Genomic DNA, 138,644 nt, shown 5'->3' with positions numbered 1-138,644 from the left:
TCTTCATTTTGCAGAAGCAGAAACCTAAGTCTAAAGTAGTAAAACGATTTTCCTAAGGTCCGATAGCTACAGAGCAGGGACCAGAGCCCAGCCAGTATCTTTAAAATCAAACAAAAATCAATTGTTATTTAGTGAACAGAGTTTGCAGAAACTGAAAGGGGAAAAATAACCCACTCAGATCCAATCTTTCTAATAGTTAAACTTATTTTTTCCTCAGTTTAGTTTGTTTCTGTCTGTATGCTGAACTTTTTTTACATGGTTTCAATCAAACCACTAATTTGACTGGTGTTCACTTGTTCACTTATCGTTAATCAGATTTCATGTTACTATGATGGTGACTAGTTAATTAGCAATGAATGGTGACCTAATATTTGACCGAGTAGTCAATGCCTCTTCCCACTGTACTGAAGCCCCTCCTATCATTCCTCAAGTTCCCACTACTTGGTTCACCTCCTAGATCCTGGATCCTGTCCATTCTCATCCCTGTCAAAGCCATTTCTCAACTCAAAGAGCTCCCCCATCTCCACTCTGGGTCTCCAGGGGCATCTTCTTACTCTCCTGGACAGAGGTCGCCTCGGGGTTCCCCGAGGTTCCCAGGAGGAGGCTTCACCTGTCAGGCCTCGAAAGTCCAGGAAATGAGGGTCGCAGCTGGCCACGCCCCAGGGCTGTCCGGGAACCCCCAGAATTTACAGGCGTAGAGAGAATGCGGGGGTCATGGTGGGGTCAGGGCGTGAGAGACGCCCCAACCTTCTTCACGTGACCCTGTTTCCCGTGGGGAGGAGCCCGTTTTCCCACCACGGGGGCGCTAGGGCCAAGGGGCGAGGGGCTAAGGGCTGTCTCCCTCCCTTCCCAGGGACTCCTGGGCGTCGCTCTTGGGCCTGGGTCGTGACGCCATCTGTCCGCGACGGGGGCGGAACGCACTTGACGCCATCTCCGGGCGCCCGGCTGGGGGGGCGCTGGGTGTGGGGCGGCTCCGGGGCCGGGGATGGCGGCGACCGCGGTCGCGGCGGCTCCGGGACGAGCGGGAGGAGCCCAAGGAGCGCCGTGAGATGGGCCGGTGAGTGTCTCCGGACGTGGGGGCCGCTGGACCGGCCTCACTGAGGCCAAGCAGGCCTGGGCTCGGAGCTTAGGAGGAAGTGGCCCCCTGGAGCCCATTGCCCCGCCGGACCGGGGCCCGAGAACCGCGGACCCGGAGAGCAAAAGAGGCCGCGCCTCGAGTCCCGCGCGCTTTTCTCCGGCCCGGCCCAGAAGGCGGCCTCAGGTCCCGGCACCCCCGCGGCTGTGTCCCCGCGGGCCGGGGTGTCCGATTCTTTGGGGGCGGGAAGGGGCCCCCAAACAAGGAAGCATCGCCTGCGGGGCCTTGTCCCTGTCTCTCTGCTTCAAGGATCGACTCCCCACCCCTAAACGTTAAATTCCCGATTTCGGGCCCTACCCTTGTTGAAACAAGGATTGCAGGATCACGGGAAGCCATAACCCATAGTCTCTTCAAGCTCCACTCATTTCTGGCGGGCGTACTTCTCGCCCTCACCGAATTTTGGGTTCATTCTCTTGATTCTGGGCTCTCACTAGCAGCGTTGGCAGCTCACCGGAATAGACTCCCTTCCCCGCCAGCTCGGTTGGGGTCACAAGCTGCATCTTCCTTCCGAGAAGTCTTCATCGAGCCCCTCCTGAGGCCGAGATTTCAGATTCCGAAATGTGTTTTGCGTTGTTGGAACCTGGTGCACAGACTTGGCTCTTTGTTGTCATTCCTTCAGACCTCTTGCCTTTTTTATCCAGCCGTGTTTGGCTAACCTAGAGGCAGATTTCCCTTAAGGTTTTAATTGCAGGAAGCAAAGATCATTCAGGCATTGGAGATGTGACCCCAATTTCTGTTGCGAATGAGAGAGAAGGCTAATTGTTTTTTCGATTACTGGAACTGCTGGTGAAGAAGGGATGCAAGACCTGTGCCCCCTGTGTAATTTGTGTTTGTGGAACTGAGAATTTTTCTTTCCCCCTTGTTTTCCTATCTCATCACCTTTTCTTGTACATACACACCTTGCCTGTCTTAAGAGATAAATGTTGCTTCAGATTGGTTAGAGGCTTGCAGTTCTGTAGGACTTGGACAGAACAATGGATAGTTTCTCAGAGTACTGGTCAGTACTGCTTTATCTGTTGTCAGAGATTACAGCTGTTTTCTTCACTGCTTGATGTTACTGACACGTGTAGATTCAGATACTGATACTTTATTTTTATTTTTTTAAAGATTTTATTTATTTATTTGACAGAGAGAGATCACAAGTAGGCAGAGAGGCAGGCAGAGAGAGAGAGAGAGAGGAGGAAGCAGGCTCCCTGCTGAGCAGAGAGCCCGATGCGGGACTCGGTCCCGGGACCTTGAGATCATGACCTGAGCCGAAGGCAGCGGCTTAACCCACTGAGCCACCCAGGTGCCCCCAGATATTGATACTTTAATGTGAACTTTTTCCCCATTGTTAATAGCTACCAGGACCCAGGCAGTGTTTGCATTTTCTGTCACACCTGATTCAACACTTGGTACAAAGTTGTCACTCAGAAAATTTGACACACAGGATTCTATTTCTTCTATCCTGAAAATCTGTTAATAAGGCTTCCCCTTGAGTGACTCCCCCTTGACCTCTTTTTCTGCCCCAGAAACATAAATAAGTGTTCTTTTTCCTCTAGTGGCACTTTTTTCATTTAAATAACCTCCACATCTGTATTTTTCAGTGAAGATTTTATTTATTTATTTCACAGAGAGAGACAGCAAGAGAGGGAATACAAGCAGGGGGAATGGGAGAGGGAGAAGCAGGCTTCCTGTTGAGCAGGGAGCCCGATGTGGAGCTTGATCCCAGGACCCTGGGATCATGACCTGAGTTGAAGGCAGATGCTTAACGACTGAACCCAACCAGGCGCCCTGGCATCTCTGTTTTCTTCAGCCCTGAATAAAGGTGAAATTCGTGCAGTTGATCTTTCCAGCTTCCTGTTGTTCACATGGGAATAATGTTGAATCTTACATTTTTAGTTGCACATTTACCTGAAATTGGGATTAGTGGTAAATTTAACCTTTGGGGAATAAGTACAGGTAGAGAATGAAGAATAAAACATTCAGGAAAAGAGTGAAACTTGACACACCTTGAAAAAATTTTTTCAGGGATGTCCTTCCACAAATTAGAGCTTGAGAGATAGCCTTTTCTCTATTCAAATGCCTAGAAACTTGATAAATGTGCTGTTACCTCTGGAGCAGAGCATGAGGCAGGGACTCATGGACTTTAATGTTTTTGTGGCTTTAGAATTACCTTGATGACCCTGGGGAAGCGAGAGGCTGGACTCCTGCTTACGTTATTCCTATTTCTGTCTTCTAGGCTCCCAAGGCAGCGGGGAGGACACTGCTTCTTACTACAGCTGCTCAGAGGCACTACTGGAAGCTCAGGTAATAGAGGGAAATTTGGATACCTTGTTGCCAGAAGAAACACTGGGATACATCAGTGGAAAAACAGAGCAGTGTAACATCCAGATCTAAAGAACTGGAGCCTTGATTGGAAGAAATAGGTGACAAAGTTCATGCATTGAAATGTTTGGACCAAAAGGGTACTTTATGACAAGGGACAAACACATGTATGAAAGGTGACAGCAAGAGAAAAGGGGGAGAGAACTTTCTTACGAGTAATAAGAGACCTAGACAGGTTTGGAGGAATGGGACAAGAATTTAGGAAGTGGTGCCTAGAGCAGACCTACAGTGGAAAAAGAGCCATTGGCAAAAGAAAACACGCAGAAAAAAGAAAGAGAATGAATGAAGAAAGTACACTGAAGATGGTTACTGAGAAGAAAAGAAGTTTTTCTAGACGTGGGCGGGGGAGGAAGTCTATATGTGGTCAGAAGAGTTTTGTTGCTGTTTAGGGAAGAGCAGAAACAAATACATTATAGAACACACTAGTACAGTCACTTGCCATAGGGCCCAAGTTTGAATGTAGTATTTCATGGAGCACAGAAGATGCTTTTTTTTCAGTGGCACTTGGGTCTTTGAGGTAGTGGTGATAGGAGGCAAAGGAGGATGAGAGTTGAACCAGGCCTGGGATGGGGGGATGGGGCAAGGTGAGATCACAACCCAAACTGGGCTGGGGAAAGGAAGTGAGGTTGAGGTCATATGTTGGAAAGAAAATAGCATGGTAATCTTTGGTGACAAAAGGAGAAGCTTAGGAAAAAGAACCAGCGGCAACAACCATGTGGTCAAATCTCTTTGGGGAGAAGGCTGGGAAGAGTCAAGGTCCCCATCAGTGGCACACCTCATCATGAAGCTGTTGGTCTCTCCGGGGTTGTAGAGCTCACAGGTTGTTTACGAATTATTGAATGTTTGTTCCTGTAGCTCTCTGTGGTTTCCTTGGCTGTTTCTTTCATGTCCTGGGCTGGATGAATGAGGGGAGGGGAGCATCCTTGTTTGCCCCTTTATCATGCCTTTTTTTCCCAGCAGTCCCCTTCGTTACACCGTCCTCTGTGGGCACAGTTTCTGCTACTTCTTTTGACTTGGTTGGCCCCTAGGTTACTTTTCTTTGCTTCTGATTTGTTCCCTAGCAGATGTGGGCGCCCCAGCCAGCAGCAGAGAGGGGTGCAGGGGAGCCACAGAGAAGCCCCTTCTGATGCCCCAAGGAGCAAGCCGACCCCTTCCAGGCTCCGGGAACACCATAAAGCAATATGAAACCTGTTCATGAGAGGAGTCAGGAATGCCTTCCACCAAAGAAACGAGACCTCCCCGTGACCAGCGAGGATATGGGGAGAACTACCAGCTGCTCAACTAACCACACACCCTCCAGTGATGCCTCTGAATGGTCCCGAGGGGTTGTGGTGGCCGGGCAGAGCCAGGCAGGAGCCAGAGTCAGTCTGGGGGGTGATGGAGCTGAGGCCATCACTGGTCTGACGGTGGACCAGTATGGTATGCTGTATAAGGTGGCTGTGCCACCTGCTACCTTCTCCCCAACTGGTCTCCCATCTGTGGTGAACATGAGCCCCTTGCCCCCCACATTTAATGTAGCGTCTTCACTGATTCAACATCCAGGAATCCATTATCCCCCAATCCACTATGCTCAGCTCCCGTCCACCTCTCTGCAGTTCATCGGGTCTCCTTATAGCCTTCCCTATGCTGTGCCACCTAATTTCCTCCCGGGCCCCCTCCTTTCTCCTTCTGCCAACCTCGCCACTTCTCACCTTCCACACTTTGTGCCATATGCCTCACTCCTGGCAGAAGGAGCCACTCCGCCTCCCCAGGCTTCATCCCCAGCCCACTCATTCAGCAAAGCCCCTTCTGCCACCTCCCCACCTGGGCAGTTGCCACATCACTCGAGTACTCAGCCACTGGACCTTGCTCCAGGCCGGATGCCCATTTATTATCAGATGTCCAGGCTACCTGCTGGGTACACTTTGCATGAAACCCCTCCAGCAGGAGCCAGCCCACTTCTTACCCCTCAGGAGGGCCAGTCTGCTCTGGAAGCAGCCGCTGCCAACGGACAGAGACAGCGAGAACGAAATTTAGTAAGACGGGAAAGCGAAGCCCTCGACTCCCCCAACAGCAAGAGTGAAGGCCAGGGACTGATGCCAGTGGTAGAATGTGTGGTGGATGGACAGTTGTTTTCAGGTTCTCAGACTGCACGGGTGGAGGTGGCAGTGCCGACACACCGAGGGACCCCAGACACCGACCTCGAGGTCCAGCGGGTGGTTGGCGCTTTAGCTTCTCAGGACTATCGTGTGGTGACAGCTCAGAGGAAGGATGAGCCCAGCCCCCTCAACTTGTCGCATCATACCCCTGACCATCAGGGTGAGGGGCGAGGGTCAGCCAGGAACCCAGCAGAGATGGCCGAGAAAAATCAGGCCCGAGGGTTCTACCCTCAATCCCATCAGGAACCGGTGAAACATAGACCTTTACCCAAAGCAATGGTTGTAGCCAATGGCAACCTGGTGCCCACTGGAACTGACCCAGGTCTGCTGCCCGTGGGCTCGGAGATCCTGGTGGCATCAAGTTTGGACATGCAGGCCAGAGCCACCTTCCCAGATAAGGAGCCAACGCCACCCCCCATTACCTCCTCCCACTTGCCCTCCCATTTCATGAAAGGCGCCATCATCCAGCTGGCTACAGGGGAGCTGAAGCGGGTGGAGGACCTCCAGACCCAGGACTTTGTGCGCAGTGCCGAAGTGAGCGGGGGGCTGAAGATTGACTCTAGCACGGTCGTGGACATTCAGGAGAGCCAGTGGCCTGGATTTGTCATGCTGCATTTCGTGGTTGGTGAGCAGCAGAGCAAAGTGAGCATCGAGGTGCCCCCCGAGCACCCCTTCTTTGTGTATGGCCAGGGCTGGTCGTCCTGCAGCCCTGGGCGGACTGCACAGCTCTTCTCTTTGCCCTGCCATCGGCTGCAGGTGGGAGATGTCTGCATCTCTATCAGTTTACAGAGCTTGAACAGTAACTCAGTTTCTCAGGCTAGCTGTGCTCCCCCAGGCCAGCTGGGTCCCCCCCGAGAAAGGCCTGAGAGGACAGTCTTGGGACCCAGAGAGCAATGTGACAGTGAGGGGAAGAGCCAGCCGCCAGGTGAGGGCCCCCAAATGGTAGAGCCCTCACAGCCGGAGCCTGGTGCTCAGGCCTGCTGGCCAGCCCCAAGCTTCCAAAGATACAGCATGCAAGGGGAGGAGGCACGGGCTGCGCTGCTCCGTCCCTCTTTCATTCCGCAGGAGGTAAAGCTGTCCATCGAAGGGCGTTCCAATGCAGGAAAATGAACCTCTCTCCCAGACCAGGACTGGGGCTTTACCCCAGAGCTGGGCCTCAGCGTGAGCAGGCAGAGGATTTGCACATGCCGAGCAGGGAATGGCTCTCTTGGCAGTGAGATTGGGGGGAAAGAGGAGGCATGAAGGCAGCCTCCCAAGGCAGGGTCTGTTGCTTCTTACCCCGTGGCATCCTTTCAGGGCAGCCCCAGAGGGTGCTGTGATGGGGAGCAGCAGGCCTGAGCTAAGGAAGGATGGGGGTGCACACACGATAAGAAACATTCCAAATATCAGGGCCCCCTGTTCTTTCCTCCCCATCCCTAGCTCCTGCAAGGGGAAGGTCGGGCTTTGGGGGCAGGTGGCAGAGGGAGGGAGCAAAGAAAGAGCCAAAAATGATGATCCACAGCTTATAGTAGCAGTTCAACTGTCGGAAGTTTTTTTCCTTTCTTTTTTGTGGTGGGAGGGGAGGAAGCCCCATGATCGGGATTAAGAGGGTTCCCACCCAGAACTCTTCTTTCGAGAGCTGTGCACTTTAAAGGGTGATTTTGTTACAGATGTCTGTGGGTTTGTGGGGGAGGAGCGCTCCTCTGCGGGACTCTGCTTGATCCTGTGCTTCAGCCCTTTCCATCCCCCAACTGTTCCTCCCACAAGGCTTCTAGCACCAGAAGAAAGAGAAGCCCCTCCAGGGTTCAGAGTGAAGTACTGCTTTGGCAGGGACCCAGTTAGGGGACTTTGGGAGAAATACCTGATGGCCAGGTGACCGGGCTCTAGGCAGGGCTTCTGGAAAGGTAGCTGACCTAACAGAGCTCCTTGTACCCAGCATGCCAGACCTACTTCGAAATCGTACTGAATTTCTAGTTGGTAATGGTGACTTTTGAAAGAACCAGTGGACCTTTGTCCCCAGTCCCCTACTCTCCTCCTCTGTCTATGTTGTGCCTAAGTGCCTGCGCTGCCCCAACCCTTCTGCTGCCCTGTCCTCTGCATGGTGTCTTGACCTGGGCCTGATTTGTAGCTGCACTGCCTTTCCCCTTCTGCAAAACCGTTTTTGTCCACTCTGACCAAGACCTCTAGTGTTTGGTGTGGAGGGGGTCTCTCTGATTTCCTCTTCAGTTATATTCCCTGTTTTTCAAAACTCATAATCATGTCCCCTCCTCTTCTGCAGCTGAACAGCTTGGTAGAGAAACAAGAAGGGAACTGTGCCCTGGGTCAGGGCAAATACCCCTGGCTGGGCAGTGCCCATCCTGGTGTTTTTACACAGCCCCTCCCATCGTATTCCCCCTTCCGTCAGCATTCAGGCTTCTGCGAGCCATCCCCTCCCACAGCCAGCTCGAAGGTTCTGGGATAGTCAGTTTCCAGTACCCGAAGTCTCCTAGGTCTCATTTTGTGGTGGAGCATTCCTCTGCAAAGAGCATTCTCAATCTTAGTTGCATTTGCCACCCCCCCGCCCCCCGCCTTGTGTCTTAAGTCCACATTTTCTTCACAACTTTTAGCATCAGCTCGGACTGTGGGTTTCCACTGGGTATTGAGAATTAGGCTCCCCCACCAGCCTTCAGGTGGGTGGGTGGGTTTTTTGTTTGTTTTTCAGGGGTCTTTAGACTCTTGAAGCAACTCAGGGTATCGTCCACCCCGCTCTCTGATGAGGCTTCTCTCAGTGTATGATCCTGGCATTTCGTTCAGAAATGTACGTGGACTAGCTGAGGCCTTGCCTGTCATCAGGAGTCCCAAACCTCTGAGGTCTGATCTCTACTCTGTCAAGGACTTCAGGCAAGTCTTGTGACCTCTCGCTCTTTCACTTCCTCCCCAGCTGCCAAATGGGGATAAATAATCTTACCTACCTCCTGGGGGGAGGGGGAGTTCTGAGAATGGAGTCATTCTTAGTGTTCAGGTGCTAAAGGTTGTTCTCCTGGGGGAACAAAGTGACTGAGACGGCTTGTTTGCTACAAGCCCTACACACCACTGTTTCATTCCTAGAGAGCAGTCAGTCAGGTTTCAGAGGCCCATCCAAAGGAAGCTGCTGACCTGACTGTGAGTACTTCAGTCTCTGGGTCACCTCAGAACCAAACACCAACTCTGGTGAACACTCAACCTTGTATGCGTTTGGGATCCTCACCTTTCCCTGCTCTGTCCCCCATTTTCTCTGAATGCTGCTTTCTCTGGCTTGTTTCCTACCGAGGGGGCCTGTGGGGCTAAGTCTTTGAGGAATTCTCTCAGACGATAGCCCTTGGGAGAAGACCTCATCTCTGCCTGTTCTGTGATCAGCTCATTCCTAGGGATTATTGTGTGCACAGGTTTCTCAGAAATCTCCTTCCTCATAGGAAGGCCCACCAACTGAATACAGTGGCATGCACACAGTAGACACTCAAGAATTGTCCATCAAGGACACCAGTTGAGCTTCCTCCTGATGGGAGCAAACCCATGTCCAACTAGACAGTAGTTTAAACCAAGTGACCCTCCACTTCTCAGCCTGGTAATTTCCACTTAATCCTGGAAAGAGAACATCTTGTGCACATTGGCAGGTTGGGCCCTGACCTTTCTGCTGCTGTTCCCCTTCTGTCTCTTGCCCGTGAAGGAGTATCACCAGCTCTTCTAGTACCATGCCATGTGTATGTAACATCTTAATACTCGATTTGCTAAGTTACAGAGGTGTCTTTTGTAAAGTATGGGCTCCCAGGAAAAGAAGCTCTCTGCTCTAAATCTTGGTCAGAGCTGTGGCATTCCGCTTATCTTTTACCTCCGGTTCAGTCTTTTCTTCTAGGTATGAGAACTAAGAGGAGCCTGTGGTGGTCTGTTCTTCCTTAAGGAATTTCATAAGTTGGCAAGAGACCGAAGAGTGGTATTGAGATAGTGAACATTTTAGCGGGAAGCTGTCAGCTTTTTGGGAAAAGGCATTTGAAGAAGGCCAGAGCCACTCCCTTGTCAGTGGTAGGAAATTCCCAGAATTGAGGAATAGAAAGGAGGACTGTTAAGCCACACTGACCAGGAATGCCTGTATCAGTTGGGGAGTAGAGATCAGGTAAAGGATGGGTAATATATCCAAGTGTTGGGTCATTGTTCCTATCAAGATGTACATGGTGCACATGGTTGGGGGGAGGCATGGAGGGTGGTGGCATGGGGGAAGGGAATTCAGAGCTGAATACTTACACCCAGGGGGAGGGGCCCTAGCAGATCTGGTCTGACTCTTCTACAGTCTTGGTCCCAGTTGGTCATAACACCAAGGGCTTTGCTCTTGTGCTGCTTTGCCACTGCTGCTGTCTGTTCACTGTCCTGCCTGCTACCCTTTCTAGCTCCCTCTCCCTCCATGTCTGACCATATAGAGGAAATCCAGGCTTCCTGTCCATTCTTAACTGTGCAAGTGTTATTTTATAGCAAAGTCATATTGAATAGGGATAGTATGAAATGCTGCTGGTGGGCTGGTGAATCCAAAGGGATGTGGCTTCAGTGCTTGTTGGGAGTCCTGAGGCTCCAAACACCTGACTGTCTTGAGGGAGAAACAAACAGGTCTTATTAGTGGGCGTTTTCTATGTATTAACTGCTTTCCTTTGTGGTATCTTAAGTCCTGTTTTTAAAAATAAATGACGGGGAACTGGGATAGGGCCTTTGTCAGCGTGGTAGGGTTAGGGTCATCTGGCTCCAGTTACGTGGATTCTGGGACTGAAGAGGGTTTGAAGTTTGACCGAAATAGCCCCTTGGTGGGGTTTAGTTTTATTTTTACCAGTGGACATCATAGGAGAGAAACAGGGTGGTCGTATGATTTAAACCTGCAACACGCAGGCACATTGGAGAATTGAATGATCACACTGGAGATGAAGGGTGGACATGAGCTGACTGGGAAAGGGCCTGGGTCCTTGGGAGTAAAGATACCTGATTAACCGAACTGGCCATGGAGATGAGGTCACAGTCTTAAGAGCAAGTAAGTTGGGTAGAGGCCAAGTTTTAGGGAGACTGCTGGCCTCCTAGGGCTGAGTTTACTAAACCACACCGAAGCTACAGTACTTTCCAGATGGGAAGAAGTGTACACTACAGTTGAAGAGCTGGACTGTGCAAGGTTGGATGTTGACCAGGAACCTGTTAGCCCTTTTTGCTGGGAAGCCTTCACTGTCCAGCTTCCCTGGGCTCGGGAGGGCTTCCCACATTATGCAATAATAAAATAAGCATCTGGGTCTTTGCAGCTATCAGTTGCTCTTTCAACTCTAGGGTCCGTCTTTGGGCCAGAAACCGGATCTGGGCCTCGGATGACGCTGACCCTCGAGATGCTAGAGTCGACTGCACTCTCTCCTTACCTGCAGACTATGCACAGTGCCTGGGGCGGAAGGAGGAGAGGTGGTGCGGTTTGCCCTGCTGAGCCTCCCCAGCAGGAACAGTAGTAATAAATGCACTTTTCACACTAAGGTTTCTTTATTAGTTCTTCTGTTAAGCCTAGATCCTCCCCCGGTAGGTTGCAAACTCAAAGTCTGTGTGATCCCAAAGCCATTCTACTGCAAATGCCCAGCAGTGAAGATGGCCTCAAATTGGGTTCCTGTCCGCAGTGTGTATGACAGCAGCCCATGTGCCTTTACCTATTGTCAAACTTGCAAGCATTTGTTTCTGTCTTTATGACTGTCACGGGGACTGAGGTTCTTCACAGAGTGAGCTGGTCATGCCGTGGTTTTACACGCACTCCCTGGACAGGGAGTTTGCACGTAGTTGTGAGCTGTGAGTGGTTAGTGCATTGCTGGGATTGCTGAAGGCAGGGTCCATCCCTCGTTTGCTTGATACTCACACTCAAAAGAATATAGGTTGTGCTGGGAAGAGACTGACTGTACTCGTGGCAAACTTGAAGTATTAAAATAAGGCTGTCCCCTACAACCTTCCTAGTCACACACAGGATCCCTGTAGCCAAAACAGTATAAGTTCCAGCTGCAGAGAGCGGACTGCTCTCAGCTTGCACAGCACCTTAGGGGAGGGAAGAATATATGGATAGGGAATGGGGTGGAGAAAGGAAAGTGGGAATGTTGTCATCGGGTGGCTTTAGGGTCCTGAGGAGTAAAGAAGGACTGCACTGGGGAGGTCTGGATGGATCTGATTTGTGTAGGAGTTCCCTGTAGATAAATTACTGATCCCCCAACTACTATCCCCAGTATGTAATGGCTGAAGTAATATGTAATCAACTGCATTGTATCTAAAGCCTTAGAACTAGTCAGGTGCTCCCCCCACCCAGTACCATTTCTTACCCTCTAATCCTACCTGATCTTTAACAAAGCATTAATAATTCTAAGGATAATCTCTATTTTGTTGTGCTTTTTTGTAACTGTTTTAAATAAATCAATTTGTACTGTATATTTGTACTTTTGTGAGATCCTTTTTGCTGTTTTACCATTTTAAGTCTCTGTACTTGGCTACACACAGATTGTATTTTTATTGTTAATGCTCTTCTTATGGATACCTGCATTTAACTTGTGGACTATGTAAACACAATATATATCAATATCTATATATCTATATATCTATCTATATAAACTACTAGCTTTTCCTTCTGGTGTTTGCGCCTTCTTCTTATCCCAGCCTCAGGCAGTGGCTGTTGGGTGGGGGATAGAAGCCCTTCATGGGAGAGCTTGTAATGGCTAATAGTGCCCATCTTTATGTGGTGGGCTCTGACCAGATCTGCACATTCTGTTGGTGTGTCTTTCAGTGATCAGGAAGTCTACCTATAGACTTAGATACTAGTACAATCAATCACAAGGGCTTGTAGATGTCCTCCCTGCTGGCCTTTTCTCCAATTCTTTTCTTTCCTCAGGAATGCTGCCAAAAATTGTTGGAATACATCAGCTGCAAACATAGCTACCGCTTTTTTTTTTTAACTTTAAAAATATATATATTTTATTTATTTGACAAGAGAGAGAGAACGAGACAGAGAACACAAGCAGGGGGAGTGGGAGAGGGAGAAGCAGGCTTCCTGCTGGGCAGGGAGCCTGATGCGGGCGTCGATCCCAGGACCCTGGGATGATGACCTGAGCCAAAGGCCAACTGAGCCACCCAGGCGTTCCTAAACTATTGCTTCTAAACTAGAAAGCTTGCCAGTAGTAAGAGGTGAAACACTCAGATACAGAAGTGTGACTCAGATACAGTATTTACCAGGTGCCACAAACCATCCTAAGTTACATATATTAATAACTATATCATATTAATATATATTATATATTATAGATTGATAGTAATTTGTTGCTCATACTATTATTTCCATTTTGTGTTTGGGGAAACCAAGAGAGAGGTTAAGTAACTTGCCCAAAGTTAGTTTTTAAATGACAGTGCAGCTTTTTTAATCCAGGCATTGGGCTCCTGAGTTTGTATTAACTCCTAGTTTGCTGTGAAGATTAAAGGAGATAATTCATGTAATGTGCTCAGAATAATCTTTAACGCATAGAGAGTGCTCAACCATTTTGAGGCATCCTGAGTAGGACTTCAGTATGGGGCTCTGTGACAGACGAGATTTGACTCAATTAAGTACTTTCTTTCAAATGTCCAGTACTTTTGAATAAGCTTATTAAGATTTTTATTTTCCCAGAACAGAAATCTTTCAGCTTGCTTGGTAGGAATTAACCGTAGCTCAGTGGTGGGAAGGGGGTCAGTTAACACTATTAAATAGCCTTAAACCTATGGAGGTCAGAGAGGAGTCCAAGTTTCCTTGTGATGATATTGGAAGAGGTCCACATTCCTGGCATAGTTATTTTTCTGGCTACAAGTTAACTAGGGCACTTCCTTCTGGACCTCGAGATCTATAATTATCTAAACTGTACACAATCTTTGGTGCAGGCTAAGGAAAATTCTGTACTTGTTCTGTACCATCACAGACACTTTTTAGAAATGACCTCAGCTCTTGTCTCCTCCTTGGCTTGGCAGACATACAAACTGTCATTTTGCTCTGGCTTTGACCACTGTCAACTTGAGCTCTCGTCTCACCTTAATTCTGGATTTTTCTCAATGGGTATTATCCTATCTTGGCTCTGGGGTAGAAAAAGATGGATCATCTCTTTTCTCCAATGAGAGCTCCTCAGTACTATAGACCTTAGTATTAGAGCTGTTTCTATGAACATATTCCTAAATGAAGGTGACTACTATCTATGATAGAGTTTTTAAAGTTTGACAAACCAAAATCTGCTGGGAAAAGTAGCCAATACCTAGCCTGAATACTGCATTTCTTTAGAAAATGCCAGCTAGGAGAAAAGGCGTCTACTTCTGAGTTTGGAAAAGGTAAGCTAGGTTTAAGTGGCTTTTGGGACCATAGATGATCTTCATTAGGGTTGTGGGAATGGACCCACAAAGTTAGCATCCGTTCTTTCTTTAATGTCATAGTTATGCCTCACTGACCTGTAAAGGCCCAAACAAGGGATCTCTGGGCCGCCTAAAATGAGGAGCACCCTCCCTTCAGAAGACAATCTGCCAGAAGTCCCTGCCTAAAATTTCCACCCAGGGCTCTCCTAGATCACTTCATTTGCTAGAATGAAATGGAGAGAAAAGCAGAAAAAGGCCAGTAAAGATAAAATTAATTTATTTGCCCTCACAACTCCGTGGGCCGCACTGGGCCCCATAGTCCTATAAGCATGCCCTGCAGCTTTGGGCTGGGAGTCCAGTTCCCTGGAGTGCCTACTCCCTCGTCCAGAGCTGCCTTAATCCGGCTCCCTGCTGACCCCATCATCCTGCTCCCACATGCAAGAGGTGCTTAGGTCCACCTGCAGCCAACCCAGGCCTTCCTCTGGCAGTAAGGACAAGGCCTTGTGAGTTGGCTGTAGCACAGATCCATGTGGACCTGGGTGAGCAGGAGGGCAGGCGGGTTCAGTGCAGAGAGCCACTGTTCTGCTCTTCAAAGGCCATCTTGCCCAGGAGCTGGCTGTCCAACTCCACCCCACTCACAGGTAGCTGGAAGAAGTTCATTTCGGCTGCTAAGGCTGCCATGGCAGAAGGGTCCTGGCCAAACTGAGCTCGCAACATCATGTCCATTTTCTCCAGCCTCCTCTTGAGCCGCTTGGCTTCCCGCTCCCGGATGAGCCGGGCCTGCCTCTTCTCTGGGGTTTCATTGGCCCGCTTCAGCCTCATAGCCTCCCGATCCCGCTGTAGCCGGCGTGCCCGCTGCTCGTCTGTCTCCTGCATGCGCTGCAGGCGTTTGGCTTCACGGTCCCTCATGCGCCTTACTTCCCGCTCCTCTGGGGTCTCATTGTCCCGCCGACTTTTCTTGGCTGTGCGCTCTCGTTCCAGACGCTGTAGCCGTACTTCCAACGGCTCATTCTGTCGGCGTAGGGCCCACTTGCGAACGCTGGGGGTCTGTGCTTCCAGTAGCTTACGGTAGGCAGCACAATTGTTGCACACAAGCAGAATTCCAGCAGGGTACACGGGAGGGCTAAAGGCAATGTCCTTTCCCTCAGCACTGGAGGGACCCTCACTGTGGGCTGGGGGTAGGGATTCCATATTAAGTACTTCAGGGAGTTTCTCACTGGAATACAAAAATTTGGGTTGTTAGGGTCTCCTAGCAAGGCTCAGGTATACAGCTCTGACTTAATGCTGGTCCTACTAGGCCAGTTGCTCCAAGTTCACCACTAGGGGTCAGATTTGAGTACTTGGGAGACCTCTGACCTCCCCCACCTCATACCTTCTCTGGGCTTGGGTGGTCTACCACGTTTTAAAGCCCTCCCGGAGTTAGAGACTGAGCCACCTGCCAGATATCCCCCACAGATGTGCAGGGTTCATTCCAGCTGGCTGGTGGTGTTTCTAAGAGCTGTGCAGGGCAGTCCTACTGTGGAAATGGTGGTTCCTCTTGAGGTAGAGGCTGCCTTTAGGGGAGTTCACCCCTCCTGCCCTGGCCGATTCTGCATTGTATCCTAGGCAAACTTAACTAGGACACAATTCATACAGTTCCAGCCTTCCTGGGACACAGTACAGACTGTGTCCTCACATCAGGGGCCTTTTAGCTCCCTGTAACTTCTCTAAGCTTTATCATGAATGTTATTGGACTGCCCCCAACATCTTTGTAGATGAAAATATTACTCTAATAGGGAAAGAAATGAGAATTCATTTCCCTTTGGGGATATCTAATGGAACGGATTTATTTATTGGCTTCATTACTTGTATTTCCAGAGTCAGTCACCTTTGCATTACCTATCTCTAGGCTTTCTTTTCATTTGTGAAAGCAGAACCCACACCCAATAATCTGTTCCCAGAGCAAGAGGGTTAGGTGACCAGCTAACCTGTTAAACGTGGCATGGCTGGTAAAACGGGCTCCACACACAGCACAGTTAGACCTCTGGTCCTCCGAGTGGATTAGGAGATGACGACCCAAGGACCCCGGGGAGCTTAGGGCCCGGCCACAGACAGGACACATGTAGCTCTTGGCGCTCACCACTGCCGCAGTGTGCTGTAAAACAGAGCCTTCATCTGTCAGCTCAGGCTTCCTTTAAAGTAATCTACACCCACTTAGAAACTGCTCTCTGGTAAATGTTCCTTTTCCTTAGTCTCAGAACAAGGAATTTGCAACTATTCTCCCTGCTTAGCACCTGGAAAAGTAAGAGTCTCTTCTGTTAACGACCCTTTAGAAGGGCCAGGCCAATCCGATTATTGTTCAGATTTCATTACAGTTTTGACTATATTCTGGAACATGTAGCTGGCTTGTAAACAACAAAGCTCCAGAGCCAGAGCCCTCTTCAAAACCTGCAAAGAATTCATGGTTGGGATAATTTCTGTCTGTAGCCTCACACTGTGCAGGTACAGGTGCATATTAAGGGAGCAATGAAAGCCAAGTGTAAAAGCTGGCAAGGAAGACTGGTATCCAAAAGCATTTTGTCCTGCCTTTTCTTAAATCCTCTGAAAAACAATCTTCTAAAAGGCCTCCCTTCATGAACCAACTACGCAAAACCCAGGCTGCCATGTGTGCTAACGCCTTTCTAGTACAGATCACAAGGCAGAGGTGCTCTGCGACTGGATCAGAGAGCAGAGCACGAAAAGCTTGTGTTCTTCTGATCCCCTCATTTACACTTCTTCTAGTATAATAGAAACATTTATGTGAACTCATTTTTTCTTCTTTAAAACAAGGCCTCATTATTAACAGATGTTAGTTTCTATTTCACTATTTAAAATATGCATTGAAGCACCTGGGTGACTCAGTGGCTCAGGTCATGATCTCAGGGTTGTGAGATCAAACCCTGCACCCTGCACTGGGCTCCATGCTGGGTGTGGAGACTGCTTAGGATTCTCTCTCCCCCTCTGCCCCTGCTCCACCCACCCCTAATCGATACATAAACAAACAAAAGTGCATTAAGTAATTTGGAAAAAAAATATTTAATTTTCAGAGTGTGTCTGTCTGGGAACCCAGAACAGGTTTACCCAACACATTCCACTTATTCTTTAAAACATTCTGGGGACTAGAGTGGAGTCTTACTGGAAGCAGCAACCCAAGGTTCCCCTGGGAGCTGGAGGCAAAGGCTAAACCAGGTGCCGGCACCCGTGTTCTGGAGCGCGTGGCTCCCCAGCCCATACCTGGTACACATGAGCAATCAGCTGCTCCCGACTCCCACAGTCTAGCTGGCACAGGGGACACTGGCAAAGTCCAAGTAAAGGGTCAGAATTCAAGTTCCCTGTGACCTGCAAATCAACAAGTAGGCAATTCATTAAGACTGTTTACCACTCTTTGCCCTACCCCTACTTCTTTTAACAGGGTGTCCTGTTAAAAGGAATACAACCTGATATCACGTGTTATTCTTAGGTTCCCATTATGGACTGAAGGGAAAAGTAATAGGGAAAGGGAATCACATTTACTCCTATCTTTATTTTCCCCAAGGCTTCCTGCCCTGAGGACACAGGGCGGCCCTAAGAGAGCTGATCTATCCCCCACTCCCCACAGTAAACTCTGCAGAGAGAAGATTAGTTTTCCTCCTGCTGTGCTTCTTGCAGGAATCCTCAGGAAACACATTAGAGAGAAGTTGGCACCTCAGGTAACACTCTGACTTATATTTGCAGAGTACACTTCAGAAGTCGGCTGATAGTCTTGTAAAAGTGGATATTCTGTCTGGAAAGAAGTGGGGAAGCTGTACCTGGGTTAGTGATAGGTGGAAGGATAGGAAAGCTGGTGTGATGAGAGCTGTGTGTGGGGTTTAGGTAAATGGAGCTGTGAAGGAGGAAACTCTTTACATGAAGGCCTATGAGACTACCAGAGGCAAGATCGTTACTGTGAATCAAGCACATCAGAGCCAAGTAGAAGGGCTGGGGGTCCTGAATTCGGGAGCTGTTGTCACTTGCCTCGTGCTCTGCCACTTCATTCCCACCAACAGGCTGTTCCGTATTTTCTAACTCTTTTTCCACTTTGACCACCCCTCCATCTTCCTCTGATGTGTGGGAAGAGACTTCATCTTGTGTGGTCTCCTCTTCATCACCCTCACTGTCACCTGGAACATACAAATTGGTCACTTGTTCTGATTTTTGCATGAATACATCTTGAGTTGCTTTCCATCTTAGAGTTTGTAGCTATAATGGAAAACATATTCAAGTCTTCCACAATGGAGTTTGTATCAATGTACAGTTGGTATAGTTGGGTACAAATCATGTTGGTAGAAGAGCTATAGCTATTGCTTATAATGCCATTTACATTAAAGAGAAAATCTCAGGCAAAATTGCATTAGACAACAGTTATTGGGCCCTGTACGTTATCCTAAAAATAATTCTTACACGATTCCAAACATCTCATACTTGAAATCACACCTCCCACGCACCTCACACCATGCTCATTCCCACAACACACGAACTCTGCCTTACCCACACTTCTCACTGATTCTATTACTTACTTTTCTCCATAACCCCCCTGGTACAGTTTTTCCAATGGCATCACATGTACTATTCTATTCTGAGTCCCACTAATCCTTTCTCTCTCAACAAACCCTAAGGCACACTTAAGAGAAAAACCAACAAATTTTTTTCTTCCTCTTTTCAAGAGATGTAGTAGTGATGTCACCTTATAGGGAAAGATTTGTTCAGTCCAGTGGAAAAAAGAGTACAGCAACCAACCTTAGGCCATTTGTTATGCTACCTGACTCAGGGTGTTCTTACTCTGCTAGTAACTCAGAATTCTAGGCTAAATAAATCCATTGTTTCTGTTGGTTCTCTGGATTATCTGACAGATAACTGACTGTATTAAGTAAAGGGAACAGGCCATTCTTTAGGATGAAATATACTTTCTTGTGACTAAAGTAAGAACTGAGTTTGTTTTCATTTAGGAGATAGGATGTGGCTATGGGGGGAGTGGTCTGCCTGTGACTGGGGGATCTGCAAGGTTTTTATGGGCTGATGTTTTCCCCTATTACTTATAAAATGGTAGGGGAAACATTAAAAAAAAAACACACACACACATTAAAAAAGGGAATTTCTAAAAGGGAAAAAAAGTTCTAGTACCTTGAAGATCACAAGAAGGAAGCCAAGTCTAGGTAAGCTGTGAGACTCCAGCCCCAACCCAACCACATTAAGATCCTGGATTCCTGGGCCTGACTATGAGCAAAAGAAATACAAGGTAGACTTTCACCTGTGAGACTCAGCTTTTCCCGCTAACAGCATTTCTTGTCTTCTTTCTACTACTACCTTGTATAATTCTGAAATCCACCAGCATCTGGGCAAAACTGATTACATTCCTTTTCTTCATAAGAAAATCTAACCAAATCATCTGCTAGTAGTTACATATGTCTCTATTAGATATTCTACTTGTTTGGGGGACTGGATTTGGGCCCTGTATGCCTTATTCCCTAGCCCAAAGCTTTCATCTGAATTCATCTAAATAATGAAGGACTGGAACAGATTAAATCATACCATATTTTCTCACCAGTTTATTTGGAATATTTGTAAACTTAGTCTAAGACAACATTGTATCAGACACATTACATGAGTGATGAAAAATTCCAAACATACCTCTCTACTAAAATGATTTTTACAAAATAAGTATGCCATCTAGAGGGACGATGCAGCTTTTCCAGAATGGAAGCCTATTAGACTTTATAGATGTTGCCATTCCTATCCTGTTACTCAAACGGGTAGCTCCCACAGGTTTTCTAGAAAACTTTGGTTCATTTTTCTTTGCTATTAGATGCTAAATTATTACTGTTTTTTTGTTGCTAAGTTATTACTTAGAGTGAAAACTGTAGTTCCTAGAAGGTGCTGAATTCTTTCCTTTTTTATTCTTCAATCCCAAATGTGGAGAAAAATTTAAAAATCTCACTCTGAATTGACAGTAATACCAACCAATATCAGATGGATGTGATTAGTAAAGTAAGGAGATCATTCTAGGAAATGTGTTTGTTCAGGCAGCTCACGGAACAGATGACCTGTGAGGCTCAGCAAGATACCAGCCACTGTCTTTCCATCTCTTTCCAGGGATTTACTTAGGACTTGGTGTGGGAAGACCTTGACTTTAACATTTTACTCCTTTTTAAAAATTCCATTAAAAAAAATTTTTTTTAAAGTAATCTCTGCACCCACTATGGGGCTCAAACTCACAGCTCCAAGATCAAGAGCTGTCTGTTCTACCGAGCCAGCCAGGTGCTCTGACTTTGACTTCAGCACTTCATATGATGCATAATCTCATTAGTAAGGAAATCCTCTTATATAACGTTATAATGAAATCTCAAGCAAAAATTTCATTAATGCCACTCTTACATTTTGTTAATTATGAGTAAATAGATTCTAGGAGACAGAGATTCTTTTCAACTGACCTAACTCAGGGACAGGTTGAGCACTAATAATCCCTACGCCCCTGTCTATCACAGTCATCACAAACCTATCTCTGTATGGTACTGCACCAAGTAAGCAGTCCATGAGTTAAAAAAAATATATAATACCAAACCTGTCCTCTCTCTGGACAAGCATATGCTCGTACACCTTAGAACATCTTTGGGAACACTGAGGATCCACAAATCTTCTTCTTCATATCTTCCTCCCAACCCCCATGCACAATCCCCAGAGCACACACACTCTGATAATTCTTCTCCCATTGCCCTGAGTCATTACCAGAAGGTGCAGAACTCACTGCTACTGGAGTCCTGATCTCTTAGTTGTTGGATAGCTTGTCGCTGACTGCCAAGTTCTCCAGGAAAATCAGTTTTCATCATCGCCTGGCGGGCTTGCTCTTCTAGCCCAGCAAATACTTGATCCCCTGGTGGTCACAAGGAAAAATAGTCAGGCCACCAGCTGGGCAGCATGTATCCCCAGGGAAGCTGGTTGAAAAGTCAGACCATTCAAAGGTAGGAGACAGGCAGGTACCCCATGGTGGGGTCATCCATCACTAAGTCAGCTTGCTGCCTCCTGGAGTTCTGGGCACCACTACTCTTCCCGGGCAGTAAGCCAGATGCTCTAGAAAGCATCACTTGCTTAAATCCTCCTAATCTTGACTCCTTTCAAAAGGTAATCAATTTCTACTTTACAAATTTAACTTCAGAATCTCAATTCCATTTATAACCTTCCATCAGGATTGGCGAGAGAGGCAGAGAGGCGAAGTGATAGGATGATAAAGATAGGGCAACAAATCTGGGCACAATCTCTGATTCTTAGTATACTAACACTATGGCCGTGGCTCAGTGTCTAGCTCTGACTACAAACAAGTGCTTCAACTAACCCTTACAATAACAATCTCTCTAATCTCATCTTCAGCCATCTTCTTTCCAAGACATGCTCTGGAAGTTCTTCCTTGACTCTACTTCTGTGTCTATCAGAATAAACCGCAAGCAAATCAACAACTAGCTGAATAGTAGATTAAAAGAACAAGTAATACATGAACGAATTTTTGCTGAGGAACAAACTCCCTGAAAGACAGCAACCAATTTGCAACAATATTTTATCAGTTTCCTTGGTCAACGTGGTCTGTTTTCTTTTTTCTTTTCTTGTAATGGAATATCCAAGAGCCCTGGACCTGTCCTTGATTATGCATTTACTTTCGATGAACTCTGCCTAGGATCTGTGTGGTTATTGAAGAGTTAACATTTAAGTGCTCTTTTATTTCCAAGAGGCCAAGCAGGAGAAAAGAGAATTGGGTTTCTCGAGGTTTCCATTATCTCAGTCAGAGTGGAAACTACAGTCCCCATTCTCCAGCCACCAAGAGAGACTAATAAAAAGCCCTAGTGAAATGTCTGACAATAGGCCAGGCGCTTTCTTAATGGAGAGAAAGGAAAGTAAACAGGCTCAGATTCCAAGACAGGATACAATGAGGTAGGAGAAATGGTCAGTTGACCTGTGCTATAAGTCCTTGGGCAATCTGACATGAAGTAGGCTTCATGTGATTCACTTTAGGCATTTGTTCTGCAAAAATTCAGTGAGCATCCATATGCTAAGTGTTAAACACTAATAATTACTATTTGGCATGTCCTAGTTCCAGGCTCTATGTTAAGTGCTTTATAATTTCTATCTTAAAGATTCTCTGCAAAACTCTATGTGTTAGGTATTCTTCCTACCCATACTTTACTTAAGAGAAAACTCAGGTTTATAGGAAAGCAAAGTATTTGAACCGAGGTCTGTACAGCTCTAAAATCCTTATTTTAAACTGCTTTCAAGCAGAGATGTGGGGTTAGATAGTTCATCAGAGTGATTTTGCTGAAAACAAACACTTATCTCTGTGAGAAGAATGGTTCTGATCATAGCGATAATGTTACCTTTGTATCATAAGAATCTGATGCTACACCTCAAATACCAAAGTAACATTCTCAGGGCCAGTAATTGACAAAGAGACCTATCATTTTGATGGTTCTGATACCCTATGATAAGTTACCATGCTGGGGCTACTCTGATCAATACTGTGAGTGGGAGTAGAGGTGTTGAGGGTTCAAGTGAACTTCTAGCCACAAAGCCCTCCAGTAAAAGAAAAATAAGCAGCTTTAAGTCCATTTTTAAAATATCACAATCACAAACTGGGTATAAATTACTGCTAGAGAAGGCAAACAGTGAATTCTATTATAGCACCTCCTCACTCTTTTTGCAGAAGGAAAATACTTTTCTTCATGGTGGTTGTACTGTAACCACAAGACCGTGGTCAAGTGGACTGTTACTGAATTCTTCTGGATAGATGCATGCTTCCGGACATGGAAACTATGGGCAGAAATGGCCCTAAGGGATATATTATATACCAGCAGATAATTATCAAGGGGCAGACCATTCTCATCAGTGACACTTCTCATCTCTAAAGAAACCTACTCGGAAACAAACTAGGTTTATAACATACGAAGAATACTTATTTCCCCCCTTAATTACCAAGGGTAATTACCATTGGATTAGTGAAAGGGCATCTAAAAGGATGACTTTCCAGATCAACTAGGAATTCAGTTTAGACCCATAAACTTGAGCTCAACATTTTTGTCTATTTATGTTGTCTAATATTTAGGCCTTCACAGAACAGAGAAGAATCTATCTAGAAGATGTCCCTGTCTAGGACTTTTGCTGGCAATCTCACTTAGGATTGTTGGAATGAATTAATTGTTATTCCTTTTTGGCTGTTTGGAAAGAAAAACTGTGCTCTTCTATTTGGTTCTATTCCTGACTTACAAAGGCCAATGGAAACTTTATTCCTTAGGGCTATTCCTATCAATATAAAGCAAAATATATAAAAATTATTAGAAAAGTGATTTTGGCTTATCTCATAGGAGAAGGTAAATGAATGATCCTCCAGTAGTCACTATTTACCTAAGCTCTAAATCCCACTCTCCAGAATTATCCTTTCATAAAAAGATAGTGATACCTTTTACTTACCTAAAAGTATGTCATAATAACTCAAGTCAAATGTGATCCATAGAGATACAGGTGCTTAAGAAGTGTTACATAACTGCCTGCTTTTATAATGCTGAATTATTATTTCCTTCTATCTTGAGACTATTGGAGTAGGTTAAAAAAACCCTCAGGTCCCTAGATATTAATGTAGGGCAACCATCTTATTTAACATGGGTATTTATTTGTCTATTAATAGTTGAGAACAAGTCGTCTAAGCTCTACAGTAAAAATGAAGGTGCGAGCTCTCTCTTTTTTGGCGGAGGGGGGTGGTACGAAATCAAAATACTGTTTGATTTGGCTAAGGTTTTTCAGACCAGACAAGAACAAGGCCATTCTAGCAAGTTTGGAGAACAGACGAGAAGCCTGGGATGAAAGTTACTAGAAAGGCAAAGATTTACAATTCTCTGTATTGAGTCCTTGGTGCAATTAAATAAATGCCAATTTCTGGCTGACTAAAATAAAGTGAAGCAAAGCAGCTAAAAAAAAAATTCTAAGAGAGCAGATGTCAAATTCAGAAAAAATGAGCTAATCTTGGGAATGAGGAGCTTAGGATTCCATTCCAGCTGACAGTCTCTAAAACCCAAGGTACTACCACATGCTGGGAACACAGCCATTTACCTCACAAGGATGCTGACAGAACGAACAAGGACATAACAAGTTGTGCTTTTTGGAAGAGAAGGGACTTTAAAGGCTTTTTTCCCTACTTGTCTGTAAAAGCCGAGAAGATTTTACTGAAGTTCACAGTTTTTAGCTTTGTTTGTACTTTGCAATCTGAAAACAAAAGTGTCTTAAAAAGTTTTTCTTAAGGAAAAAAAAAAGTTTTCCTTTTCTTAGTGGTTTGCTTGGCATAAACACACCAAATGAGAGTGTACAAGGGACTCTATTTTCAACCTCTCTAGAAACAGCTGACAGAAACTTGTACTCAGAAGGAGGTGAGATGAGGAAGGTCTAATAGTTTCTCTGAGACTAACAATTCTGGGCTTTTATTCAGAAAGCTCTGTGTCAAATCTGTTAATGAACTGAACAAACTATACACGAGTACGCCTGGATGTTTCTGGGGAAAGGAGAAATCATGACAGTAATTTAGATAAGCCGAGTAACTGCCAGCGCAGCCTGCCCATTGGCTTCTAAGGTGGATCTGACAAATGCTGTCACGCTACAGCAGTAGGATTCTTAATACATCCTTTGAGGCGGGCTTTGAGCTTCATGCCACACAATCTCCTTCCCAGAAGGCAGATGTAATGGAGCTCAGCCATTACTCTACTCAAGTGCCGACTGGCTTTAACATTTCAGCAAAGCTTGTGCAGACATTCTCGCCTTCCAGACCTTGAGTCCATTCCATTTACTTTAAATAGACGAGCAGCATTAAATTCAATACATTCGAATGGTTCAATTTCACTGCAAGGAAATAGGAGACTCCAGTGGCCAGAAGACTGAAATTACCTATTCCTACTTGCCGTTATTGTCCTGGGCAATGAGAAGATGCCCTTTTGAAAAAGGTAGGATTGGCTTCAGTCCCTGCATAGTCATTAGGTAGAAAGTCCGGAGACACCAGCAAACCTCAGTGTCTTTTCTTCTTTAGTCAGGCTTAGTCCATTACCTGAGAAGCCTCCACGGTTCCCTACCCAAATGCATCACAGCCCTTCCCTGGGGGTCTGCTTTTGCAGGTGAACATTTCTGTTCACAGCCCTCTAATGGTCCCCAGCACAGAGCCCGCACAGTTCTACCCACTCTGCCACAATACGCTGTTCACACATTCTGGAAATGGTATTTCTGCCATTGTGTATGTATGATACTCTCTTCTCCATGGTCTGTGTGTCCCTCTGTTTTCTGACCTAATGCCAGCTCATCCTGCATTCAGCTACGGTGGGAACAGAGTCAGCGGTCAGATGTAAGCTCTGTGGACACAGGCACGGACCATATGGGCCTTCACTGGCTTCCCCTGGCCTTATCACAATCATGCCATCATCTCCGCCAGCTACTCGCCTTAAATCTAACCAAGTCTTTTTGGACAGGTGCTTTTACAGGTAAATGCCCAACTCCTGTGACAGCCTTATTTGTGAACACCTCATCTCTACTAAAAGTACCTTTCCTGCCCTGCCTTCTTGGGGTCACATCTGTGTCTTTTATTAATACTCATTTTCAACCAGAGAGAAGACTATCTTCCTAAACCTCTGGGTTGGATTACCTGGGCTAGAGATACTGCTCTTAACAGTCCTCACATTCAGGCCTACCACATTTCCACTGTTTTAGCAGCAATTTCTAAACCCTGCCTAAACCACTCATTCATCTTTGTATTAAGCAGACTTCCACTGCCACCTATTCCAGAATATACTCCTAGAAATATCAGAGTTGTTCTCTTAAAAAACCTTCCCAAGACTTAAGTTGAAGAATTATTGTATATGGAGGTCTGCCACCCTAATCTCATTAACCCATACAATGTTGAAGTCCTCCTACTTCCTCTGTTCGCACTGTTTCCTCTCTCTCTTGAAGTTACCCAATACGGTACATAGTACCTGACATCCAGTGTGTTTGTAATAAATTTTAATCCTCTTATCTTAAACTCCTTGACTAATGTATTCTCTCATATGTAGAGTTCTTTCCTCAAGAACAGGTTTTTACCTGTGGTAATCATGCCACTGAATTCTCTTCAGATGTTGCTGTACCTTATTTAGTCAGTCCTCCATAACAATAGGGTGCTATTTGGCTCTTTTTTAAACATTTGGGTCAGGATGCTCATCTGCCCAGATCATAGGAAACTGGTTAATTCCATCAAATCTGCACAGTTATATTGTTAAAGAGAAACTTTTGAATATCCTCTATTATAAGCAGTGCTAGAAGTAGAGAGGAATAGCAGGAAATATAAAAAGGACATAGTCTCTCTCTAGAATTCTGTAATCTAATTGATGAAATAAAACATACATATAAAACTGGTGAGAGGGGCGCCTGGGTGGCTCAGTGGGTTGGGCCGCTGCCTTCGGCTCGGGTCATGATCTCGGGGTCCTGGGATCGAGTCCCGCATCGGGCTCTCTGCTCGGCGGGGAGCCTGCTTCCTCCTCTCTCTCTCTGCCTACCTCTCTGCCTACTTGTGATCTCTGTCTGTCAAGTAAATAAATAAATAAATCTTTAAAACTGGTGAGAAACAATGCAAGGCAATAATGCATACCTGGTTTTCCTGTTACTAGTCTTTCTCTCATGTGATCCATCCCATATTCTGCTTCATAGTCCCTAAAACACTACATTCTAAATGTCAATCCACATGCTCTGCTTGAAAACCTTCAGTACCTCCCTATAGTCCACGGTATATAGTATGAACTTGGACTGGTCTTCAGGCCTCTACAATCTAGAATTTAACATCTCCAACCTCATCTTGTGTCCTGTGACATCCAGATAAATAAAACTTCTGCTTCATACAAAGTCTCCTTATCGCCTGAACATATGCATCCCTCCTTTTTTTTTTTTTTTTAAGATTATATTTATTTATTTTAGAGAAAGAGAGACACAGGGAACACAAGTGCAAGTGGAGGGAGGGGCAGAGGGGGGGGAGAGAGAATTCCAAGCAGACTCCAAGCTGAGCATGGAGCCCAATGTAGGGCTCAATCTCACGACCGAAGATCACAACCCAAGCCAAAATCAAGAGTCAGACGCTTAGCCCACTGAGCTACCCAGGCATCCCTGTGCATTCCCCCTTATATCTTCGCTTACATGATTTCCCCTACTGATTTTATCTCTTCCTTCTTCTTCTTCTTTTTTTTTTTAAATCCATTTCCTACCTTCTAAGGCCCAGTTCAAGTTCATAGTTTAGGGCCTCTTCCATGAAGCATTCCCTCCTTCCTCAGTCCATGGAACTCTCTCCCTCTTCTTAACTTCTGTTGTACACACAGTCTACAGCACCCCTATATGGCACTCAGCATATACTACCTTGTGTTTTTAGATATTATTTTATGTATCTGTAGCTACATTATAGCCTTATATATCCTTACATTGTTTTATAGCCCTGGCATCTAGCACAAGGCTTTGTACAGATATCCTATAAATGTTTATTAATATGATCAAGTATACCTACTAAAACAGGTTTCTAACACCTCCAGCAACCACATTTTAAAATCTTGTTCAAACTCTTTAACCCTATTTTCCTTCACAAACTAGTGTGAGCCTTTCACCTAAATTCAGATGACTCTCTCATTTCAACCCTTAATGTACCCAGGTTCCAGAAGACAAAACCCAGTACTCACAGTGAACTTTATTCGGATTTGTCTGTTTCCGACGGGACATGTTTCCCTGATCTGAGAGCTCTGGCCTTTCCCAGTTTCACAACTGGATATGTTACTACCTCCTTGCAGGATGCTGACCTATAATAAAAAGGATATTGTTAGCACATGTCATTTCTGCCAGAAATTAGACAAAATTAAAGATAAAAGAAGACTTTAAAAAATAGTTATTAAGCATATAAAACTCACCAGTTATAAATAATAGAATTTTAAAAAGAAAGAAATGAATAGGTCTCTAGCACAACATCAAGATCCCAAGAAGTTGGAGAGGAGACTCCTTCAAAGGATTTAGAGAATTTCACTCTAAATCTATCTGTGGAATCCAGAATACTATTAAGTGATCATGATCAAGGTCAGAGGATAGAAAAGGAAGCAAAAAACTCAGGCAAACAGCTTCAGAAGCACTGCAGGCTCAAAGGGATAACCCCTGTGAATGCAAAAGGAAGCAAAAGGGGGTGGCAGCTCACGTATTACACGCCCACTGGAAGTCAGGCCCTGCAATCTGCACAAATGGGAGCCTCCAGATTTTTTTTTTCCCAAAGTTATCTTGTCTGGAGGTGACAAAGCATCCCATCCCTGTGATACAGGAAATGTCTCAAAATTTTAGGCATCTATTAATGAGATCAACATGGAAAATAGAGCCTTTATCTAGTGGGGTATGCACAGCACTGAGCACTGTGGATGACAGGGCACTAGAACAATTAAGCTTCCAATGTTGAAGATGAGCTCTCACCAGAACAGCCAGATGCCATCCACACTGTTGCTAATTCAACACCTCAGTGTAGAACATCAATCTGGCCCCGCTCACATGCTTTGGAGTGACGGTCAAATTTAATAACTTTAGTGCCTCCTTTCAATTCAGCCTCTATGTAGCAAGACATCAGTGGGAAGAACAAAGAGAAAAGCTCCCCAATTGAGAAGTGCTGCAGAGACCTGCATCTGCTTCCCTGAAATTGGAGGGAACAGATACCTAAGCCTGGAGGTTCCTGGTTAGTTTATAAGAAAGACTTTCCCAGCAGTAAGTGTTGTTAGAGAGTCTGAAATGGATTAGTAGTGAAAACTGTGAAATTTTCTATGAAAGCACAGTGAATAAACAGATTAAAAAGAGAGACTGTCTTTCCTACCAAAGATAAGAATATGGATCTGATCACCCTCTAAGTTTTCTTTCAGTCCCTGCATTTTCAAACTGTACTTAACATTGAATAAACAAGTAGTTCAATGCCTTACAAGGCCTTATGAGAGGCACTGCTAACTATACTTTGCACTGCAGTTACTTAAGACTCATCTCCAGTTATGCCAACTAACTCCTCAGTGTAGCTAGAAAGGATCTCAGACCTGTAATCAGATCCTGCCTCCCCTTACCAAAAGAAGAAAGAAACCGCAAATGGCAAAGACAGGCCTCCACAGGAAGTGGCAAAGGAAGCAGCTTTCGGGCAGTCTTCTATCATATCTGCATATCAAACATAGTTCTTTTTCAGACCTTAAATTAAACAACAACAACAACAAAAAACAACCAACAACCCCAACTCCAAATGCATACAGTATAAATCAATGTTAACTGGTTAAAGGGCAGTATGTATTTGTGTTCTAAGTTTTGTTTTCCTAGGTCATTTCTTTCTAATCAAGTAGTTACTTTATTAATGGAAGCAATGAAGGCATATTCACTTTGGGTCTTTTCCTATAACTCTGTGGAATCACAAAGTAGAAAGTTGAATAAAATGCAGGTTGTCTATCATTTTTTCCTAAAATTTGCAGAGCTACGCCTATTATGTAAGGGAAAAAATGAAATATTAACTAATCTTTAAATTTTCTCTCTTCATCAAGATTAGAAATTGAAACTGTAAGATAAAAGTAATGACGATCCTTCCGAATGAAGACCAAATAACTTGAGACAGGCTCAATTCAGATCATCTTGGTGAGGCAACAGTTCAATACTAAAGCTACAAGTCAGAAACACAGATGAGTATCTGCATATTTAAATAGGCAGTGTCCACTCCACTTCACAATCCTCCTAGTGGCCGAATGGGGAACTGACCAGATGGTACCCAATGGGACTTCACACCTGAAGGATTAAGGGGAAAAACAGTAAAACACCCCTTCCTCCCTCAAAAAAAGAAAGTCCGTGGAGTCGTGGACTCTAGAAAATAAAAAAACAGAAAGTACACACACACATAAACAGCAATGTAAGTGCATTCTTGACACTACAGCAAGATCTCAGAAGTTAGACAACAGTTTTATAGGCAGTAAAAGCTAAAATTCATAGACACATTGCCTTAAAGATCACGCATTCAGTTTTACTTTTAACACTGCCTCAGCTCCCAAACCCGAATCTAAAACCAACACAAAAATGTAAATGGAGAGCCGCCTGAACATCACCATCTGGAAGAAAAAACGGGACAGGAAGAAAGGTAAACAGTGAGATTCAGGTTTACAAGGGGTTCTATATAAAAAGGAAGGAAGCTTTGTCTTTCGACCGAGGTTATGAGTCCTTTGGAGGGGGGCCAACATCTCCCCTTAACATTATCCCTGCTCTCCCACAGGTGTTAGGTTGCAGCTTCCAGAACACACCACCGACTTGAGCATGAAAAAAAAAAAAAAAGGTGAAATCCAATCTTTAAAAAAAGAGGGTGCACTCCCACCTCCAGCTCTGGTGCCGTTCCCACGGAGCAAAGTAAACTCGCCTGAATCCCAGTGATTTTTATCTGCCAAAAGGGAAAGGACAAGAAAGCCGGTCACGTAGCTGCCTCACTGACCCTGTTCCCACTTTCTTTGGTCTGGAGCATGTGTACCGAGATGGTCCTTTTGGCTGCTTCAAGCATGAGCACAGGTAGATTCCCAGGAATTATCGACAAAAGCCAGAGGTCTTCCGAGGCGGCTCAGACAAACCCTCAGACGACACAGTCTTCTCAGAAATCTAAATTTAGAAGCCGTTCTGCGAGACCGCGACGCTGGACTGACACCCGGGTCTGCACTCCCACGCCCATCCTCCCCCTCCCCCGGCTCCACCCCAGCCTGTCAGACGCCGGGGCCGCCCCGGCTGTGCCCGGCCCTGCCCGACCTGGGCCCACCGCGGGAGGGCGGCGGCGCGGACGCCCCTCCCGCGCCCGAGACCGCCAGAGGGACTGAAAGAGGAACGGCCGGTGGGGAGCCAGCCGGGTCCGGCCTCGTCTCCGAAACCCGGCGCTGGGCGAGCGTCCGCGCCTGGGCTGCTCCCGCCCCCCCGGCCAGAGCAAGCCGGAGCCCCCTCCCCAGACACAGACAAAAGGACCGACAGCCGGCAACAAGAGGGAGGGCGAGGAGCCCCTGCATCCTCAGCCTAACCCAGGAGGGGAAGGAGACGGGGTTCTTTTTACCCGGCGCCTCGGCGCTCTGCGGCGCTCCGCGTCCGTGGGCCCCGCCTCCGGACAGACGGACCGCCGGACAATGGGCCCCGGACCGCAGCTCGGACTGGCCGGGCCGGGGCTCTCCGGGACTGAGCCCCGGCAGGCGGAGGGCGGCTTCGAGCCAAGCCGGTGGCGGGGAGCCGAGGGGCGGCGCTGCAGACGGACAAAGCCAACGGCAGACAGACAGACGGAGGGGGAAAAGATGGCGACGCGGGCGGCGGGAGCGCGCTGGTCGCGCACCCGCAGCCAGTGAGGCGCGTGCACGAGCCTCTCCTCTCTCCCTCCCCCCTTCTCAGGGCTGGTCCCCCTCCCCGCTCCTCAGGCGCGCGCCCGGTGGCGTGGGCGGGGCTTGAGGGGAGAGGGGGGTCTGGGGAGGCGGGACTTAAGGGAGCATCCAATCACAGACGTGTGAGGGGGGGGCCTCGCCTCCATCCTCGCGCCCCGGGGACCACGCAGCTTCGCCTCCTCTTCGGTCTTTCTTCATCCAGGTTAGCCCCTCGGCTCCCCTATCCTTTCCTGGACCTGAAAGTCACCTCCGATACTGTTTCGTTTTTTTTTTACCCCACCGTTGAGTTTAGCCACAAAACCCACATCCCCCAACCACAGCTCCACCGCAGGCTCCCCCTCGCCTTAGCTCAACCTTAGTCTCTCCCCCAACCCAAACCCTCTTCCCTTGGTTCCCCCTACAATTCGCGGTTTTTTCGACCCCCAAGGCATTTAATGTGACCGAGACCTAGGGGCCACGGACCTTTGTGGGAGGGGCCAAGTTCTGCTGTCAGAATCTCAGAAGAGAAAAATCTTTACATTTCTTTTAGGCGTTTAAGTCTCCAGCATGATCGTTAACTAGTGAAATAACAGTAGCTGTAGACCTAGGGGCGTAAGATACAGAGCAGAGTAACTTTGGCACGGTTGTCACTTAAGGGACATTTGGGGCAATTGAAAGTGGTTAGACTCATTTCCTCCTTCCCTTGTCATCATCCCTATTTCCTCACTGCTTTTCCTTTCCCTCCTTTTATTCTGTCTTCTTGTGGAATGCCTAAGACTGCCTCTAACACAGCTTACCTGAAGTAGGGGATGCAGTGAAAAGATGGGATCTGGTAATAGAAGATCTAGCCTCAATTGAGTCCCAGCCCTACCACTGACCAGCCTGTGACTTTGAGCAAGTCCCTATGCTGAACCTCTGCTTCCCAAAATGTAAATTGGATAATAATGTAATAATTCGTAACCTCTGCTCTCAAAGGACTGTTGTAAACAGAGGATTAAGTAAAATGAAGATATGAAAGCATTACACAAATAGTCCTTGTGATTCCTGGCCCCAGGAAAGTAGAAGAGCTAATGAAGAGGCTGACACTTGTTTTTATAGCAACAAGTCCTGGTATTTGCATAAAGTGTTCTTGCAAAATGTTCTTCCCATAAGTCTCCAATGAGATGATATTATTTTCTGCCTCTTGTGTTTAATGTGAGAGAATGGCTATATTGAAGGAACTTGGTTCTTCACAATTGCTGGGTAAATAGGTTCATTCATTCATTTTATTGTGGCTGGGATATTTAGGTAGAAATCATTAATCTTTAATTTCAGTTAAGGAAACATTTTAATTTCATTTTAAATTTTAATTCCCAGATAACCAGAAAGTGGAATAGTCTCATCTAACCAGAAGTTTCTAAAACAGTTTCATATAAAAATGCAAGGTGGAAAAAATTGCATTACTAGTTATTTACTCAAAGGATACAAAAATATTAATTTGGATACATGCACCCCAGGGTTTATAGCAACATTATCTACAATAGCCATATTATGGAAAGATCCCAAACGTCCATCCACCGATGAATGAATAAAGATGTAGTGTGGGGTGAGTGGGTGGCTCAGTCGGCTAAGTGTTGGATTCTCAATTTTAGCTCAGATCATGATTTCAGGATCGTGATATCAAGCCACACGTTGGGCTCTGTGCTCAGTGGGGAGACTGTTTGAGGTTCTTTCTCTCTCTCTCCCTCTGCCCCTCCCCCTCCTCATGCATGCACATGCTCTCTGTCTCTCAAATAAATAAACCTTAAGAAAAGATGTAGTGTGTGTATACGCGCGCACACACACACACACACACACACACAAGAATACTACTCAGCCATAAAAAAAAAGTGAAATTTTGCCATTTACTGTGGCATGAATGGAGCTAGAGAGTATTATGCTAAGAGAAATAAGTCAAAGAACGACAATTACCATAAGATTTCATTCATGTGGAATTTAAGAAACAAAATAAATGAACACAGGGGGGAAACGAGATAGGCAAACCAAAAAACCACACTCACAAGTATAGGGAGGGGGGGGTGATGGGTTAAACGGGGTGGAGATTAGAGAGCATGTCACTTGTTGTGATGCGTAACTGGGTATTGTATGTAAGTGTTGAATCACTAAATTCTACACCTGAAACTAATTTAACACTGTCTCTATAACTAACGAAATTAAATAAAAACTTGGGGGAAAAATGCAAGCTGGAATAAACATTGACTTTCATACTTAACAGTAATTCTTGATGAGTTTAGACTGAGCGATGCCAATATAGCTTTGTCACTTTAAAGTTGACATAGAGGATATTTGCAACATGAAAATAGCAAGCAGGGGGCGCCTGGATGGCTGAGTGGGTTAAGCAGCTGCCTTCGGCTGGGTCATGATCTCAGGGTCCTGGGATCGAGCCCCGCATCGGGCTCTCTGCTCCGCAGGGAGCCTGCTTCCCTCTCTCTCTCTCTCTGCCTGCCTCTCTGCCTACTTGTGATCTCTGTCTGTCAAATAAATAAATAAAATCTTAAAAAAAAAAAAGAAAATAGCAAGCAGGTAAAACATTAGGAGAAAGCCTTCAGTGAAATTTCTTAATTTCATCATTAAGTTACTGTGTGAAGCTGGGCAGCTTGTTCTTTCTCCTTGAGCTGCAAATAAAATAGGATCACAATAATGCTATTCTTATAACCTTCTTGTTTCTCTGAGATGGTGTGACTCAGGTTATATTCAAATATGGGAAAAATTGCTAAATAAGGAATTAGTTTCTTTTCCCTCTGTTCTCACCTAAACTTGTGGATCTAGAATACTTTTTCATTAATCATGGATTTTTTTTTCAGCTTCATTTTTTATTTCCACTTTCCCAGTCAACTCAGTTGTGCTATTATTTTGCCACTTCAACTCTATAAACTTTTCCTTGAAATATCTTCCTAATCTGTTTTATATTTACTGACTTCTACAATGAGCTCATTAGGGCTTTACAAAATATAGGTAAGATAATTTAAAGAACTTCATTTAAACATTTATTAAGATAAAATTTACATACCATGAAATTTACACTTTTTTTTTTCCTGGTAAAGATTTTATTTTTTTTTTAAAGATTTTATTTATTTATTTGACAGAAAGAGACACAGCGAGAGAGGGAACACAAGCAGGGGGAGTGGGAGTGGGAGAGGGAGAAGCAGGCTTCCTGCAGAGCAGGGACCCCGATGCAGGGCTCGATCCCAGGACCCTGGGATCATGACCTGAGCTGAAGGCAGACGCTTAAACTACTGAGCCACCCAGGAGCCCCAAAGATTTTATTTTTAAGTAATCTCCACACCCAGCACAGGGCTTGAATTTACAACCCCAAGATTAACTGCTCTACCTTCTGAGCCAGCCAGATACCCCTGAAATTCATATGTTTAGAGTATGTAATTCAGTGGTTTTTAGTATATTCACAAGGTCATGCAACATCACCATAATCTAATTCCAAAACATTTTCATTGCCCCAAATAGAAACCCTATAATCATTAGCAGTAACTCCCCACTCTTCCTCCCCACAACCTTTGGGAATCACTCATCTACTTTCTGTCTCTGCAGATTTGCCTATTCTGGACATTTTACAGAAATGGAATCATACAATATGGGGCCTTTTGTGTCTGCTTCTTTCACTTGGTATAATGTTTTCAAGATTCATCTATGTTGTACATGTTAATATCCATTGTGTCAGTGCTTTATTGCTTTTTTTTTTTTTTAGATTTTTTTCTTTTTAAGTAAACACTACCTCCAACATAGGGGTTCTAACGCATGACCCTGAGACCAAGAATCACATGCTCTACCAACTGAGCCAGCCGAGTGTCCCAATACTTCGTTCCTTTTTATGGCTAAGTAATACTCCACTGTATGGATATACTATATTTTACTTCCATTCGTCAGTTGATAATTATTTGCGTTGTTTCCACTTACCAGCTTTTCTGAGTACTGTTGCTGTGAATATTTGTGTGTGATTTTTTTTTAAAAGATTTTATTTATTTATTTGACAGAGAGAGGTCACAGTAGACAGAGAGGCAGGCAGAGAGAGAGAGAGAGGGAAGCAGGCTCCCTGCTGAGCAGAGATCCCGATGTGGGACTCGATCCCAGGATCCTGAGATCACGACCTGAGCCGAAGGCAGCGGCTTAACCCACTGAGCCACCCAGGCGCCCTTGTGTGTGATTTTTGCGTGAACATATTTTTTCAATTCTCTTAGATATATACCTAGGAGTGAAATTACTGGGTCATATGATAACTCTAACTTTTTGAGGAACTGCCGGACTGTTTACCAAAGTGCCTGCATCAGGCTCTCTGCTTAAATCAATTTACATTCCTACCAGCAATGTAGGAGGGTTCCAATTTATGCACATCCTAGACGACACTTGTTATTGTTTTTCTTTTTTTACTATAGCCATTGTAGTGGGTGTGAAGTGACAACTTATTGTGGTTTTGACTTACATTTCCCTGGTGACTAAGGGTGTTGAACACCTTCTCATGTGCTTATTACTAACCATTTGAAGAATGCCTTATACAACTCCTTTGCCCATTTTTAAATTGGGTTTTTGTCTTTTCAGTGTTGATTTTGAATGTTGTTGTTTTTCAATATTCTGGTTAGACTAGACTCTTAGAGAATCTGTGACTTCCAAAATTTTCTGCCATTGTGTAAGCTGTCTTTATTCCTTGGAAGCACCAACGATTTTTATGTATGAAGTCCAACTTGTGTATTTTTTCTTTGGCTGCTTGAGATTTAGGTGTCATATCTAAGAAGCCACCTCCTAGTCTTCAGTCATGAAGATTTACATCCATGTATTCTCAGAGTTTTCTAGTTTTGGCTCTTACATTTAAGTTTTTGATCCATTTTGAGTTAATTTTTGTATAAGTGTGAGACAGGGAGTTGCAAGTTTATTCTTTTGCTTGTGGATATCCAGTTTTTCTAGAATTATTTGTCGAAAAGTCTATTCTGTCCCCATTGGTCTGCCTTATTATCCTTCTTGAGTATCAGTTGACCATAAATGTATGGGCTTTCTTCTGGACTTTCAATTATATACCATTGATCAATATGTCTATCCTTATGCCAGTATCATATAGTCTGGATATAAATCTTATATTTTAAGGAGATTGTTTTAACTTTTGAGTTTATATTTAATGTATTTTTTAAAATTTTTAATGAGTTTTATTTATTTGACAGACAGAGATCACAAGTAGGCAGAGAGGCAGGCAGAGAGTGAGAGGGAAGCAGGCTTCCCGGTGGGCAGAGAGCCTGATGTGGGGCTCCATCCCAGGACCCTGAGATCATGACCTGAGCCAAAGGCAGAGGCTTTAAACCACTGAGCCACCCAGGCACCCTTTGAGTTTATATTTAGAATCTAGATTATATTTTCATCCCTTTGGAGTCATTTAAGGAAAAATTAGATTTTCTAGGATGATTGCAATAATGATAAATGCTATGAAAACAATCTGATTTGAGACCTTTCTTTTGCTCTTGTATATGAACCCAAATCAGAATCATAATCATGATTTAATGCATTTTTCTTTTCATTTTTGATGAAATCAATATGCATGAATTTGAGGTAAAACCAGAATGTGAATCATCATGGATAATGGAAAGTATTATAGTCTCAAGATCTGGGTCAAGATCTGACCCTGGTGCTTACTGTTGACCTTAGACTCATCACTGTAGCTCTGAGCTTCATTCTTTTCCTATAAAAATGAACAATCACTTCTGACCCATCATTGCTTCATAGGAATGTCATGAGCCTCAAATTGAAATAATGTGTTTGTAAGTAACTTGTAAACTGAAAAATACCATAGAAATATTTAATATTCATATGTAGCCCCAATTAATGATATTAATAAGTTCTCTGAAGAAATCATTCCATAGGTGCTCTAAAAAATGCTCTTTATTTTTCTATAGGCCTATGAAAATGTCCAGACTGGTCCCTATTTTATATTTTTGAGACTTTCCCTTTTATTTTTTATTTTTTTTTCCTTAAAGATTTTATTTATTTATTTGACAGAAAGAGATCACAAGCAGGCAGAGAGAGAGGAGGAAGCAGGCTCCCTGCTGAGCAGAGAGCCCGATGCGGGGCTTGATCCTAGGACCCTGAGATCATGATCTGAGCTGAAGGCAGCGGCTTAACCCACTGAGCCACCCAGGCGCCCCCCCCTTTTATTTTTTAAAATATTTTATTTATTTATGAATTCATTTATTGGAGAGAGTGAGGACGAGTGGGGGAGGGGCAGAAGTAGAGGGACAAGCAGACTCCCCACTGAGGGTTGAGCTAAAGTCGGACACTTAACCTACTGAGCCACGTGGGTGCCCCAAAACTTTCCCTTTTCTAAACGTTAATGCTTAAAAGAATAAAGACAAGGGGCACCCAGGTGGCTCAGTCAGTTGAGCGTCCAATCTTGATTTTGGCTCAGGTCATGATCTCAGGGTTGTGAGGTCCAGCCTGAGTTAGCTCTATGCTCAGCAGAGAGTCTGCTTAGAATTCTCTCCCTCTGACCCTCCCCTGACGGTCTCTCTCTCTCTCAAATAATAAATCTTAAAAAAAAAAAGGTTGGGGGGACACATGGATGGCTCAGTCGGTTAAGTGCCTACCTTCAGCTCAGGTCACGATCCCAGAGTCCTGGGATTGAGTGCCCTGTCAGGCTCCTTGTTCACCAGGGAGCCTGCTTCTCCCTCTCTCTCTGCCTGCTGCTCTCCCTGCTTGTGCTCACATGCACATTCCCTCTCTCTCTCTGAGGAATAAATAAATAAAATCTTAAAAAAAAAAAAAAGGAGAAAAGACAAATTACTCTCTGCCCATCATCTTTCCCTTCTCTCATACAAAAAGTGTAGTACTTTCTTCCATTGCAGCAGTCAGCAAAACTTTTCCATAAAGGGCCAGTTAAATATTTTATTTGTGGGCACATAAGGATTCTGTCACATATTCTTCTTTCCTTTTGTTCTTTTGTATTTTACAATCCGTCACTGCTGCACAAACCATTCTTGGCCGGAGGGAGTGTGCAGAAACAGCCCTTCCCGATCGTGGCCTGCAGCCCGGTTATGGATCCCTGTTCTACCGCGTTCAAGCACCGTCTCGGGTTTTTGTGATGGCCTCTAGTTATAATCATTTACAGAAAAAAGAGTTACTGGTTACTAAGCCAAAGACATGTTATGCATTAATTTTTATCCTAAGAGCAAAACAGAATTTTCAAGCAAAATGATGTGAGTCAGTTTGATTTTTTCAATTATGTTTTGCTTCTGAATGAAACTGGGCTGTCCAGCCATGGACAGAGGTACTGTTTGGATAACTGGCTGGTGTGGTACGATTTACACTGATGTGCTCTAGGATCTAAATAATTAGGACTGGGGCGCCTGGGTGGCTCAGTGGGTTAAAGCCTCTGCCTTCAGCTCAGGTCATGATCCCAGGGTTCTGGGATCGAGCCCCACATCGGGCTCTCTGCTCAGTGGGGAGCCTGCTTCCTCCTCTCTCTCTCTCTGCCTATTTGTGATCTCTGTCTGTCAAATAAATAAATAAACAAAAAATCTTTAAAAAACAAACAAATAAATAATTAGGACAGAATACAGGTGATGAATGGTGAGTTGAAGCAACTGCTGGGTAGGAAGCAATTTTTCTAAATGAATCATCTCACTTTTATTTTATTTCTTTTTAAATTTTATTTATTTATTTATTTATTTATTTATTTATTTATTAAAGATTTTATTTATTTATTTGACAGAGAGAGATCACAAGTAGATGGAGAGGCAGGTAGAGAGAGAGAGAGGAGGAAGCAGGCTCCCTGCTGAGCAGAGAGCCCAATGCGGGACTCGATCCCAGGACCCTGAGATCATGACCTGAGCCGAAGGCAGCGGCTTAACCCACTGAGCCACCCAGGCGCCCCTTTATTTCTTTTTTTAAAAGATTTTATTTATTTACTTGACAGACAGAGATCACAAGTAGGCAGAGAAGCAGGCAGAGAGAGAGGGGGAAGCAGGCTCCACGCTGAGTAGAGAGTCCGATGCAGAATGGGTGCCTGGCTGGCTTGGTCAGTACAGTGTGCAACTTGATCTCAGGGTTTTAAGTTTGAGTCCCCCATGGGTATAGAGATTACTTAAAAATAAAATCTTAAAAAATGATATACAGAATATATTAAATATAAAAAGCAGGTTTAGGGATGCCTGGGTGACTCAGTCAGTTAAGTCCTTGACTATTGATTTCAGCTCAGGTCATGATCTTGAGGCTGTGCGATCAAGTTTCACGTGGCTCTCTCTAAAATAAATAAATAAAAAAATATTTAATTAAAAAATAAAAATAAAAAGCAGGTTTATTGAATAGTGTACATGTTATTATCCTATTTGTGTTAAATTTAAAATAAAAAAATGCATAAATTTTTAATATTTTCCAAAAAATTAAAAATGGCATGGGGAGTCTTTCCACACATGCACTCTCAAATTAGTAAAAACAAACATTTTTCTCTTAAAAAAAGAGAAGGTATTAAATTCACTCTTTATTCTCCTTTAAACTAAATGAAGAGCAGAATCAGAATATATTTATTTATTGCTGGGACTATGGCTTAATCTCATAGTTTTGGGGGGGAACTACTATTTCCCATTGAGGTATATATAGTATAAATACACACACACTTTTTTTTTTTCCTCTGAGCAATTTGAAAGTAAGTTGCAGGCACCATGATCCTTTACTTTTACATAGTTCAACATGTAACTCCAAGAATAAGGGGACTCCCCTGCTCAACTACAATTATTACTGCCTGTGAAAATAAACAATAATTTCATAATACCTAATATTCGAAACATTTTTGAATACCCTAAATTGTTTTTCCAAGTATCCTTTTTTATCTAACCAGGATCCAATTGAGTTTTATGTATTTCATTTGCTTATTATGTTTATTAGTCTCTTTTCATTAGAGCCAGTTATATAGAAGATTCCATATTTTGCATTTAAATTATTAGCATATATCCTGTTTATTTAATCCCCCTCATGACAAGGACTTAAAAATTTTTGTTATGAACAGTTTTTTATTGTGGTGAAATATATATAACCTAAAAATTAGCTTTTTAACTATTTTGAATTATATGCTTCAGTGGCATTAAGTACATTCATGTTGTCATGTAGCCTTCACCGCCATATATCTCTAGAAATTTTTTGTCTTCCCAAAATGAAACTCTGTACTTATTAAAGAACTTCTTTCCCCTCCTCTAGCCTCTGGTAATCACTATTCTACTTTCTCCTTCTCTGAATTTGACCTCTGTATCTATACAAGGTCTGAATGAGACCTTGTATAGATAGAATTACACCGTGTTATGTCCTTTTGTGACTGGCTTATTTAACATACTTATAATAGCTTCAAGCTTTGTCCATGTTGTAGATGATGTATCAGAATTTCCTTCTTTTCTAGAATGAATAATATTCCATTGCATATATGTACCATCTTTTATTGGTCATTGGACAATGGACAGTTGGGTTGTTTTCACCTTTTGACTTATTGACTATGAACATTTTTTTAAAGATTTTATTTATTTATTTGACAGACAGAGATCACAAGTAGGCAGAGAGGCAGGCAGAGAGAGGGGGAAGCAGGCTCCCTGCTGAGCAGAGAGCCCTAAGCAGGGCTGGATCCCAGGACCCTGAGATCATGACCTGAGTGGAAGGCAGAGGCTTTAACCCATTGAGCCACCCAGGTGCCCTGACTATGAACATTTTAAAACATACTTAAAGGTAGAGAAAATTGTACAATAATAACTCACTCAATTAAATGATCATCAAGATTTTTGCCCCAATTTTAACCCCAATGCAATTTGCCCCATTTTAACCCCAATGCAAAGTATTTATTGTTTAAAAATTTCTCAAAGGAAAAAAAATTCTCAAAGGACATTTTCTTAAAAATTCTCAATGCCATTTTCATGCTTAACAAAATAACAATTCTTTGGTTAGTTGGTATCATATAATACCTGGTCCATATATGGTCCATATGGTATCATATAATACCTGGTCTAATTTCCCTGGTTGTTTAAAAAATGTCTTTTCTAGTTGGTTTGTTGTAATCATTAAACAAGACCCACACACATTACATTTAGTTGCAGTGTCTCTAATGCTTTAAGTTCGAGCAGTCCGCTCTCACTTCCATTTTTTTTTTTTTTTAAGATTTTATTTATTTATTTGGCACACAGAGAGAAAGAGACATAGAACAAGCAGGGGGAGCTGCAGAGGGAGAGGGAGAGCCAGGCTCCCGACTGAGTAGGCAGCCTGATGGGGTACTCATTCCAGGACCCTGGGATCATGACCTGAGCCAAAGGCAGACACTTAACTGACTGAGCCACCCATACGCCCCTCACTTCCATTTTTTAAGATGCCATTATCTTAGTGCGTGACAGACTCAATTATATTTGCATGCATTTACAGGGGAAACCTCTCCCCCAACACACACATTTTAAAATAATCAAACACTGTATTTTGAGGTTCTGGAATCGGTCTTTTAAGGAAATATTACAAGTGGTTACAAAAACGCGCTGTCTCTAAATTCATATAAACCTCATCCAGTAACGCATAGCTCCATTCTTGTCACACGACCGCGTTACAATTTCCGAAACCAATTCTGGTTCCGGTAGATGGCAGCCTCTACGGTAGGGGGCAGAATTACCTCTCCTAGAGGCCCTGAGCCGAGGAAGCCCCTTCCCTCATTGACCTGAGGACCGGCTTTCAAGTGAAAAAACAAAGAAAACTAAGTGAAAGTTTCCCCCTGAATAGAGTTAAGGTAAATTCCCGTAGAACGCGTTGTTAGGGAAATATTAGTGAATTCAATAATACAGACTGGAGATTTGGCTCGAAAGAGCAATCAGGTTTTTTTAAAGGAGGGGCAGAGCGATTGGAGGACCTCAATGCAGTGATGGAGGGCAACTAAGGGACTCGGGTGAAGGGTTGGATAAACAGCCGTCTAAAGAATCGAAACCTGCTCAGTCATTGCCGCTGGAGCAAAGAACCCGACACCTGGGGGCAAGCTCCTAGGGCGACTGGAGTCGAGAGAAGGACGGGAGCAAATTTCAGGGAGTTACTCCGGATGTCCAAAAGGTAGTCCTGGAGCCAGTTTTTCGAGGGACTGGAACAATCCGGGAAAACGTACTGGGCAACGAGCAAGAGAACAAACCACTCCCGCCCGCCTCTCCAAGCCCACGGTAAGACCTGCCCTACCCCGGGTGCGCCTCTGCCAGCTGACCATCGTCACGCAGGAGGCGTGACGTGTCCACGCAGGTGGCGTGACGTGTTTACGCGTCACCACTCATGCCTCCGCCGCGGGAAGTAGTCCCCGTCGCGCCGGCTCCAAAGGGAGCTGAATGTAGGAACCTCGAGCCCCTCAGGACGTGAGTTCCGGGAGCGGCGGGCGCGCAGCCAATCTCTGGGAGGAGGGCGTGGCTAGCTTGGTCCCGCAGATCCCTCCGCCCGCGCTCGTTTGTGCCGAGGCTGAGCGAGCCGCCATTTTGGATGCTGAGCTTTAAGTGCCAGGTTCCTCTCAGCCTTTTTCACGCCTGGATTCAGGCAGGTGAGTGTGGCAGTCTTCGCGTCAAGGGTCTTTGTTTTTCTCCTCGCGCTGCGCTCCGGGTTTAGGAGCCCCTAGTCTGGGATTCAGACGAGCCTTAGGTGGCAAGCGAGGAGAAAGGGAGGGATCCTGGGTTTGGGGTCAGGCCCGAGGTCAGGCCGGTGGTCCGTGGTTCGGGAGGCCGTCTGAGGCGGGGATGGGGGGCTTGGCAGGGCCGGGACCGGCTTGGATACCGCTAGTCCTGGCTACTTGAGGCGGCGAAACTTTCCTGTTGTTCTTCCTGCTTCGAGGAGTCTCCGCCAAGGCGGAAACGCCGCGGCCTCGGCTCCTGTTGGTGACAGCGCTCGGCCCGCGGTCTCGGTAACACCCTGTGCGGTTTCCACGGGTCCAGACAGACGTCGGAAAGATCCGGGTCTGCGTTGACCACGAGAGTCTGGTCGCCTGTACCCGGCGGGGCGGCCTCCTGAGGTGGTGCCCCCTTTGGCCGGAGGAGATTGCTCTTCTCTTCAGCGTAAGCGAGTTTCGGTCTTTGCCCGGTTTCGCAGACTCCTCCGTGTCTTATGGGAAACCTTGTGAGGAGCCCGAGGCCCTGTCCTTGCCTCTCTCTTTGTGTTCTCAGCTCTCCTTTTCCGGGGTGCTGGAGCTGAGGACTCGAAACTCGCCAGCGTAAACTTTTGCCAGGATCAGGATCCACGAGGGTCCGTTTACAGTTAGGCAGTAGGAAAGACACAGAGGCTTTCATTCTCTGCAGTAGTAAAATTAAAAGCCGCCCATAAATAACTCCTACCGGGGATTGTAATTTTTTGTTTTGCATCACGAGTTTAACTTCTAATTAAAATTTCATGTGGACTAAAGAGTAATGAATTCCGTCATCTAGCTTCAACAACGACCAGTTCAGGGCCAGTTTTGTTTATATCTCTCCTTGTGCGTGTATTTAACAAAATAGTAGTTGAGATGTATGTGAGTGAGTGTGTATTCATGTAGAAGCCTTTGACTCCTTTACCTACAATCCAGTAGTCTGTGGGAAGTTTGGCTTTTACGGCTTTCTCAGAATCACATCTAAAGGGTAATATCCTTTTCTTAGAAGATAAAAGAGTGTTTTGAAACTTTAATGTTAACATTGCATTTTAAAGTTCCCCAGTTTCTGAATCCTGTCATTTTTTAAAGTACTGTTACTGTTCTGTCCAAATTACTTGTTTTTACCCTGTTCCAGTGCCTCTGGGATTCTAAGTGATCAGGAGCTTCCAGAATCTCCAACTTTAGTCTACCTAAGTTCTCATTCCTTTAAAATTAGATTCAAGGGACACCTGGGTGGCTCAGTCAGTTAAGTGGCTGCCTTCCACTCAGGTCATGATCCCAGAGTCCTGAGATTGAGATCTGCATTGGGCTCCTTGCTTAATGGGGAGCCTGATTCTCCCTCTGCCTGCTTCTCCCTGCTTGTGCTCTCTCTCTCTCGCTGACCAAAAAATAAATAAAAATCTTTAAAAAGATACTAGAGTCAAGTCCCAGCTGTATGTAGTCTATTCTGATTTAAAAAAAACAAAACTACAAAATAAGGTGTAGTCTAATGAAGTAACTTCAAATATAGGAAATGTAGTATGTATATGAATACCGATTTCAGCATTATATGATAAATATCAGAAAGTTGGGGGACTAATTTAAAAATTACTATGGAATATTAGACAGCCATTAAAATAAAGCTGAAGACACTAGCATAACAGATACTGTATCACGTGATTAAAGGACTCAGTAGTGTCAGAGTCCATGATTACAACTGTAAAATATGAGGAAAAACTCTGAGTAAACATATAGTTGTTTTAATTTTATTGAAATAAGACAAAAATACTTTCATAAATACATTTCAGTATTTATAGCTTCTTTCAGAATATCTTGGTGGTCTCTGTTTTCTGTGGTCAGTACTTGTGAGTTTATGCGTGATGCTGCTGGTCTTGTGGCCCTTCATTTTACTAACTTTTAATCTTGTTCAAAAATTAAATTTAATCTTGATTAATTTTGTTAGCGAAGATTTGATAATGGATAACTGAAAATACAGTAGAGTTGGCATTCTGTAATAAATCAAAGGTTTTAAGGATTGGACTATACTAACTTAGAAATGCTTTCTGGCTTGTTTGTACTCTTACGTTACCTCTTCATAGCTTCATTACAGTGGTCATACCTAAATTTGTTTATATCATTTATTTTATAGGGAAGAAGTATTCAAGAAAAGTAGAATAATACATTTCAAATACCAAGTTTTCTTTTATACGGCATAATATCATCCTAGCCACTATTGACTCTGCTGCCACCCTTCCCCACTTGGCACTTTTGGAGCTACATACTCTAAAGCTTGCTTCTTAGGACTTCAGGATCTTTTTTGTTTTCTTTCTTTCTTTCTTTAGGCGACATTTTATTTATTTGAAAGAGAGAGGGAGAGCACAGATGAGGAGTGAAAGGGAGAAGCAAACTCCCTGCTGAGCAGAGAGCTGAGATCATGTCCGGATCCAAAGGCAGACACTTATCTGACTGAGCCAACTGGCTGCCCCACACCTTTTTTTTCCCCCTTCCTATTTTTAACTATAAATAGAGCTTTCAGGGTTACTACTGCTGGACAGCTTCACAATTTTGGGCAGCAGGTGTGAGCTGCAGCAGTCTCACCTTCCTCCTCCAAATAACATGAGGAATGACTCAATCCATGGTTTTACACCTTCTCTTATTTGGAGTAAAGAGATCCTTCTTTAAGAGGCTCTTGAAAAAAGAGAGAGAAAAAAAAGCCTCCCGGAATTGAATGATGAAAGAGGGACTAGATGGGTTTGTTGTTCCACAGTTAAGGATTGGGATTTAATGAGGAGTTGGGAAGAGCCAGGAAGGGCACTTGACAATAGTGGTACACCAATAAAAATAGATCAGTATAGGCATACCCTGGAGATATTGTGGGTTTGGTTCCAGACCAGCACTATAAAGTGAATATCACAATAAAATGAGTCAAATGAATCTTTGTTTACCTTTTTTTTTTTTTTTTTAAGAGTTTGTTTATTTGAGAGAACACAAGCAAAGGGACTGGCAGTGGGAGATGGAGTAGCAGGCCCCTTCTCTGAGCAGAGAGCTGGATGCAGTCTCCATCCCAGGACTCCAGGATTGTGGCCTGATCTGGAGGCAGACATTTTTTTTTTTTTTTTTTTGAGATTTATTTATTTATTTATTTGACAGATCACAAGTAGGCAGAGAGGCAGGCAGAGAGAGGGGGAAGCAGGCTCCCTCCTGACCAGAGAGCCTGATTCGGGGCTCGATCCCAGGTCCCTGGGATCATGACCTGAGCTGAAGGCAGAGGCTTTAACCCACTGAGCCACCCAGCCGCCCCTGAGGGCATACTCTTAACAGACTGAGCCACCCAGGCACCCCTAATTTTTTTTTTCAAAGTATGTATAATAATTAATGTTATAATACATTGTAGCCTGTTAAGTGTGCAGTAGCATTATGTCTGACAAAACAACATGCATATCTTAATTTAAAAATATTGCTAAAGGAGCGCCCGGGTGACTCAGTTGGTTAAGCGGTTGCCTTCAGCTTGGGTCATGATTCCAGGGTCCTGGGATCGAGCCCCGCATTGGGCTTCTGCTCAGCGGAGAGCCTGCTTTTCTCTTTCCCCCTCTCCCTGCCGCTCTGCTTACTTGTGCTCTCTCTCTGGCTCTCTGTCAAACAAATAAAATATTAAAAATATATATATATATTGCTTAAAAAAAGGCTAACCATCATCTGAACTTTCAGCAAGTTGTAACCTTTCTGCTGGTAGAGGGTCTTCCCTCCATGTTGATGGCTGCTGACTGGTCTGGATGAAGCTAAAGCTGTGGCAATTTCTTAAAATAGGAAAATAGTGGAGTTTTTGCATCAGTTGACTTTCATGACTAGTTCCTCAGCGTATGATACTGTTTGATAACATTTTATGCACCATAGAACTTTCTTTCAGAATTTGAGTCTCAAACTCTGTTGCTGCTTTATCAACCAAGTTTATGTAATATTCTAAATTCTTTGTTATCATTTCACTGATCTTCACAGCATCCTCACCAGGAGTAGAATTCATCTCTAGAAACCAAATACTTCGCTCATTCATAAGAAACAACTTCTCATCAAGGTTTTGTCATGCAATTCAGTCACATCTTCAGACTCCATTTCTAATTTTAATTATTTTGCTCTTCATACATTTATTCTTACTTCCTCCACTGAAGTCCAAAACCCCTCAAAATCATCCTTGAAGATTGGAATTAACTTTTTCCAAACTCCTGTTATTACTGATATTTTGCTGTCTTGACATGAATTAGATGTTCTTAATGTTATTTAGAATGGTGAATCCTTTCCAAAAGGTTTTCAGTTGACTTTGTCCAAATCCATCAGAGAAATCACTATCTATGGCAACTCTAGCTACATAGGATATATATCTTAAATAATAAGACGTGAATGTTGAAATTACTCTTTGATCCATGGGCTGTAGAATGGATGTTTTGTTAGCAGGCATGAAAATGATGTTAATCTCATTCATACCTCTCCATCAGAGCTCTTGGGTGACCAGGTGTGTTATCAATGAGCGTAAAAGGAATCTTTTTTTTTTTTTTTTGAGTACTAAGTCTTACTGGTGGGCTTAAAATACTCAAGAAACCATGTTGTAAACAGATGTGCTGTCATTCAGGCTCTGTTATTTCATTTATAGAGCTCAGGCAGAATAGATAATAGCATAATTTTTTAGGGCTGTAGGATTTTCAGAATGGTAAATGAGCATTGGCTTCAACTTAAAGTCACAGGCTGCATTATGCATTAGCTCCTAACGAGAGTTAGCCTATCCTTTGAAACTGAATCCACGGATCGAGGTCTCTCGAGCTGTGGAAATCCTGGATGGCATCTCCTTTCAGTGTAAGGCTGTTTCATCTACATTTAAAATCTGTTGTTCAGGGGGTGGCTGGGTGGCTCAGTTGGTTAAGCATCTGACTCTTGATCTTATCTGAGGTCTTGATCTCAGGGTTGTGAGTTCAAGCCCCATGTTGGGCTCTGTGTTGAGCATGGAGCACTTAAAAGAAATCTGTTTAGTATAGTTACCTTTATTAATTATCTTGGCTACACCTTCTGGATAATTTGCTGCGGCTTCTGCATCAGCACTGCTTCACCTTCCACACTTGTATACTATGGAAAATGGCTTCTTTCTTTAAACCTCATGAATCAACTTCTGCTAGCTTCAAGCTTTTCTTTTGCAGCTTTCCTTTCTTCTCTAAATTTGTAGAATTGAGAGGACCTTGCTCCAGATTAGGCTTTGGCTAGGGAATGTTGTGGCTGGTTTGATCTTTTATCCAGACCACTGAAATGCTCTCCATACCAGCAATAAGGCTGTTTCACTTTCTTAGCATTGTTCACTGGGGTAGCACTTTCCATTTCCTTCAAGAACTTTTCCCTTGCATTCACAACTTGGCTGACCTGTGTGAGAAATCTAGCTTTTAGCCTGTCTCCACTTTTGACATGTTTTCCTTATTAAGTTTAATCACTTGTATCTTTTGATTTACAGTGAGGGACATGTGACTCTTCTTTTCCTTGAACACTTCAAGGCCATTGTAGGGTTATTGACTGGCCTAATTTCCATCTTGTGTCTTAGGGAATAGGGATGCCTAACTAGGAGCAGAGAGATGGGGGATAGCTGGTTGGCGGAGCAAAGAATATACACATTTCTCAGCACAGTTCATTGTCTTACATTGGAGTCATTGATGGCACCCCAGTACAGTTTTGCAGTAGTAACATCAGAGGTCACTGATCACAGATCACTATGACATATGTAATAATAATGAAGAGGTTTGAAATATTGTGGGAATTAGCAAAATGTGGCACAGACCTGGAGTGAGCAAATGCTTTTCGAAAAACAGTGGTGATAGACTTGCTTGATGCAGGGTTGCAAACCTTCCAATTTGTTTAAAAAACAAAACAAAACAAAACAGTATCTGAGAAGAGCAATAACAAGAGGTATGTCTATCCATAAACTAGGTAGAATACTGAGAACTACTTTTGTAATCACTAGTTCATAGGGTTTATGTTATAGTTGTTTACGTGTCTTACAGTTTAAAATTTTTTTTTTAATGTCATTCTCATAGATGGTGAACTCTTTGAAGATTTAGGGTGAGGTCTTATTTACCTGTCTGTGGTGGCTTAGCACAGTGCTTGGTAGAAGTACATGTAAACGTTTGGTGAGTGAGTGCATAACATTTAAGAATAACGTCTGAATAATAAAAGGAATTTTAAGTGAGTTATTGGGCAGTATTAGTACATAGTATGTGTATATGTATTCACATAAACATTTGCTCATATATATGTTTCTTTTATGTATATAGATGTTTGTGTATGTATAAAACAGTAACTTGACCAGAATATTTTACTAATTTTCAGATTAATTATTCCTAATCATGCCAGGTACAGAGGTTATGGTATTTAGCTTTGGAAGCAGGTTCAAGTCCTGAAATGGTAATTAAGTGATATTTTATATTAGACTAGTTTGGGGTCTAATGATTTATTTCCTATATTGATAATTATTTAGGATAGATCTTTAGTTACTACCTTTGTGGTTTAATGTCACTGTCCTTTTTTAAATTTATTTTTTAATTTTTTTACAGATTTTATTAATTTACTATTTATTATTATTATTTTTTAAAGATTTTATTTATTTATTTGAGAGAGGGGGAGAGAGCATGAGAAGGGAGAAGCAGACTCCCCAAGGAGCTGGGAGCCTGATGTGGGACTCGATCCCAGAACTCTAGGATCATGACCTGAGCTGAAGGCAGTGGCTTAACCAACTGAGCCACCCAGGCATCCTCAGATTTTATTTATCTGAGAGAGAAGGCACAAGTGGGAGGGAGAAGCAGACCCTTTTGCTGAGCAGGAAGGTGGGTGCAGGGCTCGCTTCCAGGACCCTGGGATCATGACTGGAGCTGAAGGCAGATGAAACCCCCCCCTTTTTTTTTTTTTTTTTTTTAGATTTTATTTATTTATAACAGATAGAGAGGGAACACAGCATGGGGAAGCTAGAGAGGGAGAAGCAGGCTCCCTGCTGAGCAGGGAGCCTGGTTTGGGGCTTGATCCCTGGATGCTGGGGTCATGACCCAAGCTGAGGGCTGACGCCCAACAGCTGAACCACCCAGGTGCCCCATATCGTTGTCTTTAATGATTCATTTTTTAATTTCTGAAAGTTGAAAATCCTTGAAACTTGGAGGCTCCCAAAGTTGGTTTGGAGGCTTCCAAACCTGCCTGGCTCTGTCAGAAGGGCATGCTACTCTTGATCTCTGGGTTGTGAATTTGAGCGCCAGGTTGGGTGTAGAGCTTACTAAAAACATAAATTTAAAAACCCAATAAAAAAAAGAAGAGGGGCGCCTGGGTGACTCAGTGGGTTAAGCCTCTGCCTTCAGCTCAGGTCATGATCCCAGGGTCCTGGGATTGAGCTCCGCATCAGGCTCTCTGCTCCACAGGGAGCCTGCTTCACCCTCTCTCTCTTTCTCTCTGCCTGCCTCTCTGCCTACTTGTGATCTTGGTCTGTCAAATAAATAAATAAAATCTTTTTTAAAAAAAAACTCAAAACTGAAGTTTACAAAATACTTTGGCAAATTATTTTTCTTTCCTTAAATTTAAAACAAAACTAAATTATGTTAGTTGGTGGAATTAAAAAAATACTATAAATTTCTTACTGAATAACAATAGTGACAGCTTTGTACAAAGCACTAGTGTGGGAATAACAATGGAACCACCGAAATAGTGTTTGATTAAAAAAAAAAAGAAAGAAAGAAAGAAACTTTGACTTCAAGGAGCTATACTGATTATATACAGTTAAAGTCTTCCAGTGACTTTGAAACTGGTTAATGTAAAAAGTTAAAGCTGGGGAGAAGAGATACAATGCATATCTTAAACATTTTTATTTCAACCTAAAACACATAAGAGTCCATTTATCATTTAATTCTCATACCAGCCTTAGGAAGTATGTGAGGGTTCATGTAATACTGGTACTAACTTTCTGTAGATGACTGATGTATTAAGTGTTTAATAGAGAAGCCACTTGGGCCTGAATTTCTTTTTTTTTCCTTTGGAATGGTTTTTAATTTTAGATTCAATTTCTTTTTTTTTTTAAAGATTTTATTTATTTATTTGCCAGAGAGAGAGAGAGTGAGCACAGGCAGGCCGAATGGCAGCAGAGGCAGAGGGAGAAGCAGGCTCCCTGCTGAGCAAGGAGCCCAATGTGGGACTCGATCCTAGGACGCTGGGATCATGACCTGAGCCGAAGGCAGCCGCTTAATCAACTGAGCCACCCAGGCGTCCCTAGATTCAATTTTTGTTACATATGTGGGGTAATTACATTTTCTATTTCTTTGTGTCAGTTTAGAGAGGGGCTCTAAATCTTGGGGGGGGGGGTGCCAGGGTGGCTCATTTGGGTAAGCATCTGCCTTTGGCTCAGGTCATCTTGGGGTCCCTGGATTGAGCCCCACTTTGGGCTCCCTGCTCAGTGGGGAGCCTGATTCTCTCTGTGCCCCTCCTTCCTGCTCTCTTCTCTCTCTCTAAGGAATAAGTAAACAAAAGGTTTTTTTCTAGATAGCCAGCATTTGGTTTTGTTGCTTTTTCTCTAGTTTCCTCTTCAATTTTATTGATTTTTGTCTTGTTTTTATGGTTTTGTTCTGCTTGCTTTAAGTTATAATAATGTTCTTTTTACAGTTCCTATGGTAGAAGCTTAGATTACTAATTTGAGACCTTTTTTTTTTTTTTTTTAAAGATTTTATTTATTTATTTGACAGACAGAGATCACAAGTAGGCAGAGAGGCAGGCTGAAAGAGAGAGAGGAAGAAGCAGGCTCCCTGCCCAGCAGAGAGCCCGATGTGGGACTCGATCCCAGGACCCTGGGATCATGACCCGAGCCGAAGGCAGCGGCCCAACCCACTGAGCCACCCAGGCGCCCCTAATTTGAGACCTTTTCTAATATAAGCATTTAGTGTTGTAAATTTCCCCTTAAGTACTGTTTTTTAAACTACATTCACAGGTGGTGCCTGGGTGGTCAGTGGGTTAAAGCCTCTGCCTTCAGCTCTGGTCATGATCCCAAATTCCTGGGATTGAGCCCCGAATCGGGTTCTCTGCTCGGCGGGGAGCCTGCTTGCCTTCCTCTCTCCTTCTGCCTGCCTCTGCCTACTTGGGATCTCTGTCAAATAAATAAATAAAATCTTAAAAAAAATAAAGTACATTTCACAGGTTACAGTGTTTTTATTTTCTTGCAGTTCAAACCTTTAAAACCTTTTTTTTTCCCCCCTGTTTGCAACTTCCTCTTTGACCAGTGGATTATGAAGAAGTGTGTTAATTTTCAAGTGTTTGGAAATTTGTTGCTATCTTGTTAGCTCATTTCTAGTTTAGATCCATATGGTTAAAGATCATACTTTGTGTGATTTTCATTCTGTTTTGTTAAGGTTATTTTGTATCCTGGGATATGGTATACATTTAAGTATGTTCCGTGTATTATACTCTGTTGGGTGGAGTGTTCTGTAATTATCACTGAGATATAGTTGGTGGTTTTGTTGTTTGTGCTGTTCATTTCTTGTATATCATTGCTGATATTCTACCAGTTTGATCAGTTACTGGTGAAGGCATGTTGAAGTCTCCAGCTGTAATTAGTGATTTATTTCTTCTTTCCTATTCATCAGTTCTTGCTTGGTATTTTTTGAAGCTCTATTTGTTAGGTGCATTTACTGTTAGGATTGTTATATTTCCTTGGTGATTTCTCTCTGTCTCTAAATAATTATAGCAGTATATAATACTCCTGTATTACCCCTGGTTTTCTTTGTTCTGAAATCTAACTTGTCTAACATTAATATAGCTGCTCCAATTAACTTTAACTTTCTTTTTAAAAATTGATTTATAATTGACATAAAACATAAAACATTGACATAAAACATATTTCAGATATAAAAACGTAATGATTAGGTGTTTGTGTATAGTGTGAAGTGATTGCCACGATAAGACTAGTTAATATCCAACATCATACATAGTTAACAACATTTGTTTCTTGTGATAAGAACTTTTGGGGGCGCCTGGTGACTCAGTCAGTTAAGCGTCTGCCTTCAGCCCAGGTCATGATCCCAGGGTCCTAGGATTGATCCCTGCACTGGGATCCCTGCTCAGCAGGGGAGTCTGCTTCTCCCTGTCCCTCTGCTGCTCCCTCTTGTTGTGCTTTCTCTCTCTCTCTCTCTCTGTCAAACAAACAAATAAATAAATAAATAAATAAATTTTAAAGATTGTATTTATTTATTTGACAGAGATCACAAGTAGGCAGAGAGGCAGGCAGAGGAGAGGGGGAAGCAGGCTCCCTGCTGGGCAGAGAGCCCAATATGGGGCTTGATCCCAGGACCCTGAGATCATGACCTGAGCCAAAGGCAGAGGCTTTAACCCACTGAGCCACCAAGGTGCCCCAGTAAATAAAATCTTAAAAAGTGTGTGTGTGATAAGAACTTTTAAGATCTACTTTCCCCAGCTTTCAAATATGTGATATGGTATGATTAACTAATTTGTACATTTATATCCCTGTGACTTATTTTATAACTGGAAGCTTGTACTGAATTGAGTGAAGGGGGGGAATAAAAACTTTTAACTTTCTTCTGATGATGTGTGATCTTTTTCATCCTTTTACTTTTTAAAAAAATATTTGAGCGAGTGCATGTCAGTGGGGAGAGGATCAGAGGAAGAGGAATAAGCAGACTCTGTGTTGAGTGTGGAGCCCATTGGGGGGCTTGATCTCATGACCCTGAGCTCATGATCTGAGCCAACATCAAGAGTTGGTTGTTTAACACACTTAGCCACCCAGGCATCCCTCATCCTTTTACCTTTAACATACTCATTTTATCATATCAAAGTGAGTTTCTTGTTGATAGTATATGGGGTGGACCATTTTTTGGGCAGTTTCTGTACTTAGAGACTACAGTAGGTGTACTTTCATGCTGTACTTAGAGTCAGTAGTTTACCACTTCTGTGGAATATGGAAACATCATATAGATCACTTTACCCTGCCCCCTTTATCCCATTATGTTATGTTTATCTTACATGTTTAGATACATTGAAAATTCCATTTGACAATGTTACTAGCTTTGCTTTTAACTATAAAAAATGACATCCTAAGACACTCCAGAGTCATCTGTTATATTTCCCAGATATTTTTTTTAATCTTAAAAAAAAAATTATTTATTTGTCAGAGAGAGAGAACACAAGCAGGCATAGTGGCAGGCAGAGTGATTCGGGACTCGATCCCAGGATCCTGGGATCATGACCTGAGCCAAAGGCAGCTGCTTAACCAATTGAGCCACCCAGGTGTCCCTCCCAGATATTTATATCTGTAATGTAAGTTATAGATATTTTCAGTTTCTTTCTTTTTAATATTCCAGATTCCTTGTGGTGTCACTTCTTTCTGCCTGAAAAACTTCTTAAGAGCAGGTTTGTTGGTGACAAATTCTTCTTTAGGTTTCCTGCATCTGAGAATGACTTTATTTCACCTTCATTTCTCAAGGGTATTTTTCAATGGATAAATTTGTGCTTAACAGTTCTTTCAGCAATTTAGAAATACTTTTCACTTCTCTTTGGTCTCTATGATTTCAGATGTGAAATTTGTAGTCATTTGAATAGGTCATCTATAAGTAATGCATTTTTCTCTGGCTGCTTTCAGTATTTTACAAATTTGGTTTTCAGCAGTTTGAAGATGATGAGTCTGGGCATATATTTATTTTGGTTTATTCTGTTAGGAATTCCCTAACTTTTTCAGTCTATAGATTTATGCCATTTGCTAAATTTGGGAAGTTTTCAGCATACAATTTTCTTTTTTTAAAGATTAATTTTGTAGTGAGCCTGTGTGCAAGTGGTGGCGGAGGGGGGATGAGAGACAAAGGGAGAGGGAGAATCTCAAGTAGAGTCCCAGCTGAGTGTGGAGCCCTGCTCCCTGGGATCCTCACCTGAGCCAAAATCAAGAGTTGGATGCTTAACTGACAGCCAGCCACCCAGGTACCCCCTCAGCCTATAGTGCTTCACATTCATATTTGGTACCACTTCTGGAACTCTTGAGGACATAAGTATTAGATCTTTTGCTATTGCCCTATAGACTTCTGGGACGTTTTTCACTTGGAATTTTTTTAAAATCTCTTTTTCAAATTGGATAGTTTTTATTGATTTATGTTCAAGTGCCCTGGCTCTTTCCTCTGTCATTTCCATCCTGCTGTTGAGCCCATCAGTGAGTTTCCTTACCTTGGTTATTGTTCGTTTTTCAATTCTAAAATTTCTGTTTGTTTCCTCTTTATATCATTTTCTTTTTTAAGATTTTATTTACTTATTTCACAGCCAGAGATCAAAAGTAGGCAGAGAGAGAGGAAGGGAAGCAGGCTCCTCACTGAGCAGAGACCCTGATGTGGGGCTTAATCCCAGGACTCTGGGATCTTGACCCAAGCTGAAGGCAGAGGCTTTAACCCACTGAGCCACCCAGGCACCCTCCTCTTTGTATCTTTTGTTTCTTTTCCTTTTTTTTTTTTTAAGATTTATTTGCAAGAGTGAGACTGTGGGTGGGGGAGGGGTTGAGGGAGACAGTCCTCAAGCATATACCCTATGGAGCCTGGAGCCTGACTAGAGGCTCTGTCTCCTGACCACGGGGATCCTGACCTCAACCGAAACCAAGAGTTGGACACTTAGCTGAATGAGCCATCCAGGCACTCTCTTGCTTCTGTTTAAGGACTACTCATGTTGCTCTAAGTATAGCTAGTTCATTAATTCTCACTGCGGCATAGTAGTTTGCTGTACGTGGCTGTCATATTTTATTTGTCCTCTTGTAATGGACACATAATGTTCTGCCACCTCCTTACTACTATAGGATCCTTATACATGTGTCTTCATGGCTCTCTGCACAAATTTCTTTGAGGGTATATGTTCAGGAATGGGATTGTGAGATCCTAAGGTATATGTGTACATTACCTTACATATTAAGACATACATTTTAGGGGCGCCTGGGTGGCTCCGTGGGTTGAGCTTCTGCCTTCAGCTCAGGTCATGGTCTTGGGGTCCTGGGATTGGGCCCTGCATCGGGCTCTCTGCTCAGCAGGGAGCCTGCTTCCCCCTCTCCCTCTGTCTGCCTCTCTGCCTACTTGTGATCTCTCTCTGTCAAATAAATAAGTAAAATCTTAAGGAAAAAAAAAAAGGACATTCACTTTATTGAGTACTGTTAGACTGGTAGAGTATTACTCACCCTTGCAAAGGAAGTAAATCCTGTCATGCTACAAAATGGACTCAGACTTTACTATTATATATGTGTCAGAGTATATAAACAAAAATAAACAATATGTTTTCTTTAGCCATTCATCTGTCAGTGAACATTTGGGTTACTTCTACCTCTTGGCTGTAGTAAATAATGCTGCTAGGAACATGGGTGTGCAGATACCTCTTTGAAATACTATTTTCAGTTCTTTTGGATATATACCCAGAAGCGGGATTGCTGGATCATATGGTAGTTCTATTTTCAGTTTTTTAAGGAACTACCATAGTGTTTTTCCATAGTGGTACTCCATTTTTTAGTGTCACCAATAGTGGTACACAGGGTCTCAAGTTTTTTTCCATCTCCTTTCCACCACTTTTTTTTTTAAGATTTTATTTATTTGACAGTACAGGCAGAGGGAGCTACAGAGGGAGAGGGAGAAGCAGGTTTCCTACTGAGCAGGTTTCCTACTGGTCATGATCCCAGGGTCCTGGGCTTAAACAAATTCCATATCTGGGATCATGACCTGAGCCAAAGACAATTGCTTAACTGAGCCACTGAAGCACCCTTACCTTTTTTTAAAAAAGATTTATTTATTTTTTATTTATTTATTTTAGAGAAAGCACACGCGGGGTGGGGGGATACAGGGAAGGGGTAGCAGACTTCTTGCTGAGTGTGGAGCCTCACACAGGGGTCTGTCCTGTGACCCCGAGATCATGACCCCAGCTGAAACAAAGAGTTGGTTGCTCAACTGACTGAGCCATCTGGGTGCACCCACAGTTTTCCTTTTTTAGGCAACTCATTTAACTTCAGTTTTCTACTCTGGTTAGCCGAAATCTTAACTCTAATGTAAATCTGGGGTTGCTTTGGTAGAGATCTAGGTTCCTGTGTGTGTGTGTGTGTGTGTGTGTGTGTGTATAGTCTTTATGCTTAATACATTCTTCTCCAGAGCCACATAGCATCCTTCCTCTGATACATGTCCCTAGAGGCTCACTCTTGTGCACTATGTCTGTAGGCCCTTTTCCTTTCTGCCTTCCAGTTGGGGGTAAATGGGAGGTACCAGGAGACCAGAGGGCAGGAGGAATGAGGGCTAGGTATTTATTTCCCTTTTCCTTTCCTGCCAGATTGCTGCAAATTGTCTGCATGCCTCTAGCAATGACCTTGATTCCTGTCTGGAGATCCTCTTCATATAGCTACCCCTGGGAGGTTTCAGTTCTTCATCTTGCCTTTACAGGCCTGGATGTGTGGTTCTGGGGCAGTACACTGTTCTTTCTTGGTTTCTCTAAACCTTACCCACACCTTTGTACATAGTCTGTTCTTCTCCAATTACCCAGGTTGGGGATGCTAATCTGTTTTCAGCTTGAACCCTGATCGTTAGAGTCCCTGAATAGGCCCTGTGATTTTATTTACTGCTTAAGATTTGAACAAAAAAATGTTATTACTGAATGATGAAATTAGTAATTTGGATTTATTTTTATGTGCCTTCCACAGGTTTACAGTAGCTTTTGGAGTTTCTCTTCCCCATAACACCCCAGCTAAAAGATTGTGTAAAATATAAACAACTTTGCCACACCTCAGTATTTTCAATTTCCGTCACAGAATTGGGTTTCTATTTACAGCATAAAACATGTGTTAAGCACCTCTTGCAGAGAATTTTAGCACTTTTCTTCTTCAGAGTTCATTTTCTTATGCCTTCGAATTTTTTTTTCCCCAGGCTGTTTAAGTGTGGTTCAAAATGAGCATTTGTAGACACTAACCATCTTAGGCAAATATGTGAAATAAAAATGTCTTTACACCCTCCAGCATTTCATGAAGCTAAAACCACTCCTTTGTTACCTAACATGTGTCTTTCAGTGTCTGGCTCACTTTAGGTACCTATTCTGGTGAATTAACTTTTTTGGTAAACTTAATTTCCCTAAATTTCTATTAATGTATTAATCAGCTTTGCTTTTTTTTTCTGTTTATGTCCCATTAACTTTTGCCTATTTTTTAAATGGAGAGATGTATTGTTTTTGCTTTGAGTTTATTTTATTTATTTATTTAAGATTTTGATTAATTTATTTATTTGACAGAGATCACAAGTAAGCAGAGAAGCAGGCAGAGAGAGGAAGGGAAGCAGGCTCCCTGCTGAGCAGAGAGCCCGATGTGGGGCTCGATCCCAGGACCCTGGGATCATGACCTGAGCTGGAGGCAGCTGCTTAACTGACTGAGCCACCCAGGTGGTCCTTTATTTATTTATTTATCTCTTTTTGAGATTTTATTTATTTGTCAGAGCAAGAACACAAGCAGGGGTAGTAGCAGGCAGCGGGAGAAGCAGGCTCCCTGCTGAGCAAGGAGTTTGATGTGGGGCTCCGCCAGCAGCCTGGGATCATGACCTAAGCTCAAGGCGGATGCTTAACGTACTGAGCCACCCACGCATCCCTGCTTTGATTTTTTAAAAATGTTTCTTATTCCTGTCAGAACTCTCCCTTTTGCCCTTTTTCCCCTTCACTGTAGTTTTTTTAAAGGACCCCCCTCCCCTTTCCCTTCTAACATTCTTCTCCCCTTTCCAAGACTGCATTTGTGCATTTCACATGCACTTTAATGTTTCTTCTTAGGAGGCTGGGCATTTGGACGCTTGCTTCTTACAGATAGAGGACTTTCGGGTTTCTGGTTGTGGTTTTACATCCATATTAGACCTGCTGCTAGTTTTTCTCTTTTGTCCTCCACAAACTTTCTTGCCTATTTTGTTTTCTGCTAAGGCATGTGGTTGATGCTTTGTGCATAGGAGAGTGCCTGATAGGAATTGTTAGCTTGTTCTTGTGTTTGTTTAGTGATACCTACTATTCATTTTAAAGGTAAGGAAAATGATGCTCAGAGTGGTTAAATGGCATAAGCAAAGGTTGTTAAGAACAGAAGTGAGCATTGAGAATCAAGACTCTGTTAACCTTTTTTTAAAAATTTTATTTATTTTATTTTATTTTTTTAAGATTTTATTTATTTGACAGAGATCACAAGTAGGCAGAGAGGCATGCAGAGAGAGAGAGAGGAGGAAGCAGGCTCCCTGCCGAGCAGAGAGCCCGATGTGGGACTCAATCCCAGGATCCTGAGATCATGACCCGAGCCGAAGGCAGCGGCTTAACCCACTGAGCCACCCAGGCGCCCCTAGACTCTGTTAACCTTTGCTGCGTTGCTGGTCTACAGAGTCCTTTTCACACTTCAAGCCTAGTGCACATCCTTCTTCTTGGAAGCTTCCTAGAGCTCCATGGCAGTATGGACGTTCTCCATAGCTCTTGCCTTACACTGACCCTCGGTGGAAGAGCATCTGAGTTAGGGATATCAAGACCATGTTTACATTTTTAACCACAGTTGTAATATTTTTGGTAAGTGGTCACCCTGTGTGGGTAATACTGTATATGGGCTTTGAACCCAAATCTTGCCCTTACTCATCTGTGGTGAGACCGATGAGCTGATGGATATGAAGGGCGGGGCTGGCACCCAGTGAGGTTTCTCCTCTGTGCTCCTTTTCTTGTGTTAGCTCTTTATCATAGGCTCGCACACAGTGTGCCTGTACTCTCTTTTAAATGTTTGTTTGTCAGAGGAGATGGTCATAAATTACTGGACAATTGTAAGCACTTTTTTGGTGCTGAGTAATGTACCATACTTATTTTTTTCTTTGTCGTTTCTGACATCTTCTGCCCCCTATCTCAGGCAATGACCAGTCTGTTCTCTATCTGTGAGCTTGTGGGTAGTGATTTTTTTTTTTCCAGATTCCACACATATTCCACTTATGATAAGGTGATCTTGATTAGTGTTTTCTGGTAAGTTAATACTCTGCTTTTCTAAGTAGCAAAGGAATTTGTATCATTACTTGCCTTTTGATAGAAATTCTAAATTATAGGCTTTCTGAGGTGGGTTTTGTTCTTAATATTAGCTCTACTGTTAGTCTTAAATTATTGGGTTTGAAAAGAGTTTACATATAGTGATAATTAAATCTTTTTCCTTCCTTTGTTTATATGTGTATTTGCATTTTTTTAAGATTTTATTTATTTGACAGAGAAAGATCATAAGTAGGCAGAGACGCAGGCAGAGAGAGAGAGAGAAGCAGGCTTCCTGCTGAGCAAAGAGCCCAATGTGGGGCTCCATCCCAGGATCCTGAGATCATGACCCGAGCCGAAGGCAGCTTAACCCATTGAGCTACCCAGGCACCCCGTATATTTGCATTTTTAAACTCAGAATATGGGGTCATACTCCATATTTGTAGTCCTGCCTTTTAATATATTTTCTCATCAGTAAATATGTTTAAAAAATTTTAGTGGCTACATTAGATTCCATCACAAATATACTATAGTTTAATAAGCAATATTTGTTCATTATTCTAATTTTTTGGTCTTAAAAATGTGCTGATAAATATTTTCATATAAAAGTCTGAATGAACCTCTGTTTCTTTTTTATTTATCAGTTTATTTATTTATTTGACGGGGGGTGGGATCACAAGTAGGCAGAGAAGCAGGCAGAGAGAGTGGGAGAAGCAGGCTCCCGGCCAAGCAGAGAGCCCGATCTCTCCATCCCAGGACCCTGAGATTATGACCTGAGCTGAAGGCAGAGGCTTAACCCACTGAGCCACCCAGGCACCCTGAACCTCTGTTTCTTTAGGCTAAATTACTAGGAATAGAATTAATAAGTCAAAATGTATGTTTTTAAGCCTCTTAAAAATATTTATAATACTGGGGTGCCTGGGTGGCTCAGTGGGTTAAAGCCTCTGCCTTCGGCTCAGGTCATGATCCCAGGGTCCTAGGATGGAGCCCCGCATCGGGCTTTCTGCTCAGCAGGGAGCCTGCTTCTTCCTCCCTCTCTCTCTGCCTGCCTCTCTGCCTACTTGTGATCTCTATCTGTCTAATAAAATAAATAAAATCTTTAAAAAAAATATTTATAATACTAAAGTTTTGTTCTCGTGTATATTGATGCATCACACAATCGATGCTTAGAGATTAGTTAAGAACCACAGAGAAATCTTGACATTTTTCTGTCATACCTGTGACTCTACCAGACCCCTGATACTGTTATCTTTTATCTTTGAAGCCGTATCCAAGCAAGTGGCCAAAGAGGTCAAACTTCTAATAAGCTCCAGAGCATCACTTAAGTACTTGTTTACTATTTTGTAGTTACTGAGGTAATAGTTTTCTTTAACTAGACTGTGAACTCCATGAGGGCAATAACTGTGTCTCTGTTTTCAGTGCCATTGTGTCTCTGTCTCAGTCACAGTACTGTAGGCATTCAATGAATATTTGTTGAAAGGGATTAAACAATGTATGTTATTAAAATTTTTGTACTGAAGTGCTATAGGAGTGTATGAGTAAGATTGTTTACTTGGTTTTTGGATTTAGATGCACTTAGATTTTTTTCTTCATTATACCACTCAGTTGCTGGTTGATCATGGACCCAGGACCGCATATAGCAAATGATAGTCCTAGTTACTGTTTTTCTGGCTGTCTTTCTATCTCCCATCCATCTCTGGTTTGGAGGCCTTGAAAACAAGGATACTGTCTGGATCTAGTTAACACCAGAACCTACCACAGCGCCTGTTCTCTTATAAATAATTGCCAAATTGAAGTTTTGAATTTGATTATGAGAGATGTTACGGCATAACCTGTAATTAATGCCATTCTTCAGCTGTACTGAACTTGTGTTCCTCTGAAAGTTTCTTGTTCTCTCTGGTACCTGGAGTTTACATACAGCACTTACTCTGCCTGAGGTGGTCACATCCTCTTTTTACCTTACAAATAATTTATCCTTTAGGACCCGACTTAGACTTCAGTCCTCCCGGAAAGCATTCTGTCATGTCTCTGAGATTGGGTGTCTTTCTTAATCTTGGCCCTACTGACATTTGGGCTGGATAATTTTTTTGTTGTGGGGTTCTGTCCTGAGCATTGTAGAATGTTTAGCAGTATTCCTGGCATCTACCCACCAGATGCCAATAGCATCCCTTCCAGTCATGACAACCCAGGATGTCTCTAGTCATTGCCAGATGTCCCATGTGGGGCCAAAGTCACTTTCAGTTGAAAACAACTCTAAAATTACACCTCTTACCAAATAGTATTATAGTTGTCAGGTTTTCTTAGCTGTTTTTGTCCATAGAATAAATTCCTTTGAGGGGAAGGACTGTACCCTCCACCCCTTTTATTTTCTTAAATCTTAAGCATTTAGCTATTGTCTGATGTAGAAATACTCGGTAAATATTTGTTGAGTGGATTGAACATAATTCAGTTATGGATCCTAGATATTTCATGACATACAAGCCCACTGTAAACTGAGACTTAGGTTAATTATTTAATGTATAAATAATTTTACAGAAGGAGAATACATCTGTTATTTCTTTTTAGTGGTTTTTGCACAAGTGGACAAATATCTCTAGTGTTTTTCCTTACATTGAATATCTTTTTTGGTTTGTCTGTTTATCGGTTAGTTTGTTAGACCTAACTTTTGTTTGGATGTTATATGTTTTGAAGTTCAAGTCCAGAATTCATTGAGAGGCATAGAATTTGTGCTGTTTCAGTATGGCATGAACAATGGTATACCCCCTTGTGGGTGGAGAGGAGTGGTTTTGTTGACTATAACTTTGCTGTTTATTCAGAGTTTTGGTAAATAGCCTCTTGTTAAATTTTATAGAGCAGTTTTTTTTTCTTGGACTTCTCATTCCTTTGTATATTTTTTTGTATATCAGTAAATACTAATATTTTTGTGATCTTAGGCACTAGCTTGAATTAGTAGAAGGACTTGAGGCACTAGTGGGAGAATATTTTTGAATTTGGTTCTAAATTTGATAATCTTTCCTCATCACTGCCCTGATGAGATTTTTGGGAGAAGTAGAAGCTGTTCCTGCTGCTGCTTTGTTTTTTTATCAACCCACTTCTACACCGATACATAGATATTAATTTTATCCATTACCAAGTCTTTTAGCTCTGCCTTACCTTCTCCCAGTTAGTTCTCCACACAACCAAAATGATCTTTAAGTAGTGTGAATCAGAGGTGCTTGGGTGGTTCAGTGGGTTAAGCCTCTGCCTTCAGCTCACATCATGGTCTCAGGGTCCTGGGATCAAGCCCTGCTCTGCTCAGTGGGGAGCCTGCTTCCCCTCTTTCTCTGCCTGCCTCTCTGCCTACTTGTGGACCTCTCTCTCTGTCAGATAAATAAATAAAATCTTAAAAAAAAAAAAAAAAAAACTGTGAATCAGATCATGTTGTTTTGCCTGTATTAGGAAACCATTCTAGTTTATAGTGTCAGCTAATCTAATCCACCCTGTAACTGGAATAATTTCAACTTGAAAGTAGTAACTGTGCATTCTCTTTTTCCAGGAGGAACAGCACAGCATGCTGGGCTCTGGATTTAAAGCTGAGCGTTTACGAGTCAATTTGAGATTAGTCATAAACCGTCTTAAACTGTTGGAGAAAAAAAAGAGTGAGTAATGCATGATTGCCTTATATTTTATTTCCCAAAATATGTCACTGAGTTTCTGGCTCTGTCAGGCTCTTTCAGGCTAGTACTGTGAAGTCTTATGGATTCGATATCCTTTAAGCTTTAGATATATTATGGGTGCTCTTTGTGACAAGTAAGATTGAATCAGTTCTGTTGCAGGGAATAAGGTAGAAGTTTCTGGCTGCAACAGCAATATTCTCATCTAGACAAAGGAACAAATTCTAGAGCCTGGATGAGTTGGGACCAGATTTGCTAAGAGAGAAGTGAGCTAGGATGTACTAGAAACACCCACTTTGCTCTTGGGGTAGAAGTCTCCTGCAGACCAGGGCCCAGTGTACTGCTGTTATGTGACTGGATGGGATTTGTGCCTTAGCGGAACTGGCCCAGAAAGCGAGGAAAGAGATTGCTGACTATCTGGCTGCTGGGAAAGATGAACGAGCTCGGATTCGAGTGGAGCACATTATCCGAGAAGACTACCTTGTGGAGGCCATGGAGATTCTGGAGCTGTATTGTGATCTGCTGCTGGCTCGGTTTGGCCTCATCCAGTCTATGAAGTAAGATATTTTCTCTCTCTTTTTTTTCCTAAATCTTAATTTAGGTATGATTTATAGAAAAAACGGTTCTTTTGTGTACAATTTGATGAGTTTGAACATATGCATATACCTGCGTACCATCACCACAATCAAGGCAGTAAACATTTCTTACCTCCAAGTTTCCTTGTGTCCCCCTGCCTCACACTCTTTTTGTAAGAACACACAACATCAGATCTCTGCCCTCTTAACATTTTTTAAAAAGGTATATGTTTATTTTAGAGAGAAAGAGCATGCATGCGCCAGCGGGGTTGGGGGGGTGGAGAGATGGGTAGAGGAGCAGAGGGAGAGAATCCCAAGCACACTCCCTGCTGAGCGCGGAGCGTGGAAGGGGCCTTGATCTCAAGACTGTGAGATCATGACCGGAGCTAAAACTAGGTGCCTAACATTCAACCAACTGAGCCACGCAGGCGCTCCTCTGCTCTCGTCACGTTTTCAATTAGCAATACTCGCGCCTCGGATAAACCTCATTGGCTACGATACTGCCACTGCGCAAAGCTGCTCGTCACGTTTTTAAGTGCTTAGTATAGTATTGTTAACTATATGCGCAGTGTTGTTCAGTAGGTCTCTACAACTGTATAGCTGTAATGAAGTGAAATAAGTTATTTTGAAGACCTAAATCAAATCATCTTTTTGAGAAAGGGAATTTGAGAAAGGAGTAATACTGGTCTCCTACTGTATGTGGGGGAATAGCACTAGGGGACTACTTCACATACTTGAGTACCTTTTTCCTAATACTTTTAATGGAAGGCCTGATCTCCATGTAGACAACTGAAAAGAAAATAAGGACTCTAAAATCAAAACGTCTAAGTTTGAGTCTTGGGTCTACCATTTCCTGGCTTTGTGACCCTGGGCTTGTCAGTTAATTTCCCCAGAAGTGAAATAGGATGATGAATAAGGCTAGAAGGCCTGGAATTATTTGTGAGAGTCCAGTGAGGTTCATGAAAGAACTTTAGAGGCTATCAAGCATATGATACAAATTCTAGGATTTTTTTGGTTTGTATTAAAGAATTTTTATTTTTTTAAAGATTTTACTTAGGTGTACCTAGGTGGCTCAGTTGGTTAAATATCGGTGTTTGGCTCAGGTCATGATCCTAGAGTTCTGGGATTGAGTCCCATATTGGACTCCCTGCTCAGCCTCGGCCCCCCACCCGCCTGCCCCCAGCTTCTGCTCTCTCTGGCTTACTCTTGCAAATAAATAAAATCTTAAGAAAAAAAATTTTTTTTTTATTGATTTGAGAGAGAATGGGAGCGAGTGAGCACAAGCAGGGGAGGAGCAGAGGGGAAGGGAGAAGCAAACTCCTCCTCACTGAGCGGGGAGCCTGATAACAGAGCTTGAGCCCGGGACTCTGGGATCATGACCTGGGTAGTCCAGGTGCCCCTGTTTCAGAGAATATTATATTTTATTACTTTTTTTCCTTAACTAGGGAACTAGACTCTGGTCTGGCTGAATCCGTGTCTACGCTGATATGGGCTGCTCCTCGGCTCCAGTCAGAAGTGGCTGAGTTGAAAATAGTGAGTATAGTGAGTTTCAGTGATGTCTGTAGTTTGTCATATTTTTAGGTTGGTTAATATAAATCACTTCTGCTTCTTTGACCAGATTATTTTGTACCTTTTACATGCTGTCTTTGAAATGGGCTTTATGAATTTGTCTTACCTCCTTTTCAGGACTTATATAATGCAATAGAACAGTGTTTTGAGACTTGGATAATTTCTTTTAAGGAGCAAATTTTTGTGTATCTCCAGTTTTGTTTTATTTCTAGTGTAATATTACTTAAGTATATTCAAGAGGAAAAGTTCTTAACACTAAACCAGTAAAGTTAGAAAGATGTTTTGCTTCATTCATTAATTCCACAGATATTCTTTGGGTGTATGTTACAAGTTAGGTGGAACCTGAGGGTACAGTAGTGAGTAAAATATGATACCAGCCCCACTCTTGGAGCTTTAAAATCTAGCAAAAGAGATAGACATTAAAAACTTCTCCATTACAACATGGATATGGCACTGACTGCCAGGATATAAATTCAGTTTAGTTCTTTCCTGTTTTTCCATTTTTGCCTTTTTTGTTTTATTCTATAGATTGTTTTAGTCTTACCTCCTGACCTATCTTTTGAGATCTTTTTAAAAATTCTCTCAATATATACTTAATAGTCTGTTGCTTTTGTTTCATAGCTATAATGTCTTTTAACTGAGAATATATTTTTTTAAGATTTGATTTATTTATTTGACAGAGATCACAAGTAGGCAGAGAGGTGGGGGGGAAGAAGGCTTCCTGCAGGGAGCCTGATGTGGGCCTCAATCCCAGGACCCTGGGATCATGACCTGAGCCAAAGGCAGAGGCTTAACCCCCTGAGCCACCCAGGTGCCCGAGAATATTAGTTTCTTAATAAATTTTCCTGTTCCTGTAATGATTGTTTCCTTCTGTTCCTTTGTTTTAGATTTTTTTGTCATAGAGGCTTTTCACGAAGTTTGGTGACCCTTGGTTGTTGGTTTATATTTAAAAATGAGGCATTTAGAAAGCAGCTTGGAACCTCTTGTGTGCCTGGGTGGGGCTTATTGCCAGATGCTTTCACTGTTGAATGATGTAAGCCCTTTCTTAAGGGAACTCCAGAGTATCAGGAACTAGTTTTTTTCCCTTGGTGTGGTCATTTCCTTATACCCCTTACCTCAAGGGTATAAGCTGGCTGCCAGAATTTCTGAGCACGAGAGGAGAAGGGAGCCAAAGGTCTCATTCTTCTCTTGTAGACGATTTACACTTAATTTTTCTGTTGTCATTAAGTGTCTCTGCTCTCTGCTATGCTTGGAGTTCAGAATCCCTGGAGTCTAACCTCCCCAGAGAGTAAACCTCCTGTATTCTGATCTGGTAGGGCTGGGAACTATTGAGTTCTGAGTAGAGGCAACTGTTGCTGCTTTTACTTTTCTTTGTAAAGTAAGCTCTGCACTCAATGTGGGGCTTGAACTCATGATCCTGAGATCAAGAGTCCCGTGCTCTACTGACTGAGCCAGCGAGGTGCCCCAGAGGCAGCTGCCTCTTGTACAGACTTTTAACCTCAGTCTCTTTTTTTAAAGTTTTTATTTAAGTAATCTCTGTACCCAACATGGGGCTTGAACTCATGACCCTAGATCAAGAGTTGCTTGTTCCTCTAGCTGAGCCAGCCAGGCATCCCAACGTCAGTTGCGTTGTAATCTCTCCTGTATTCTTCCTGTGTATTAAAATTTATTCAGGATGAAACGGATTTACATGATTTTAAAAGGATGAACTCCTAAGAGTACTAGAAAAAAACTTGCAGATTTAAAAAAAAAATGATCTCCCACTGAGCCACCCGGGCACCCCCAAAAAGTGTTACTCTAAAGACAAATGACAAACTTCAATCGAAAGTACCAGGTCCACATACTAAACAATGAATGCCTCCTCACTGAGCTCTCAGGTGTTGGGACCACTCCAGTTCAGTGCCCAGCTTCTCATGCCTGGGCTGTTAAAGTTTTTGAATCTTCTTCCTCCACTTCTTTTGGTTTCCTTTAGTTTATTCAGCATTCCATCGAATAGCTTAGGATTCTGTTCAGATCACAGATCTGATCCTGTCTCTACCCCTTGCTTTAAAGCCCTTTAGTAGCTGCTGTTCTTGTGATAGGAGCAGTTCCTAACATGGCTCTGTATTATGTGGTGCCATTGTGCCTTTCTTTCTTCATTTCCTATCACACTCCTCCCTGGGGCTCAACAATGACTCTAATTCAGCTTGAGGATTGACCCTGTTTTTCCACCAGAGGCCTTTGCACGTGCTGTTTTCTTTTCCTAGAATGTGTTTGTCTTCCCTCCCTCTTAACTCCTAGTCATCCTTTACCTCTCAGCGGAGCATCCCTTTCTTCAGGAAGCCTTCCTTACCTGACTTCTTTTTTCCCTTTTTTAAAGATTTTCTTTATTTGAGAGCAAGCGAGCACACAAGTAGGGGGAGGCGTAGGAGGGGAAGGGAGAAGATCTTGAACAGACTCCGTGCTGAGCAAGGAGCCCAGTGCGGGGTTTGATCCCACAAGCCTGAGAGCTAAAACCAAGAATTGGACGGTTAACCGACTGAGCTACCCAGGCACCTCCTTACCTGACTTTTTTGATGAAATCTAATTTCACTGTTCTAAGTTATTGACAGTGTGGTGTACTTTCCCTTGGTGACACTTACTATGGCTGCATTTGGGGTTTTTTTTTTTTTTTAATCTTTAAATTTTATTTATTTGACAGAGAGATCACAAGTAGGCAGAGAGGCAGGCAGAGAGAGAGGGGGAAGCAGGCTCCCTGCTGAACAGAGAGCCCGATGTGAGGCTCGATCCCAGGACCCTGAGATCATGACCCAAGCTGAAGGCAGAGGCTTAACCCACTGAGCCACCTAGGCGCCACACTGCATTTGTATCTTTGTGTGATAAATGACTGCTTTCCTCAGAGATTATAAGACTATAAGGGTACGAACAGTGTCTTTTTAAATTGTATTATAGCATCTATCATAATGTTTATGATCGAATATGGCACATAGTTACAGCTCAGTGGATGGGTAGATAAACAAATATGAATACGTATTCCTAAAATTTTACAGGCCCTGGTTTTTTTGAAATCCTGTAATAGAAGCATGGTTACTATTGATAGGAAGCTTGAAGCAGTCTGTAAGAATGGTTTGCACCCTCATTCACTGTTCTTTTCTCTCTGTAGGTTGCTGATCAGCTCTGTGCCAAGTATAGCAAGGAATATGGCAAGCTATGTAGGACCAACCAGATTGGAACTGTGAATGACAGGGTAATGAACACACTTGTTAAACAAGATGGAGTAGGCAGGGTGTGGGCATGTTCTCTTGCATGGATTGTAGTGGGTCTTATTGTATGGCTGAGTTAGTCTAGGGTTGCATATTTATAGTGAGGGTGAGAAGGCTCTCAGACTGGTAGTGCAGTCAACTCCTTACTTCTTCCCTCGACTTCTGATTGTGATGCCCGCAGTTCTTTGTGCCCTTTGTGATTTGTGGAGGTTGAAGTGAGGTGATAGAGAGTGGATGGATTCAGATGTGGAAGGCGGCATTATCAGTCTTACCAACACCTGTGTCATGTGTAACCAGAGACCATGAGAGGGGCATGGGTTTGTAATAATGCTTCATGAGTGAAAAAAAATCCTTTAACTGGTCAGAACCTCCTTTTTTCTCAATTTACCTATAAAATAAGAGGAACAGAGTTTAAAAGTGAGTCAGGTTAGACTTAGGCTAATTGGCATATATTTTAACCCTGGGTCTTTTACTAACAGCTAATGCACAAACTGAGTGTGGAAGCCCCACCTAAAATCCTGGTGGAGAGATACCTGATTGAAATTGCCAAGAACTACAATGTGCCCTATGAGCCTGACTCTGTGGTCATGGTAAGTATAGAGTCTTACAGAGTACAGAGGGGGAGATGAATCTCTGGATATCACTTTCTTAAAAAATAACCATATTCTTTATGGTAAAGTTTGTGTATGGGAGATTAAGCCTTTGTCTATTTAGTGTTTTTTTGGGTAATGATAGATATGCCTGCATTTCTCGAAGAGTATTTGAAGATCAAATGAGATGAATGACTGAAAAGCACTTAGAAAAGGTACAAACCTTGATGCAAATACAAAAATGGCACTATTGCTGCCTTTTTTTTTTTTTTAAGATTTTATTTATTTATTTGACAGACAGAGATCACAAGTAGGCAGAGAGGCAGGCAGAGAGAGGTGGGGGGGGAAGCAGGCTTCCTGCGGAGCAGGGAGCCCGATGCGGGGCTCGATCCCAGGACCCTGAGATCATGACCCGAGCCGAAGGCAGCAGCCCAAACCACTGAGCCACCCAGGCGCCCCTATTGCTGCTTTTTGATGAGGTTCAAGGAATTGAAGCAAGAAGTTCCCCAAGACCCCAAATGGATTCTGAAACTAAGTGTTAGGTGCCTGCTATGTTAGGTGGTGCACAGAAAGCTGAGAATACAGAGATAAAAACAAGATCACTGTCCTGAAGAGGTTTACAGTGTAAGGGGGGCAAGTATACAAATAGTAATAATTCAGTTAAGATCAGTGGGTTGTAGTGGGTTCTTTGGTGTGCTGCTCAGATAACTCCTCCCCATCCCAGATACATACACTTAAGGATAAGAGCATTTATTTCTCCAGCTTTTGAAAATATTGATGACTGGTGGCTCATACCCTCCAGCAGTGGCCCTCAGAAGAAAGCTGCTTCATCCAAAGTTGACCTCTGGGACAGCCTGTATTCAGTAACTGGGTTTTAAGGACTGTCCCAGTCAGGGGTACCTGTTACAGGCCCATTGCAGCCGCAGAGCTCCTTAAGAAATTAGGAGTTGTTGTGACGACATGGCAGCCCATCCCTGCTTCCTTCACTCCCCCACAGGTCTTTATCCCAAGGGACTAGGCCAGTAAGCTTCCTCCACACTGGTCTCCATCTCAGAGTCTGCTTCTGGGGGAACCTGACCTTCAGTGTGGGTTAATGATATGGGTTTCATTCTTCTTCTCAGGCAGAAGCTCCTCCTGGGGTAGAGACAGATCTTATTGATGTTGGATTCACAGATGATGTGAAGAAAGGGGGCCCTGGAAGAGGAGGAGGGGGTGGTTTCACAGCACCAATTGGTGGACCTGATGGAACAGTACCAGTGCCTATGCCCATGCCTATGCCCATGCCCTCTCCAAGTACTCCTTTCTCCTACCCACTGCCAAAGGGACCAGTAAGTATTCACAGAAGCGTCGGTGTAAACTGTGGAAAATGTAACAGAAGCTGACACATTGGATGTATGAATACACTCAAGAGTTGTAGGTTGTCAAGAAGATTCTGCGGTAGGAACATTTGGTATTAGTGATTATATTGTGAAAAAATAGTAGGATTTGGAGAAAGTCTTGTTTAATGACGTGGGAAAATAGAGATGGCGCTAGAGAAACTTCTTGTAGGTTTACGGAATACCTTTGGGATCTGTTACAGGCATACTAGTAATTCCTTCCAAAAATGATTGCTACTTATTACCGGGTAGAAAAACCTCCTGTGTAGACAAGAAGGTAAAGGTCATTACTAGTAATAGGAGAGTCTGATTAGAATCTTCCCTTGTAGACATCAAAGCAGTTGATTAGTAATTTGAAGACTAGTCTTTGGCTCTAGATCTTTAAAAATCTGGAATCCTGGGCATTTTTTTCTCTTTTGAAGGTTTTGAATAATATACATATTGAAGATATATCTTGAATATTCACATTGAATATGTGTAGGTATTTTTCCCTTACCATACACAAACCTTAGAAATTGTGTTTCATGTCGCCTTTCTTCGCTTGCAGTCGGATTTCAATGGATTGCCAGTGGGGACTTACCAGGCTTTTCCCAATATTCATCCACCTCAGATACCAGCAACTCCCCCATCGTATGAATCTGTAAGTGCTTGAGCCTCTTTTGTAAGCAGCAGGAGAGTGAATCCCATGAAGAGAGAGCAAAATAATGGCCACAGGGAAGGCAAAGTTTTGATAAATTCCTAGTTACCAGCATTGCTCTTGCTTTGGATTTTTGTGTTGCTTTAACATTACCCTGGAAATGGGGCGGCGGTGGTGGCAGTGGTGGCATCGGTGGCATCATTGGTGGCAATGCTTTGTTTGCAATTAAGCCAGGAATCAGGAAGGAGCTGATTTCTTAGAGAGTTCCAGTAGGGCACATACCTAGTCTTCGGGGATTTTTTGTTGTTGTTTTTTAACTAATGAGGCAGAGAATTGTATTGAGCTGGTATAGTCTTGTTGCTAGATTATAATAAGTAAAATACGGTTTTATAAATTCAGTACTGTGTAAAGGAGTGGTGGCCAGATTTGTTTTTAACTGAAGTGTCCAGTTAATAAATTTCAGCCTGTAGCATTAATTTTACATTTTCATCTTATAGATGAAACTTGGTATAAAATATGGTAATCATGCCTTGAATTGAATTGTTGGTGATTGCACAGCTTTGATTCAGAATTAGAGGGCTCCTTTTCTGTCAGCCTTGTTTCATCAGCTAGTATGTGCCTTTTGAGACCCATTTCTATCTGATGCATTACAGAGAAAAGAAATTGGTAGAGCGTTTGCTGCGAGATCCCCCTGTTCCTGAACTTGTTTAGTTTTCTTTCCTTTGGTTTTCCCTTGGGCCTGGGTTTGCTTATGTTTCGGTCTTGCATGCATTGAAGCATTACCCACAACTGTTTTTAGGAATGAGGTAGAAGATCTTCAGTATTTGAGGACTTGGTTCTTGGAGATGCGTTCAGTGGGTTAGTGCTTTCTCTCTGCCCAGAAGGTGAAGGTATCAAAGAGAGGTGTTATGGTGTGGTAAGAATTTTCTTTTTCTCTGCTTGGTGGTTAAGAGTTTAACATGGTATCTGATTGGAAGATAAGGAAGGAGAACGGGGTGGAGGGGCAGTTTCTTTGGAGCAGGTTCTGTTGCTTCTGCTGAGCAGCTTAGCTTTTGGAAAACACAGGGGCTTATACCAGTATGAGTATTTTGTCCACTAATGCTATTGCTTTCTCCCCTAGTAACAATCTTTGTATTTCAGGTTGATGACATTAATGCTGATAAGAATGTCTCTTCTGCACAGATTGTTGGTGAGTGTGAATCAGAAACCCTCAGTGCTGAACTGTTTTCTCATTACTGCTCATTCTTCAGAATAGTGTTCATGTTTGTGGCATTTTACCCACATGCCCTGTGTGTAGTAGGTTCAGATAGAACTTAGGATTTCCCTCGTCCAAAAAGACAGTATCTTTATTATCTTATCTCCCAAGTTCCTTGTTTCTGTTAGAGTTTTTCTTCCAACTTCAAGTTTTTCATGTTCCTGCTACTTCAGTTTCCATTGTACCTAGAACTACCAAAAGAGATCAGTCATTCAATCCATCTGGCTATCTTTCCATCTAGGTATACATAACATATTTTTTAACTTGATCATTAAAGAGGGGGCAGTAGATAAAACCATAAATGAATAGTTCAGTGAATTTTCACAGAGCAAGCATGCTCCTGTGGTCATGTGCTCAAAAAAATAAAACATTACCAGGACTACAGAAACTAGGGTTGGGGTAGGGGGACACTTTTTAAATTGGAGATAGTTGTGTTTTTTTTGTTGTTGTTGTTTTTTTATCGCCCCAATTTTCTTTAGCATAGCAACAATAAACTTACAGTTTTTTTAGTCTTAGTTTTTAGTCCATGGTCAACAGGGTCTGTCAGCTGCCGCTGCCATCTCTGGGGGGCATCCTTACTCTCGGCTCGTTTGACATGACCCGCATGAACCCAGGCCCTAATACCTTCTACTTTTACTGCCGTGGGGGTGGTTAGGATAACAGTAAATTGTCCCTTCTAGCGAGGCTTCAAGTTCCCCACTTGATAGTGACATATCCAAATCAAGTCCCTGGGATGTGGTTCCACCACTGTCTCTGTCCCAGGGAGATAGTTGTTTTATTGAGGTGTATTTTGATGAGTTTTACTGAGATTGTTGTTTATATAAAATCAAAACTGGTGTAGAACATTTCCATCACCCCAGAAAGTTCCCTTATGTTCCTTTCCAGTTAACTCCCATCAGTTCACACTCTGCTTTGGAGGCAAACACTATTCTTTTCTTTCTTTCTTTCTTTCTTTCTTTTTTTTAAAGATTTTATTTGTGAGAGAGGAAATACAAGTGGGAGGGTGGGAGAGGGAGAAGCAGGCTCTCTGCTGAGCAGGAAGCCCAGCGTGGGGCTCATTCCCAGGACTCTGGGATCATGACCTGAGCCAAAAGACACTTAACGACTGAGCCACCCAGGTACCCCCACTTCTTTTTTTTAAGATTTTATCTTTAGAAAGAGAGAACATGTGTGTGCATAGGGTGGGGGAGGGAAAGAATCTCAGTCAGACTCCTCTCAGCATGGGGCCTGACGTGGGGCCTAATCCCGTGACCCCGAGATCATGACTAGAGCCAAAACCAAGAGTCGGATGCTCCACTGACTGAGCCCCTCAAGCACCTCACTATTCTTGTTTTCTAAAACTAGTTGAGGTTTGCCTTTTCTAGAAGTTAGACACAAATGGAAACGTACAGTGCGGGGGGGGGATGATTTTGTAGAATACAAAATGGAGGACTGGTAATTCAGATCCTATTACACAAAACAGTAAGGACATTAACATTTTTAATAAAAAATTTTCCCCCATGGGGCACCTGGGTGGCTCAGTCGTTAAGTGTCTGCCTTCAGCTCAGGTCATGATTCCTGGGTTCTGAGATCAAGCCCCGCATCAGGCTCCCTGCCTGGTGGGAAGCCTGCTTCTCCCTCTCCTACTCCCCCTGCTTGTGTTCCCTTTCTCGCTGTCTATCTGTGTCAAATAAATAAATGAAATCTTTTAAAAAAAAAAATTTCCTCCTAAGCCATAGAGAGTGGCTCATTCCAACAGAATTTTAGTAGCAGATCTTTGCAAAAGGGGAATCTGAGTGAATGCTCTGTGTACCTAATCCCAGGTACCACACTTTGAATTTCCTTTTAATCTTTTCTCACCATGGGAAAGTAAAACAGATAGGATTCAGCTCCATTAAGGAAATGTAGGTATTGTCCTGGAAATTTTTATTGGTCTTTAGAACTATTAATCATTTTCTAAAAACCAGTGTTTTCTCCTGTATTTTCATTGTTTCTGCCAAAGGGGATTGTGGGCTTTGAGGATCTGAGCCACTTTTCTCTGGTGTTTGTAACACTGTGCTGCTTACCCTAATTTAATTAGGTCCTGGGCCCAAGCCAGAAGCCTCTGCAAAGCCCCCTTCCCGACCCATGGATACCTACGACAACTTTGTACTACCGGAGTTGCCATCTGTGCCAGACACACTACCAACTGCGTCTGCTGGTCCCAACACCTCAGCATCTGAGGACATTGACTTTGATGATCTGTCCCGGAGATTTGAAGAGTTGAAAAAGAAAACCTAGGTCTCTTAAACCAGGAAACCTGCAGGCTTTGAGATTTGAGGCTGAGCTGTTTCTCCTTGTAACAATCTCCATGAAATTCTTATTCATCTCTTAACCATCACTGAGTACATTCTTCCTCTGGGCTCTCTTCCTGCTCTAAATTCTGCTGCTTTCCAGTTCTCTCCTGCTCCTAAGAGACTAATGATTAGAGACTATGAGGCCAGAGCATCGGACTCTGGGCCGCTGGTTTTGTCCAGCTCCCATGAGTGTGAGCCCAGCTTCTCCCGTCACCTTCTCCCATCACAGAGAAGACTCTGGCTACTGTGTCCCTCCACAGGGGAGTGAGAAGGTGAAAGCATTATGAGGAGAGCTGCCAAAGATGGCTGGACACAGAGAAGAATATTTTATGAAGTCTCTCAGCTTGGTGCTGAAGTTCTAGACTTAGAAACAAACCCCTCTGTACAGAGGGATTTGTGGTGAGCAAGAATCAAAGCAAAGGTGTGCTATGAATGGGAGAGACTGACTCTGGACGCCACTGTAATAGTTCCCAGAAGCTGGGTCCTCTCATCGGCATATACACTACTCCTTGCTGCCAGGCACTGTCCTACCTGGATCCAGTTGCAAAGTTAATTTGGAAAGTGGAGAGCTTCTCTTAGTTCTACTGGATTCTCAGGGAGCCCTCCGTGGCCTTTTGCTTTGAGTGCTGTGTTCCTCTTTTACCAGAGGGCAGCACTGCATAAATTCCTGTTTTTCCCCATAGCATGTTCTGTTGGATTGCATTTACTGGCAAACGAAGGACAAGTCACATACCGGGCAGAGTCACCATTCAAGGCTAAGGTGGGCTTCCAGTTGCCTTAATAGAAGTACTCAAATCTCTTGGGTAGTGAGCTGGAATGCCTACAGGAGAAGAGGGGTTCCTGTTTTCATTTGAAAACTTTATGATTAAGAAAACCTTTAAAAACTGATTTCCGAAAAGTTTTTGGTGCCCATAAAAAATGTGGCTGTGGTTGTTGACTATTTTCCTAGGTGGATGAGACTATTTACTATTATAACTTAACGTGTTCCTTTACCCCCTAGCTGCAGCCATCCTTCCCCAGAGGGATGGCTCTGGGATCAGAAGACAAGATGCTGGCTTCTGTGTAGTGTAAATGTACACACCTGTTTCAGCCAACTTTAATGTTTTTGATTGGTTTGTATCTCATAGCTCAGTAGCTGATAATAAAGTTAAAAATTCTGTGCCCTGCTTTCTCCACTCGTTTGGTCAAGTGAGGAGGTACAAATTTGGATTTTAGTGGAGAGTATTTTAAGTAAGTGACCCATGCTGGGCATAATCCAGACTTTACCTTTGGTTCCTTGGGTAATGTGTGTGTCTGAAGCAGCAGCGAGTCCGTTTCTATTTCTGTATTTAAGCCCAGGTAACATTTTTGAGTTTGCTTGCTTAGTCCTCTGGGACAGGGCTGCCCATTAGCCAAACCTCACACTTACATCTTTGATTTTAATATCAGAGGTGAGCACTGAGCTCACCTCTGACTCATACGTATTTCCCACAGCCACGCTGAAAACATTGGTGGTGAGTGTCTCTTGCTTTTGCAAGAGCTGGATTATCCTGTAGCACTCTTGTCGTGTTAACCCTTTCCTGACAGCCATAAACCCAAGAACTTGCTACGGGAGATTTTGATTCCTCAGTGATTACAAAATTAACAGTATATTAAACCAATAATTTTCTCAACTGTACCCTACAAAGGTAGGGAGAGGGAGAAGTGAGCTCTCCACTTAGCAGGGAGCCAGACGGGCTCAATCCTAGGACCCTGGGATCATGACTTGAGCTCAAGGCAGACACTTAACTGACTGAGTCACCCAGGCACCCAAGGTAATCCATCTTTTAAAGCCTCTGTGTTACTGCCCATTGCTGTCATGGCTGTTTGCTCACGTGTTCTGGTGTTGCTGGATTCCTAGTAAACTGGCGAGTTTCTGTAGCACCATCTCTATCAGTCCATCTTCTTTCAAAGTTGTCTCCTACACAAAAGGAGAAAAGTGAGGGAATTAAAATTGATGCCATTGTTGAGAGGGGAAATGGACCAAAAGATTTAAAAACTAGGATTAATGGTAAACATACTGTTCCTTTAATGATCTACTGTCAGGCATTGGAGTGTTTCTGCTACTTCACAGTTGAGGAACAGCTATTTATAAGACAGTAGATGTCCTATAAACTGGGTGTTCTATTAAAATGGTTGCCCAAGCTATGGAGATTCATAAAGGGACTGTGCTGATTCTGTGCATTATGTCAGTCTATGATCTTAGGAGCAGCAACAGTTGAGTTTTTCTAATGATAAATCATGACAAGTTTATATTTCACTTACCGAGTCAGTGTTACCTACCTACCTTAAGGGATTTTCTTTCTTTACCAAAGGCCATGAGAATCATTGAAACAAAAAGGTTAATGATCACAAGTAGCATCAGGAAGACACTGGTGAGAATCAGAAAGGATCCCAGGACTGGGTCTAAAGCAATAACCTGGAAAGGGACAATAAAATGTTTTGATTTTAAACACTGACAGTTTAACTTACATTTTTAAAGTAGAAGTTCTATACTAATGTTGGGGATATATTCACATAAAATATTTGGTAGACAGTAGGGAGAGAAGCAAAAAGGAAAATGCTTTTGTGTGGATAGAAGAATATGAATGACAGGCTTAATGGGTATAAAAATAATTGACTTCAGGGCTTTCACCAGAAAACAGGTAAGTCCCAGTAGAATTATAAGTGATTCAAAGCTCATGTAAGTTTTGGCAGCTCTAGAAAATATATCTAAGCACGGAAGCTTGAAAGAGTAGCAAAAGCACATTGAAAGAGTAACATCTGAAATCATAAAAACTGTCTCTACCATTCTAAGAACCTCTATAAACACAGGAGCATTCCAATAAAATTCAAGAAGTTAACCATAAAAAACTGGCTTTTATTTATTTATTTTTTTTTGGTGTTCTATTTTAAAAGTAACTACTGAGTTTTGCCATTCTTTACTTTTCAGCATGAAGTGATCATTCTCAAATACAGGGACTGCGGTGGTTTCTGTAAGAGTATTTTTATGTGTTCATTTTAACAAATGTCTTTTTTCCCTTGGTATTGGCTTATTCACTGTTGCCACCAGGGTACTGTAAAAAACAAACAACAAAAAAACCAGTCCCAACAACTTAAGAGCATGAATGCTTACAATAAATATCACTGTGATGGACATCTGTATGACCAGATACTGCTCAATTATAGCTACTCTAGGTCAACCAGATAAACATCTTTGTTATACAGAACTTTTCCCAGTAAGTACACTCCATTTTCCCTTCACATTATATTACTAGAAAAGGCTTTTTTTTTTTTTTTTTTAAAGACAAAAAGGAGGTGTTAGCAAAAGCTCATTGTTTTATTACTTCCTTAAGTGTCTTAGTATATAAAATGTTCCATGGGTGAAGGTTTCATTCCCCAGTTGAACCCAGAACCATACAGGTCTTTCTCCGATCTTAGGTGAGAACTTCCCACAAGAGGAACTCTGTTAAGAAACTATGTAAACTTGCCCATTTGCGTTCTAGATTTTCAGAAGGTTAAACTTCATGGAGATCTTTACAATTTCATGTAATGTGAATTTTAGTTTTTCTGTCTTGATCAAATCTATATATGCTAGGGCTCCAAATCCTGATTTGGGTTCCCTATTTTTTTTTTTTTTATATATAGGATAGGGATTTGTGTTGGGAGTTCTTGAGGGAGAATAACGAACAGAAATATTATGGCTCTTGTTCTGGAATTGTACCTCCCTAATTTTTTTAGAAGGCACTTTCATTATATACTTCAAAGGGCTACTGAGAAAGAAGCAGCAAATATTAATCTGGCTAGGTGACGAGAACATAAATTCAGGCCCAGCGTCCTGGCAGTAAGATTAAGAAGTGAAGAAATTGAAATTAGGTGCTTGAAAAAGGGACATATCTCTGAAAGTAATAGCCCCTCACATTGAATGCATAGGTAGCACCACAGAATGGAAGGCAGAGAATCTATACTCTCCTTTTCCAGTGTGCAGTGGCACAGAAGGCGCTGCTCTTGTAAGCAATTCTCGCCTTGTAGACAAAATAGAATCCTGCAGGGAAGCCAGGATGGGGTTTTTTACCTCCTCCGGATGAGCGATTCCCAGTAGAAGGCCAACAACAGTCACTGCTGAGCTGAAGGAAGTTCGGTAGTCAGTGATGCTCTATCCAAACAGCAGGTTAAACTGAAAAGGAGAAAGACTGATCAGAGGACAGACAGCACTAGTAGGGCTGATATCAGTTCCTTCCCTCCTGGCTTCATGAGGAGCCGACACAGGACCAGAGGGGACGGAAACAGAAGTGCCTGGTGGCCGTTCAAATCCCAGGGCCTTCAAATTCTATAGTTACGTAGCATGTTCATACCGATTTATTTGGCGTTCACATCATGTTGTGAGCTAAAGTTAAGAGACGGATGTCTGATTTTAAGCCATACTGCTGGTGAAGTGTGGAACTACAACTAAAAACCAGTTTTCATACTCTTTTTTTTCCCAAAATTCATTGCCAACTTGAACTGATGGTTTGCCATATAGTGCTTTCTTGGAAAGCAATGTGATTCCAAGGCCACAGCTTTGGGGAATGAGGGCTTACAGCAGTGGCATAGCCTGTGAGCAGGATCAGGATGACCAGCAAGAAGCCCACCACCTCGTCCCAGGCTTTGCCATGTTCTACCGATGACCTGCAGCCTGAGGTTATGGTACAGCAGGTTCCAAAGCTGAACAGTTGCCAATAGAACCAGGAAGCCCATGAGGTGAACGATGGCTGAGTTTACTTGCACTGCCTCGTAGAAGCTGATGAACCTGTGCCAAGGAAGGGTGACAGTTAACCGCTGAAGCGCATGCCATCCATTTCTCCATTACTTCCCCTGCTCGAGTGCAGCAGCTCTGAGAGTCCTATTAGGTCAAATACTTGATGCAAGAATTCTCCAGCGTGGCCTTCAGTACTTGTGGATGTGAGAGCACTGGCAAAAGGCCGTGTATTTGCTTGGGAGAGCTGAAGAAATCCCGAAATAAAACCTCTAGCAGATTACTCCAGACTCATCCCACCAATCCAGGCCCGCAGCCTCCACAGCTGTGGTTTGAGTTAAACCCCTCCTCTCAAAAGGAGAGGAGTTAGCCTAAGGAGCTGTGTCATTAGGCTAGTCTTTTCTGTAGCGCTCTAATCCTGTATTCTCTGGGAGGTGATTGGTCTAATAGGTTTAACAGTGCTGAAAGGAGAAAGATGATTGATAAGGACCCCCGGGTGGCGTTAAGCGTCTGCCTGCAGCTCAGGTCATGATCCCAGAGTCCTGGGCTGGAGTTCCGCACCGTGCTCCTTGCTCAACAGGGAGCCTGCTTCTGCCTGCCGCTCCCATGTTTATGCTTGACAAAATCTTAAAGATGATCGATAAACTGGAAGGGAGGAGTGTTGCGTGAGAATCATTTATAATCTCGTGTCGCAGCAACTAGGTTACTTGGAAAGACTCCCATAGATAGAGCATGTTGGCTCTTGGTCACAACTGTTTTTAGTGTCTAAGACCTAGTGCCATGCGGCAAGATGGACCTCAACTGTCAGCACCATACAAACTGTCCCTGCAAAAATGGTCCCCTGAGGATGACCTGGGATATTTTCTCATTACACAGATCAGCAGTCCACACTGTTGGCCACTGAAAAAGTAAAGTACCACGTGGCAATATGTGGTCTGGGAAATAGATGTTCTTCCCCATAGGAAAGACCCTTTCTGGTGTCCAAAGGGGCACCAGAACGTCTCTTCGGTATGGATAAGCTAATGGATGGACATCTCTACCCAGAAAACAACCCCCTTTGGTTTAAAAAACAAAAACAAAAACAAAAAAACACTGGGTTGTTTTATTTAAAGGGTAATCATTTGTCATTCCTCAGGCTTTATTCTTTGGCCAGGGTGCAAAATGTGACTAATTCTAGGTCCTTGCTAAGTGGAATTTAAATGCATTACCTTTGACAAACACCTAAGTATTATGAAGGCAGAGAGCGTTTCAATGTGATGAGCCGTATACGGTTACTAATTGTTTTCTCAGCTGTGGACATTGGTCTGAGTTCTGTATTTAACTCTGGTATTATACAAACATAGGTCTGATAGAGCAGCGGAAGAGGAAGGGGAGTCTGAAAGAAATTTAGGTGCAATCGGGAAACTTTAGACATTGAACGGGAAGAGCCTGTGCTCCTCAGGCTCTGTCTTACCTGTCCCGCTCATAGCCGTATTGCGCCATGTTTTTCTTATGCAGAGAAGTACGCTTCCTGTCCAGACCCAGGAGGACAAAGCTAATGAGGATTATGCTCACGTCCAGAATGTTTCTTTTCCTAGAGAAGAACCTCCACCTCTGTTGTTTCAGCCGATGACCCTAAAAGGAGACACACAGTCACTATTTCTTGCCTTGAGGATTAGCCAGGTCTTTCCCTAATGAAGCATTTCAACCTTGGCAAGACACGAAGCTGGGCCCTTGTCAGATCCAACTTGGACCCGATGGGTTATGGTCTTGGTGCTGCTCTGTAGTTACTCGGAGCTGCTGTTTATAGAAAAGCTGGCTTTCTCTAACCTGCATTGGATACACACGATTTCATTCCTGTTGCTTAAATTTTTTTTTAAGATTTTATTTATTTATTTGACAGAGAGAAATTACAAGTACACTGAGAGGCAGGCAGAGAGAGAGAGAGAAGGAAGCAGGCTCCCTGCTGAGCAGAGAGCCCGATGCGGGACTCGATCCCAGGACCCTGAGATCATGACCTGAGCCGAAGGCAGCGGCTTAACCCACTGAGCCACCCAGGCGCCCCCCTGTTGCTTAAATTTAAAACAGTTTTCAAATTAGTTATCAAGCCTGAAAGTAAGATGTGTTGTCTTAAGATGGATTCCGGTTTGGTGCCACTACTTGTACTTTTGAGTACTTGCTCTGTTCATCAGATTTTCAATTCTTGCTGTTAGCTTATAGAGGGATAATACAATGTACGAAAAATAATATTCTTTTTTAAAAGATTTTATTTATTTGACAGACAGAGATAAGTAGGCAGAGAGAGAGAGAGAGGAGGAAGCAGGCTCCCGGCTGAGCAGAAAGCCCGATGTGGGGCTCTATCCCAGGACCCTGAGATCATGACCTGAGCCGAAGGCAGAGGCTTAACCCATTGAGCCAACCAGGCACCCCCAAAATAATATTCTTTATACAGAGTTAATTCCTTCACTCTTGAAAATTTAAAGAGCTACTTCATGGAAAGCCAGTCAGCCTTTAGCTGAATTCAGGCTCTGGAAGGGACCAAAGTCATAGCCATAATTCTTTCTTTTTTTTTTTTTTTAAAGATTATTTATTTATTTATTTGACAGAGAGAAATCACAAGTAGATGGAGAGGCAGGCAGAGAGAGAGGGAAGCAGGCTCCCCGCCGAGCAGAGAGCCCGATGCGGGACTCGATCCCAGGACCCTGAGATCATGACCCGAGCCGAAGGCAGCGGCTCAACCCACTGAGCCACCCAGGCGCCCCATAGCCATAATTCTTGTAATAACTCACTGTGGAGCTCTCCTGATAACATTGGAAACCTTGAGAATTTCTCACCTGTACAAAGGCAGAGTAACAGACTAGTAGGTAATAGATGACTTGCAAGATGAGAGACCAGGCAAAGTCCTTCTTTGATGCCTGAAGGGAAGTTAAAGTGTCCAGCCTCAGTGAGGGGGAGAACGCACCTGAGAACAACAAAGAACACCTAGAGTCAGGAGTCTTCAAAACTTACGCCCTCTTCCTTTCAACCTCTTTAAAATCAGTGCAACTATTGCTGGATTATCTTTTTTTTCCCCTTTAGATTTTATTTGAGAGAGAGAGTGGGGGCGGGGGCAGAGGGAGAGGGAGATGATCCCAAGCAGAATCTGCTGAGCCTGGAGCCTGACGTGAGGCACAATCTCCCAACCCTGAGATCATGACCCGAGCCCAAACCAAGAGCCAGACAGTTAACCGAGTCACCCAGGTGCCCCACCGGATTATCTATTCCAAATGTTCCCAAATCTCTACACTTCACTTGTATTTCCTCTAGAGCTGTCAGGGATATTAACTCAGATCACACATGCATAACTACTGGAGAAATGCACGGTTTGCACCAGTCAGTAGAAGGGGAAGATATACTCGTGATCCCACCTTGAGGGCACAGTCTGTGACTTCACAGCTATTAACAGGTGTTGCTCTGGTCGAGCGAGAACAGGTGCAGAGATGCACGGACTCTCTGTACCCTCTCCATACAAGGTTTGGTAGAGAGCGGATGACTGCAATGTGAAGCGTGGGGAGAATGGAATTTAAAGCTATTTAAAATACATTTTCAGAAATTAGTATGGTAGTGCTTTGAGCCATTTCAAATGTAGTTACTTTCTAAAAGTAAATTTAGGTAAAGCCCTAATACCCGAAGAATACTCACAGTATCCTGGGAATACTCACACATTTAGAGGAGGATAGACTAAAAAAGCCTCAGATTCTACCTAGAAGGACAGTGAGGTGGTTGCTTCTAAAATCATGAAAGGTCTTGTGAATATAAACTTTCATAAAGCCCCAAAATACTAGAATTAAGATGTACCCCTTGTAGTATAAAGTACATTTAAGAATAAAAGGAATTCCTACTTCATATTGTTCGATCGTAAGACTGGGACTTTCCCATGTTTACTTCAGCCCTATTTGGAGTTTGTGTGTGTGTTGGGGGAGGGCCTTGGTAGTTCCTAACAATAAAAAACCCTATGAACACCCACAGGAAGCCTTCATACTTCATTTAGAACAAGTGTAGAAGTCTAAGTATAAAACTCCTGATCAGAAGTGACACCTGGGGGCACCTGGGTGGCTCAGTGCGTAAAAGCTTCTGCTCAGGTCATGATCTCAGGGTCCTGGGATCGAGCCCCGCATTGGGCTCTCCGCTCAGTGGAGAACCTGCTTCCTCCTCTCTGCTTGCCTGCCTCTCTGTGAACTTGTGATCTCTCTCTCTGTCCAATAAACAAATAAAATCTTTAAAAAAAAGTGACACCTTCGTAGTAAATGGAAGGATACTAGTGGGCAAATTCTGGGAACAGAATAAAGAGTAAGTTTGATCTGGACAGACTTCCTGTTAGAGGTAGGGGAACTGAATATATGAGCGTCCCTCTAATCTCATAAAATGCCACGATAATGATAGTGACAGGATTAAAAGTTGAAGGAAAAGGAGCAAAGATGACAGCAACGAACTCTTGGAAGCCAGTAAACAGAAGAATGACACCGACAACAGATTCAAGAAAGGGAAAGGCAAAGTCAGGCGTGTAGAAAACCCAGGAGCAAGCCCAGAAAGGCTGGAAAGTTGCTGGCATTAGATACTCCTGAAGGTAAGGTCAGATGAAACTGGAAATGGAATTCATCCCAAGTCTGAACGTAAGCAGTTAGATCCCGACTTCCTCCCTCACCATTCACAACTCGGTATTTGCTACTCATCGTGCCTTCCACCACACTAAAACTAAAGGTTTCTTTTCTTTTTTTTTTTTTTTTAAGATTTTATTTATTTCACAGAGAGAGATCACAAGTAGACAGAGAGGCAGGCAGAGAGAGAGAGGGAAGCAGGCTCCCTGCTGAGCAGAGAACCCGACGCGGGACTCGATCCCAGGACCCTCAGATCATGACCTGAGCCGAAGGCAGTGGCCTAACCCACTGAGCCACCCAGGCACCCTAAAGGTTTATTTTCTATTGTTGAACTAGAAAGAGTCCCAAATCAGGGGCAACAGGTCTATTTGCAAGTAGTGGTCTATTGGGAAAGAATTAAAAGAAAGTTTTTACTTTTATTTTGAGAGTGAAGAGAGAGACAAAGTGTGCTCATGAACAGAGGAGGGGCAGAGGGAGAGAGAGAATCCTAAGCAGGCTCCAAGCTCGGTGCAAAGGCCAACTTGGGGATCTATCTTTGACCCTGAGATTATGACCTGAGCTAAAATCAAGAGTCAGACACTTAACCAACTGAGCCACCCAGGCACCTCTAAGAGAAAGTTTTTATGCTGCATGGCAATGCCTCCCAGTCCCTTTTCTCAATAGTCTCAGAGAAGTCCACAAGGCTGACATCCTCAAAGCAGGGGTTTGGAGGGTCCTGTATGTGAAACTGCCAGAAAGACATTAGGAACAACCGACAAGCTCTTTCTATGAACAGAGAGCTTCTAACTAGCATTTATTTGCTTTTTACTATCTCTGTCTTCAGTATGATAAAACAGCCACATATTGAACCGCAACACTGACAACTGGAGACCAAAACAAATAAAAAAAGAAGTTCAGAAGCATTATAGAAAGTGAAAGAGCAGGAAAAAAACCAAAAAAACAAAAACAAAGCCTGTAACATCCTCAGAGAGTTGAGAGGATACCGTGTCCATAAAAGAACAGGATACGATGAAAAAAATATTGAGGACAAACACAAATCTTGAAAATTAAATTATCAAGATGAATACTTCAACTTCCAAACCACTTGTTACATTTATCTCCCAGAAACTAGAAGAAAAACATGGAAAAACAAAAACAAGAAAAATAAAAGGATCAGTCTAGGCATCCCAACGTCAAATGCCAGGAATACTAGTAAAAGGGAACAAAGAAAACAAAGAAGAATTTGATAGAAATCTGTGAGAAAATTTCTCAGAACCTAAGGACACATTTCCAGGTTAAAAGACTCACTGGGTAGAGAGAGAAAATTTGAAAACCTTTTGGGAGTTGGGGGCATCATCACACTTTAAAAAAAAAAATTATTTATTTGAAAAATAGAGAAAGAGCACAAGTAGTCAGAGTGGCAGGTAGAGGAAAAAGGAGAAGAAGGCTCCTCAACAGGGCTCGATTCCAGGACCCCAAGATCGTGACCTGAGCCAAAGGCAGACCTTTAACCCACTGAGCCACCCACATGTCCCCATCATCGCACGTCTTAAGAACAACACAAGAAGCTAGAAGGCAATGGAGCTATACTTTTCAAAATTCTGTAAAAACAACTATATCCAGAATAATGAGCAATCATGTGTGATGGCAGAGTAGGAACAGTTTTGGACCTGGAAGTCTTCAAAAAATTTACTTCTTCTGTACCCTTGCAGTAATTTCCCGAAGGATATGCTCCAGCAAAATGAGAAAGTAAACGCAGAGAGGAAAACATGGGATCCAGGAGAAAGAAGATCCAACAGAGGGGAGAGGTCAAGATCATCCCCAGAATGATACTGTAGGGAGAATCCAGGATGAGCGTTGCACAGCAGACCCGGAGAATAACCAATCTGAGCTGCACCAAAAGGATGGAGGGCCTCAAAATAATAGGTTGCTTGATACTTTTTGAACAGAAAGAGATTTTTCTAGGAGGAGTTTGGAGGTGAATCAATCATAAATTCATGCAAAACCAACCAAATGGAAAAAAAGAAAAAGAAATAATTATAAACTCTAAGGAAAATGTTGTAGAAGAAAAAAAATTACAATACATTACATGGCTCATCTTTGAGATATCATTTAGATAATAATAATAATGGAAATAAATATTAAACTAACCATAAATTGTTACTATATTCGGAGAACATGGAAAGAGAAAAGTGTGTGTATGCATGTGTGTTGTGTATAAGAAAGTTAAATGCTCATCATCATAGGAAGAAATAGTACCTAAAACTGAAAATGCATGAAATAAGTAATAAACATGTTAGTTGTTAAATTTCAAAGAACCAGGGTGCCTGGGTGGCTCAGTCAGTTGGGCATCTGCCTTTGGCTCAGATCATGATCGCAGGGTCCTGGGATCAAGCCCCACATCCGGCTCCCTGCTCAGCAGGAAGCCTGCTTCTCCCTTTCCCACTCCCCCTGTTTGTGTTCCCTCTCTTGCTGTCTCTCTGTCAAATAAATGAAATCTTTAAAAAACTTTTAATTTTTTTCCCCAAAGAAACAGTTAAAAAAAAGCAGGCAGTAGCCTTCTCTGGGAAAGGGGGAGGAGGGGAGGAGGAAGAAAGGACTGCTCGTTTTTGCCTTGAATACTTGACTTTTAAAATTATGGATAATAACTTTAACTAAAATACTGTCTTTTTTTATTTTTTTATTTATTTGACAGAGAGAAACCACAAGTACACTGAGAGGCAGGCAGAGAGAGAGAGAGAAGGAAGCAGGCTCCCCGCTGAGCAGAGAGCCCCATGCGGGACTCGATCCCAGGACCCTGAGATCATGACCTGAGCCGAAGGCAGCGGCTTAACCCACTGAGCCACCCAGGCGCCCCTAAAATACTGTCTTTTAATGGTACAAAATAAAGAAACTGAGCTTTCTCCTGAGATACCCAGGTCAGGACAGAAGAGATCTCTGTACCTGCATTGTTGGACTCCAAAATCAGGGTCACTACCCAGAACAGGTTCACGTTAGCACTGAAGACCACAGATTCCACAGAGAGGCTTTTGGTGCAATGCTCAAGCCAGTGGCTCTGTCCAAGATGCTGCGGAACTCCGGGAAAATAGAACAACAGGGCCAGCTTCTTTCTCCATTCAATCCCGCGAAGGAGAAAAATGGCCTGGCGTTTCCAATATCACGTGCCAGTTGCAAAGATACATTCCCAAATATCGTTTGCCTACGGAGTACTATTACTAATCCCCAAACTTTCACTAGTATTAGTTCACAAAGATAGAAGTTGAGAAGTCTATAAAGATGAAAGTTTTCATAAGAGCATTCACATCAGGTTTAAATGTTCAAGAGAACGTATTTGGTGTTTAACACCTAGGGTAGAGTTATTTTATGTCAGCTACCGCTATTACTCTACGACTTCTGAATGTTAAATTCTTCTCTTTATTTTTTAAGATTTTACTTATTTGAGAGTGCAAGAAAGCACAAGCCGGGGAGCTGCTTAGGGAGAGGGAGAAGCAGATTTCCCATGTTTTTGAGTAAATTCTTGCTGTAAACTTAAATGAAGAGGTAATTTAAGCCTTTTCATATATAATGATAAAAAATTCTTATCACATACACATACAAAAACACTCTAAAGTCTCTGGAAGTTTGACTGTGAATATTTGCATTGATTATGGCTCATGAAAGGCAATGCTTCCTCTTAAATCTGAAGATTATAGTTTGCCTAAACTAGGGATACCAGAATTGAGATTGGAAGGTGTTTTTCCACATGAGAAAAAAAAAATGAGTATGGGCAAATTGCCAAACCAAAACATATCTGTAGTTTGAGGTTGAACAAGGAATTTTTAAACTAAAAGGTACGTTTCCTTAGAAGTCTAAGAAGTGTCCACAAGGGGGACACCTGGGTGGCTCAGTCGGTTAAACGTCTGCCTTTGGCTCAGGTCATGATCCCAGGGTCCTGGGGTCGAGTCCCACGCTGGGCTCCTTTCTCTCTCTCTCTCTCTGCCTGCCTCTCCCATTGCTTGTGCTCGCACGGTCTGACAAATAAATAAATAAATAAAATTTGGGCGGGGGAGATTTCTCTGAAAAAAAAAAAAAGTGTCTAAAAGTGTCACAGACAACTGAGCACCATTATGGCAGCTGTAACTGTCCTAAGAAGGGACGCGGCCTGGTTCTCCTGTCCAGGGCTCAGGCTTCCTCACCTGATGGCAGTACGGGAGCTTCTTCCAAGTCTCACAACATACCCTCCTCCTGAGTAAGTGGAAAATTCCCCTTGGACAGGATAGCCACCCGCTATCTCTGGATTCTGATAATGCCAAATGCTGTCTGATTTTGTGACGTTTGTATCAGGGGGGCCCCAGTTTACTCCATAGTTCTCTGTATCCTCCTGATCTTGGGGAGATGGCTTCGCTTGTTCTCGGGGAGACACTCCAGTTGGAAGGAGTACGGCGCTAGGAATGCGAATCTGACGAAGCAGAACATTGCCCAGAAGCAAGGAGTTCCCATCAGCAATAAATCTGAACAAAAAGAGTACAAGAAACCACTTTCACAACTGCCTTATTAAGTTAGTAACAGAAAATGCACACTTTCACCACTATTTCAAAAAAACATATTTGGGATTTCTAGTTAACGCAACCAGGCAAGAAAATGAAATAAGCTAAGGAAGTGAAATGGTCATCATTTGTAAAGGACACACAGGTGATCTAGATGAATCGGAGAATCAACTGAAAGGCGTCAGCAGGACAGTGAAATAGGAGGTGGCCTGCTTGTATCTCCTCTCAGCAACAGTAATCCACAGATGAAGGTGCCTTTGCGGGAGCCGTGGGATCCAAAGGTAGGGAACTGTGAAACCCCAGTGGAGTCCAAGACTGACAAAGGCCATCCTGAGAAGGCACGCCCATGCCCAGATGGCAGACTCACCACCTATGGTCCTGATAACAGACCCAGAAACAGTGGGTGGACTGCTTCTGTGGACTTGGCTACAGCACCATACGCCAAGGGACCCAGGAGTCACTTCTGCCTGTGTCTCAGATAACAGGCCTTTAGACCTTAGTTCTGAGTGCCAGTCCCTCTCAACCACAGTCCAAAAGTCCCTGGAGGCAAGCTCACAAAACTCAGTCTGTCTGTAGATCCTGCAATGGCCTTTAACTGGACTCCAGCCCCTCTTGGCTACAGTCCATGAGCAGTCCCGCTAGTCCAGAGACCGGCTGGGAGACACACCTATCAATGCGACTGGAGATAAGCCTACCAACCTGGTCTGACTTCAGATCCTGAAACTTCTACCTTGCCTCCAGGCCATTCCAGCCATGGTCAGGGAGCAATCCTGGTGGGGGACACACTCTTCCATCCCTCCAGAACCAGGTCTGTAGATACTGGTCCTGGCTATGGATCCTGAACAGCCTGGGGACTCCATTTCTGTCCCTCTCAGCCACAGTCCAGGGCCCATCCTGCCTGCCCAGGGACCCATCCAGCGACCCAGCAGGAGCCCTCCCAGAAATCTGGGGGAGCCACACTCATTCTTGCAGCTGGTAACAGGCCTGTTCTACTCCAACCCTTGTCCCAGTGCCAGCCCCACTGAACAAGGTTCTTCAGTCAGTCCTGTCCACCCAGAGAGCAGACCAGATCCACACCTATCCGAGCCCCTGGTAACAGGCCTACAAACTGTGGACCCCACTGTGGATGTAACCACAGCCACATGACCTAACACCATCCCTGATCAACTTAGATTCTGGAGGTAACTCATCAGCCTGGGGAACTGACAGGAGAAGGTTTTTAATTGCCAAAACTGATCTGTAAAGACCAGAAAAGGCGTTTTCTCCTTCAAATGCATGAACACCAACCCAAGACTACACAGATCCCAGAGTCAGGATCAGACAAACATGGCACCATCAAAGGAAACTCCTCAAGTTCCACTAAATGACTCCAAAGATACAGAGGTCCGTGAACTGCCTCAGAAATCAAAATAATCTTCTTAAAGGAACTCAGTGAAAAGCACGAGAACACAAATAAATGAAGTCAGGGAAACAATGCAGGGACAAAATGGTAATTTTAACAAATAGAAACCATAAAAAAGAACTAAAGAGAAATTCTGGAGATGAATAATTCCATGGTAGAACTGAAAAATTCAATACAAAGCTTCAACAGTAGACTTGATCACACAGAAGAAATAATCCGTGAACTTGAGGAGAGGTCATTTGAAGTTAGCCAGTTCAAGGAACAAAAAGAAAAATGAACGACAAAGAGTGAACAAAGCGTCTGTCACTTCCGGACACTGTCAAAAGGACAAATATACATATCATGGGAATCTCAGAGGAGGAGGAGAGACAAAGAGGCAGAAAACTTATTTAAAGAAACAATAGTTGAAATTTTGGTAAAAATAGAAACATCTGGTACATGAAGCACAAAGGACCCCAAGTCAGATCAACCCAAAGAAGATTACTCTGAGATACTTTATTGTTTATCCAACTGTTAAAAGTCAAAGACAGAAAATTCTGAAAACAGAAAGAAAAAAAATAACTTTACACACACACACACACACACACACACACACCCATAGGCTATCAGATTTCTCAGCAGAGATCTTGCAGGCCAGAGGGAATAGAATGATATATTCAAAGTACTTGAAAGAAAAAAAACAACAAAACAAAACTTGCCAACTCAAACCACTATACCCAACAAAACCGTCCTTCAGAAGTGAAGGGAGCTAAAATCAGCCCCAAACAAAAGATGAGGGAGTTTATCACCACCAGGTCTTACGAGGGATGTTAGAGGGAATTCCTTTAGCTGAAAGGAAAGGAGGCTGTGTGGCAACATGAAAGTATAAAACTCACAGGTAACGGTAAATACATAGTCCAATTCAGAGCTTGGTACTACTGTAGTGGTGTGTAAATCACTTTTATCTTTGGTATAAAAGTTAAAGACAATAGTGTTAAAAATAACTACCACGATAATAACACGTCAGTGAATGACAGCATAGGAAGAAAGGCAGCGGGACATCAGTTACATAAAGCACAAGGAAAGCAGAAGTAAAAGCAGGTTTTTTGTTGTTGTTTTTTTTGTTTTAATGTACAGGCAGAACAATCTTCTTGTTGTTGTTGTTGTTTTAAATAATCTCTACACCCAGTGTGGGGCTTGAACTCACAACCCTGAGATCAAGAGTTGCAGGCTCTACTGGCTGAGCCAATCAGGCACCTCCAAATGTAGAGCTTTTTATGTGATTAAAGTTAAGTTGTTTTCAGCTTAAAACAGACTGTTATAAAATATTTTACATAAGCCTTATGATAACACTAAAGCAAAATCTGTAATAAATGCAAAACAATGAAAGGAAGGGAATTAAAGCATACCACTACAAAAATATAAATCACAAAGATGCCAAAAGAATAAAAGAGGAACAAAGGAACTGAAAAAACAATCAGAAAACAATAAAGTGCCAATAGTAAGTTCTTATCAATAATTAAATGTCAAAAGATTAAATTCTTCAATCAAAAGACAGAGTGGCTGTATGGTAAAAATACAAGATCCAATAATATACTGCCTATGAGAGACTCACTTTAGTTTTAAGTATACACGTAGGCTGAAGGTTCGGAAAAAAAAATATCCCATGCAAATGGCAACCAAAAGAAAATAGAAGTAGCTCTAACTTATAACAGAAAAAACAGAATTTCAGGGGTCTATCAATGGATAGACTGTCTAGACAGAAAATCAGTAAGTTAATACTATGAGCCAGATGGACCTAAAAGATATTTGTAGAACATTCCACTCAACCAGAATATGCATTCTTCACAAGTACACCTGGAACATTCTCCAGGATAGATCCTACATTGGGCCACAAAGCAAGTCTTCACAAATTTAAGGAGACTGAAAGCATATATATCAAGTATCTTTTTCTGACCACAATGTATGAAATCAGAAATCAGTAACAGGATGCAAATTGGAAAATTCACAAACACATGGAAATTCAACACCACACTTTTGAACAGCCAATGGGTCAATTAAAAAGGGAAAATTTAATTTCCCAATGGGAAATTAAAAAGTACCTTGAGACAAACAAAAATGCACATAAAAATGTCATACCAAACTTATGGAATGCAGCAAAAGCAGTTCTAAAGAGGGCATTTTATAATAATAAAAACCTATTTTATGAAAAAAAGAAAGCTCTCAACTAAACAAGCTAACTTTGGTCTTCAAGAAACTAGTAAAAAAAGAACAAACTAAGCCCAAAGTTAGCAGAGGGAAGTAAATAATAAAGATTAGAGTAGAAATAAATGAAATAAAGAAAAGTTAAATAGAACATACAAAAATAAAAATATTTTGAAAGAAACAAAACTGATAAACCTTTAGGCTAAAGCAAGAAAAAGAGGATTCAAATAAAATTACTAAAGAGTAGACATTAACACTGGTACCACAGAAACAAAGGATTGTAAGAGACTACTGCGAACAACTGTATGCCAACAAACTGGACAGCTTAGAATGGATCAATTCCTAGAAACACACAGCTTATTAAGGCTAAATAAAGACAAAATAGAAAATCTGAACAGACTATAAACAAATAAGGAGATGGTAAACAAAAATTTCCCAACAAAGAAAAGACCAGGACCAGATGGCTTCAGGGGTAAATTCTACCAAACATTTAAAGAAGAATTAACATCAATCCTCAAATTCTTTCAAAAAATTAAAATGGAGGAGCGCCTGGGTGGCTCAGTGGGTTAAGCCTCTGCCTGCAGCTCGGGTCATGATCTCAGGGTCCTGGGATGGAGCCGCACAGCGGGCTCTCTGCTCTGTGGGGAGCCTGCTTCCGCCCCCCTCCCTGCCTGCCTCTCTACTTGTGATCTCTGTCAGATAAATAAATAAAATCTTTAAAAAAAATTAAAATGGAAGAAATTATTCAAAATTCATTTTATGAGGCCAACATTACCCTCATACCACAGCCTACAAGAAAGGAAAATCACAGGCCAGTATCCCTGATGAACACAAATGCAAAAATCCTCAACAAAATGTAAACATATGAAGTTCAAATGTACATTTAAAAAGATCACACACTGCAACCGAGTGGGGTTTATCTCCTGAGTTGCAAGGATTACTCAACATACACAATTCAGTAGACATGATATACCACATTAGCAGAATGAAGGATTAAATCACATGATGATTTCCAAAGATGCACAAAGGAGCGCCTGGGTGGCTCAGTCATTAGGCGTCTGCCTTTGGCTTGGGTCATGATCCCGGGTACAGATAACATGATCTTATATACAGAAAACCCTGTAGATGCCACAAAAACAAAGACAAAGACAAATCCGTGACAACCAATAAATGAGTTTAGTAAAGTTGCAGGAAAAAAAATCAGTACACAAAAATCAGGTGCATTTTGTTACATGGACAACGAATTACCAGAAAAAGAAAGAGAATAATCTCATTTACAAAAGTATCAAAAAGAAGAAAATATCTGGGAATAGATTTAACTGAGAGGGTGAGAAGTCTGTACAATGAAAACTGGAAGACACTGATGAAAGAAATAAAGACACAAATAACTAGAAAGATATTCCCTGTTTATGCGTTAAAAGAACATTGTTAAAATGTCCATATCACCCAAAGTGATCTACAAATTCAGTGCAATACCCATCAAAATTCAGGCATTTTTTTCACAGAAATAGAAGAACAATCCTAACATTTGTATGAACCCTACCAAACATGCCAAAGAGACAGAGTGATCTTGAAAAAGAAAAAGCTGGAGGCATCCCATGTCCTAATGTCAAACCACACTACGGAAGCTATCGTAATCAAAAGTGTGCTATTGGCATAAAAACAGACACACAGGATGATGGAACTAAATGGGGAGGCCAGAATCAACTCACGCATTTACGGCCAACTCCTCTATGGAAAAACTGCCAAGTATACACAGCGGGGCAAGACGGTCTCTTTAACCAACGAGGCTGGAAAAACTGGATACGTGAATGCAAGAGAACCCAACTGGACCCTTTCCTTATGCCACATACAACAGTCAGTTCCAGATGGATTCCCAACTCAACTCTAAGACCTGGAACTGTAAAACTCCTGGAAGAAAATAGGGGCGAAGCTCCCTGGCATTGGTCTTGGCAGTTCTTTGGAGAGAACATCAGAAACCAAAATTAAACAAGGGAGAATACAACAAAAAACTTTCTGCACAGTGCCGGAGACCAACAAGTAAAAAGTCAAACTATTCGACAGGAGAAAGTATTTGTAAACCATGCATCCAATATGGGGTCAATATCCAAAATACCTAGGATCCCATGCAACTAAATACCACAAAAATAATGGATTAAAAAATGGGCAAAAGACCTGAATACACTTTATAAAAAAGATTTTATTTATTTATTTGACAGACAGAGATCACAAGTAGGCAGAGAGGCAGAGAGAGAGAGAAGGGGGGAAGCAGGCTCCCTGCTGAGCAGAGATACCCTCACCCACCCCCACCCCGCCATGCGGGGCTCGATCCCAGGACCCCGGGATCATGACCTGAGCGGAAGGCGGAGGCTTAACCAACGAAGGCACCCAGGCACCCCTCAGTCAGTCCGTACTGAGCTCACACCACGCCCTGCTCTAGGTGCCGGGAGCAGAGCGGATGAAAGGGCGTCCTCGTCGTCAGGGAGTGCACATCTGGGAAGCGAGAGAGACAGGCAGTACCCAGACATTACCCAGGCCATGAGAGCGCTAAGAACAACAATTAGGTCGGATGAGGGACAGAGTGGCGGGGAGGGAACAGTGCTATTCATTGGTGAGGAAGGATTAGAGACAGTTTCTCTGAGGAGTGGCTTGCGAGACAGGCCACAGGGCGGAGATCTCTCCGGGCATCAGCACGACCCCAGGCCCCTGAGGTGAGGACGTGCTCACGTGGGAAGGCACCGAAGCCTGCGCGGCTGACGGGGAGCGGAGGAGGGTCCGGGGTGGGAGCGGACCCGGATGTAGCCAGGGGCGGCTCTGGGAAGTCCCCTGTAAGCGCTGGAGCGGGTCTGCGACTTGAAGTACGATAGAAACTACGGGACGTTCTGAACAGGGGGAGAATACAGATTTACGTTCAAAACCATAGCACGGGAGGACAGAATGAAGAAGGGCAGGACAGAGGGAAGGTTGGCCCAGATGGGAGGTTCCTCTAGTTATGACTTGCGTTTTCTCACGAGGGCACTTACAAAGCCTCTCCTCTATTCCAGAGCCCTTGGGTATTGTTTGAAAACACCAGTTTGCACTGGGCTGTTGGAGACGTGGACAGACTCAGACATTGCTCATGGGAACATTAGTTGCTACAATAAGGAGAAGACTGGCAGTGTCTTTTAAGACTAAGAATATATACAAGGGGCGCCTGGTGGCTCAGTGGGTTAAGCCCCTGCCTTCTGCTCCCGTCATGATCGCAGGGTCCTGGGATCGAGCCCTGCATGGGGCTCTCTGCTCGGCAAGGAACCTGCTTCCCTCTCTCTCTGCCTGCCTCTCTGCCTACTTGTGATCTCTCCCTCTCTGTGTCAAATAAGTAAATAAAATAAAAAAAATAAAAGTGATAAAATACATCTAACAAAAAACATACCATTTTAACATTTTCAAAGGATAAGATACATTCTATAATGTGTAAATATTAACACATTAGTGTGAATTTTTTTTTTAATATTTATGTTGTTAAGAAAAGAGTGATTATCTGGGGCGCCTGGGTGGCTCAGTGGGTTAAAGCCTCTGCCTTCAGCTCAGGTCATGACCTCAGGGTCCTGGGATTGAGCCCAGAGCATCGGGCTCTCTGCTCAGCGCGGGGCCTGCTTCCTCCTCTCTCTCTCTCTGCCTGCCTCTCTGCCTACTTGTGATCTCTGTCTCTCAAATAAATAAAATCTTAAAAAAAAAAAGAGAGAGAAGAGTGATTATCTTTTTGAAACATATAAACTAAAATATCTAGGGAGAAAAATGATAAGAAGTGAGGCTTTTTATTTATTTTAAACAGATGGAACAAGACTGGCTTTTTTTTGGTAATGAAGTAACTGTTGAAGCTTACACAAGGGTAAAATTCATTAGACCATTCCCCACACATTTCTGTGGACCTGGAATTTTTTAAAAAGTTTTTAAAAATTGGGGCACCTGGGTGTGTCGGTCAGTTGAGCATCTGCTTTGGGCTCGGGCCATGATCCCAGGGTCCTGGGATCGAGCCCCACATCGGGCTCCCTGCTCCACGAGTAGTCTACTTCTCCCTCTCCCTCTGCAGCTCGCCCTGCTTGTGTTCTCTCATAAATAAATAAAATCTTTTAAAAAAGTTTTAAAAAGTTAAGTTTCCTGGTGTTTTTCTTCTAAGTGGTTTATGGTTGATTTTTTTTCACTTGTCCTCTCTTGTCAATCCTTTTCCGCTCTGCTTCTACTACTCTGCTTCTACAGTTCTCACCAGTTTTTTCTGTGACTTCACACACTGAAATTTCATTCTGCCTCTTTCTGCTGTTTTCTTTTATTTGGGTCAAATTATCAGGACCGTTAAGCACTTTGAATGGACACCCAAGGGTGTCATCTTCCCAAGTGAGCAGCCCGCAGCGCGAGTGGGTCCCTCCCCCCCCCATGCTGAGACACCCAGTTTTCACGAACCTGGACTGGCTGGCTGATGACGAGGTTGTGAAGCACGGATAACATCACTGACACAACCCAGCTGGTGGCCTGCTCTCTGGTCAGTTCCAAGCTATAAAGTGCAGTAAAAAAGGCTGCAGCCAGGCTAGTGACGCCCAGGAAGAGCCAGCAGAGGTAAGTCAACCCTCGGCACAGGCCATGAGCCACGGGCTTCCTCTCTTCTGGGCTCAGGATGGGGAAACTCGTGGCCTCCCTTAAGAACAGAGGTGGAAGGAATCAGCTGAACGGCAACAGCTGAGAGAGAGACGCGGGATAATTATGGGTATGCGGGAAGCCTGGTGCGGGGCCTTACCTGGAGGGCCCTGCTCTGTGGGAAGGAGACGTGTTTCCAAGAGCTCCTGGAGTTTTTGCATCGGTCAGTGGCATCAAGGACGTCACGAGGCCGGTCGGCCTGGGTGGGATCCGGGGCGCGTAAATGCGACTGCAGCCGCTGCAGAACTCCGAGCAGGTAACGGGACAGATGATGGTGGCTTTCAGGAACCGCTGCAAATACATGAGCCGGGCTCATGTCAAGGGACAGGCACTACTGGCAGAGAGGAACACGTCATTCACGGATGAGGGCCCAGACTGTGGAGACTGGACCCAGCAATTAACGACTGTCTTCTCTGAGCATGTCGGTGACTTGCTAACAATTTCTAAAATTCTACACTTGGATCCAGAATAAAAAAGAAAACACAACTTTTGATCTAGAAGCAAATTAAAATTGAAACCGAATTGAGCTTTCTTCACCAGAATGGTGTTAAGTGCCCAGTGGGGTGTAAACTATATTTCAGATTCCTTAAATCCCCTAATCTGCCTGTTCCATAGAAGAAAAAGAATGACAAGTCTTAAGAGGCCCCAGCAAAGCAGATGGAGTGTGAGAGGGTCTGAACCAGAGGGCATTTCTGTGGGTTTTTCCTTCATCCTTTACTTTGTATCACCAGATATACTGTCTCGAAAGCCATCAGCTCTACTGGAAGTTTAAGGAAACGGAAGCAGAAGGTTCTACGGTGCCTGCTGGTTATGCCAAGAGTGGGGAGGGAGTGGGAGGCAGAGAACACATCAGTTACCAACACCTGCAGAGCTTTACCATTTGCCGGATGGGGTCCTGCCTGCTGAGGAGAGCTGTGACCTTCCAAGTGAGAAAAGACGAGGCTGGCTAAAAGCTGCGCCATCTTGTTAATGCTGTGAGACGCCCATAAAGATTGGTCCCACTCTGAGAGGAGGTAGGTGTTTCTCCTGAGCAGGAATCCCACCGTTTCCTTCAATTCCTGAATGTGGAGCCAAGATGAGAAAAGTCAGTCTGACATTCGCCCGGGACCGGTAGCAGTTACACACGGCAGGGTCGTCTCTTTACTGAGAGTGAATGCTCAGTGCGAAGAACCTCTACTTTTCATTTTCTTTCTCCTTTCTCAGAAAGAAGTCACCTCCCAGTAGCTTCAAAACTAGTTTTATGAGGGATTACAGGAAGAAAGAGGGGACAGCTGGATCAAACACCAGCAATGAAAACTGGAGAGTAGTACCGTCTGGACTCACACCCAGTCCTCAGAATATATCAAGAGGAGAGACGAGGGGCATGAGCATCATGGCCCAGGGCACAGGACTTAGGGAAAAGCTATCAAGGTTAATGGGACCCGCAAGCCTTCTAGAAGATTCTCTCCACCGACCTTTCTTGCTACGCGTAGAAGCAGGGCCTGGCATCTACTTATAAAATTAGGCACCAGGCTTACCTCAGCCACCTCTGTGAGACAGAGGCTCAAAAGGAGCCTCTGGGAGGCAGGAGGCTTGGCTGGGAGGAAAGGGAGGCAGGGGTTCGTGTGGCTGGATCAGCCAATTACAAGACTGACGGGGAAGAGGAGGACAGCAGTTTGGACGCTGGTGAGCAGCTGGGACCAGGTCACAGGAAACGGACCCACTGGAAGAAGAACACGACAGCAGCCTTCATCCTTGAGAGCTGAAGTCGTCTCAGTCGTTGCCCTCCCAGCTCTAGGCATCGGTTTGGCAAGTCCGCCATGATTATCCACAGACAGGACCTCCTCATGGACATTATCTAGGGACAGGATATCTAAGGCTAAGACTGACGTGTCATTCCCAAGGCTGCTTCACTCATTAATGAACGGGAACAGGGTGGAAGTCTGTTAGAACATTCAAAGCAAAGCGAAAACAAGGCACCTCAGGACCCTGTTTCTGACCCTGAAGGGAAGGAGGGTGCGGGACCGTGGAAGGATTGCGCGCCACCAGAACCGCACCCCAGGCTCACCCGCACCTGGCTTGTCTCTCTCAGCCGTGCTGCTGCCTCTCCTCCAGAACACAACATTGACCACCATGTTGCACAGCAGCGATGTCAGGCAGCAAGTGAGTCTCTGGACTCTCGTAAACCGGTTCCAGGGATGTCAAGTTAAGACCGAGAGCCACAGATGGTCCTGGGTGAGCTTCTCTACAATGAGGGACGAGAACAGGGGTCTAAGAAGATAAATGAGAACAGGACAGATGTGAGTTGGCATCAAAGTGCCGTCTCCGCAACTTGGAGCACTGACATCACCTCGGAACCTGTTCGAAAGGCAGAAGCTCAGGTCCCACCCTCCTTGACTACAACAGAATCTGCCATTGAGCAGGCTCCCAGGTAGAGGATTTGCTAGAAAGGCTTTGCTCCAGATCTTCCAGAAATCTCTGCTGAGGCCATGAATGGTGTCAGTGCCTTCCAGAGCATCCTCTTTCCCTCTGTTCCCACGTGAATGACCCCTCTCAGCTCTTTTACAAACAGCCTCATGATTTCCAGAACCTTGCACCACAGTCTTTGTGCAACTGAACCAGGACCTAAATCAGATGGGATCGCACAAATTCACCAGTGTGAAAAGGCAGAGTGCCATTATTTACCCAGGCGCCCCACAGAGTGCCATTTTAAAGTGGGTGCACACTTGGAATTAGGTAACCATGTGGAAAGTCCCCGCCTAGGGGAACCTGGGTGGCTCAGTGGATTGAAGCCTCTCCCTTTCGCTCGGGTCATGATCCCAGGGTCCTGGGATCGAGCCCCACATCGGGCTCTCTGCTCAGCGGGGAGCCTGCTTCCCTCTCTCTCTCTCTGCCTGCCTCTCTGCCCACTTGTGATCTGTCAAATAAATAAATAAAATCTTAAAAAAAAAAAAGAAAGAAAGAAAGAAAGAAAGAAAGTCCCCACCTGGCCTGGAATGTACAAGAATCTGCTAGCGTTTTTTTTTTTTTAAAAGATTTAACTTATTCATTTGACAGAGAGGGCAAGAGAGAGAGAGAGCACAAGCAGAGGGAGCAGAGGGGGAGAGGAAGAAGCAGACTCCCTGCTGAGCAGGGAGCCTGATGTGGGGCTTGATCCCAGGACCCCAGGATCATGACCTGAGCTGAAGGCAGATGCTTAACTGACTGAGCCACCCAGGTGTCTCTGCTAGCTTATTTTTATAAAAGTTCTTTTTAAAAAAATTTTATTTTTTGAAGATTTTATTTGCCAGAGAAAAAGCATAAGCATGGGAAGCAGGAGAGAAAGAAGCCCCCTGCTGAACAGGGAGCCGGATATGGGGCTTGATCCCAGAACCCTAGGATCATGACCTGAACTGAAGGCAGACGCTTAACTGAGTCACCCAGGCACCCCTAAAAGTTCTCTTTTTTTAAGCAAGAATTTTTCCTTTTACCCTCCACTATTTAATATTTGTAGAACTTCTGCATATTACTTACTGTATCTAGAACTGTCAGATTCACCCTGGACTGAGTTTAGGAAAGAAATTACACATATGGGGCATAAGCCAGCTCCAAAGAGTCACACTGTCCTGGCCCGCTACATACATTCCTTCTCCGTTTTCCCAGGCTGACTTATTTCCCTTCTGCTGGTTTTCCTTTCTAGGCTCCCTCCCCCCCAAGCAAGGTAAGAGTTGCTCTGCATTTCATGCCAGCGCAGGCGGTAGAGAAAGAGCAAGTGGCGTGGCTTCTTACGTGGCATCCACGGCTCTTCCACATGCTGTTGTGGCCGTCCCAGAAATAACCCCGCGTGACGGCCGTCACCACCGAGAGCTGGGCGGGTGTCTGCGGGGCGCTCTCCCTGCTGTCATTCCATGGGGCCATCACGTGGTAGGGGCCGGTCCCGTGCCACAGGCTCTCTGGGCTCAGCACCCGTGTAGATTCCTCAGCTGAGAGCCAAGAACGGTGCTTAGTTGCCTTTTAAATGGGACAAAAGTACCATGAGAACTTTCCTTATGAAGGATGTTATCATTATCATTATTTTATAAATAGGGAAATGATTAAGCCTGGAATTAACAAATGATTTTGTTTTCTTAACATCTGAGAGAGAGAGAGAGCGTGTGCATGAGTGCACTATGAGCAGAGGGGCAGAGGGAGAGAGATTCTCAGGAAGAATCCGTGCTGCGCACAGCTGGATCCCATGACCCTGACCTCATGATCGGAGCTGAAACCAAGGGTCGGACGCTTACCTGATTGTGCCACGCAGGCGCCCCACAAATGATTTTCAAGATAATGACCGGTGATGCAACCTGGGGCTCTGCATCACTCCTGTTCCAATAAGAAACTGTATTTTTTTTTTGACGAATGAAGATTTAGGTCTAACGGGTCAGGATTTTATGAATTTTAGAAAAATGAAATCGTCATCCATCACAATGAGTAGCTACAAGACCTAGCGAGCAAAAGAAGCCCCCAAACGAAGCAATGATGGAAAGAGCCAGACAGGTTGCCGGAAAGAGCCCTGATTCCAGGTCCAGCTCTGTCACCAGGTGGCTGGGAAGGGCTATGACGAGTCCCACAATCTCCCCAGCTTTCTCACTTTTCAGACAAGGACTCTGGACCAGAGGTTGTCTAAGATCCCCTCCAGCTCCAAATATGATACTGTCAAGACGGGCACGGGAGATGGGAGCGCGTGCTCCGGATGCGGAGAGAGCCCGCTGGTAGCGCGGACAGAGCCTTGCAGCGGTGAGTCCTGTGTCAGTGAGGCCGACACGAGAGCCAGGGGCAGCTCGCTCAGCCCGGGCAGACCATAACAGAAGGAGCATACGACATGCTTTATCCATTCCGATGACTCCCCCCATCCCACTGTTTTTTAAATGCGAAGGCTTAGCTCTTAAGACTTCTCTGTAGCTTTAATTTTTTTTTAAATTAACATATAGTGTATCCCGAGTTTCGGAGGTAGAATTCAGTGATGCATCAGTCTTAAATAACACCCAGTGCTCATCACATTACATGCTCTCCTTCGGGCCCATCTCCCCGTGACCTCATCCCGACTCCCCAGTACTACATTTAAAGTTGATATCTGATGACTGTGTTTCTCGGTCAAGTATATCCAGGTCTTATTTACGTATTGCAGAAATTCTTAACTATTCTAAGCCACAAAGTAGTCCGTCTGGTATTACACCAAGACCTACTGAGACACCTCTGTCCTTACCCAAACCTAAGATTAGAAATAAAGGTTGAAATATAGACATAACCCACTGTGCTGGGGTTTTATTCTCAACATGATGGAAATTTTCAACCATGCAGAAAGTGGACTATTACACAGTGAACACCCAAATAATCCCCGAACAGATTCTATAATTAACATTTTACTGAATTTGGGGCACCTGGCTGGCTCAGTCAGAAGACTATGTGACTCTTGATCTTGGGGTCATGAGTTTGAGCCCCACATGGGGTGTGAAGACTGCTTAAAGAAGTAGAATTAAAAAATATATATATTAAATTTGCTTTATCACCTATAGATCTCGATCCATTCCACAATTCATCTTTTTAAAAAATGCATTTCATAGTCATGTATATTTACACGTGATGCAATTCCATAGAACTAATAAACACATATACATGAGTGCATGTAACACTGGTGAATCTCAATGAGATCAATACATTGTATCAGTGTCATTTCCTGGTGAGGATACTGTGCCGCAGTTAAGTAGGATGTCACCAGTAGGAGAAACTGGGTGAGATACAGATCTGTTTAATTTTTCACAATTGCATGAGAACCCACAGTTACCTCAAGATAAAAAGTAAAAAAAAAAAAAAAAAATGGAAGAAGAAAATGCATTTCAAAGATTTCAGAATAAGTTTCTGGGGCGCCTGGGTGGCTCAGTGGGTCAAAGCCTCTGCCTTCAGCTCAGGTCATGATCCCAGGGTCCTGGGATTGAGCCCCACATTCAGGGAGCCTGCTTCCCTTCCTCTCTCTCTCTCTCTCTCTCTGCCTACTTGTGATCTCTGTCAAATAAATAAATAAAATCTTAAAAAAAAAAAAAAAAGTAAGTTTCTGATTGGGGCTTTACCTTTTTGCCACACCTGAGTCTTTGGAAGGGAGACGTTAAGGTCAAAGTGGGTGTGGTTCGGCTGTTACTGGAACCCCAGGTAAAGTGTCATTAAAAGGCGACTTCCAGGTTCTATGCATACGATCAGGGATTTCTCCAGGAAAGTGATGTTCACTACAATAATAAAATGATCTGAGCTCACACTGAGGCTGGTGCAATGGATTTCCATGCTAACATTTCTCCACAGCATGATCTAGAAGGAGACAGTAAATCAATCTTCAAGTTCATGATGGTCCACCCACTGACGTCTTTCAGTCTCCTTTCTATTGAAAATGGAATGTAACTTCTTAAGTCTTCCTCCCTGCGTATTAATAGGTAACAAAGAGCCAGGCGTGAAGGGACAAGAAGAATCTCAGACCGAAACACCTTCTCCTAATGGAAAAGTAGCCTCCTTGTAGACGCTCCCCATTGGAGATGGGAATAATCAAACAATGGGACTGCCGCGAATCTCAAATGACTTTCTTCCATCCTGTTCTCCAAGAATTCCTATTCCCTTCTATTTCATTCCCTAATAATCATGTCATACCTCGATATCTTCCATTAAGTCATCAACTTGGAACAATTTATGATTAGAGCTTAGCAACACACTCCCGATGCTTCCAACAATGTTCTTGTCATCAAAATCCCTGAAGGGATTGAAAGCTAGTCCTCTTACTAGAGATAAGAGAACTCGGTTTCATCCGTTGCTGAAATCTTCAGAAAATCTTTAGAAATAACACCCCTATAAGTAATAAGGTGTCAGGTGTCCGAAGTTAAAGTAAATGTTGGGATTTTTCCCCTTGCTAATATCTCAAGTGAAATATTGCTCATTAGAACACCATATGGGAAGAATTAATTGAAGATGAGTCATTTAATTGGGACCCTCAGAATTATTATTATTACTTTTTTACGCCTTTATACCTGGAGGATTCATGATTACTAGGAAGTAAGTATTCTGCTCTCCCGGATAAGGCACCAATCTTATTTCTGTTTTTCAGGTAAGCACTGAAAGAAATACAATGTACTGATGTGGCTAAGCTGATATACTGAGTCCACACTTACCCAGGTATTCCCAGCTTTGTATATGCACCAATTCAAACTTTTTTTTTTTAAGATTTTATTTATTTATTTGACAGAGAGAGATCACAAGTAGGCAGAGAGGCAGGCAGAGAGAGAGGGGGAAGCAGGCTTCTAGCCCAGCAGACAGCCCGATGTGGGACTCAATCCCAGGACCCTGAGATCATGATCTGAGCCGAAGGCAGAGGCTTAACCCACTGAGCCACCCAGGTGCCCTGTACGTAGATCAATTCAAACCCTAACACAGAAACTGTCAAATCCTGAAGTCTGTTCAATGCTCCCAACTTCTACCATGGATCATTTTTAAGAGGCCTCCATTCCCGGGTGCCCGGGTGGCTCAGTTAGTTAAGTGTCTGCCTTTGGCTCAGGTCCTGATCCCAGAGTCCTGGGACTGAGTCCTGCATCGGGCCCACTGTTTGGCAGAGAGTCTGCGTCTCCCTCTGCCCCTTCCCTCAGCTTGTGTGCTCTCTCTCTCTTAAAAGTAAAAAATAAAATCTTAAAAAAAAAAAAAAAAAAAAAAGGAAGCCTCCATTCCTACCACTGTGAAACAGAGATCCAGGGCACCCAGCCTTCTTTTGTTTGGTCTGGTGAGCTTACATTTCCCGGTGCACACCCTTCGTGGGGCATTCAATGCCTGCAGCCATCAATCCCATTTCCGATCAGATCAGAATCAATTTCACACTCACTTGGACATTGACTCCCGGGTGTCTGTTCAGGAGCTCTTGCAAAGCTGAGGCTGATGGAAAGACTAACCTCACAGGTGCTGGGGACCAGAGACTGTAGGAGCTCAGAGGCCATTTTGACATGTTTTGCCTAAGGAAGGAGAAATTAAAGGGAAATAAATTTCTGTGTGTTTCCTAAGGAACAAAAACCTAAAAGGAACCGCTCCCCCCTCCTCCTCTGTTACTTGCTCAGCATCAGAGTAGCAATGGAAGAGGTCATAGTCACTAAAGACTCAGAAACCCGGTTCTGCTGTAGAAATACTTCTTGGATCTTTCCAAGGGCCAGCAAGGCCATTTCCAGCATATTTTCTACCTGCATTTAGAAGGAATCACTATGTGACCTGAGTAACCTCAGTGGATAATGGTTTTGGAAGAGCTGGACAGGGAACAAAGATCTTGATGGTGACATAAGGAAAGGTGACATTCTTGGAAAAGACCCAAAGAAAGTACTTCCAGTCGGGCTAAAGACTCAACATCCTTTGTATCAACTAAGAGGGCCACCCAAAGACATATTTCTTCGTCCCATGATATAAACTGCCCTGGGCCTTTTTTTTTTTTTTAAAGATTTTATTTATTTATTTATTTATTTGACAGAGAGAGAGATCACAAGTAGATGGAGAGGCAGGCAGAGAGAGAGAGAGAGAGAGGGAAGCAGGCTCCCTGCTGAGCAGAGAGCCCCATGCGGGACTCGATCCCAGGACACTGAGATCATGACCTGAGCCGAAGGCAGCGGCTTAACCCACTGAGCCACCCAGGCGCCCTGCCCTGGACCTTTTTTAAAGAGAGGGAGTGACAGAGAGGAGCAGAGGGAGAAAGAGTCTTAGGCAGACTCTGCACCAGGCACAGAGCCTGACGCTGGGCTCAATCTCACGACCCTGAGATCATGACCTGAGCCAAAATCAAGAGTTGGACACTTAACCGACTGTGCCACGCAGAGGCCTCATGATTAAAAAGTTTCTTTTTTTTTTTTTAAGATTTTTAAAATTTATTTGATAGACAGAGATCACAAGTAGGCAGAGAGAGGCGGGCAGAGAGAGAGGAGGAAGCAGGCTCCCCACAGAGCAGAGAGCCTGATGTGCAGCTTGATCCTAGAACCCTGAGATCATGACCTGAACTGAAGGCAGAGGCTTAAACCCACTGAGTCACCCAGGCGCCCCGACGATTAAAAAGTTTCTAAAATGAGATCAACGCGAGCATCTCCTGCACCTACCTGCTCAGTGTCATTCTTGGATCTTTGCAGACTGGCTTCACCAGCTTCCACGACATCGTCGAGGGAGTGAATGAGGCAGACAGTCACGGGGTTTTCGAAGCGCAGACTGCTGTTGCTGTCATATGCGCTCCCTGGTAACTGCCCATTCGGGTCACCAAGTGGACCGAGGACACTGACCTGGGAGTTTAAGGAAGCAAATGCACACTCCTGAGCTGTTCCTGTCTGTTTTGAGTTTATTTGTGCTCTTCTCCTCAGGAGTTCGATGTTCTCTATGCATTTCAAACACATTTTTATAAAAAAAAAGCACTATTACAACCTGGCAGGAGAAGAAAATACATTACATATTACCTACAGGGAGGATTCATAGTTCATGTTATGCTCAGGAACCGACAGAACCCTCCCGGAGCGGTAAGTAGATCACACAGCTAATTCACGAAACTAAGCTAAAAAAAAAGGGAAAGGGCAGTCCTGGCCAGAGAACTGAGGAGACTGTCCCTTGGAACTTGGGCCTCAAAAGCCTTCGAGATTGACTTATCATAGAAAGCAGGAAAAAATCTAAATGAACCAGAAAACCCCAATTCTCCTTTTGGTAGGTTGTTCTCATGCCAAACAAGTAAGAAGATAAGCAGACTGACAGACTAGCCACTGTAGCTATGACTATTTTGGTTTTGAAATGTTTTTGTTTTCAAAGTAACATTTATTAAGAACTTCTGCATTAAAAAAAAAAAAAAAAGATCCAGTAGACAAAATGAAAAATAAGAGCCGGGCACAAAATATTTGCAACACAAATAACAAAAGGTCAACGCCAATAGTCAATAAAGCTCTCTTACCGACACGTGAGAAAAAATGACAACCTATTGGAGGGAAAATGGACAAAGGACACGAAGAAGCAACTGAGAGGTGACTGACTGACACAATGTCAATCAATACATATGATGATGTTCAATGTCCTCAGTAATCAGTAAAATGTTCCCTCCTCCTTTTCTTTCTTTTCTTGCCTTTGAAATTGGGAGAGCATGGGCAATGGTTGGTAGGGATGTAAAACAGTGCCTATTTATTTATTTATTTGAGGGAGAGGGCACGTGGGGTGGGGGGCGCAGTGGGAGAGAGAGAATCCCAAGCAGGCTCCATGCTCAGCAGGCCTCCATCCCATGACCCCAAGATCATGACCTGAGCCAAAATCAAAGAGTTAGACACCCAACGAACTAAGCCACTCAGGTGCCCCAGAACAGTGCCTTTTGAGACCATTCTGTCATCTACTGAAAATGCAAAAGATCCTGCTTCTATCTCGGGCACTCTATTCCCCAGAAACATCTGCATAAGTAATCGGTGATGTGAGGACACGGATGTTCATGGGTGTGCTGTTTCTGAGGGTAGACAAATGAAAAATGTCCAAATGCACATGAAGAATGACTGGTTCATTTATGTGTATGACACAAAGGTATCCATGACACAGCATTAAGTAAAAAAAAAAAAAAAAAAATCAAGAGGCTGAAACATGTGTATACTTTAACCTCATTGTTGTTAAAATGACGAACTTGTCCACGCATAGGAAAAGTCTGGCGGGCTCTGCGTGACAAATTAATAATAATCTGGTAACAGCGACTACATTTAGAGAATGGGATTAGCAAGAGGGACAAAGATGGTGAGGGCTTTGGCTTTATAACTATATGCTTTTCAGATTTTTTAATAACAAGCATGCGTTATTACCATAAATAAGAAGCCCAAATATGGGCACCTGGGTGGCTCAGTCGGTTAAGTGCCTGACTTGATTTTGGCGCAGGTCACGGTCGCAGATTCCTAAGAATGAGCTCCCATGTCAGGGCTCTGCAATGGGCCTGGAGGCTGCTTAAGGTTCTCTCTCTCTCCCTCTGACCCCCCAGCCCCTGGCCCACACACCTATTCTCTTTCTGTCTCTCTCAAAAAAAGAAAAAGAAAAAGAAAAAGAAAAAGAAAAAAAGAAGAAGCCCAAATAAACACAGATTACATTTATAGGTTTATTGCAGAATATCTGAAAGTAAAAGGCATGGAAAAGAAAAAATGAAAATGCCCACAGATCCTAGTCCTTTAATTTACTTATGTGTAGGGAGCAGAGCCAGGCACGAATAATTCCTAAGAATAACTGTGGCAGCCACAGATGCAAATATCACAGTGCACTGAAGGCCGATTGTCTGTTTCAGAGCTGAACTGCTCTATCTCGGCCAAGGAGTGGATCTGTTTCTGTCCCCCGTGATGTCTAACAAATGTATCAGAAAGGCAGTAACCTGATAAATGAACAAAAGAAACACAGCATACCCGAGAAGCTCACTACTGACTTATTTATTCACCATATTCAGAGTTAAAAGTATAAATACTCTGGCTAAATATATCGAGTCTCTAAGAAATAGTTCATAGTTCATAAGGTGAAATTCTGCATAGGGCACCATCTCCAGATTTTGTATTTTCTGTTTTATATACTTTGTCTCTGTTTCGCTTCCCCCTTTCTCCTATCTCGTTTCCTCCCCATCACCCTATGCTCACCTGAGCTGAGCTTACCTGAGCTGACTTAGAAATTCCTGGGAGAAAGGCTGTCAGTTTCCGGAGCATCTCACAAGCTGTCTGTACTTTGCTGTGAGTTTGCAGACCATAAATCACTTTGCTCATTTTCCCTGCTTTCTTGTTTATGACCTGCTGGGGATGAAGGATTTTGCCAGAATTATTCATAGAAAATGACCATACGTTAGTAGTTTGAGACATTGTTTTAACAAGAGTTAAAATGACAAACTCCATGAATCACAGGCTCCCCACAACAGTTACTCCTTTCAGAAGCTTTTCTGCAAATGGATAGAATTTTTACCTCTCTCATAGAGGAATAGATACCAAGGTCATACAATAACCACTCTTTAAGAGTCTACTGCTTTCGAACCAGAAGTCCCACCCTGAGATAATCTCTGTTTATACCAGCTACTTGTTGCCATTTCTAGAGAACAGCCCACTGCAGCTTGGCTCAGCCAATGTTCAGTAAATCTTTATTAAATGCCTACTCTGTGCAGCTGGGCTCAGGAGTTAGAGTCCACGAAGTCAGCCATGATACAGCCCTTGTAAGCCATACAGTTGCATAGGGTTATTTTTAATTCACAGGGTTTGCAGGAAGTTAGATCAATTACAGAGTGATCTTAGAATTGAGGACCACCCAGTTGCAGTTCCATACTTGGGGACCAACGTGTAAATAAGCAGGAATAAAAGTATGAGTGAGACCCAGGGGCCATGAAACTGCATGCTATCCAGGGGAGGTCAGGTCGTATTTAATGCCATTCTACCTACTGCCAGGAAGGACACTGAGGACGGTTTATGTGATGTTGCAGAGCTGGGCTGAAGCATGATAGATCTCACCACTCACTTCGCCTTTTTTAATGGCTCTTAATAAAGCTCTATAGTTGTCTCCATAGAGGTTTTGCCCATCTTTGGATAGATTTACTCCTAGGTACTTTCTATTTAATTTTATTTATTTTATTCATTTAATTAATTAATTAAATTTATTTTATAAGAGAGCAACCCTATGTAAGGAGCAGAGGAGGGGCAGGGGAGAGGGGGGAATTCCAAAGTGGCCTCCCCCGCCGCCCGAGTGTGAAGCCCAACTATACGGGGCTCCATGTCAGGACCCTAAGATCATGACTGAGCCAAAATCAAGAATCAGAGGCTTAAAAAAAACAAAACAGGGTGCCTGGGTGGCTCAGTGGGTTAAGCCGCTGCCTTCGGCTCAGGTCATGATCTCAGGGTCCTGGGATCGAGTCCCGCATCGGGCTCTCTGCTCAGCAGGGATCCTGCTTCCTCCTCTCTCTCTCTCTGCCTGCCTCTCTGCCTACTTGTGATCTCTGTCAAGAAAATAAATAAAATCTTTAAAACAAAAACAAAACAAAAAAAGAATCAGAGGTTTAAGTGACTGAGCCACCCAGGAGCCCCTGTTATTATAGCTTTTTTTTTTTTAATCTAATTTTCTAACCAATTGCTACTGCTATGTAAAAGTACAATTAGCTTTATTGATATTGATCTGGTATTCAGCAACACTGATAAATTCTCTTAATTTTCTCATAATTTATTTGTCGGCCTTTTTGGGTGTTCTACACTTCAGACTTCTCTCTGTTTAAGGAAAACAAAGCACTCTGTGTGTAAGTTACTGGGTTGAGTTTTTCTGCCAGGAGACATAGTACTAACTGAAACAATAATGAACATCTAGTTCCAATTCTGCTGGAAGCAGATCCAGCATAAACAGGATTATCTTTGAGCAAGGAAATGTTAGATGGCATGTAAGTAAGGCTTGTGTTAAAAAAAAAAAAATGATGGGGGGTGCCTGGGTGGCTCAGTGGGTTAAAGCCTCTGCCTTCGGCTCGGGTCATGATCTCAGGGTCCTGGGATCGAGCCCTGCATCGGGCTCTCTGCTCAGCAGGGAGCCTGCTTCCCTCTGTCTCTGCCTGCTTCTCGGCCTACTTGTGATCCCTATCAAATAAATAAATAAATCTTTTTAAAAAATGATAGGGAAGGAGAGGCAGGATGATTTTCTTCAGTCAACATGATCAAAGTAGCTTTGCTTTTTTTGAAGTTTGTGGGGGAAAAGGGAACAAAGGAGCAAGGAGAGCGGGGTTGGTGAGTAGGAAGAACAGTCCAGAAGGGTTTGCCAGTGCCAGAAAATTGGGGCAGGTAGACAAAACTTCCTCCCCATCTGAAGTACTAAATTAAAGAACATTAAATAAAAATAAGACATTAAAATCCCGAGAGGGGTATGGAATCCACCGTGGACTATTGCCACAGACTCGCTCACTGCTTGCTTCTCACTGGGGCAAACGCTGGTCCATCAGGTCCTCTGAGGTACGGTTCTGCTCAGAGGTAGAGAGCGAACTGGGCCCCTTCCTCACACAGCTATTCTGGAAGCATTACCAAAATCGAAGGAAAGAATAGAAGTACTTTCGCAGTGTCACAGAAGTCTCCAGGGTGACCTCTTGTTTTCTGTACTTACTTGATCAGATGTGTCCTGAAGTGACGTCTGTAGGTTAGGGGTGAACACCTCTGCCTGGGAGTCCCCTCTGCGGCTTGAGGTCACCTCGACCACAGCTTGCCCGGACTGTGTTTCAAGCTCCAGTCTGGTGAGCGCCGGCGTGTCAGGGAGAGGCTGGCCCCGGTAGGCGCTGAGGTCACTGCCATGACCCGCCGTGTGACTGTGGGGAGTGTTGAAGGAAATGGGCTGATGGGAAGACACAGGATCTTGGACTGAAAGGTCCATAAAAGAAAAGGCTGAATCTGATTTTACCAAGTGAAAATTAAGGCAGAGTTTACAAAATTATTCTGGCATTCCCATGTCCCATGAGGTAATACTGGGTATTTTTCTCAAAAAGGTCCAGTGCTCAAACAGTTTTGAAAAAATGGCATACAATATTACCCTCTTTAAGATTTACAATTTAGGGGCACCTGAGTGGCTCAGTGGGTTAAGCCTCTGCCTTCAGGTCAGGTCATGATCCCAGGGTCCTGGCATCGAGCCCCACATTGGGCTCCCTGCTCAGCGGGGAGCCTGCTTCTCCCTCTCCCACTCCCCCTGCTTGTGTTCCCTCTCTATGTCTCTCTCTCTCTCTCTGTCAAATAAATAAATAAATAAATAAATCTTAAAAAAAAAAAAAAGATTCACAATTTACATTAGTGTATTTATTATCAACCATTCAGTAAGTTATAATTAAACATCTACCGCATGCCAAAGAATGTTTTGGGGAACTAGGGATATAGCAATGACCAAAATAAACTAAGTTCTTGCCCTCAAGGAGCCTCCATTTTCACGGTGGAGGCAAATTATATTACATATTAAATAAGTGCCATGCAGAAAAATAGTAAAAGTAAGCAAATGAAAAGAAACAGGGTGCTTCAGATAGGGTACTCAGAGGTATGAGACAGCATTTTTGCTGAGAGTTGAAATAAAGGGAGAAAGCTCTGCCAATATACTGGAAACAGGCATGTGAGAAGTGCAAAGGCCCTGAGGTCACAGCCTGATGGGTTTGTCTAAAGAAGAGCAGGAGGCTTGATGAGCAGAACTAGGATGTAGGGGAGATCAGAAAGATCCTGGGGTTGGGGGTGGGAATGAGGGTTGGGACCGGGGAGAGCATTCGTGTGTCAGGCAATGGAGAAGAGTAGGACTTTACCTTGAAGGAGATGGGAAGACACTGGGGACTTTGAGGAACAGCAGCGTGAGCTGACTTGTGTTGTAAAAGATCGCTCCTCTGATTGCTGTTGTGAGAAATGACAGAAAAGCGTCATGGACAGAAGCAGGGAGAGATGAGCAGGAGGCAGATGCCAAGTTCGGCTGGGAGAGGATGGTGGTTTAGACTCTGGTGTGATAGTGGTGAAACTGGTGGGAAGTGGTTAGGTCTGGCCAGGTGAAAGACAGAGAAGTCCTACAGTCAAAAATCTTTGTTTTCTTTCCTTCTGGGAATGTTTTAAGCAATATTGGTTACTATTCTGTAGAACATCTCTTAGAAAATTCTCACTTAAGGGATTTTTGACCTCATCCTTGTTCTCCTTCACACAACTAGAAACAGTTCTTTTTTGCAGTGGGTCAAGTAAATGTAAATCTATCTTTAGACAACCCCTGAAAGGTTTCTATGTAGGACACAAAGGCAAAAAGGCTGAGAAATTCCTTGAATGTGAAATTTTATAGATTATACAGTTCCTACTTTGATTTTCCTTCCATGCAGATTTTTTTTCCTTTTAAACTATTTTTTGTTTTGTTACTTCTTTATTTTTTAAAAGAATTTATTTATTGGGGCACCTGGGTGGCTCAGTGTTGGTTAAGCCTCTGCCTTCAGCTCAGGTCATGATCCCAGGGTCCTGGGATTGAGCCCTGCATCAGGCTCTCTGCTCAGCGGGGAGCCTGCTTCCCCCTCTCTCTCTGCCTGCCTCTCTGCCTACTTGTGATCTCTGTCAAATAAATAAATAAAATCTTTTTAAAAAGACTATTTATTTGTCAGAGAGAGAGAGAGAGAGAGAGAGAGAGAGAGATCGTGCAAGCACATACAAGCAGAGGAAGGGAGCAGCAGGCAGAGGGAGAAGCAGGCTCCCCGTTGAGCAGGGAGCCTGACGCAGAACTCGATTCCAGGACTCTGGGATCATGACCTGAGCGGAAGGCAGAGGCTTTAACCCACTGAGCCACCCAGGCACCCCCTTTTTTTTCCTTTTTAAAAAGAAATTTAAATTTTATCATACTGCATATCCTTTTGTAAGGTATCACAAGTCCTTTTCGGAATAAAGCAAGGAATAACCAACCAACCAACCAACACATGATAATAATAACAACACAAAAGCCAGATGAGCCTTTAAAAATATTGTTAGTAAAGCATCCATTCAACCTGGTTCTTCCCTGCATATAAGTACTTTGCTTTCCTTATGAGAAAACTACACCTGGGGCCCTTGGTGAGCCAGAGTGGCATTCTGGCGGGACCCACCAGGAAGGGCAGAGGTGACAAATCCCAGATGTGTGCTGTCCGGGGACATACTTACAAGATTAGCACGAGCGGGGTGGTGACAGGCGGCTGCAGGAGAAGTAGCTGCCACAGAAAGAAGAAAGCAGACTAAATTCAAGTAAAAGTCTAAGAAATATTTCTTCCTATTTAAGGATGTCTTATTCTTGGCAGAAAACAATGCACGTCATTTTATATAGGGAACCGAAGTGACTACTTTCCGCTGATAATTCTGGAGACAAGCTAGGATTCCAGAGCTCAAGAGTCACCAACCACTAATGTCTGTCTCATCTGGCTTATTCTTCAAAGACCCCCAGTATAAAAATATTTAAATCAGATCGATTGTAAAGCTGTCAGTACATAAGTATTGCTGTGGAAATATCTGCCTCATCATTTCACCAAAAGGAGAGGCTCCCTATTAATAAATCAGAGCACATTTCTCATAGTTTTAGAAGAGATTGGGTGCATTCAGGGTGGTATGGCCATAATCTAATACTTTCAAAGAATTTTTTTAAAAGATTTTATTTATGTATTTGACAGAGAGAGAGACACATAGAGAGAGGGAGCGGGAGAGGAAGAAGCAGGCTTCCTGCCAAGCAGGGAGCCCGATGTGGGGCTCGATCCTGGGAGCCTGGGATCATGACCTGAGCCGAAGGCAGATGCTTAACGACTGAGCCACTCAGGAGCCCCGCTTTCAAGGAACTTTTTAGAAGAATTTTTTATTCAATTATTTGAGAGAGAAAGTAGAGCAAGAGAGAGAGCAGGAGTGGAGGCGAGGGGCAGAGGGAGGGGGAAGTGGACTCTCTATTCAGCTCAATCCCAGCAGCCCAAGATCATGACCTGAGCCAAAACCAAGAGTTGGACTGTAACAGACTGAGCCACCCAGGCATCCCTGTGGTCTGATAGTTTAGAAAATGATCATTAATATTTTACCAGATCTTGGTTATTGCTTTAATTCCCTTTTCACATTTTCCAGTAAGAAAACCATGATCTGAAGGCACTACTAGTGTGTTAACATGACTATTTGCTATTAACTTAGGTTGACTTCTTTCAAGTCATGTGCTCTAGACCCATTACAATTTATCTGGCTACAACGAGCCTGCTCTGCCATCTCTATCTCTTCCTGTAACAGTCTCTCTGCCTTGATAGGACTGATAGGTCTTATTTAGCAAAGAAGCATTGTAACCACTACTGCTGGGGGAGGACAGAGTTCTGAGATGTACTGATTAGTTGCCATGTCTTTTTCCTCTTTATTTTTTAGAGTGACAGCCCATGTGTGAGCGTTTGGGGGTGAGGAGGAGGGGGCACAGGGTGCCACCCAAGTGCCCTGATAACTGGTATTTCCTATGGACAAAACTAGAACTAATGAAATATAAGTGATGTATAGGTAAAGAGAATAGAATTTTCATGAACTAAGAAAAATGTGTATATATATCACATTCTAGGCAAAATCAGTGAAAAGTGACCTGGATACCTGCTAAGAAAACTTCTGTATTACAAGGATTAAGAAATTTTACAATCTGATAGAGGGGGGAAAAGGCTACCTGTTTAAAAAAAAAAAAGTCTGACTATATTCTTTTCCAAGATAACATTAAATGCCAAAAAGCAAGGGAATGGTGTCTGCAGAGTTTTGAGGGGAAGGCTGAGAAAGGAAAGGCTGTTCCTTGTACTGCGGACTACTGCTTACCCCCCACCCCTTCTTCTAAGGAAACACGGCAGCTCCGTTAAGGACTACATTTCCCAGCCTCCCTTGAGGGCAGCAGCATGGCATTGTGATCAGCTCCTGACCAATGGGATATGAGAAGTAACGTGCAATTTCCAGGCTGTGCCCTTAAAGGAAAGGATCAGGCTTCCCATTTTCCCTTCTCTTCCTAGTTGATAGAATGCGATCATGGAGGCAGGGAGCTAACACAGCTTTTACAGACCATCAGATGCAAGTAACAAGGTGATGACAGTAGAACAAGGCAGGAAGAGCTTGGGTCTTGTCAACTATAGAGCCAACTTCTCAGCCCTGGACTCCTTACTTACACTGTGATGTGGAAGAGAAAGGAACTTCCATCTGTTCAAGCTACCATTCTGACTTCTGCTACAGCAACTGACCCTGTGTTTTTAACTTGTACATCCTGCTAAAACATGGCCTATTGGGAAGGGGCTAGAAAGACATTTTGAGTATCCATGAGTTCCCAAAATATTTGCACTAGTGGATCTTCCTTGTAAAAACAACTGGAATAGGGGCGCCTGGGTGGCTCAGTGGGTTAAGCTGCTGCCTTCGGCTCAGGTCATGATCTCAGGGTTCTGGGATCGAGTCCCACATCGGGCTCTCTGCTCAACGGGGAGCCTGCTTCCCCTTTCTCTCTCCCTCTGCCTGCCTCTCCGCCTATTTGTGATTTCTCTCTGTCAAATAAATAAATAAAATCTTTAAAAAAAAAAAAACAACTGGAATAGAAATGATACAAAATTAAGAGCTCAGAAAGGGTAAAGTTATGGTATAAAAATGATTGGTGCTAAATGTGAAGCCAGTTAAAACAGATATATGTTCTAATTTGCTGGAAATAGGACTTTGACAAAAGTTTTTAAGTATTCTTAAGTTATATACTAAAAAACAAGGGCGCCCCAGGTGGCCCAGCTGGTTAAGCATCAGCATCCAACTCTTGGTTTCAGCTCAGGTCACAGTCTCAGGGTCGTGAGACTGAGCCCCATGTCAGGCTCTGTGTTGAGATTCTCTCCCTCTGCCTCTCCCTCTGCCCCTTCCCTTACTCTCTCTCAAATAAATAAATAAAATCTATTTTAAAGAACCAATATGGGGCGCCTGGGTGGCTCAGCAGGTTAAAGCCTCTGCCTTCGGCTCAGGTTATGATCTCAGGTCCTAGGATCGAGCTCCACATCCGGCTCTCTGCTCAGCGGGGAGCCTGCTTCCTCCTCTCTCTCTGCCTGCTTGTGATCTCTCTCTCTGTCAAATAAATAAAATCTTAAAAAAAAAAAAAAGAACAAATATAATATGGATGCCTGGGTGGCTCAGTCAGTTAAAGGCTGCCTTGGGCTTCGGTCATGATCCCAGCGTCCTGGGATGAGTCCTGCATCGGGCTCCTTGCTCAGCTGAGAGCCTGCTTCCCCCTTTCCCTCTGCCTGCCACTCTGCCTGCTTGTGCTCTCTCTCTCTCTTTCTCTCTCTGTCAAATAAATAAATAAAATATTAAAAAAAAAAGCCAACATAACAATAACCTGAAAAAAATCCACACACTATACTAACAAAATCTATGGAGGGAAGGAAAAACGACCATGTACTAATTCCTTTAACCAGGTGAGGGGGCTCCAAAAGAGACTGTTTCACTCCGGAGCCCAACCATTCGAGAAACACAGGTGTGGGAATGTGTTTTCAAAAAGAGCAACTCCTTGAAGGCAAACAATTAAAAGAAGAGTACTGAAGGGCAAAATTCCAACAAAGGACAGAAGAAAGCAGCAAGGAAGTATTAGACCCAGAAAGCACAGAACAAGGCCAGAATTGACATCAGTTATTGAAACACATTTAAGTGTGATAAACTCTACTATAAAAATATTCTCAGCATCAAATACACAAAATTTAACAGGAACACAGGTAAAATGAAGTGACACAAAATTTTCCAAGGACTTTGTTGGGGGCACCTGGCTGACTCAGAGGAGCATGCAATTCTTGATCTTAGGGTTGTGAATTTGAGCCCCACACTGGGCATAGAGAGAACTTAAAAATTGAAAAAAATTTTTTTCGAAGGACCATGCATACATAAATACAAGGCAACTCCTCAGATAAAAGCAAAGTCCTCCTTTCTCAATGAGGAGATTTAAAGATAGTTATTTTAGGGCAAACTTGACTGTATCATTTCTAAGGATGTAAGTCAAACAGTCCAATGTCTACTTACTTAACGTAGTTAACTTCTACAAAGGCGCGCTTAAAACCGCCTCATCTGGGGCGCCTGGGTGGCTCAGTGGGTTAAAGCCTCTGCCTTCAGCTTGGGTCATGATCCCAGGATCCTGGGATAGAGCCCCATGTTGGGCTCTCTGCTCAGCAGGGAGCCTGCTTCCTTCCTCTCTCTCTCTCTCTCTGCCTGCCTCTCTTGCTTACTTGTAATCTCTCTCTGTCAAATAAATAAATAAAATCTTTAAAAAAAAACAAACCCACCTCCTCTGAAGTAGTGTATTAACTTCCCAGCACTGCTCTCTGGAAATTCACTTTTCACCACTTGGCTTTACTGAAACTTTTCAAATGCGTCCTCAATCTCAGTGCCTTAATTATCAGAGTGACTTCTGTAATTACTTAACAGTCTCGGAAGCACACCAATTGTACTTCAATCTCATGCTATTATGAAACACTTCTTGTCCACCTCACAAGTCCCCAGTTACAAAAGAGAAGCTGATTTTCACATATGTTCTTCAGAAAGATATTCATGGGTCTACAATAGCACTTTCTAGATTGCTCTTTTAATGGGTCCTTGGAGGGCTTGCTGACAAAGACACCTATAACTTGAAGATGTGAGGTCAGACCCTGCAGAATAATCACCAGATGCACTTTAAATTGGTCTCTTTTTCCAGCTGGTTGGTCAGGTGATCTCCGTAGTCATCCAACACTGTATTGACTGAGGTCATTTCACGCTAATGCATCTTCCCTAAATAGTATTTATTAAAAAAAAAAAAAAAAAAGGAGGTGGGGAGAGGACCCCACAGTGTGAAAGACTCTGCAAGGACTTGAAGAAGACTCTTTGGATGGAAAACTTTGTGGGAGAAAACCTTGTCTTTTATTAAGGCACATGTGAAAAGAAGATGGCCAAAGGCCCATTAAGAAAATAAGTATCTATAATATCTATAAAATGAGAGCAAAGACTGCAATAATGAGACCAGACAAAACAGAACATAACAAATACTGATGGCGTACATGAAAGGATGCACACTTGAGCATTGACCGACCCTTCCAGAGAGACTTGATCTCACTACCCATTACCTGCGGTCCTGTTGCTTCTCATTATTGGGACTTCTCCTCTTGTCTTCTCGGGTCTCCCGTGTAAATGAGAATTCACTCCATGTCTTTCATCTCGGTCTGGAAAGGCATCTATTTGGAGGCCAGTGGAAAAGATAATTTCTAGTACGTAGCTCTAGCTCTAAGTCTGTAAGATAGCTGTCACCAGCACGTACATGGTAATCAAGACAACACCAGGAAAGATGACTATCTTTTTTTTTTTTTAAGAACATAGGAATTGTCGGGCGCCTGGGTGGCTCAGTGGGTTAGGCCGCTGCCTTCGGCTCAGGTCATGATCTCAGGGTCCTGGGATCGAGTCCCGCATCGGGCTCTCTGCTCAGCGGGGAGCCTGCTTCCTCCTCTCACTCTCTGCCTACTTGTGATCTCTCTCTCTGTCGAATAAATAAATAAAATCTTTAAAAAAAAAAAAAAAAAGAACATAGGAATTGTCAAGGAGCTCTTCTGCTCTTGACATCACAACACCTTCTCTTCCCCAACATCACAAAATGAGGTCCATGGACTGGGTCAACACTAAGAAGATAGAACTAACTTCATTTTAATAAATTACGTTCCAAGTGTAATATTCTCCTCGTAGTGTGTAATTCCTATCGGTAGAGAGAAGAGTTCAGTAGGTGAACAATAACGTTCTTGAACGTGCTTCCTTGTGTTGACTTGCTGTTCCTCACACATGTGCCCAACGTGGCTTGACGAAATCACACCACCTCCCTGACTAGGTCTCACTTCAATTCAGATCATACTGTGTCCCCGGGGTCTCCGTGTGCTTCTGCTGAGAGGAATCCTTCCCATGTCTTCCTCTACTGTACTCCAATGACAAGGAAGTCCCTGATCTTCACCCTCAAGGCAGGTCATAACCTTACTTTTTGCTTCAAAAAAAAAATGGAAGCAATTAAGGTCCCTTCCAGAGTCCTGCCACCAAATCTGCCCCCAGCCAGCAAGTATCTACACCCACAGATGCCACCTTCTGTCCTGCTCCAACAAGCTCCCTGGGCTCCTACCCAAACCCAACCCCTCTAGCTGCACGCCAGCTCAGACCAAGGACACTGTCCTGGCTACTACTTTCTTCTGTCTTAAGACAAACCACCAATCCACATTGCCTCAGGAACTGCTGCCCTAGTTCCTTCCTGCTCTTGAGCAAAATTAACCTTAAAAATTGTCTAAACTTGCTACATCCAATTCCTCTCCTGTTCTTCTTCCTCATTTTTAAGAAAAACAACTTTTTTTTCTATTTATGTAAAACATTTATAGAGTTCCAGTGTCAAAATTATGAAACCTGTTACATTCAGAAAGATCTAAATTCTATCCTTTCTGCCCTATTCCCTCCCTCCCCCACAAGTAATCATTTTCATTAGTTTTTGTTTTTTTATTATGCTTATGGATGCGTGTGTTAGGCATATATTTATATATGTTCATATCACCCTCTTAGATTCAAGTAGCATCCCATACATTGTTCTGCAGATTGCTTTTCTCCACTAAAAAAACAGAAAAGACCGCACTACAGTACACAGAGATATTCCTTATTTCTCTTTACAACCAGGGTCCTGTGGACTGTTTCTACTTTTTTGCTATTGTAAAGAGACCCACAATGAACAGTCTCATTCGTGTGTCTTTTTATATTTTTGTCCGTGTAACTTTGGGATAGATTCCCAGCAGCAGGAATGATCGGGCAAAGAGTAGATGTACATGCAATTTTGCTAGAGACTGCCAAACATCCCTCTCCTTAGAAACTGTATCTTGGGGCACCTGGGTGGCTCAGTGGGTTAAAGCCTCTGCCTTCGGCTCAAGTCATGATCTCAGGGCCCTGGGATTGAGCCCGCTTACTCCTCTCTCTGCCTACTTGTGATCTCTATCAAAAATAAAATAAAATAAAATAAAATAAAATAAAATAAAATAAAATAAAATGAAAGAAAGAAAGAAAAAAGAAAAAAAGAAAAAGAAACTGTATCTTCTTGCATTCCCATTAGCAATTTAGGGCAGTATCTATTTCCCTACAGTCTTGCCAATGGAATATGTTGTTAAGTTTGTGGATTCATGCCCATGTGTTAGGTGGGAAATGGTATCTCAGTTTTAATTTGCATTTGTCTATTTTTGGGCAACAATACTTCATAATATGAAACATTAAACTTCTCTCTTGAATGTTAAGGAACAAATTTACAAACACTTCTCCCACCAACATGTTATTTTGGAAGAGGCCTGCCTCCCTGCCTGCCTTCCTTCCTAGAGACAGAGAGAGCAAGTGCAGGAGCAGAGCGGGGAGGGGCACAGGAGAGCATCTTCGGCAGGCTCCATCTCACGACCCTGAGATCATGAACTGAGCCGAAACCGAGAGTTGAATGCTTAACCGACTGCACCATCCAGGTGCCCTGAAGAGGCACTTCTTAAGTTCACAATAAAATAGAGATTTCTTTCTTTTCTTTTTCTTCCTGGGGCGCCTGGGTGGCTCAGTGGGTTAAAGCCTCTGCCTTTGGCTGGGGTCATGATCAGGGTCCTGGGATCGAGCCCCGCACTGGGCTCTCTGCTCGGCGGGGAGCCTGCTTCTCCCTCTACTCTCTCTCTCTGCCTGCCTCTCCGCCTACCTGTGATCTCTGTCTGTCAAATAAATAAATTTTTAAAAATCTTTTAAAAAAAAGGGCAGTCTTTCTTTTTCTTTCTTTCCTCCTTCCTTCCTTCCTTCTTTCTTTTCTTCTTTTTTTATTTATTTAAGTAATCTCTACACCCAACATGGGGCTTGAACTCACAAGCCAGAGACCAAGAGTCAGCCGGGTGCTCCAACAATGGCTAGTTCTGAATACTAAGCAATTACATCATACCAATACTTTAGTTTTAAAGATAATTAGCAATACTGGATCTCCGAGATATCCAATGACCTTTAACAGGAATGTGATGCTATCTAGAAGCAGTAATGAACTTTACACAAAAAAGAGAAATTTCATAATATTATCAGTAATAACTGCCAGACTCTGTTCTAATACTGTACTCGTATTATCTTACTAATCCTCCTAACAGTCCTCTGAAGGACTGCCAAGGGGCCACAACAGGAAAGTCCCAGAATGAAGACATGAACTCAGACATCTGACTTCAGAGCCTGAGCGCTCAACCACAGAAACATTATATCTCATCACGGGATTGCAAGTTCAGAATTTGCTGAGTTGGCTTAGATAATGGAACAGAATTCTCTTTCAAAACATTTTTTGTTGTTTTTTTCCCAAGATTTTTTTATTTTAAAATTTTACTTATTTATTTTTAAGAATTTTATGTGTAATTAATATCTCCACCCAACATGGGGCTCAAACTCACAACCCCGAGATGCTGTGAGTTTGTACGCTTCACTGACTCAGGGAGATGCCCCTAGAATTCTTTTTGCCCAAGATTATCTCCTGTACGAACACTCCATATTCCAGAGCAGTAATCTCTTGCAAGTACACAAGTGATAATATCAGAAAAATGCATTTTCACTCCAAAACCAAGAGTAGGTGAAAATGTCTAAAAACTCAACTCTTGAAGAGTGAAAAATGAATGGAAAATCATCAACATTAAGGCTGTATTAAGGGTTGTTTTTCCGATCCTGGAGAGGATTTGGGCCCAATAACCTCCTGTAAGGAGGAAAAACAGTTCACAATCGGAAGGGGACACACATTTGTGACAAACACAGGACCACTTGATTTGCGCAGAGACTGGCCTCATGACCTTGGCCTCGCCAACAACAAACAGTGCTATCATAGCAATCTAGCAAGCGTATCAGAGAGCTTGAAAGGGTGGAGAATGAGAAGCTGGAAGCCAAAAATTTATTACCCTGAAATACAGGGTCCTTTCAATATCATCTGAGGAAGGGGATCTTTTTTTTTTCCTTATAATAGACAGTTATTGCAATGTGTTCTGTTTTATCAAGAACCCATAGATGTTTCATTTTTTTTTTTTAAGATTTTATTTATTTATTTGGCAGGCAGAGATCACAAGCAGGCAGAGAGTCAGGCAGAGAGAGAGGAGGATGCAGGCTCCCTGCTGAGCAGAGAGCCCGATGTGGGGCTCGATCCCAGGACCCTGAGACCATGATCTGAGCCGAAGGCAGAGGCTTTAACCCACTGAGCCACCCAGGCGCCCCGATGTTTCACATTTTTTTAAAAAGATTTTATTTATTTGTCAGAGAGAGTGTGTGTGTGAAAGAGCAGCAGGCAGAGGGAGAAGCCGACTCCCCGCTGAGCAGGGAGCCCAATGCAAGACTTGACCCCAGGACTCTGGGATCATGACCTGAGTGAAAAAAGCAGACGCTTAACTGACCAGGCTTCCCAGATGCTTCCTATTTTAATAAGAATGCATTTGTGACTTTTTAAAGTGGAACAAAATTTTTACTCAGACTGCGACATTGTAAGGTCCTCGCAAATTCACTGAACTAAGAATAAATGCTGGACACACCCACCATGAGAAACACAGATTGAAAGAAAAACCACACACCCAACTTCAGGCACACAATTCTCATCGCCTTCTCCTGCGGAAGCAAAACGACACGACAACAGTCTCGCCACCCTTCACCTTCTCATCTTCCTCCACCGATATTCTGTTTTCCTCCTTTGCTTTTGTGGTCTTCCCTCAAGTACCGAAAGGCTTAGGGGTGCACGTGAGGAAAACAGAGTTTACTGCGACCCCTTCTCCCCCATCACCCAAGTCAAGAAACAAAGGCAGCATCAGGCACAGGTCTAACTGCCAGAGTGGGATGTATATGAAAGTCATTCCAGATGAAGAGTTTCTCACTCCAATCAGTATCACGAAGATCATGACAGCGCATCCTTTGCGCTATCATTCACAGATCATTTCTCTGCGACAAGAAACCTTCTTAAGCACATTCTCCCCCAACCCCCATTTTTTTTCTTTCCATTTAACCAAACGCTTAAGTAAACCTTGAGGCATAATGTCCATGATCTGCCCTGGAGACAGGACTAGGACACACATCTACTCTTAAGCATTCTCCTCTTGGGTGGTTCCTTCTTAAAAAACCACTTCTTGGGGCGCCTGGGTGGCTCAGTGGGTTGGGCCGCTGCCTTCGGCTCAGGTCATGGTCTCAGGGTCCTGGGATCGAGCCCCACGTCAGGCTCTCTGCTTGGCGGGGAGCCTGCTTCTCACTCTCTCTCTGTCTGCCTCTCTGCCTGCTTGTGATCTCTCTGTCAAATAAATAAAATCTTTAAAAAAAAAAACAAAAAAAAAAAAAACAAAAAAAAAACACTTCTTGTCAAGCTGGACCTACCAGGCTTTTCCTTTCCTCTGTGGCCTCCTCCTTTGGATGTCACTTGGCATGTATCTCCCTTTCATGGAACAGACTCCTTAACCAATATGTCCACATGCCGTCCTTATGTAGAATCAGTTTCTAGAAATTATGAATTTGGTGGCATGGGACTTTATCACTTACCAGCCTGGCAAATGAAAGAATGTTCCAGGGGGCACAAGTCCACTTTTGATGAGATCCAGTTGGAGTTTCTGAACATGTAAGTGCAGCTGGGCGGCTCCAGGGGCCGGGGATCCACCATACCTGCCATAGGAGGACCAGAACCAGATGAGCCTCAGACTCCAAAATCAACCTTTTTTCAAAGTAAATATGAAAACCAAATTTTGCTAGCTTCTAAGAGATGGAACTTAGGATATTCCCCCAAATGTGATGTGTTATTAAGGGTCCAGAAGCGAATGGTCAAGAAAGAATTCTTGAAACATCTTCAGTGCAGAAGGTGGTTTTATTAAACATTGGGACAGGACCTGAGGGCAGAAAGAGCTACCCTGGGATTGTAAAGAGTGACTGATTACATTCTTTTCAATTGGGAAGGGTTAGGGAAGTCTCTAAGTAATTTGAAAGCAAGGTTTCCCGGACCTTGAGGGGGTCATTTTCTACTATGTAGTAAACCTTAGTTACAAGACCCTTTAGATGGCTATCACTGGGCCATACGTTTGAAGGATGATTGCTAACCTATACCTCTTAGTCAGGGGATGAGATAAAGGAAGTTTCCAAAGGGATTTTTATTTTTTTAATTTTTAATTTTTATTAGCATATAATGTATTATTAGCCCCAGCGGTACAGGTCTGTGAATCGCCATGTTTACAAACTTTACAGCACTCACCACAGCATATACCTTCCCCAGTGTCCATAACCCAACCACCCTCTTCCTCCAAAGGGATTTTTAGATGTTAAGAAGACTTGCAGGATCCTGGAGGTCAGGTTAATGTCAAGCTAAGGTTGCTTTTTGCCTCCAGAAAAGTATTAACACTGAAGCAGTTAAGCTTCTCTCTGCCCACACATAATAGATAATTTATTTTTTCATATTATGAGCTCTTTATCACAAGGCTTTGTATTAATTTACCTAGACTTCAGTGAAGATGTTGGTCATATAACACGGCCTTAGATATTTCTCCAAGACCACAATATTATGGTGCATGACTTTGAAAATATCTCTGTAAGAAAGATAACAGGCAAATAATTTCTCTTCTGGCTTCTGAATTAGGAAACTTGGAGCCAAGAATGATGAGGAGAGAGAACCTGGGTGGCTCAGGGGCTTAAAGCCTCTGCCTTCAGCGCGGGTCATGATCCCAGGGTCCTGGGATTGAGCTCCACAGGGAGCCTGCTTCCTCCCCTCTCTCTCTCTGCCTGCCTCTCTGCCTACTTGTGATTTCTCTCTCTGTCAAATACATAAAATCTTAAAAAAAAAAAAAAAAGAATGATGAAGAGATATTTGCCAGGAACAAAGTGGCCATAAAAAGTTTCCCTATTTAGGGGCACCTGGGTGGCTCAAGTAGGTTAAGGGATTGCCTTTGGCTCAGGTCATGATCCTGGAGTCCTGGGATCGAGTCCTGCATCGGGCTCCCTGCTACGCAGGGAGTCTGCTTTTCCCTCTGAGTCTCCCCCTTCTCATGCTCTCTCTCTCAAATAAATAAATAAAATCTTTTAAAAAAAGAAAGTTTCCCATTTTAGAATCCTATACAGCACTTTCAGTGAAATATCAGGTAGGCTAGCTTTTGATAAACTCTGAGAAAATCTGTCTTTCTACACAGACAAATCAAAGGTTAAAGACCCAAAAATAAATATGTCAGAGGAACTGAGGTAATGAAGTAAAGCGACTGATTTTTTTCTATATACAAAAGCGGAAAGATTTAAATTTTTTTCTTTCTCCTGTTCCAGAATAAAAGTAAGGACTTTTCTTTTATAAAACACTCATCTCAGAGCCTTACCTGGATTGTTTTTTTCTTGATGTTTTCCCAGGTGCTTTAGATTTTGCCCAATCCACCACTTACTCCCTTCCTCTAGAGAGTCCCAGAGAAGATTCTGGACTTCCAGGTTCCAAGTGTAAGCAAGGTGTCCCCCCAGACACGACAGTGATTTTCTGCTTCCTCGTAGCTGCAGTGAAACCTGTTAAGTTGATAACAATGATTTTTACCGTGTTGCTCTGGGATATTTAGCTCATTTCCTAGAATGACACCTGTTCTGATACATAACCAAAACCAGATTCCTCCCCTGAAGAACATTTTCTCTGTGAATTGTGAGCAAGAACAGTGTAGGCGCTCAGCAGCTTCCTGGTCCTTTAAATATATCTTTGGTGGGTTTGTCATATTTATTAGTATCATTGTTTTAGGAAGAGGGAATAATTTGTGAAGGAGATAAAAGTCTTTTTGTTTTTCTGTTTTTAAGAACCCAGGTGGAGTCCCTACCAGCTGAAAACAAACAGCAAAGATCAATAAAGCAATGGGCATTTATAAAGTACCCGCACCTGTGTCTACACAGCCAACTGTGCTTTTAGCTTTACAATAGCTCTTTGCTAAGCCTAGGCTGTAAAGGAATAGAAGATATGGAATAGCTAAGTCAATGTTGCTAAAAATTAAGAAATGTAGTGTGTGTGTGTTTTAAAGGAAACCATTCTTACAGAACCCCAGGACAAATTTAAATTATTGTATTCTGCTTTTTAAATACATTCAAACATAAAACTAGGCATAACCTATATGCTAAAGCTCTTACACAATCATAAAAACCAAAAAATAAATATCTGATGGAAGAATACAAATTAAATACAAACAGAACTGAAAACCAATGAAATGAAAAGGGGCTGCACTAAATACCTATCAGACAGAGAAACATGTTTTGACCACTAAATAGATATCAGACAGAGAAACAAGCTATGACCACACAGGTTGTTCTGATTTGGCAGGCACGCTCTCTCATGCTGTAGCACAAATCCATTCTCTCACCACTTTTCTTTAACTTGCTGAAAAACCTTTGTTCATACAGCATGTCATTTGTCCTTCACCTGCAAGCCATCCATCGTTTATTTCAGCCAGTTTTCTTTCTTGGTACCAAAATATAAGAATGAATACAATAAAATGTGGGCACTGAAATAGCTTGGTAGGTTTCAGGGCTCAGGTGGTTGTCCAAATGGCCCAAATGATACTTATATTATTTTTAAAAATCATTACAGAAAGACACCAGTATCCAATATTCTCTCAAGTGTCTATGCCAAGAATACACTCCTCCCTCAGTTTGAAAAATAATGCGGTAATGGAACTAAAGATAAATATGGTATGTTCCTTTCTTTTAAAACATTTACCATCTAGTTGGGGGGGGGGGGGAAAGACCTAACAATTGTAGTTAATAAAGAGAGTGCCACTGGACAGCATATATCTATGAAGACTCAGATGAGGAAGAAATTTTCCCCAGCACTTGACCATCTTGAGATAGAGGGACTGGTCATCTCAGCAGGAGTCAACGTGAGTAAATGCATGGCAAATGTCAAGTATTTAAAAGGGGAAAGAGGGGCGCCTGGGTGGCTCAGTGGGTTAAAGCCTCTGCCTTCGGCTCAGGTCATGGTCCCAGGGTTCTGGGATCGAGCCCCGCATCAGGCTCTCTGCTCAGCAGGGACCCTGCTTCCTCCTCTCTCTCTCTGCCTGCTTCTCGGCCTACTTGTAATCTCTATCAAATAAATAAATAAAATCTTTAAAAAAAAAAATAAAAGGGGAAAGAAATAATTCTGTGTGGGGCGGGTGGGATGGGCACTTGGGGAGACAGTACTGGGGAACTGAAGCTAAAAAACTGAAATGTCTTCAAATGCCAGGAAAAAGAGTATCCAATTAACATGGAAGGTTTCTAAATAGCGTCCACCAGGTTTTCGCCGCAATGAAATCGTTCGGGGGCAGGACTTTGCTGCAAAGTCTAGATTTCCCAAAACCTTCATTAACACACATACTTACGTACATACATACGTTTCAGACATTTTTAAGTGAAACCTGGGGCTGATGGAATCTTCTCTGAAGTCAACTCGGGTATCTTACACAGTGCGGTCTTTCATTCCCTATTCACGGTGTCTGATTCATACTCCCAACACGTGCTTTACCGAGAGCTTTCAATTTAAACGATCATGATATTGGTGAGCGCGTTGCTTAGAACTGAAGATCTGCATATACGACGTCTCTCGCCCACGTCGCTGGACCAGAAAACGGGGACGTGCACCCCCCAGCGCCAGCGACCCGCAGCACCGCACAGCTCAGAGACTAAGTACCGCGCCTGGGGCGGAAGGGGCGTGGCCGCCGTGATTGCGCGCGTCGCTTCCAGCCACGCCCCTGGGGCGGAGCGAGGCTTTTTCCGCCGCCGGGAGGCCGGCCCCACCCTCTTGCCCGGCGATTGGTGAAGTGGCAGCAGCGCGGCGGTGATTGGAGGGCTCACAGCCATCTCCTCCAATGGAAATGAGCCAGAGGCGGGTCCAGAGGCGGAAGGAGCATGGCGTGGAGGCAGCTCAAAGTGAGTTGAGAAAGTGGGCTGTGCAGTAGCTAGTAGTGCGGGCGAGGTGTGGGGCAAGAGGAGAATAGAGGGCTAACGTGAGCGAGGTGTGGACGGGTTTCGGCTCCGAGATCGTGGGGCCCCGGGTACGTCTGTGCGTGTGTGGAGGCACCTGCAAATGCCAGTGCGTGTGCATGAACACGCGTAACAGCACGTTCCAGTCTGGGTAGATGCAGGTCTTTGCCAACGCACGTGGGCCAGACCTTTACTGACCCCGAAACACGGGCGTATAGTGAACACATGACCGCCTAACACCGTGCGCAGGATCCAACGTGCAACGGCCCCAACCCTTCTAGATGAAATTTTAGGGCGGGGGCTTGTGAACCGCGTCCAGATACTTGCTGACATTAAGGGGGCGTTCTACAATCCGCTGGCATTAGAAACAAGACAACAAATACTTGCTCTGTATTAACAGCTGGGAGTGATCCTCAAGGGCAGATCTGACCCCATCACTAACTTGTGTAGGGAGCAAAACTCAAATCTTTATTCTGGCCAGGGTCCCTGCTTATCTCCCCAGCTTCTTTTTAAGTCGTTCTTTTCCTTATTCCTTGGTTTCCAACAAGCCCTTCTTCCCCTCTTCCTTGGATGCATCTCATTACCTTCTGCCACTGAGAGCACCTTTACACTTTTTCCTGAGCCCCACTGCGTCCTAGTTAACTCCTATTTATCCTTTGGATGTCAGCTTTTAGTTGCTTTCTCAAGCAAGCCTTCCTCCACCTCGAGGTTCTATTATTACCCTATACGTTTTTTTCTTCATAGCAATCCTCACAGTTACATGTTTGCGTGATCATTGACCAATGACTGTCTCCTCCTGAGATTGTCCTCCTTGAGGAGCGAGCACTCCTCGGAGTGCTCTTTAACTGTTGGGCAGATGATTGACTGAATGAATGAATGACTCATCACCTGGCAGTGATAACCAGAGAAAAAGCATTATGAAGCACGTTTTGAATAGGATTGTGATTCTTGACTCATTAAGACCTGATGCTCCTTTTAAAAAAATATTTTGCAACTGCTTTTATTATCCTGAAGTAGAATTTATGTATATAATGTGGTCTGTCTTTGTATTATTTTAAAAGTTCAACTAATGTCCTAACTGGAATATAAAAGAGAAATTGAAGGAATTTATAGTAAAACATGTATTTCAGCATGTAAGTGTTATGGCATGACTCAGTGAGATATAGTCAGGTGTTTTAAGTCTCTAGAAATTCTAGTGCCTCAGGGACGCCTGGGTGGCTCAGTCGATTAAGCATCTGCTTTCACATCAGGTCACGATCCCAGCAACCTAGAATCAAACCTTACATTGGGGCTGATCAGTGGTGAGCCTGCTGCTTCTCCCTCTGTCTCCTTCTTCCTCTGCCTCACACTCCCCCTGCTTGTGCTCAGGCTCTCTCTCTGAGAAATAAATAAAATCTTTTAAAAAATACTAAAAAAAAATTCTCAGGTATGTTTTATTGTCAAACACCCAAGAAAAGCACTATACCATTCCTGAGATCTCTGAAATGGGGAATAATCCTTGGTAATGTTCTGTGTAAAACAGTGGTTATCCCTCAGTCATTGAGGGAATTGCATTCCTGGAAAAGTCTGTGCAGGAGATAGTTGTGTTGATGTGGTGGACTGTAGGCTCAGATAATATGAATAGATATTTTTTACATACTGAGTGTCAGTAAGATGTTCAAAAGTCATACAAGACAGGGACAATTCATCTGTCTAATAGCCTACAACAATGCAGGATGTTTGCCTTTACTGAGTCCTCCAAAATACCTACCACAGGTCCCCTAGGAGGCGATACTGCCTCTCTTGAAATCTCTGGCTTGGAGTCCTTCAGGGCAAGATGAATGTCAGAAGTGTGGATACAGGGGCGCCTGGCAGGCTCAGTGGGTTAAAGCCTCTGCCTTCGCCTCAGGTCGTGATCCCAGTGTCCTGGGATTGAGCCCCACATCAGGCTCTCTGTTCGGCAGTGAACCTGCTTCCCTTCCTCTCTCTCTGCCTGCCTCTCTGCCTACCTGTGATCTTTGTCAAATAAATAAATAAATAAAATCTTAAAAAAAAAAAAAAAAAAAGAAGTGTGGATACAGCTACTGAAATTTGAGGCCAATGTGGGAGCAGGACTAGAAATGAAGGAGACCAGAGTTAGCAGAAGGCTGGGGATGTTTCTTCATGTGACACGTCTTTATGTCCTGTGTGTATGGGTGTAAACGGCACAGAGAATTTACTGCAGTCTGCCTTGTGGGACTCTAAATGGGCCTTGTATCTCCCCCAGAAGCGGGCCCAGGATGCTGTGATCATCCTGGGAGGTGGGGGCCTTCTCTTCACTTCCTACCTGACAGCCGTGGGGGATGAGCATTTCTACGCCGCACACTTGATGCCGGCGATGCAGAGGCTGCTGGACCCCGAGGCGGCCCACAGGCTGGCCGTTCGCCTCACCTCCCTGGGGCTCCTTCCTCGTGCCACATTTCAAGACTCTGACATGCTGGTAGGTGCTCTCGGAACACCTTCTGATTAACAAGCTCTATAGGTAATTCTGACCTCGATGGGCTGTGGCCTGCCCTTGGAGAAATACCAGGGTAGCCCGCGTATGTCTGGCTTTGTTTCCTTCTTCCTAGGAAGTGAGACTCCTGGGCCATAAGTTCCGAAATCCAGTTGGAATCGCAGCAGGGTTTGATAAGCATGGGGAAGCTGTGGACGGACTTTACAAGATGGGCTTTGGCTTTGTTGAGATAGGCAGCGTGACTCCGAAACCTCAGGAAGGAAACCCGAGACCCAGGGTCTTCCGCCTCCCTGAGGACCAAGCCGTCATTAACAGGTGGGTGAACAGCTCTATAGGGGAGGCCTCCTTCCCCGCAGGGCACTCTGCGATGTAAAATCTGCCGGTTTTTTCTGTCCTACAGTGTGGACATTTTTCTGCTATTTAGAATGTTCAGGAGCTGTGTTGAGCATCTCCTGTGTGCAGGCAGGAAAACAGGTTTTGGTATTCTACTTTAACACCCGAGAGCTACATGACTTACCTATAATCTGGAGATCATAAGCGGGAGAACTTGAGTGCAGATGTAGACTTGACTTTAGAGTTTGTGCTTTTTCCACATTGTTATTCCAGTGCCCTTGCCCAGCACTGTCCAGTAGAAATAGAATGTGAGCTCTGCGTGTAACTTAACATATTCATGTGGCCACAAAAAAATAAGAAAAAGAAGTGGGTGAAATTAATTTTAATAATATATTCTATGTAATTATTGTTCATGGTTATTATCTTTAACTCTAAATCATGTATTCTAAATGTCATTTTAACATATAATCAAAATAAAAATGATTAATTAGCTATTTACCTTCTTTCATTGGTACTAAGTGTTCAAAATCCAGGGTGCGTGTGACTTACAGCGTGCTCGGTTTGGGCTGGCCACATTTCAGGTGCTCAGTGGCACGTTGCTGGCAGTTCTTGCATTGGACCGTGTAGTCCTGGCCTTTAGTAAACTGGAAAATTTAATAGTCCACATGTACAGCTGCTTTTAGTAAGAGAGAGCCTTCTAGTGTAAAGCCCTTCTCTTTGTAAGCCCTGGGCAATATTCACTACAGCGAACCCAGAAAATGAAAAGTCTATTCTTTTTGGTATCGGAGTTTTGAGAGCCTCCTTGGGAGATTCTGATCAGCATCTTTGGGTCCGGTGATGGTCTTCTGGAAGACTGCCCTTGGGGAATTTTATTGGGCCGCACATCCTGTTTCATCATGCTTGTTTCAGGGAAATTTTCCAACATTAGAAACGAAGTTATTGACTTTCTGTTGCAATGCAGGCTGGGATCGGTATTTCCAGGCAAAGTAGATTTGTTTATGATTCGGCTGCCACAAAAAACTGCGGGCACCAGGACAATGGTACTTTGCAGAATCCATAGGCGAGAAGTGGTTGAGGGAGAGCCTGTGTGCTCAGCCTCCTCGCTCTGGGAGGCACGGAGTGGGTGCCCTGTAAACACCTGCCGCATGAATGGAGTAATTCATTCATTAAGTCCACAAAACAGGTGCCACTGTACCTGTTGAGTGTTTTTGGCTGCAAGTACCAAAGCGGCTTAACCAATAGGTGTTGGTTATTATTGCTTCTCTGGGAGGCATTAGTGGAGCGCAGGCAGGAGGTGGAAGATGGGGTCTCTTGGTGGGAGGAGCAGTGAGTCAGGAGTGGGGGCCGGACCCAGACAGATCTGGGCAGCTATGTGGTGAGTCTGGGCTGTTGCCAGTGCTAGGTACTAGAGCGGCTTGTTCATAAGTTTAAATCATTCCCTCTGTGTTTGATGGTGTTCTGGCAAGTTCTCTAGGAGTTCCAGAGGTTAGACTTTGGAAGTCTAAGAACTGACTCTGATTTTTTTTTTATCCTGTTTCTAAAAATCAGAAGTATAGTGGAAATGGCCTTGAAGCCACCTCGCCAAAGTCTCTGCCTTCTGGCTGAGGGCTCTAACCTTGTCCCCTCTCTACCCACTTCTGTCCTCCAGATACGGATTTAACAGTCATGGACTTTCGGTGGTGGAACACAGGTTGCGGGCCAGACAGGAGAAACAGGCCAGGCTCACAGAAGGTAAAGTGGGGGTGCTCTCGAGGGACTTTCTTCCTTTATTGGAAGGAAATCTGTGGGAAAAACGTCAGAACATTCCTAGTGAAATAAACATGACTGAGCAATAGGAAAAAAAACACCTATGGAACTAGGGAATTTTCCTGACTTTATCACAGCCGCCAAGATTTTAACTGAATTTTACAGTTTAGCAAAGACTCACTTAGTTTCTGCCTCGTTATATAACCTGGGTTATATCATAACTGGGGCAGCTTGGAAATGAGCAAAGCAAAGCGGCTCCTCTGTGGTCACATGGGTGGTTAAGACGTGAGCAGGCCTTGAGCGCCATCTTCCTCCATCTTGCTTATGGTCCCTTTGTGTGTCTATAAATAATGCATGTTAATTATAGAAGCATTAGTAAATACAGAGAAGCATAAAGAAGGCCATTAAAATGACTCATACTCCTTCCTATTTGGGGAGAGCTGATCCTGCCATTTGGGAAACTATCCTTATGACTTGTTCAGCAGCCCCCATTCTGGGATGCTTCCATATGTTCTCTGGGGACTCTGCTTTGCTGTCCCTCAGGATGCATGTGAGTGTGTGTAGCCCTATTTTGTCCGCTCCCTACCTTCCCAGTCGCCCTCTGAGATTGTGTGGGGCTGTGGCCATTTTCCTCATTGGGTCCCTCTGGACCTCTTTTCAGGAGTTTAGTCTCGTGTTCTCTGTTCTCTAAGGAACAGAAATTGCAAAAGCTGCGATGCCCTTTTAGGACGGAGTAATTCAGGAATTTCTAACTTCAAAGTCTTAGCCCTTTGGGTAGCTAACTGCTGACGGAGGCTCCATTAGCTGCATGAAAGGGATGCTTTTTTTTTTTTTTAAAGCCAGCTTACCTGCTCAGGGAACAATCAGCTTACAAATGGTTTGGCTTGGTGGAGGCTGGACTTGGGAAGTCTGGAGGTCTGGAGGCCTTGTGGAGCTTTTGTCTAACTGAACGCTAACCCCCTCCTCATCTCCCTTCCCCCACGGTATATTTACTTTAAAGCTGATGACTAAAAGGATGACTAGTTTAGGGTATGAGAAGGTGGGATGCTGCTGTTTGATCCTACCAACCTGACACACATTTTGGGGGCCCACTTGCAGTTCCAGGTCTTTTCCCAATCACCAGCTGGAAGAAGTAGGGAGCACCCCTGAGGTATCCGTGACCTTTGCAGATAGGGTGGTCGCTTAGAAGTACAGACAACCTCTTGCTTTGATGGATAGTAGGTTTCTGAAATGTTTTTCTTAAAGTCCAAAATGCAGTTCGATAATCCCATGGGTTTTTAAGTTGGTTGGCTTAGTACTTACTGTGCAAATTGAGACATTTTGGAGAGGGAAGGGTGCAGGCATTAATAATTATGCCCAGCCATAGGCTGGATCCTGGAGCCCTGGCATGAGCGCTCACCCTAGTTATGAGGGGGAATCCCTTCTCAGAGAGCTGAAATTCTAAGTTATTAAAGAGTTGTACCTCTATATTTTAGGCATGATTAGTAGAAAACATTTTCCAGTATCGTAGACATATTCTTTAATTTTGCTTTTTCTTCATCACTGCCCACCCGGTCACGTGACTTAAGGCCAGCAGACAGCCCTTGAGTGTAAACATTTGCCCCTTCTGACATGCCTGTGGATTTCCAACGGTCCGTATGACACTTATGAGCTCTAGCTTTTTATCGCTAGTATTTGCACTCCAAATTGCTCCATTTTCCATTAAATTAAAAAAAAAGAAAAAGGGCACAATGCAGTAAAACAAGCTAGAGGTTGCCCTGACACTGCTGCGCCAAGGCGGTGAGCTCCTCTGGGTCCACCGGCCGCAGCACCCGCCGCTGTCGTGGTGTTTACCCACCAGTTCGGGAAGGTCCCGTGCAGAGGTCAAGACCTACAGGGCTGTTCGCTGGCCGGCCGGCCGTGTAGTCGAGGACGTCGTGAGCTTGTTAAACTGGAAATGGCATTTGGGGGCAAAATCTTGACAAGCGATCTTCACAGAGGGGCTGCCCCTGGGAATAAACCTGGGGAAGAATAAAACCTCGGTGGACGCAGCTGCGGACTACGCGGAGGGGGTTCGTGTCCTGGGCCCCTTGGCTGACTACCTGGTAGTGAATGTGTCCAGTCCCAACACCGCCGGGCTGCGGAGCCTTCAGGGAAAGGCGGAGCTGCGCCACCTGCTGACCAAGGTAGGCAATTACACGTCCGGGCTCCGTTGGGCCGCCTTTCCAACCCACTCCTTTCCGGTTCTTTCTCCAGAGGGAAGCTTCATCATCACTGCCGAGGAGGGGGCCTTAGCACCTGGACCGATAGGGTCCCCTTCTATCCTTGAAATTCCCTCTGGTAACCCTGATTACGCTCAACAGTGATTAATGACTCGGTCACCTGTTCCTGCTGTTACACCATAAGGTCTGAGAGAACAGGGGCCTGGGTCTCTCTGTCCCTAGCAGTGAGCACACTGAATGAATGAATTGGATGACTCTTTATCAAATAGTATTTTTGACAGTAATTCCTTGTTAGGAATTACTCACTTTTAAGGAAAGAAGTCTAAATAAACCTTAATAGATTAGCTAATGCCAGTGACAACACTAGGGATTTAATCTTGGGGATCCCTTGGTTCAAGAGAATCAGATTCATCTTCATGGGGTCCTTGGCATAACTGAGAGCTTTACTTCCGGAAAGGGAGATGTTGCTGGTGCTTCCGTGTGAGAATGAGCTGATGTGCGGCTGCAGTCCTGTGCACTGGGGGCTGTGGCCTCAGGGGACCCTGTCTCTGGCCACATGTTACTGTAGGTGCTGCAGGAGAGGGACGCTCTGCAGGGAGTGCGCAAGCCAGCGGTGCTGGTGAAGATTGCACCTGACCTCACAGCCCAGGACAAGGAGGACATCGCCAGCGTGGTCAGAGAGGTGCGAGTCGGGCTGGGCCCTGGGACACCCCTCCCTGCCTGCGCGTTGGGGGCATCTGGCCAGCTGGGCTAGTGTGCGGTTTCCTTTCTGTGATGGTGAGAGCTGGGGTTTGGTATGTGCCATGATGTAACTCGACACAGAATACAGAGCGAATGTTTGGAGGAGTCCTTGCCCTGTACTTCTTCCTCCCACATTCATCCAGCAAGGGGTCTGAGGCTAGCGCTTGCAGCTTGGGTCAGACTGGGGTATTCTGTCACTGTCTGCAGTGTGACCCCAGGTCCCTGTGTCATAGGAGAGTGGTGGAAACACAGACTGAACCTGGAAATCCTGGGTTCACATCCTAGTCCACCACTTATTACCTAGGGGCCTTGGGCAGGACAAAAGTAAGTGGTTCTCACCAGCCATGACTGGAGGGCTTTCTCTCTCTCACTGCAGCTGGGCATCGATGGACTGATTGTCACCAACACCACAGTGAGCCGCCCTGCCAGCCTCCAGGGTGCCCTGCGCGCTGAAACTGGAGGGCTGAGCGGGAAGCCCCTCCGGGACTTATCCACCCAAACCATCCGGGAGATGTACGCGCTCACCAAAGGCAAGAATTCAGTCCCTGTGTCTTCACACTTGTGTGAGGCTCGCCAGGCTCTGGGGTTTGATCCGAATCAGGGTTCCCTGAAGTGCTGCACTCAGCAGGGGCTGGAGGGCGGCAGGCACACTGAGGCTCTCGCGTTGCCCACCTGTCCTGACGCTGTTGCATGTGCTTCGGTGCAGGCGGAGTCCCCATCATCGGGGTCGGCGGTGTCAGCAGCGGGCAGGACGCGCTGGAGAAGATCCGGGCGGGGGCCTCCCTGGTGCAGCTGTACACGGCCCTCACCTACTGCGGACCGCCCGTGGTGGGCAGGGTCAAGCGGGAGCTGGAGGCCCTTTTGAAGTGAGTGGGGCCACGGGTGGCTTGAACTAGGAGAACTTAAATGTGGCATCAATTCCAAAGACTCAAGTGAAGGAGGTGCTATTCAGTCTCTATTTATTCCTCATTCAAAAAGGATTCAGAAACACAGGGCAAGGAGGCCCCTGGGTGACTCAGTCACTGGGTGTCTGCCTTCGGCTCGGGTCGTGGTCCTGGGGTTCTGGGATCGAGTCCTGTGTCGGGTTCCCTGCTTGGTGGGGAGTCTGCTTCTCCCTCTCCCACTCCCCTTGCTTGTGTCCCTCTTTCGCTGTGTCTCTGTCAAATAAATAAATAAAATCTTAAAAAAAAATCCCCCCCACACACAGACAGGGAAAGATGACTGTGTTGCTTCTCTGACAAAGGACAAACAGGGCCAAGGAATTCAAGATTAACTTCCCAGACAGTGTTGTCTATGGGCCTGAGGAGTTTGGGCAGCTACCCTGTTCAGTAACATTGGCTTGAGGTCAGGGAGCTGGAGCTGTTAACACTTGACATTGATTCTCTTCCCGGTGTGAAGACTTAGATGGAAATTCCTCTAGTTTCCTGGGCGAGGACCACAGAGGAGGCACGAGGCATGCCTCTGGGGGAGACAGAGGCAGGGGCAGTCAGTGAACATGGGCTGCCAGCGAGAGCAGGAGCTGTCCTTCATCATTTGCTGAAATTGCTTTGTTTTCTCCTTTTCCAGGGAACAGGGTTTTACGAGAATCACAGATGCCATTGGAGCAGATCATCGGAGGTGAGGACGTTGCCGGTGGCAAGCCTCATGTGGAATCTTCTCACTAAAGCAGGAGGGTCTCTGTGGCTGGACTGAGAGAGGAGAGCGGCGTCCCCCACCCACAAGAGCCCTTCCTCTGGCCCAGCTTTTGTCAAAGCCAGTCACAAGTGTCACCAGAACCAACGTGCGGCTTTCTTTAATCACTTGTTGGACCACAACTGTGTTAATGTTTCTTTCTGGACTCAAATCCCATTAATATTGCAAGGACATTAAATATTTGAGGGAAAAAAATCATGAAAAAATCCACGAAAAAAAAATCATGGAAAAAATAAAGCCATTTAAAACCTGATTTAAATCTCAGCCCTACCTGGAGGGCCCCGGGCTTTGCCCTGATACTGTAGGTCCTCGTGGGTCTCTGCTGTCTGGGGTTTGCATCGAGCTTCTGATGAGCTTGACTCTCTTTCATTCTATCTTAACTTTTTATTTACTTAAAGTTTTTCACTTTATTTTGAAAATACTTCAGACACAGACAAAGTTCCAAGAATCGGGCTTGTGGGTGGCCATCCTCTCTCTGTCTGCACGTTGTCTTCCCTCTGTGAATCTGGGTCCTCAGCTTTTCTTATAAGGACACGGGTCATGTCAGAGTAGGCCCCACTCCCACGACCTCAATTTAATTTGGTCCCCTCGGTAAACATAGGATCTCTGCAAATAAGGGCACGCTCTGGAGGTCTAGGTTAGAAGATTTAACATAGCAATTGGGGGGAGACACAGTTCAACCCATCACAGGAAAATGGGCTCGCTGTCCCCTTTATTATTTGTGACTTGG

The 138,644-nt window shown here is 43.7% G+C and overlaps 5 protein-coding genes, 2 long non-coding RNA genes and 1 pseudogene across 21 annotated transcripts; 3 read left to right on the top strand and 5 right to left on the bottom strand.

The window, feature by feature from the left end:
* The first annotated feature begins 928 nt into the window (after positions 1–928).
* On the top strand, positions 929–12,051 carry ATXN1L (ataxin 1 like). 2 transcript variants are annotated; one of them, XM_032324178.1, is made up of 3 exons: positions 929–1,057; positions 3,357–3,424; positions 4,567–12,051. In XM_032324178.1, the coding sequence occupies exon 3, from the start codon at positions 4,684–4,686 to the stop codon at positions 6,748–6,750; it is 2,067 nt and encodes a 688-aa protein (XP_032180069.1). In that variant the 5' UTR covers positions 929–1,057; positions 3,357–3,424; positions 4,567–4,683; the 3' UTR covers positions 6,751–12,051. The 2 variants fall into 2 exon arrangements, with proteins under 2 accessions (XP_032180069.1, XP_032180070.1); XM_032324179.1 differs by having other exon boundaries at positions 4,564–12,051.
* A 1,172-nt stretch (positions 12,052–13,223) lies between these two features.
* ZNF821 (zinc finger protein 821) lies at positions 13,224–31,221 on the bottom strand. 9 transcript variants are annotated; one of them, XM_032323307.1, is made up of 9 exons: positions 31,109–31,208; positions 30,395–30,457; positions 29,118–29,205; positions 27,720–27,836; positions 20,762–20,887; positions 17,995–18,140; positions 17,236–17,340; positions 15,951–16,117; positions 13,224–15,199 (listed from the first exon to the last, which is right to left on the bottom strand). In XM_032323307.1, exons 4-9 carry the CDS (start codon positions 27,757–27,759, stop codon positions 14,545–14,547), a joined length of 1,239 nt encoding a protein of 412 aa, XP_032179198.1. In that variant the 5' UTR covers positions 27,760–27,836; positions 29,118–29,205; positions 30,395–30,457; positions 31,109–31,208; the 3' UTR covers positions 13,224–14,544. The 9 variants fall into 9 exon arrangements, with proteins under 9 accessions (XP_032179198.1, XP_032179197.1, XP_032179203.1 ...); XM_032323306.1 differs by lacking the exon at positions 31,109–31,208 and adding an exon at positions 30,545–30,634; XM_032323312.1 differs by lacking the exon at positions 29,118–29,205.
* Positions 31,222–42,696: 11,475 nt separating this feature from the next.
* Positions 42,697–76,399, top strand: IST1 (IST1 factor associated with ESCRT-III). 5 transcript variants are annotated; one of them, XM_032323317.1, is made up of 10 exons: positions 42,697–42,781; positions 63,557–63,659; positions 64,051–64,231; positions 65,695–65,782; positions 68,961–69,044; positions 69,540–69,650; positions 70,772–70,978; positions 71,574–71,666; positions 72,804–72,852; positions 74,978–76,399. In XM_032323317.1, exons 2-10 carry the CDS (start codon positions 63,572–63,574, stop codon positions 75,175–75,177), a joined length of 1,101 nt encoding a protein of 366 aa, XP_032179208.1. In that variant the 5' UTR covers positions 42,697–42,781; positions 63,557–63,571; the 3' UTR covers positions 75,178–76,399. The 5 variants fall into 5 exon arrangements, with proteins under 5 accessions (XP_032179208.1, XP_032179211.1, XP_032179209.1 ...); XM_032323318.1 differs by lacking the exon at positions 42,697–42,781 and adding an exon at positions 42,843–42,960 and having other exon boundaries at positions 72,846–72,852; XM_032323316.1 differs by lacking the exon at positions 42,697–42,781 and adding an exon at positions 42,844–42,960.
* On the bottom strand, positions 51,831–64,918 carry LOC116578808. The gene is made up of 3 exons (XR_004281058.1): positions 64,699–64,918; positions 58,934–58,936; positions 51,831–51,842 (listed from the first exon to the last, which is right to left on the bottom strand). It is a non-coding gene; the product is annotated as an uncharacterized LOC116578808 (long non-coding RNA).
* Positions 64,636–64,767, bottom strand: LOC116580402 (annotated as a pseudogene).
* Positions 76,400–76,960: 561 nt separating the features above from the next.
* On the bottom strand, positions 76,961–127,686 carry PKD1L3 (polycystin 1 like 3, transient receptor potential channel interacting). Its single transcript, XM_032323447.1, is given in 33 exon segments — positions 76,961–77,085; positions 77,087–77,172; positions 77,539–77,670; positions 79,306–79,407; positions 79,811–79,883; positions 79,885–80,019; positions 81,419–81,579; positions 82,779–82,906; positions 87,504–87,715; positions 88,736–89,050; positions 95,400–95,542; positions 96,326–96,355; positions 97,113–97,340; positions 97,439–97,506; positions 97,509–97,634; positions 98,221–98,433; positions 98,870–98,959; positions 98,962–99,180; positions 99,397–99,935; positions 100,999–101,284; positions 103,409–103,640; positions 103,974–104,101; positions 105,186–105,316; positions 105,411–105,538; positions 106,436–106,612; positions 108,971–109,102; positions 111,429–111,555; positions 111,558–111,679; positions 113,852–113,997; positions 118,882–118,989; positions 124,316–124,435; positions 126,121–126,255; positions 126,258–127,686. Coding segments are annotated over 33 exon segments (5,205 nt in total). The 5' UTR covers positions 126,415–127,686; the 3' UTR covers positions 76,961–77,009.
* A 904-nt stretch (positions 127,687–128,590) lies between these two features.
* DHODH (dihydroorotate dehydrogenase (quinone)) lies at positions 128,591–138,114 on the top strand. Of its 2 annotated transcripts, none has more exons than XM_032325732.1 (9): positions 128,591–128,674; positions 130,974–131,186; positions 131,317–131,516; positions 133,183–133,265; positions 135,258–135,445; positions 136,050–136,163; positions 136,599–136,752; positions 136,929–137,088; positions 137,789–138,114. In XM_032325732.1, exons 1-9 carry the CDS (start codon positions 128,654–128,656, stop codon positions 137,841–137,843), a joined length of 1,188 nt encoding a protein of 395 aa, XP_032181623.1. In that variant the 5' UTR covers positions 128,591–128,653; the 3' UTR covers positions 137,844–138,114. The 2 variants fall into 2 exon arrangements, with proteins under 2 accessions (XP_032181623.1, XP_032181624.1); XM_032325733.1 differs by lacking the exon at positions 128,591–128,674 and adding an exon at positions 128,711–128,799.
* Positions 131,511–132,517, bottom strand: LOC116579851. Its single transcript, XR_004281439.1, has 3 exons — positions 132,034–132,517; positions 131,719–131,849; positions 131,511–131,653 (listed from the first exon to the last, which is right to left on the bottom strand). It is a non-coding gene; the product is annotated as an uncharacterized LOC116579851 (long non-coding RNA).
* Positions 138,115–138,644: the final 530 nt, after the last annotated feature.

Source organism: Mustela erminea, chromosome 19 (genome assembly GCF_009829155.1).
Source record: "Mustela erminea isolate mMusErm1 chromosome 19, mMusErm1.Pri, whole genome shotgun sequence".
NCBI lineage: Eukaryota > Metazoa > Chordata > Mammalia > Carnivora > Mustelidae > Mustela > Mustela erminea.
The sequence above is the reverse complement of the archived record's forward strand: the minus strand, read 5'-3'. Positions and strand labels throughout refer to the sequence as shown.

What these genes read in the sequence shown, in the direction of transcription:
- DHODH (XM_032325732.1), top strand. Translation starts at nt 128,654, where the DNA reads ATGGCGTGGAGGCAGCTCAAA. An exon ending in TTCAAGACTCTGACATGCTG is followed by an intron (nt 131,187 to 131,316) that starts GTAGGTGCTCTC and finishes CCTTCTTCCTAG; the next exon opens with GAAGTGAGACTCCTGGGCCA. An exon ending in TCGCCAGCGTGGTCAGAGAG is followed by an intron (nt 136,164 to 136,598) that starts GTGCGAGTCGGG and finishes CTCTCACTGCAG; the next exon opens with CTGGGCATCGATGGACTGAT.
- ZNF821 (XM_032323313.1), bottom strand. Translation starts at nt 27,759, where the DNA reads ATGTCCCGTCGGAAACAGACAAATCCGAATAAAGTTCACT. An exon ending in AGATCAGGACTCCAGTAGCA is followed by an intron (nt 18,141 to 20,761) that starts GTGAGTTCTGCA and finishes TGTATGTTCCAG; the next exon opens with GTGACAGTGAGGGTGATGAA. An exon ending in AGCCATGCCACGTTTAACAG is followed by an intron (nt 15,200 to 15,950) that starts GTTAGCTGGTCA and finishes TTTGTATTCCAG; the next exon opens with TGAGAAACTCCCTGAAGTAC.
- ATXN1L (XM_032324178.1), top strand. Translation starts at nt 4,684, where the DNA reads ATGAAACCTGTTCATGAGAGGAGTCAGGAATGCCTTCCACCAAAGAAA.
- IST1 (XM_032323317.1), top strand. Translation starts at nt 63,572, where the DNA reads ATGCTGGGCTCTGGATTTAAAGCTGAGCGTTTACGAGTCAATTTGAGA. An exon ending in TTGGAACTGTGAATGACAGG is followed by an intron (nt 69,045 to 69,539) that starts GTAATGAACACA and finishes TTTTACTAACAG; the next exon opens with CTAATGCACAAACTGAGTGT. An exon ending in ACCCACTGCCAAAGGGACCA is followed by an intron (nt 70,979 to 71,573) that starts GTAAGTATTCAC and finishes CTTCGCTTGCAG; the next exon opens with TCGGATTTCAATGGATTGCC.